The following is a 124,828-nucleotide window of genomic DNA, read 5'->3' on the forward strand; positions in this document are numbered from 1 at the left end:
TGACAGAGAAGAGATTCAAAGCAGGCAATCCCACTCCAGACCCTGTGCTCACAACCTGGGTGCCACTCTCAGGGAGATATTGGGTCTTGGGAGAACAAAGAGGGGAAGCAGAGTTACAGAATTCATTCATACGGGATCCCTTGATTTGAATGCTTGTGAAATGTCACCAGACTGGGACATACCTTAGATAACAGAGGCCCTGGAAGACAAATTTCCTCCACCCAGCATAGCAGGTCCAGCATAGTACCTCCTTAATTCTTGCATTTCCTATGATCACATATAGCTTTAGAATTGGAAAGTCATTTTCCTGCAAAGAAATGACTCTCCCAAGGTCACATGATTACTTGCCCCACAGATCACTTTACTACTAATAAAAGGACCTATCCTTTGGCACTTTAGAATGTACCTATCAGTGGCCTATCAGTTGACCCTATCATTGTTGGGAAATTCTCTTCTCTCAAGGTGATGGAATTCACTGTCCTCAAATCTTGATTTTGTTAAAGAGATTAAGGACACAGGACACCCGTGTTGGGGCAGAGGCTCTTGAGATATGGAGAAGGAAGAGGAGAGGGGCCCCCAATAGCCCTAAGGCAGAATACAGAGTCTATGACAAGGGATCTTCAGCAATTCATCCTTCCTCTTCTTGAGAACTTCCTGTAGTAGGTGTAGTCTTACCGAGCAGAGGCTTCATAGTGTTTCAGAGAGAAGGCAAAAATCATTTGCCTCTTTGGAAACTCTTTTCCTTCCTCCTTAACTTTCACACCTGCCACTCTTCTTTCTCGAAAACATTGTTCAACTCCCTTCCTCCTGGACCTTTCTCTCTTAACCCTAGCCATCCCTAGTCACTGCAAGACTAATCTCCTGGGCAGTGGTTTCTTTTCTCCTTGGCAGTTCTTTCCATGATGCTTTGTGCCTCCTTCTAAGTCTCTGGTCCGTGGATCCTGTCTTACAGGTTAGCTTCTCTTTCTGTATCCTCCCCACAGTGGAGGTGGGTGCCAGGCATGAGAGCTGTTCACACATGTTCCCCAGGCCCACCAGGAATAAGCTTGCATGGAGGCAACCTCTCCTGCCAAGTTTTTTCTCTCTTTCTATCTTAGTCTACTTGGTACCCTTGATAGCAAACCAGAAGGCACAGAGTGAGGGGAAAAGACTAGAGAGCCAAGGAGATTCCATTTTGAGGAAATAGTACAGTTTGCTTTGCTAGGGCGAAGAAATAGATATGAGCTCTTCCCGTCTCAGGTCCAAATTAACCTAGAACCCAGAGAGGAGTAATGATGGAGCCCTGCCACTGTTGAAACATCTCTGAGAGCCCCACTTTTCTGAAAGCAGAGTGTCTGTCACATTCCTGACTTGCCATGCTGTTGTGTCTTCCAAAGGGTAAAAGAAGTTAAAGTACTAGGAGCACTATTACAGCGCATTTAATTCTGACCCAAAATGGAGAGATTTTTTGCAAATTGGATATTATGGGAACCTAGGAGAAGGCAACTATATTTTCCCCAAAATATTATAACCAGGATGTCAGATTTTCACTTTAGAATTCAAGAAGGCAGATTTCTTCTTCCCTCCCTCCCTCCCTCCCTCCCTCCCTTCCTCCCTTCCTTCCTTCCTTCCTTCCTTCCTTCCTTTCTATTAAGAGAAAATATGGATACAGTTCCCTGACAAGAGACTTTGAAAGATAGAGTGGTTCCAAAGGGTTGGCAATTCTCTGAAGTACAATTTTGATTATGCTGTTGTAGATGGTCCCAACAAGGAAGGCAAAAAGGAGCCACTTGAGGAAAAGTTCAACTACCGAGAAAGGCAAGAGCATGTGATAAAGAAGAATAGCCACCAGCACTGAGTGTCTGTCTACCCATAGCTTTTGAAATTTTATCTTAATTCCACACCGCCCCCCGCAATCCTTGGAGGAAATGGGTGATAATGAAATTGTCTCATCCCCATTTGCAGATGGGAGAACTGAGGTTAAGCTTAGGTTTGGATTCAAACCAAGATTAAGAAACATGGCTAAGATTATACAACTAATGAAAGAAGAGCCAAAGTTGGAGTGTAGGTCAGGATACCTCTAGAACCTGTGTCCCTTCTGTGCTACACTGGAGGGACCTGTGAGGAAAAAATGTCAACGAGGCCCAAGTTCTGCATGAGATGGGACTTCCCCAAGAGCCAGGTGACAGCAGCAAGTGTTCTTCTTAAAGTCGTCTGTGGAAGAAATGATCACAAGAGTAATGAAAGTCTGTCAGATAATGTTTGAAAAGAGCTCATCCGTTCATTCAACAGATGTCTTTTGAGTGCTTACTTATGACTTCAGGTGCTTTCAGTGACTAGGACACACAGCCTTCCAGAACACATTGCTGGGTTGGGAACATAGACAAGTGAGTAGGCTGGGTGTAGGGGGTGGGGTAGTATGGGGTGCTTTGAGAACTTGTAAGCGGGGCATTTAGGGTGGTCAGACCTCCTGGAAGAAGTGAAATGTTAGCTGAGATCTGAACAATGAGTAGGCATTGGGGTGGGATGGGGGATGAAGCGAGTGGTGAAAGAGGTGGAGGGAAAGTAGTTTAATTTGGCCAGAGGCATTGAAGGAGTTTGCATCTTACCTTTTATTCATCCATCCATCACCCGTTATGCATTGAATGTACATGATGAACCTGACGCTCTACTCAGTGCACCGCAGTGAAGAGGACAGACAAAATGAACTACCTGGAACAGTGCATGGTACATGGGAAGGACTCAGTAAATGGTGGTGGCCACAATTATTTTATCATCTTCCAATAGCAGGTTTGTGCTAAACCCTAGGGATACAAACTTGAGTTCAGTATGGCCCCTGACCTTGAGGTACCCACATTGTACTCCAAAAATGCAAGTGAACGGATGAGTTTCTTTACGTAGTACGGTAATTCTATAAGCTCAGTATGAGTCACTTGTCCTGTGGCTGCCCCAAGAGTTGGTGTAATCTTGGGCAGCATTTCATAAAAGTATAGAAGCTAGGACTGGAGTGCTTAATATTTGGGGAGTCTCTAAATTCTGAGAATCTAATAAATGCTATGGAGTATCGACCTGGAAAAACCAATGACAATTTTGCCTTCCTCATTCAGCTTCAGAATCTCTGATGCTACAACGGGGAAGTGATAACCCTTCTCTGGGTTGGTCAGACCACCCTCAGAACACAGTATTTAACAGCTCTGTGCCATGTGTAAAACATTGTATTGAGCATCGTGAGGAAGACAAAGATAAATAGGAGGTAATTTTTTTCTTAAAATTGATGGACTTATACCTATACAGTGCTTTGTAACTATAAAGTACCTACATGGATAGGTTGTTTTCATTCTAATCACCAGTGGGGTAATACAAAACAATATAAATGCAGTGGGATGCATTAAAAATGTTACAGATGTCTGAAAGAGAGCAAAGTCACTTTCAGTCGTAGGAGATGGAAGAAGGCTCTAATGTAAGAGCAGGTATTTGTAGAGGGCACTAGCATGAGTGAAGTTTTGTGGGAAAACATGGGGCCCTGGAGAATGGTTAATAACCATCAGCATTTTGGGGGGCATGCAGGGGACTGGGCTGGGACTCAGTGTGGGAGGTCTTGAGTACCTGATAAGGAAGGGGAGAGACAAAGTTTTTCATTGGAAGAATGACATGATCAGAGCTGTGCTGCAGGATTCCCTGGCACCGGAGTGCAGATACCTCAAGGAGTCGGCAGGGGAGGCAGAGAGGCTAGCTAGAACGCTATTCTAATGGTCAGGTAACAGAAAGGAATAATAATTTTTTGGTGCTTAAGATGTGCTTTCGATAGGTTATTTCACTTAATGAAAGTAATCAGAATCTTGGAAAGGAACGGACCAATTTGAGAGAGGTTAGAACAGAAAGGCTGAGGGACTTTCTTCCCTGGAGGATTTTGGGAACGGACAAGATTGGTTGTGGTTCAGTCTGGAAAGAGCACTTGAGTGGGGGTCTGAGACCTGCTTCCCGTTCCACTTCTGCCACTGACTACCTGTGTGACTTCAGGCAAGTCATTTTTCCCCCGCGGTCTTTGGTTCTCTTATCTGCAAAACTGTGGGTCTGGTGTTTAGGGTTTGTTTGCTTGATTGCTTATTTATTTATTTGCTTGTTGTTTTCAGTGGCTTGAGACAGTGACACAGTGTGTTGGTGTTTGGGGAGAGCTTGGGGGTGTACCAGAATAGTCACCAATATCAGCTTGAAAATTTGATGAAATGCAGTATGCCTGGGTCTCCGTGGCAGGACGGGAAAAAGACCTCAAACAATTTTGGCCTCAAACAAGATTCAGTTTAACTTTTATTTATTTATTCTAATTTTAAATGTTATTTATTTGCTTATTGAAGTGTAGATGATTTACAACGGTTTGACTCAGTATCTTTTACTACTTGTGTGACCTTGGGCAAATTACTCAATTCCTTTTCTGTTTTCATAAAATAAGGATAATAATATGCACCGTTAAGGATTGTCATGAGGATTAAACAAGACAATACCTGGCACAAAGTGCTGGGGTGGGTGGGGGAGGTCTGTTTCCTTCCTCCTCTTTCTGTGATGCTCATATTCACTTAGCCTTCCTCTCTGAACGCCCCCCCCACCCCCCACCCCCCGCCAACCCACCTTCTCTTTCTTTTCACCAAAACAAAGTGTGATACCCTGACTCCAGGCACGACAGTGGACATATCCGTGTAGTACTAATTTGACAGACTTTGTAATGGAGTTTCCATACATTGCAGTGGTATTTCAGCAAGGTAGCTAAGGATGGTTAGTTCCGTTATGCCTGCACATTCAGTCACATTCTGGCTACTCTCATCCAGCTGCAGGCATGCAGCTCATCCCTGCTGAGAATGGCCTCTGACTATTGCTACCCTGGTAGACCCCGACTGAGGGTCACATGGGCAAGGGCCCCATGAAGGTGGGGCTGGTGGGATGTGAGCGTGCTACACTGAGCCAGGTGGGCAGCTAGTCCACTCTTCTGCTGAGTGTCCCCATGCTGGGTATAGAGTTGGGCTCTGTCTCCCTTGGGACCTTCCCGTGCGAGTGGGACATAGGAAATGGGAGAAAGGCATTAGGGCGTATACAGGGCAACACAGAAACTGACACGACCCCTCGTCTACTCCCCTATCCGCTAGGTCACTTCCTATTTAGAAAATAAATCTTCTTAACCCCTCCATGTGCAGAGATGCAGAATAGTTGTTTTAACACCAGCCAAGGCGAATGTGTTGCTCTTGTGCCCCAGACACCGGCACCCCCATTTTAATCAGTCATGTCACCCACGCAGCATCAGAGTGTTTGGGAGACACTGAGAGAGTAAAAGAAGAAAGGACAGTTTGAAAGGGTTGACCAGGGAAGGTTTCTGAGGATCTTGAGTTGGGGTGGAAAGAGGAGAGAGAAAGCAGGAGGAAGGGCAAAGTGCCTCCAGCTGCACCCACGGCTTTTCAGGCCCTAAGAGTCAGGCGGGACGGGCAACAGGACTGGGGAGTCTAGACCAGGGCACTGGAACTACCACTATGACAGGTCTAGGGAGTGACCAGGTTGAGGGGAGCCCTAGCTGGGATCCCCAGTGATCTAGCACTGTCAGGGTCACTGCCTGCTTCCCAGTCCCCCCATCTCAGTATCCCTTTCCCTGTGGTTTGGGGATTCTGGACACTGAGGCCATCTCAAAGAGGATCTCATTTCTCAGTTCCCTCTTAGGGCCCTGCATCCTGAGTGGGGTTTCTCCTTTGACCTTGGTAAGAGAGAATCCGTGGTCTCCCCCAGGGTTCAGTGTCCTTGGCTGACCCGGAGCAGGACATCCTTCCGGGCTGCTACCAGGAAGAGTGGAGTAGAACTTCATGGCTGCTGGGTGAGGCCAGGCTAACAGCAGCCAAGGCCAAGTATGGGGGGTGGTCAGTGACTTAAAGGGACAAGCTGCCTGGTGGGTAGCGCTTGGGGGGACTTGTGTCCTGGAGAGGGGCAAGAGATTCCTGGGGCTCAGGAACTGGGACCAGGGGAGGCCATGGACAGGCAAGGCCTATGCCAGAGATTCACCCCCCCTACCTTTTTTTTTTTTTTTTTTTTTTTTTTTTTTTGCAGTACGCGGGCCTCTCACTGTTGTGGCCTCTCCCGTTGTGGAACACGGGCTCCGGACGCGCAGGCTCAGCGGCCATGGCTCATGGGCCCAGCTGCTCCGCAGCATGTGGGATCTTCCCGGACCGGGGCACGAACCCACGTCCCCTGCCTCGGCAGGCGGACTCTCAACCACTGCGCCACCAGAGAAGCCCTCCCCTACCTTTTAATGGGTCGTTTCTCCCAGTGCCACTAGAAATTTCCTTTACCACTTCCAGATTCCCTTAGGTTGAGCACCCCTCTCCTCAGACTCTGCTTTTTAAATGCAAACGTCCCTGGGAGGGACTAACACTTTGGCCTCTAACACCCCTGTGTAAATTAGTATCAGATGTTTGGTGGTGTTTTGTTTGTGTGTGTGTGTGTGTGTGTGTTTCTGGTCTGAAAGAAGGGGGCTACTTGAGAGCTGACACCCTTTTCTTTTCCCACCCTGGTTTGTGAGGACCCCAGGGCTTCTCCACTCTGCCCTGACCTAGGAAATAACACCTGTCCCTGAGGCTGTCCAGAAGCCAGGTGACCTTTGGACAAAGGCCCTCCTGGGCTCTTGTGTCTGGAGTCTCCTTCCCTGGCATTTCCCTCCCCGGTGCTCTCCTCACTGGCCCAACCTGTCCCCGAATGCTGGAATGTGGACAGGGAAGGCCCAGAGCTGCCCCTGGAGCTTAGAGGTCCTGTTTTCCTTTTTCTTCTGGTTCAACTTTCCTCTACTCAGAGGCAAAAAATATACAAATCAATTTTCACTGCAAAGTAAAGGAGCTGTTACAGTGGAGGATTCCTGGACTGAATGTCAATATTATGACATAGTATGAGTGTGTTTCGTGTTTGGTAATTGCAATCTTTGTTGCGGTCATCCATTTACAATGCTTGGTGTCAGTTTATTTATCTCTTGTAAAAATAAAATACAGTGTGTGTGTGTGAGTTGTGGGAAAAAAATTATTAAGTTTATAGATAGAATAAGATTTGGTGTCTGAACTTAAAAGCTTAAAGAAAAAAAAATACTTCATTGCTTAAAAAAAAAAACCAACTTTCCGTCTACTTTTCTCAGGCTTCTTTGCCAGTGGCGCTAAGGCTATCACCTCGTGATGTCTAGGCCAGCTTCTTCTCCTGCCCTTAGGGAGCTAATGAGGGAGTGAGTCGGAGGGTGCGGGAAGGTGTGCAGTTTGTGTGATTACTGTGGCTCTGGGTCCCTGGGCGTGACTGCAGTCTATCAGGGATTGTCTCGATTTGGGGAGTTAGCACCGATTGCAGATATTCTCTATTATCAGACAGCATGTCAAGATTGCTAGTTTAGGGACTGTGGTGGCAGAGGGACAGTGGGCAGGGCTTGTGGACAGTGGCGCAGAGCCTCCCTACCAGGAGGGCAGGAAGGAGCTTGCCCTGGGCATGGTGTGGCGGCTGGTCTTTGCTCCTCCGAGGTTCCCATGGATGACTGGCTCAGTCTTTTTCTGCTCGACTGCCTTTTACCCTCTTCCGAGCCAAGCAGGTGGCTGTCAGCTGCCCACACAGCCTGTGCTTGCCCCCTGGCACAGGCAGTGCCACTACACTGGGGCTGCTGGCCCCACCTTCTCTACTCTGTAGAATTGTTCTGGGGACCAAGTCCCTCGGTCCTTCTCGTCCCAGGCTCTGGCACATTCAGTGCCAAGTGTGTACTCATGGGATGGAGCGCAGGGCTGGGGCCAGTGTTGTTTCTGAGGCCCAGCACCAAGTAGCCTCCCCACGTTGGTTCTGTGGGGCCTTCCCGACTCTGCTGTGGCTCTGCCGTGAGACGCAGGGCAAAGTCGCTGACCCTTTGTGGGCCTCATTCTACTAGACAGTAGGACCCTGTCATGGAGAAGAGAGATTACCGTTTAGATGTCTAAGAAAGGTGCTACCAGAAAATAACCAAAGAATTGTTATAATTGAATGAATTGGAGACACTCCCTAAAGATCAGAGTGTTGATTCCCAGCAAAGATGTCATTCTTTTGGAGGATGGTCTCACTGGCATTCTTCGGTAGACTCTGGTTAGTCTGATGTCTCTGTAGTTACCCTGAGATACATCCCCATCCCCTTGCCATGGGGCTGGGCTGTAATTTGAAGTCTGCTCAGGGCTGCCTCCTTCCTCCTTGCAGACTCTGATGGGTTAGCCCCACCTAGCTTGTGAGGACCTGGGGAGTCTGGACCTGAGCCGTGAGGTGGAGGACATTGCTTCTCATCTCTCCCCTCCGGTGAGTCCTCCAGGCAGAGCAGAGCCTTGCTGGCGTTTTGGGTCCTCGCTTTGGTGCCCCGGCTGGACGGGAACAGCTGTGACCTGCTTTCTGGATTCTGCTTAATGGGCTGGCCTCCTCTAGTGAGTTTTCGCAGCCCACGAAGGAATCCTGGAGAAGTGGATTCCAAAGGGCATGAGCTGGGGAAGCTGGACTGGAGATTCAGCTATAGGTGACAGAGGCGACAGTCCGAGCCTTGCAGGAGCCCTTGGTTTGCAGCAAGCAAGTGGCACGGAGAAGGGCTGCCATGTCCCCATGCCCTCCTCCACCCACTTCCTTACATCCTCCTCCCAGAGGGGCTTCCTTTATGCTTCAGGAGTCTACAGGGCCTTCAGAGAGGCTAAGGTTTCCTAGATGTTGCTGTTTGCAAATGACAGGTGGTTTTTCTCATGTGGGTGGGCTGGTGTGAAGTTTGTCTGTAAAGAAGTTTCCTCAGGAGTCCTCTCAGCTGGAGGCCAAGATTATTAAGGGAAGGTCATCCTGGGAGCTCCTCTTTTCCTCTGCTGTCCTGTCCACCACCTTTCTCTGGAGGGTCGAGGAAACTGGAAGAGTAATTCTTAACCACCGTGCTCCTTGGAGGAAACCCGGCCGATCTGAGCTAGAAGGCCTGGAACTTGGGGCTGCGGTGGCTGAGGGCAGGGGGTGGAAAAAGCAGGAAGTGTGAATCAGACAGAGGGGAGATGTGGCTGTTCTGGCTCCTGGGATGGTTCCTGGCCAAGACCTTTCTTTCCTTTTTGCCAAACATTCCATTCAGCTGATTGCCAGTTCCTGGTCCCTGCCATCTTAATCGCCAACTCTAGGAAGGAAAGTTTTGAGAGGAGCCACGAGCTGCCTCACCTCTTCCATCACTGACTCTCTTCGTACCCAGATCCAAAATCTACAGGGTGTGTGCTAGGAGCTGTGATCTCCAGGGATTCCGTGTGTGTGTGTGTGTGTGTGTGTGTGTGTGTGTGTGTGTGAACAGAACAGCTGCACAAATGGTTTCTGAACTGGGACCGAGGACTCAGGACTCTGAATGCAAACCCAACTGATGTAACTGTGTCACACAGCCTCCTGTCCCTCTGCTCTCTTAGGACCCAGAGAGCCCTTTATTAACTCTTGTGTCCACTTTGGCTTCAATTGGTGGAGAGTCCGGGTAGGCCCAGGAAAGAGAGAAATGGAAAGTAAGTTCCAGTAGCAAAACTGAACCACATGGGGCTGCTTTAATTTGGCTGAGAGGATGCTAGAGAGGGTCTGTATGAGTGGGAAGAAAATGCAAGCAGTTATAGTCAGTCTCCTCACATTTGGATTAAGTGAGAACCACACAGAGAGAACATAGTTAAACAAGAGAAAGACTTTGTTGGTGAGTGTGACTCAGTGATGGGCCTGACATCAAAGAAGCTTGTAGAGCTGTATAAAACCTGTAGGTTTTCAATACGGAAGCAGGGATCAGCTGCACATCTGTTTGAGGCAGGGAGCTGACCTACTTGACTTATTGTTATACCTTCCTGCTGGAGGAGTCGTATTCCTGGCACAGGGCATGCTGACTTCCCTGTTGGAGCTGGGGCTGTGGGAGGGGAGAGGTGGAGCTGGGCAGCAGAGTGTGGAGTGAGGGGTGGGGGACGGGTACCTGGCTGCAAAACCAGTGGGATTTGGGGTCTGGGTAAGTGTGGGTGTGCTGGGGGTAGATAGGGGCAGGGTCCTCTCAGAAGAGAAAGCTCTGGGATCCAAAGGGATTAAGTCCTTAACCCCTTGAACCATTCTGTCCTGAGAGGAGGTACTGAAGGTCTCTTCCTAGGGCAGTCCTAGAACTGAGTCATCTTCCCTTAGTAAAAACTACTAACAGGCTGGGGGCTTGAGACCCTCCATATTTTTCACCACCTTTCTCCATAGCTCTCCATTTCCCCTGCTCAGTGAAGATGGGTCAGGACGTGCAAGGTTCCCTGCTTTGTGCCCGAAAGGGGAGATTGAATTATTTATGATACATCTGTCACCTTTGTTAGATTGTAAGCTTCCTGGAATTGTGCCATGGTCATCTGAATACTTCTGGGTCTAGCATGGTACCTGGCACGTAGCTGGTACTCACCGCCCATTAGAATCCAGCTCTGTGGCTCAGGATTTGGGGAGATGACCGAGACCCGTTAGTCTGTCCCGAGCAGGGTAGTTCTCATACGGTGCCGTCCAGCAAGACAACAGGAAGCCCTCTCCACCCACAGCTGGTGCCATTGCTGGACCCTGGGGCCCCTCCCTCTCTGGCACAGGCATGGAACAGAGCCAACTCACTTGAGGGAGTGCCCTCTCCTTTCTCTCCATGCTCTGACTCTGAGCCATTGTGTGGCTCTGCCCTGACCCCCTTCCTCCCCCCGTGACCTCCAGCCATCTGTTGGCAGCCGTGTGGGCTGAGTTTGGTGCCGCCTAGACCCTGGCACCGACCTGCTTGGCCATAAGCATGCCCTCTTCCTTTACCAGCTGACTGCCTGGTGCTCTTTGGGGTTCCTTTCCCCAGTTCCGTCCTGTCTTCCTGGTAGTTCTGAAACCCTAGTCTTTGGTGTCAAACTTTGCTGCACATCTGAATTGCCTGAGGGGCTTTGAAATGTTCAGAGTCCAGGGACTCACCCCACTGAATCAAACCCTCCAGGAGAGGGGCCAGGAATTTGTATGTTTGAAGAACTTTCCAGATGATAATTACAACCATTCAAATGTGGACCCTATATTAGATAATATTATTGTTAAATAATAACAATTACAATTTAATGTATTGTCAACGTTAAATTTAGCTGGTATGCTAACTGGCATTGTGTTTACATCAGAGAATGTCTTAGTTTTGTAGAGATTCAGGCTGAAGTATTTAGAAGTGAAGTGTTTGCATCTTAACGTTTGAAAATGTTAAGCAGAGAAGGAGAAAGTGTGCTCAAATGTGGGGAAATGTTAACAATTAGTGCATGCAGGTGGTGAAAGGAATCTGGCTGAAAATGGTCTTTCAGATGGTTTCCATCTACTTTCTGAGAGATGGATACTAGAAGAGAACACAGCTAGGGCCACCAAGGTGCACGACTCCAGCAGGCACCGTTCTCTTTGTTGTGGTAGAAGGTGTCATTCACGTAGAGTACAGTGTGTGGGTGCTCCGTGGAGTTGTGCAACAGAGCGGTACTGGCCCCAGCCTTCTCTTCCCGGATGAGCTGCAGAGTAGCAAAGACCCCAGGCCCTCGTCCACCCCAACTCTTCCCTGGGACCTACATGGATATTTGCTTTCTTACAGAATCCCTAGTAACCCTTGAGGACTCAGGCAATAGAGAATTAGTCAACCCAGCAGAGCCTGGCAGGGAGGGAGCTGAACTGGGGAAGAGAATGGGGGAGGCAAGAAACACGAGGCTCTGATTCCTAAAATACTTTGTGTATCCCCACCCCTCCTGGAAGATGAAATTCCGGGCGGAAGCCGGCTCCCTTTAGCTGCAGGTGGTTGGGACTGGTTGCTCCTGCCTTTCCTCTTTCCCTCTCTGCATTTCCCCTGTGCCTGGCTGCTGCCCTGAACCTTCACCCTACCTTAGGGCGGGCTCTCCCGGTCCTGGTGTTCTGGCCTTGCGGGGGATGCTGCTTGTCCTGCCTCCTCACCATGGATCCCTCAGCATCAGAGCGAGCAGAGCACTGCACTTTTCGGAAGGTGCAGCTGCCGGTATAGCCCCGGGTGCAAGATGGGCTGGGCCTCCTCTGCACAGCTGACAGACAGTCTGGTGGTGTCCTGGCCGGGAGCCAGGGGGCCGGTGGTTAGAGAGGGGTGGCTCAGCTTTCCGTGTTTGAATTCCAGTCTGGGAAGAGCCTTAGGAGCTGGGCCTGCTGGATCTCCCTCGGGTCTTTTCTTTTTTTTCCCCTCAGCCGCGCCGTGTGGCTTGTGGGATCTTAGTTCCTACATCAGGGATTGAACCCGGGCCCTCAGCAGTGAAAGTGCGGAGTCCTAACCACTGGACCACCAGGGAATTCCCCCTCAGGCCTTTCTTCTCTTTCCTCCCAGGGCTAACGTTGGCGTCCTCTGAGAAATGTGACTGAAGGGAATCAATAGGTCAGAATCAAAGAATCCCAGGGCTGGAAGGCACTTTCTGTGGGGGTCTTGTCTATCTACCCACCTGCATTTACAGATGCCAAACCTGGTCCTGTTAGTTGAAACCCAGTCCTACTTTTGAAGGATCCCCAGGGAAGGACCCCACCTGCATCCTGATCACACATCTCTATGTCTGAGAATTCTTACCACCAGAAAGCTCTACCCTTATATCCCAGTTGAAGTACATTTTCCTCAGTGGAAATGAGGTGATTTTGGAACTTGAGGATCTTGGTGGGAGATGACAGATTCATACACATTTAATTTTTTTTTTTTTTGCGGTACGTGGGCCTCTCACTGTTGTGGCCTCTCCCATTGTGGAGCACAGGCTGCGGACGCGCAGGCTCAGCGGCCATGGCTCACAGGCCCAGCCGCTCCGCGGCATGTGGGATCTTCCCGGACCGGGGCACGAATCCGTGTCCCCTGCATCGGCAGGCGGACTCTCAACCACTGCACCACCAGGGAAGCCCCATACACATTTAATTTTGAATAAAATGTTTCAAGATGATATTTGAGGTATATACAGGTTGCTATTGGGAGCGTGAAGGTGGGGCACATTGTTGAATCTGGAGGTTCAGAGAGGGCTTCTTGAAGAACTTGATGTCAGAGCAAAGTCTGAGCAGTTAGAATCACATAGGCAAAGAGCGTTGGCAGTTGGGAAGGGCGTGCCCTGGAGCAGGAAGGTACTGCACGAAATCACGGAGGTATCAACTGCGTGGTTCTGAATGGTTGGAGATGAGAGGGAGATGGGGGCTGGTGATAAAGGCCTTGTAAAGGAATCAAATAGAGAGCCTTTGAAGGGGTTTAAGCAGAGTGAGATGATCAGATTTACACTTTAGAAAGAGCCCTCTGACTGCTCTGGGGAGCAAGCTTTAGAGAAGGAAAGATTAGGAGGAGGAAGGATTGTTTGAAGGCTATTGTAATAGCCCAAGTGGGAGAAAATACGGGTTTAATTAGGGCAGCAGCAGTTAGCATAGAAGGAAGGACTAGATTTGGGAAGTATTAAGAGGAAAAGTTGGCAGGCTTGGTGATTGGATATAGGGTGAAAAGGAAGGAGGAATCCAGGATGACCGTCGGGTTCCTAGCTTGGGTAACTGGATAGTGCCTTTCACCCAGATGGGGAACCAGGAAGGAGGAGAAGGTTGTGGGAAGGAGATAAGAAGGTGATAGTTCAGTTTTGGACATCTGGGGTTTGAGACATGGGTGGGCATATCACCTTGACGGGGGAGACACACATTTGGAATCATCAACACGCACGTGATGTGAGTGGGAGAACAGATGAGACTGCCCAGTGGGGTTGTCACATTAACAGAGGCTGAGAATAGAGTCCTGAGCCAACACCAATATGTCAGGGGTGGACAAAGGAAGAGGAGGACAATGACAGAGGTGGAGAACATGAGAGAGTAGTGTCATGGAAGCCAGGGGGTGGAGGATGTAAGGAAGAAGGGAATGGTCTGAGAGCCAAGTGCAGCAGCAACGTCTGGGCAGATAGAAATGCCTGTCTGCCCAGGCATTTCTGGGTGGCCTGGGCATTGTTGTTGGGGCATTTTAGTGTAATGTTGAGGGCAGAAGTTTTAGATTACAGTGAGTTGAAGAGTAAATAAGGGAGAATTGAGAAACATCGTGTGTCTTCTGTGAAGCTTGACTGGGAAGGGAAGGAAGAACAGGGAGAGTATGAGCTGAAGGACAGAAAGGCAAGAGAAGGTGCTTAGGGTGTAGGGTTCTGGTTTTCCTTCTTCTTTTTCTTTTTAAGGCTAGAAGAAGCTTGATCATGTTTATGTGCTGAAGAGAGAGACCCAGTTAAGGAGAAGAGGTGAAAGTACAGGAGAGGGAAGGGAGGTTGGTGGAGCATCAGCCTAGAGGAGATCCAGTGTGTGGGGCAAGCGCCCTGGAGGCTCTGGAGGCTTCTACCTCAGTGGGAAGCGGGGACCTGCTTTCCCTGAGACCAAAAGGAAGAAGGGGAGGCCAGGAAGTTCCCTGGGGGCACAGTGGTTAAGAATCCACCCACCAATATAGGGGACACGGGTTTGAGCCCTGATCCGGGAAGATCCCACATGCCGCGGAGCAACTAAGCCCATGTGCCACAACTACTGAGCCTGCGCTCTAGAGCCCGCGAGCCACAACTACTGAGCCCATGCGTCACAACTACTGAAGCCCGCGCGCCTAGAGCCTGCGCTCCACAACAAGAGAAGCCACTGCAATGAGAAGCCCGCGCACTGCAACGAAGAGTAGCCCCCGGTCGCCGCAACTAGAGAAAGCGCGCACGGCAATGAAGACCCAGCGCAGCCAAAAAATAAATAAAATAAATAAAAAAGGAAAAAAGGAAGGGAGGCCAAATGCAAGTGTGGTTAAGTTAGTAGGGAAGAGAGGCAGGAAAGCGAGAGAGATTATTTCCAATGGCCTCGGTTTTTCTCTTCACAGTGGTGCCTGGCTAAGGCCAGTGTTACTACTCTGCTTGTCCCAGCTTGGGGCTGAAAATACAGTTGTTCTCTGGATTAAAAGGCTTAATCTCAGTTCACCTTTGAGCATTTATCTTGTGTCTCCCATCGAAAGTACTAGGCCCTCCTTTTCCTGGGCCCAGTTTCCCAACTCTGGGCAGCCAAGTTCTGGGTATCTTCATCTGCGCATCCAATTCCTTTGAATTTTAAATAGCAAGACTCCCTCTTACCCTCTGTGGATAAAAAGTGATCTATAAGGAGCTGTTGAAGCGTGGAGAAACTCAACAGGCAGAGAAATCAGCAGAGAGCAGCTTTCTTATGCCCTGAAGCTGGGCTTGGGCTATTCCATTTTGGGGAAAATACTTCCTAAGACTCACTGAGCCAGCCTGTGCCTGATGGGTGCCCCAGGATCCTGGAGGGGCACCTCAGGTTGAGGGATACTCTTGTCCTAACTCCTTTGGGGTCTGATGGAACTTACCACCCACGAATCTGTCTGAACTTTTTCCCTATTGATGCTTTCAATTTTCTAGTCATGAGGAAGGACGTGCTTCACATGTTTGTTACCTGCTGGGTAACAGTACAATAAAATGAAGGATTTTTGATAATTTTATGCAATCGTGAACTTCGCAGCTGCTGGTGAGAAGGGTCAGAAACCACTTACTAAACAATCGCCTGCCCCAACCTAATCTGAAACACACACACACACAGGTCCATGGTTCTCAGCTTCAGCTACAGAGTAGAATCTCCTGGGGAGTTTAAAAAAATACCACTGCCCTACTGCAGACCAATTAAATCAGAATCTCTTGAGAGTACCTGGGCTTCAGTACTTTTAAAAAATTCCCCCAGGGTTTCGAATGTGCAGCCAGGGTTGAGAACCACTGGGCCAGCTCGCCTTGTCGTTGCAACCGTGCCTTCAGTCACGGCTTCTAAAGGAAAAGGGTACCAACACTGGAGTGAATGAAGGGGCTGCTCGTGGCCAGAGGCAGCCGGCTGGCAGGTGGCGGGTGTTCTCTGCCTGTCTGGCTTCCTAAGGGCTGAGGGAAATCAGTATTTCGGCACACCTGTACTCCATCAGGTGCCCGGGTCTCACCTGTTGGCAGACTTTGTTTTATTGACTCATATCGGTGCATTTGGGGAGGATCTTAGTGCAGTCAGAGTAGCTGTTTCATAGGGCTTTGTTGTACTTTTCATTTATAGCTTTATTGAGGTATAGTTGACATATAATAAACTGTACATATGTAAAGTGTGCAACTTGATAAATTTTGACATATGTATATACCCGTGAAACCACAATCAAGACAGTGAACATTTTCCTCGTCCCCAAAGTGTCCTTGTGCTCCTTTGTAACCCTCTTTCCACCCCTTCCCAGAGAGCCACCAATCGGCTTCCTGTCACTGTAGATTAGTTTTCATTTTCCAGAATTTTATATAAATGGAATCCTACACACTCATACTCTGACTTCTTTTACTCAACATAGTTATTTTGACATTCATTCATGTTATTGCATATGTCAATAATTAATTCCATTTTGTTGCTGAGTAGTATTCAGTTGTGTGGACCTATCATATTTTTTTTAATCCATTCACCTGCTGATGGACATTAGGTTGTCTCCAGTTTTGTTTGTTTTGTTTTTTTATATCTTTATTGGAGTATAATTGCTTTACAATGGTGTGTTAGTTTCTGCTTTATAACAAAGTGAATCGTGTCTCCAGTTTTTTGATGTTACAAATAAGACTGCTGTGGATATTCATATACAAGTCTTTGTGTGGACATATACTTTCATTTTTCTTGGGTAAGTAATTAGGAGTGGGATAGTTGAGTCATATGGTAGGTGGATGCTTACCTTTTCAAGAAGCTGCCTATTTCCCAAAGTGGTTGTACCATTTAAGGTTCCCCACCAGCAGTATGTGAGAGCTGTCCTCTTTATTTATTTTATTAAAAAAAATTTTTTATTGAGGTATAGTTGATTTACAATGTGTTAATTTCTGCTATACAGCAAAGTGACTCAGGTATACATATATATATTCCTTTTCATATTTTTTTTCCTTATGGTTAATCACAGGATACTGACGATAGTTCCCTGTGCTATAACAGTAGGACCTTGTTGTTTATTCATCCTATATATAATAGTTTGCATCTGCTAATCCCATACTCCCAAACCTCCCCCGACCCGTGCCCCCCTTGGCAACCACAAGTCTGTTTTCTATGTCTGTGAGTCTGTTTCTGTTTAATAGATATGTTCCTTTGTGTCATATTTTAGATTCCACATATAAGTGATATCATATGGTATTTGTCTTTCTCTGTCTGACTTACTTCGCTTAGTATGATAATCTCTAGGTCCATCCACGTTGGAGAGCCGTCCTCTTTAAATTGACTGAAGAGCCCTTGTCTCCATCTTTTCCTCTTAGCTGATACAAGGTGCCTCCTTCTTTCTTCGGGGTACCTGTGAGCGAGATGAGGATGGGATTTAGGGACCAGAAATGGAAACATGTATAGATGAATGGAAGGGTAGATGGATGTAACAGATAAATAAAGTTGTCTTGGTATCTCTTTTTTTCTCCATCTTTCTGTTTCTCTCCATCTGTGTAGGCACTCAGGAAACAGGCAGTGGCCCAGATTATGTCACCCAATCAGATTATTGACACGTCTCTTTTTGTGACTGAATGATTGATATTTTTCCTCCTCACTTGCAGGGGCCCAGACACCATGCCACAACCCTGCAGAACTGACATTGCCAGGAAGTAGAAGACTTCCTTGTTTCCTCTGTCCCCCATCCTCACCATGTCTTCGACTCAGGGCAGTGGGGATCACTGGAAGTCACTGGAGTCTGTGGGCATCAGCCGCAAAGAGCTGGCCATGGCCGAAGCCCTGCAGATGGAGTATGATGCTCTGTCCCGGCTTCGGCACGACAAGGAGGAAAGCAGAGCCAAGCAGAGCACAGACCCCTCTCTCATCAGCTGGGATGAGCCTGTCCTAGACTTCTACAGCAAGCCAGCGGGAAGGCGGAAGGACCTCAAGCTCTTACGTGGTCTCTCTGGCTCTGACCCTACCCTCAATTACAACTCGCTCTCCCCACAGGAAGGGCTGCCCAACCACTCTACCTCCCAGGGCTCCCAGCCTGGCCCAGATCCCTGGCCCAAAGCCTCCCTGGCCGGAGACTATCTCTACATTTTTGATGGTTCAGATAGGGGGCTCTCTTTGTCCCCAGGACTGGGAGACACAGACGACTCTTTGAAGAAACTGTCCCCACCTCCTCTGCCTCCCCGAGTCTGTATCTGGGACACTCCTCCCCTGCCTCCCAGAAAGGGGTCCCCCTCATCCTCCAAGATCTCCCGGCCCAATGACATCAACACTTTTTCTTTGGTCGAACAACCTCCAGGCAAACTGCTGGGGCATCAGCTCCTAGAAGAGGAAGAGGAGCTGGGAGGTGGGGGTCCAGGGCGCCTACTGGGGTCCATGGACTACGACGGTATCAATGATGCCATTACACGGCTCAACTTGAAGTCAACCTATGATGCAGAGATGCTGCGGGACGCCACCAGGGGCTGGAAGGAGGGCCGGGGACTCCTGAACTTTGGCAAGGACACTCCTGGAAAACCTGTGGCCCGGAGCAAGACCATGCCCCCTCAGGTGCCCCCCCGCACCTACACCTCCCGCTACGCCAACCGGAAAAATGGGACATCTGGCAAGAACCTCCAGATTTCTGCAGCTCCGGTGAGGACCTGATTATGTTTCTTCTGTCCCCTTTCCCCTTGTCATTCAGAAATAGAGTCCCCCTTTCTTCTTTGCTGTCCAAACCACAATCTGCTCCACACTCACCCCTTCAGTCCTCTCCTGCCCTCTGCTTCTGACATTGGGCCCCCGGGCCGTGGTGGGGGAGGGAAGAGGGACACTAATAGAGAAGGCTCCTTTTCAGGGCTAGTTTTGTGTATCTTGGCCAAATGGTCCTTCTGGGGGCAGGCGTTTTGGAATACCCACTTCGTGATATAAGGACAGAACTGGGATGAGGGGATACACTGTTGACGGCATGGCCGAATGGCCTTGTGCACTGGGGTGGGTTCCTTCTGCTTTCTGACTTTCTGCTCTGCCAAAAATGCTGCGTGGTGATGAGGTTCCGTCATGATACTAACCGATGTTTAGTGCTCACTAAGTCCCAGACCCTGGTCCAGACCCCTCAGCAGCCCTGCCTAATGATCCGCAGTGGCTAGCCCTGCTGTGTCTCATCCCAAAGCTCCATTGTTCTCACTCGCTAGCTCGCTGGCTCTCTCTGCGTCACTCCCTCTGTCTCTCTCCCTCCCTTTGTCTCTCCCCCTCTGTCTCTCTCCTCCCTGTCCTCGTGTGTGTGCCCCCGCACATCTCTCTCATTGTGATAAAATATACATACCATAAAATTTACTATCTTAACCAACTGTAAGTATACAGTTCAGTGGCATTAAGTACATTCCCACCGTTGTGCAATCCTCCCCATCATCCGTCTCTTTTCACGGTGAAAATGTTAAGAAAAAAGTGTGCAGTATGACAGTAATTATTTCACTTTTATCGGTATATAGTATAAAATAGAAAACTCTCTGCACAGAAGCATGGCGTAGGTTCCAGGGCAGCTTTGATCTTTTTCTGGTTTAAAAAGTGTCAGCAACATCTCCATGGGCGGGACCTGAAGCCTGCTTTGTGTTTTGCACTTGGAAACCCTGACCCCAGGGGAGTCAAGAGGCACCCCTGTGGCTGATGAGTTCTGTCCTGACAGCTTTCCACCTCATTCCCTCCCTGTTTCCTCCTTATCCATTGTCTAAGGGACACTGGGGCTTTCCCACCTTGTGTCCCAGCAGTTGGGATCCTTCACAACTCTGGAAAAGCCACGTGGTCCTTCCTTCCTGTGCTTCGGCTAAGAGAGTCGCCCAGAGCAGAGGCAGCTCCTGGGTTAAGTCACAGCTCTAGAGCGCAGGGCTTTTTAAAGGACTTGCTCTGAGAGGTGGGGCTGTTCCTGCTATTTATAGGGACAGGGAGATTCTGTTCTGCACAGCTGGGCCTGCTTGCGCAGCGGCAGGCCACCCTGGTAGGTGGTCATCTCTGTGGCTCGCTCTCCTGCTTCCCCCCCACTCCCTCGCCCTTCCCCCATCCCCTGTGTGTTATCAGAGTTCTGGGAGGGAGCTTGGTCCAGAGTCTCCTTGAAGAAGCTAGGGCAAAGCAAAAAGCCCTTGCCAGTTCTTAGGGGGAAATGCGGCCTTGGTCTTCCCCACCCCAGCTTGGTGCGGGGGCTCATCCCGCTGGGAGGGGCGGCCCCTTGGGCTCTCGACCCATACCACCGCCCCGCCTTCGCCGGGCTTCCAGCCGGAGGGACCCACCTTATCCCAGGCCTGTGGAGCCAGCTAAGGAAATGGTTGGCTCCAAATGCCAGCCTGGTACCCCTGCTGCCAGCCTCTGCCCTGCAGATCCCCCCAGCCAGCATCGGGCGATGCCATCAGGGCCTGCCAGCAGGGCAAACGTAAGTGGCTTTTGTTTTCTTATGGAGCCAGTGAGTGGTACTGAAAGGCATGAAAGTGGCCTTCAGCCACCCCTCTGTTCTCCACTCTCCTGCCTTCCCCTCCTCTTGCTGTCTCTCTGTCTCTGTCTGTCTCTGTTGCTCTCTCTATCGCTCTCACTTTTGTGGGTTAGCTGCTGACAGTGGTACTATTGTTTTGACTGGGACACAGGCATGAACTTGGCAGAGCCAGGGCCTCCCATGCCAACTGCCCCCACGGCTACCCTCCCCTCTCTGCACCCGCTCCATGCTCACCCAGGGGAGCAAGGCCAATGAGAGAGGGTCACTCAGAGGAAACAATCTGGATATTCAAATGAGGAGCTCAGTTGCTGCCATCTGCCCCGAGGGGGCGAGGAGGACAGGAGAATAGCCAGGGGGAGGCTGAGAGGTGAGGCGTTGCGTGTGTGCACACTGGCTCCCCGGAAGTATCCGCCTTTACCGGATGCAGGCCGGCCCTCTGTCAGAGCTGTCACCTCACTCCCTTGCAGTGGCCTCCCTGGTGGCTCTGGGCAGGCAGGCCGAAACCTGCCACGCACCAGCTCCTCCCTGCGGCTGTGCTGCAGGCCTTGTTCGAGGGCTGCTTTAGAACTCCTCATGGGTGACTGAAAACAGCTCTGTGGTGGGAGACAGTTTGAGGTCTTGTCTGTGAGAACCCCACCAGCACACACATGTTCTTGGACAGGAAGTGGGGCCCAGGAAGGCTTCCTGACATTCCAGCTCTTGGGGACCAGAAGACTTGAGAGCCAGGAGGAGCTAAGCCTTCTTCCCGGTTCTTTCCTGCCCAGAAAGCTGCTTTGACGCTCTCTTCCTCAAGTAGTGCTTACTGGGAACGCACATGTGTCTGAGTCATTGCCTCCATTCACAGTCTCTCGGTCTCTCTCTGAGTTGGGTCCCTGGGGCTTACTGTGGATGTTGGAGCTTTGCCCAGGGCTCAGCTTCCCTGGGGACGGTTTGGGCAACCCCTTGCTCTGGCCTCAGTGGTGGGACGGGGAACAACAGCTGTCTGCTCAGCTCCCCTCCACGCCTCTGGGAGCATCCCCCAGAAAGCCAGCCCCACGGCCCAGCGTGCCGGGAACCACCTGACCTGCAGGGTTGAGCTTATTAGACACTGGCCTCTCGGGAAGGAGGTTCGGCCACACTCATGTCCATCCCACCCAGGCTTCCAGACTCAGCTAAGGCATCAAGCACTCTTTCACCTTGGCTCTTGGTCTGCCAGGACGGCAGATAAATATATTCCTGGATTTCCCACATGTTTTTTTATGCCCCTTTCACTGGAAAGTCTTTACACCTAGAGTTTAAGAGTTTAGGCCTAGGAGCCTGTGGGAAGGGGATGGCATGAGGGAAAAGGCACTGAGTAAGTTGCTCTTCTCTTAAAGGTGGGCTCCCGGCCCCACGCCATCGCCAATGGCCATGAGTTGTTTGAGGTCTCAGAGGAGAGAGATGAGGAAGTTGCTGCATTCTGCCACATGCTGGATATGTAAGAGTTAAAGACTGGGGGGTTGGGGAGGGTTGTGGGCGCTGGGGAGGAGAGTCACCCCTTTCAGAACTTTCTAGGGAGGAAGAAGAGCCATATTTAATACATCTCAATTTACAACTATGGGATGCTTCCTGCAACTGGTATTTGCAGGCTTTTTGGAATCTTAGAAGTTTCACACTTTGGACAAAATTCAGGAAACCTCGATCTAACAGTCAAATTGTTCCAATCACTTCAGGCTCAGTTGCCTTTAGGAACAAACACACCCCAGATGGAGATAAGAGTGTAATCTTATCTGGGGCTAAAAGAGAAAGGAAGTGGAAAATTTTTCCGTGGAAAGCTGTGTGGTTTTAAAACTATCCTTAATGTTCAACTCAGCTTGGGAAACATTTTGCAACTGTAACAGATGTATCAAGAACAGGGTTTCCCCCAGCTGCTTCCCCACTGCCCCCATCCTGGCCCACAGACCCACGGGCTGAGTGGGGACAGAGGGGTCCTTGGGCCTCAGGACGGGAGGTCCCAGCAGGCCTCTTGTTGACCATTCTCTTCTGAAGGCACAGCGACGGTCCTTCTCCCTCTCTTCCTGCACAGCCTCCGATCTGGCTCTGATGTCCAAGACTACTCCCTCACTGGGTATGTCTGGAGCACTGTCACCCCAAGCCCAGAGCACCTCGGGGATGAGGTTAACCTGAAGGTGACCGTGTTGTGTGACAGCCTGCGGGAGCCGCTCACTTTTACCTGCAACTGTAAGTTAGTGGGGAGTCGGTGTGAGCATCCCTAAAGGTGGGGCAGGGGTGACGGTGTTTTGACTGTGTGGGGTCTTTTGCCGTCGATTCCCAACCCCAAACTGTGTGTTTGCCTGCTTTATCTGGTTGTTGATGGCTCTGGGGGACGGGATCGGGATGAACCCCGCCTGCCCCAGTGCCCCCCCTCATTGCTTCCCCTGCCTCTCCCCTTGCAGGTTCCTCCACTGTAGACTTGCTCATTTACCAGACCCTGTGCTATACCCATGATGAACTGAGGGGTGTCGATGTGGGTGACTTCGTGCTAAAGCCCTGTGGGCTGGAGGAATTCCTGCAGAAGTGAGTGCACTGGTGGGGACAAGCGGGCAGGAAGTGGCACCTGCCTTCTAGGTAGTAGGCTTCTGAGGGGGCTTCACCGGGGTGGTGCTGGGCTCGAGGCCTGGGGCTGGCAGCTCCCTGCCAATCCCACAGTCAGGACTCCTGCTTTCTGGGCATACTGTCAGCCACGTCGTACTTCCCCCAGGAGCTCGGTCTTCCAGCGGGGTTGGCTGGCTTCCTGGGCCAAATCTGCTGTGGAAAGAGCTTGGAACTGGGATTAGACAAAGACTAAGTCGTATCTGCTTGCAGACTTCTGCGTGTGGAGGGATGTGTGTGTGGGGGCGGGGGAACTGTGTGGGGTAGCTTCTCCCGCCCTAGATTATGTGTGGGGTCTTTATGGCCAAGGGCTGGAAGAGGACTGGGCAGAAGCGCCCTGTGGAACTAGCGGTAAAAATCCCAGTTGCTCTCTCCTCCCCCTTCCCCTGCTGACAAGCCTTTCCCCCACTGGCATGTGCAGCTGGTTATGCTCCTTACCAAAGGCTCGCCTCCAGCTCCTCTGCATCCAGTGGCAGCAATCCCCTTTCCACTGCCCTGGGACTCTGGGGTGCTGGGGTGGTGGGAAGGGGGACTGGACCCCTCAGGTGGTACAGCTGTGTGGCAGGCTGTAGAGTCAGCCAGAGGCCAGCAGATAAGGAAATAAAGAGAGCTGCTTTCCTCCCTAAGCTTCCAGTTGCCTACTGGCCACTTGGTGAAGCAGATCTTGGGAGCGGGGGAGGAGAGGCCGGTATCTCAGGTCTGAGGGGTGCGTGATGAGGGCCACCACTTGCTCTTTCTCTTATATGCAGGTCTAGATGCAAGGATGGTTGATCTATGGCTAGAGCAGTTCTTGGCTGGTTTCTTTAACCTTAGGGATATTGTGGGCCCTTCCTGGCCTCTGTGCCCTCAACTGGAAAACTGAGAGAAAAGAAGGGGGCAGGGCCCTACGTGGCACACCTCCAGGGAGCACAGTTCAAATGTGTATCGCTCTCCCCTAGGGGAATAGAGGGGGCCCCAGATTCAGGGGCTCCTGGCGCAGAGCACCTGCCACTGTTGTAAGGGAGCAAGGGGCATAATGGGTCACATCAACGCAGCTGGTTTGGGTTCCAGCTGCCACTTGATCGTTGTGGAGCTCTGACCCTCAGCTGCTTCTGTACAATGTAGCAAGGGTTAAATATGAGGATCACCCAACGAGCGATCAGTAAATATTCCCAGGGAAGGACCAGTCCAAAGAGAGGATGCGGATTAGATGGGTACTGTCATTTCCCTTGCAGCCCCCTAGTCCTTGAGCCCCCAAGTCCAGAGGTGGTAGATAAGCCGTCAGCTTCTGACATCTTGCCAAGACTCAGGTGGAGTGTTCCAGGCAAGGTGGAGAAGGATTGTTGGTCCTAGGGTCATGCCTCTCCCACTCTAACTTGAATGCACACAGAGGAAGGCCTTCCACAGAGAAGGTCAAGCAAGTCCCTGGGGGACCTGTGTCCATCACTCTTGGTCCAGGAGCCCCCTCCTCCACCAAGGCTCTTCTCTTCCCTCCCACGCAACAGAAAAGCCCAGACCCCTGAGCACAAGATAGCTGCCTTGGGTTGGGGGTGGAAAGGACCCTCTGGGGGTTCCAGAAAGCTGCTAGTTCCCAAGGAGGCCCTGTGTTTCCTACCCTTGCTTAGAAAAGGGACTGACGCTGAGGGGGAGTGGCGGGTCCAGGATGCAGGCTGCTCTCAGATAAGAACCTTGAGACAGTCCCCGGGGAGGGTTGGGTTTCCTGCCACCTCCCCCACCCCTGACGTACTCTTCCTTCCTCCCAGGGCACTCCTACCAGCCCCACCCCACAGCCCAGCCTCTCCCACCCCCAGGTTTTGACTGCAGCTCAGTCTTAGCAGGTTGGGGTCTAAATCAGAGGCTTGGCGCCTCCGGATGTGGAAAACCCACTTACGTCCTAGCTGGACTCGACTGGCCTCCGGCCCAGGCACCTCTGCTGGCTTCTGCACAGAGCCCTATGCTTTGCTCCTTTCCTCTCCATTTCTGGCCTAGATTCCCAGCTCTGCTGAGGAAGGAAGTCCCTTTCCGGCTTCTGTTACCCAGCTGCTGGGACATGGCCCAGGCCTGCAGTGCTGGCCTGCAAGTGGGACTCAGCCTGCCCCTTCTCCTCGGCTTCCTTTCTGCCTAAGGTGTGATCTGGAGGGAGGAAGGGGCTGGATCACCGAGGGACTCCCTAAGCCGCCTTCTCTGAAACTTGGGGGTGGGGCGGGGGTCTCACCTGAGCAGTGGGAATAGCATGCTGGTAGTCTGTAGAGATTTACCTTGTTATTCACCATCGCAGGAGCCACAGAGGGAGGTGAGAAGCAGCACTTTGGTGGGTTAGGGATGATAGACCTGGAATCTTGGTGGCTTTGGTTGGTTGGTCCCAGCACCCAGTTGGTCATGGTGGGGGATGTGAGACTTAGGATCACAGTGTTGGGGGGATAGTGTCACCCATTGAGCTCCACACCCAAGCCTGAGCACAGGCTGGCTTCTTTTGTGTCCTGTGTACCAAAGCCAAGAGGATGGGGTTTAAACACTGCCCCTGAGAAATCTCTTTGTTCTCCACTCCCTCCAGAAGTTCCCGCCCCTAGAGTGAACCAGTGATAATGGTAATAAATACCTAGGAAAGTCATTGTTTTTACAGACCAAGGGTTAAATGTAATAGGTGGCATTTCTTTAGACAGACCTCTGTTTCTTTCCCCAAGCTCTACCGTGACATCTCCTAAGAGCTAAGGTAGGGGTACATGACAGGTATACTCCCCCTTCACCTTTCCTCCCCCTTCCTCCTGTTTCTCTCTCCCTGAGGCTAAGGTATGCATTTCCCTTGAAAGTCCCAGTGAGCCCCCAGAATGCTAATGGCCTTGTCCCCCTGTCCCACCAGCAAGCACGCCCTGGGCAGCCACGAGTATATTCAATACTGTCGAAAGTTTGACATCGACATTCGGCTACAGCTGATGGAGCAGAAAGCTGTACGCGGTGACCTGGCCCGGACGGTTCGTGTGTGGTGGGGAGGCTGATGGCTGCGTGGGGATGGGGAGGTAGTGGGCAGAGGGTGATATGGAATACCTTGGGCGGACATGGGGCAGTAGCACTGCGCTGTGATACAGGCACCACCCTTCTCTGAATAGGGCACTTCTTACACAGGTGAATGATGACCAGAGCCCCTCCACCTTGAACTACCTCATCCATCTGCAAGAGAGGCCGGTCAAGCAGACCATCAGCAGGTGAGAGTGGGCACCATCTCGGATGTGGCCCAAGCCCGAACCGTGAGGGGACCCTAGCAGATACCCTTGCTTGCCTTTATGCCAGGGCCAGGGGTTCTTGCAGGTGTTGGGGCCCAAGAGTCTTAGAGGAGAAGATCCCCACTTCAGGGTATGTGACATCTCTTCCCTCTAGTCCTTTGCCACATTCTCCAGGTAGAAGGTAGCCAACTAGAAAGGACTTGCCGGCCTTCAGTCTTCATGGGACCTAAGGGAAGAGTGGGAACCCCTTTAAGCCAGAGTCTGATTCCTGAGCTGTGGAGAAGGAGGGAGAGGATGGGTCTTCCAGTACACTGGGTCTGTTCTGACATCTTCTATGACCTTTCCCTGTCCCCAACTCCCCAGGCAGGCCCTGAGTCTTCTGTTTGACACTTACCACAATGAGGTGGATGCCTTCCTGTTGGCTGATGTGAGTACAAATTCTGGGGCTGGCCCAGCTGCCCAACGCTCCTCCCTTCCTCTCCTCCCGTCCTCCTGGGATCAGCTCACACTGGGGATCTGGAGTAGATACTGAAAATCTATTAGCAGAGCACTTTTTTTCATTCCCCTAGCACATGGGCAAACCACGACTGCCAGCTCTTGGGCAGCTGGCCAGTGTGTATAGAAGGGTTGTGCTCCTCTGTAGAAGTAGGTCAGGAACCATGCCCTGATCCTATCTCTGGAGTAGGGCATCTTCAAAGCTAAGGGACATAGAGCTGTCGCCCTGCTGCTGAACTTGAGCGTGCACTGGAGTGTGCGTCCTGTGAGCAGGGCCCAGGAACCCCTGATTTGAGAGGTTCTGATGTGCTGGTGTCACAGGTGGAAAATCGTCAGAGGTAGAGGGTCCCAAAGGTAGGGAAGGGCCAGGACTCTCCTTACGTGGATTCACATGGAGTTTTAAGCCTCAAAACCATGAGAATAAACATTTGCTCCACATGTCGTGAAGTTGAAGAAAATCAGACAGTGACCTTCAAAAACAATCCCTGTCTCACTGATCCTGTTATAGTGGTTACATCCTTTTGGGAGAGTTCAGCTTTGTATCTAGCTCAGCCCTCCACCGACTACCAGAATCCCTTCTCTAGCAGCCTCTGCTTGAAAATTTACTGTGATGAGAGGGGAGTTCTCTGAACACCTTTTTTTGCACTAGTCTGGCCCTCTGTTAATGGCTACTGTGGATGGAGAAGCATAAGAATTGTCTTAGCCTTCAGGGGCTTGTGTTCCTGCCAGAAAAATGGAATAGTAACGTAAAGCTATTAGTAGACAGAACAGGTTGGTAATGAGTTAATCAGGGGCTCTTGGAGAGTGTTAGAGAGGGGAACTGTCCAGGGAAGGCTTGGGGAAGGAGGGTGGAGTTTAGCTGGTCCGTGATTTGCATTTACTTAGGTAGTCAGGGTAGGACAGGTAAGGGGATTCCAAATGAGAAAACTGCAGGAGCCAAAGTGCAGAGGGCAGGGCATGGCCATGGTCTGAGATGAGACCCATCTGGACATTCTTGACAGTAGTAGGAGAAATAAGGCTGCGTGGGCAAGTGGGCCCTCAGTGTGATCTCTTTGGTCCCCCTGCTAGTCCCTGTGGATTGATTTTATTAAAACTGCATGTCTCTGGGGGAGACCCTGCATGTGTTTGTATAGTATAAGCAGACTGTAGCGGACAGAGGGAGGCTGGGAATAAGAGGAGTTCAGGCAGCATGGCTGAAAGCGCTGGGGAACGTGGGCTTGGCTCCTTTAATTCAGCAGGAGCTGTGTGTGGTTCACTAATGCTGGATGTTTGAAAATAAAGCATGGATTCCACTGGTTACTCCTGAGAGTCATAGGCCGCTACTCCTGCCGGCTCATTCCTTCAACACTGTGGGTGCTGGAGGTTGAGTGCTAGCCTGCCAGCCTCACTAGGCCGCCTCCCACAGGGCGACTTTCCACTGAAGGCCGACAGGGTGGTCCAGTCTGTCAAGGCCATCTGCAACGCCCTAGCCGCTGTGGAAACCCCTGAGATCACCAACGCTCTCAACCAGCTGCCCCCCTGCCCTTCCCGAATGAAGCCTAAAATTCAGAAGGTAACGGGGCCCAGAGCACTAGCGTGGGGAAGGAGGAGAGGAAAATTCCCCGGAAACCAGGTGACTAGGTGTCCACTTACTAAAAGGCTCTTCTCTCAACCTCCATCTTTTATGTTTGAACATTCAGTCACAGAGTTTTGGGGAGATAGCTGCCAAGTCTGTCACCTCTTGCTGAGGATGAGAGTGGGCTAGGATCTCCCCCCGGGACTGACTGCCGGGATCCCAGGCCAGCAGAGGCTTTGTTCACAGTCACTGCGGCGCTGCCTGCCAGTTTTCATACCCAGCAGGGTGCAAGACCAAAATCTGCCCCGAGCCGGGGATTTGGGACTCCGCAATGGGGGCTGTGTGCTGTGCAGACGGGGCCAGCCAGCACGATAGGTGCTGTGATCTGTAGTGGGGTAGCCTGAGGGCTGGCGTGTTTCATTTGGGTGGACACGGTGATTTTATCCTTGGTCTGGTTCACTGTCCCATCACACGAATCTGGTACAAACTGTTACTCTATCCTCCCTGGGGAAACTCTGCTCCTCAAATTTCGGTCCAGTCTGGTCCAGATGAGCACAGCTGTGAAAAGCCCTTCTTCCAGCTGTGACGGAAAAGGCCATGGCCCTGAAGCTCCCCTCCCTCTCCTTTTTCCCCAATAGGATCCCACCGTCTTGGCTGTGAGGGAAAACCGAGGTAAGGGAGCTGCTCTCTTCATCCAGAAGGGGCAGCTGAAAACTGCAGTCTCTGCCCAGATTCCTTTTTCTCCCTGGCCCCTTTGATTTATGGGTCCAGGTCTGCCTCTGTGTGTGTATGTGTTTTCCTATATGAGGCGTGGACGCAGCTGGAGAGCACATTTCTTTCCACAAAATGTTTTCTAGTTATTTTTACTAGTTATTCCTGTGGTGTCCCTGGGAGATGGTGATGAGGCGGTGTAAGTGTGAGGGTAGGCGTGGTGGGGCAGAGTTAGCCCTGGGTTCCAGATGGAAAAACTTTCACTTGGGTAGGTTGTGAGCTCCTAACCCCTGTGTTTCCAACTTTGAAGGGGCCTGGGGAGATGGTGATAAAGAATTTTTCCCTAGGATTCCCCCTTAAGTCTTGCAAGCAGAATGTTGCCCTACAGAGCTCGTTTCTCTAGGATTCTTGGTCAGTGATTCCCAGTGTTTCAGATTTCGTGGACCAAAAAGCATTATTTTGGGGACCAACATAGAATTATCAGTTTTTATTTTACTAAGCAATGACTTCTTTTAAGTAACTGGTAACTATTATTCCCACTACTTCCTAAAAGAAAGGACATTTTACACTAAATAAGTAGCAATACGTAAAAATAAGGACAATTTTAAAACTGAGGATCTGTCATTTTACGAGAAGCTCGTGACGTGCTCCTGCTTCATCACAGATGGGTGACTGGCATTTGGGGACTACTGTCCGAGGGTATCCCACCTTAGCCAGTGCCATGACAATAAGATGGGGCTTGTTGAAGCCCCACTATTCTTCCTTCTATCCCCTTCCTTTCACAGAGAAGGTTGTGGAAGCCCTGACAGCTGCCATCTTGGACCTGGTGGAGCTGTACTGCAACACGTTCAATGCAGACTTCCAGACAGCGGTGCACGGGAGCCACAAGCATGATCTGGTCCAGGAGGCCTGCCATTTTTCTGGGCCCCTGGCCTTTACGGTCTATGCCACCCACCGTATCCCCATCATCTGGGCTACCAGGTGAGCACTGGGCTGAATGGCCTATAGGGAGCAAGCTGAGTTAGACTTCAGGTGGCTTTTCCTGTCCGCATGTGACCCCACTGTCCTAAATTTAGGATCCGTGGCATTATGGTGCGCTGTGGCTGAGGGGATGAACCCACTGAGAGGGAGACTGACGGGCTGGGACATCCCAGAGGAGAGAGAAAAGGCAGCAGCGGTCAGATCTTGTCACTCCCTCTCAGCGATGGCTGCCTAGGCATCCCTGCCCCCTCCCATCCAAGGCCAGCTGATGGAGACGCTGCGACAGATGGCCGCTTCCCAGATCTGAGTGCATGCCTCACGGCCAATGACTGCACTCCCCTGCAGATGGACAATGGGAGGGGGCGGGGAGGTGGGAGATGACCCTTTGTCTGGAGTTCCCTAGGCCTGCAAGGGTGGGTGGAGGAGGACGTTAACTTGGTAATCCTGAGCTCCTCTCAGGGTCTCCCAGCATCCCAGGCCTGGGGGAATAGGCCTTTGGCTTCACCCGACCCCCTCCCCACCCCCCCCACCCCCCCCAAACCCCCCCCCCCCCCCCCCCCCCGCCTCTTCCCACACCCCCTCCCCCTCCCTTCCCCTTCTCTCTTTGTTCCTCACTTAATGTATTCCTCTGGGCGATTGGCGGAGAACAAAGGAGGCAGCCTGGGAAACCAGGGCCTTCTCTGACCTCTTCTGTCAGGCACCTGTCACGAGCTGCAGGGACTCCCATGTGTTGGCATTCATTTCAGCATATGTCGTTTTTCATCCCCCACGCTTCTCACCTGCGCATGCGCACGTGCGCAGGCGTGCCCCCGGACACCCCATGGGCTGGAGCTGGTTCTAAGGAGGAGGCTGCATGGCTGCTTCCCAATAAAGAAGGGAGAAAAACCGAGGGCTCAGCATGGAACCTGAAACTGGGCAGAGAGATCCAGATCCAGTTGCTTTTCCCGGAGCACACTTCCGCGAACCCGATTTGGCTGTCCTGTCCCTTGACCCCACGTTCCAGTCCCACAGATCAAGAGTCTTACAGGGGAAATGGTGTTTGGCATAGTTTGGGTGACTGCGATGAGGTCTGGGAGCTGAGTGTCCTGACCTACGCCCTTTCTCTTGTAGCTATGAAGAGTTCTACCTCTCCTGCTCCCTCAGCCATGGCGGCAAGGAGCTGTGCAGCCCCCTGCGGACCCGAAGGGTTCACTTCTCCAAGTACCTCTTCCACCTCATCATCTGGGACCAGCAGTAAGACCTCCCGCCAGGCTCCAGTGCCCACTGCAGACCCTCTCAGCCTCCTGAATGCCCAGATTAAACCAGGCTCTGTCACGAACCCTAACCAAACAAGCCATTCAGACTCTTGAGACTCCACTTCCCTATCTTAAATGGGGACAAGTGTAATTTCTACCTCTCAAGTTGTTATGAGTTTCCAATGAGAAGTATCCATAAAGGCTTGTTGTAAACCATGAAGGACCATATAAACATTAGTTTTAATAATAATTCATTGTTTTGATCTTGTCTCCCTTAAAAGGTTTAACTAGTCTGAGGGAGTCTCATCTTCTCCCTTCTTCCTACAGTTCTCATGGAAGAGGGAGATGGCACCATGGTTTCTTTCTCCCTTATAGATCTGGAAGGGCAGGCTGCCTAGAGGGAAGACTAATGGGCTTAGAGCTATAGGAATAAGGCTCTATTTCTAGGTCTGTCTCTAGTCGTATGTTCTCTCTGGCCTCTTTGGGCCTCAGTTTCTCAAACTGTAAAATGGGGACATTTGTTTAACTCAGAGGCAGTTGTGGCACGGAAATGAGGTAAGACAGGTTATAAATAGAAACATGAAAACACAAGCACAAGATAGTATTAACCACCGTTTATTAACAGTAATTTGCTGTCCGGAAGGTAGGCATCAGCCAAGCAAAACAGGAAGGAAATGGAGGCCAGGGTGCCTCGATGGTGACATTGCAGGAGCCTGTGTGCCTCGTGCCTTTTCTGTGCTGCTCCGTCCTCCCTCCAGACAGTCAGCAAGCACCTTGTTTGCTCCCCGCAGCTTCACTTTCCCAGACTGACTTATCTCTGAGTCCTTATGTGCAAAGCAGAGCTGCAAATTCAGTATTTGGAGTGCAGGTTAAAGAGATTGAGGAGGGTCCTTGGGGAGGCCAAGGATACCAAAATAGGTGGATGGAGAGTCTGTGGAAATCCGGGGAGAGGTGGGCCATTTTACAGACGGCCAACGGGAGAGGCAGACCTTTTCTCCTGTCTTCACACGTTTATGATTCTTAGAGCAATAAAGGTATAAATGAAGTCCTTTAATTAAACAATCACCAGAGCAGGAGAGACTCCTTGGAGGCTGAGGATGGCTACATTAAACGGCTCCCGAATTTCACCATCCCCTTGGGATTCTCTGGCCTCAATTACTACGTGCTTTATAGCGCTCCAGCCCAGGCAGACCTCACAATGAGCCTTAGACCCCTTCCCCACGGAGTATCAGAGGTGTGGAAGCAGCCCAGCATGTCCCACCTCAAGCTGCCTGCTCTGTGGTCTCATTCTACTCCCTGTCTGAATCTCCGCCTCAAATCCCATAGGGCTGCTATCCTTCCTAGAGCCTTGTGGAGGGTGTCATGTCAGCGCTGCCCCTCCAGATGCCCCGTGGCACCTTCGTGATCAAGACCAAGGCATGTGGGAGGAGGCAGTACAGTGTAGGCTTTGGGTGCCACCATCCTCTCCTTCTCACCGTAGGTGCAACCTTGGGCAGGTCATTCAACCCAAAAAGGACACGGTAATAGGGCCTACCCTATAGGGTTGTTTGAGAGCAGTTGAGACACTGCAAGTAAAGTACTTGGCACAGTACCTAGTACACGATAAATGCTTTCTTCTTTATCATCTTTGTTGTGTTCTGAGCTCTCTCAGTTCTGGTTTCTCTGTTCCAAGTGACTGGCACAGTGACTGACACATGGGGATGTTTGTGCATGAAAGTACTAAATGTATATAGCTCCGTTCCAGTGCAGTAACCACAGTGTCACATAGCAAAAAGCACCCAGTATATACACACATCACACAAGTGAAGCCATGTTCCCCTTTTCACTGATGAGGAAGCTGAGGTGCAGAGGTGTGAGTAGTTGCCCAAGGTTGTGAGAGGCAGAACCAGGACTGGAACCGGCACATCCCAGGAATGCTGCCCGGAGGAGTCAGCCCCTGTGATGCACTGTTGAGGAATGGGTTGCAGAAGGGAGGAAGTTCAGGGCTACAGCTAACCTACCGGTTGTCCTGACTCACCCCAGGTGAAGGTCCATGGGGGAGGTTTTAGAATACCAGCTATACCCAAGGGCTGAGGAGAAGGGGCCCTTGGTTGGTTCTAGCCATTATAGTTTCAGCTAGAAAGGTTCCTCACTCTCTTTTCCTCTGGATGCCCAGCTGGAAGCCGCTTTTTGGGTGAAAAGAAAGGGATCAGGGCCAACTCCGTCTCCTCTTTGCTGTGGGGTCAGCTGATTGTCTCCCTCACTGTAGCAGCATGGGGTCAGCTAACTCTCAAAATAGGCCCAGCAGCCTCGCTCTGCCACCGTAGCCAAGTCCTGGCCTGGCGTGCACGCTGGCTGCTGGCGGGGTCCTAATTATAGCTGTGGGCCCCCATGGTAGAGGCAGCTGGGACAGAGCAGGGCCCTGCCAGTCTGGCGGGAAGGAGAGAGTGCCTCACTTACGTGGAGATTCCCCTGGAGGAGTGAGGGGCAGCGGTGGAGGGAGGCTGCTTCATCATGAAACTGCTAACCTTGGGGGTGGCCGCCCCGCCTCTGTGCCCTCTGGCATAAAAGCTGCTGGGCCCTGGGCTGGCCAGAAGGGTGTGACAGTATGGACTTTTCCCAGGGACAGCTGCCCCGAAAGGTAATGTGGGTCCTCCCTCTTCCCACAGCTCCCCTCCCCTCTCCACCCACCCCACCCCAGGTCCTTATCCTGAACTTGGAGGGAGTAGCCGGGTGTGATTCAGGCGTGGGAGCACGGGAGAGACTATCTGGGCTTGGGTGCTGGCAAGGGCTTCGGTGTCAGTTCTTTGGGCCCCGCCAGTTTGCTTTCTCACCACCCAGGGACTCAGAGGAGCCCCTTCTTTTTATCCCTTTGGCTTTGAAAATGTTTCGGGGTGAGAACAAACTATTTGCGTCCAGTGGGTTAGGAGAAGAAGGGGACACGGGAGGACAGACAGGTGGGAGGGCCGTGGGGGAGGGTGCGCTGAAGGCGGAGATCATGCTGCCGCTTCCAGGCTGCTCTCAACCGAAAGAGGTGGGGGAGGGTTGGGGATTGTTCAGTGGAGAAGGATTGTCAAAAGGAGCAGCTTCTCGGTGACTCTGCAGAAATCCTAAAACAAGGGAAGGAGTATGGCTGACGGTATGGGGCATGTAGACACCTGAACTCTAGGTGGCCCTGGCCAAGTGAGTTCTGTCTGGTCACTGTGGGTAGCCTCAAAATCAGAGGATGTTTGTCTTACTCTGCCAAGAGGCTGCAAAGACATATAGACTGTGCTCCTGCAGGCATCGAGTGGAGGTTTTGCCTGCAGTTTGGGATCTGTCCTGGTTCTGCAGGAAGGCTTACCCAGGGAGCATATCGGGAGGCCAAGTTCTCAGCCTCATCTTGACTTCCTGGGCCACCTGGCCCTGGAAGCCACAGGGGTGCCGCTTCCTGATTTGGTTTCCTGTCCTCCCTAGGATCTGCTTCCCTGTGCAGGTGAACCGGTTGCCTCGGGAGACCCTGCTGTGTGCCACTCTCTATGCTCTGCCCATCCCCCCACCCGGGAGTTCCTCGGAGTCCAATAAGCAGCGGCGGGTGCCCGAAGCCCTGGGCTGGGTCACTGCTCCGCTCTTCAACTTCAGGCAGTATGTGGGCCCAGGGCAGCTTGGCCTTGGCAGGGAGGAGGGGATAGGGAGAGAGAGGCCTGGCCGCTGCATGGGCCAATGCCCCTTGGGCAGGTTGGCCAGGTGGGGCTCACCGGCAGAGTCCAGAGGGTCCCAGCCCTGGTGGAGAGGACCAAGGCACAGGACTGGTGGCCAGCACAGTTAATGTAATCAAGAGCTACTGGGCAGGACTGGTGGGAAGGGGCATGGACATGCATGCTCAGGCAGCGTCATCTGGTCTTGTCATTGGAAGGACCTTAGAGGTCATCCAGTCCAGCTCTCTACGTCATGAAGGCATCCCTGCCACCAGGTCACCCAGACCAGGGAGGGTGTGGTTAGTTTAGGAAGGCTTCCTGGAGGGGGTGGGTTTTTGTAGGACTTGGAAGAAAGAGAAGGTCGTGGTCTGTGGGGGAGAATGAGAGAGAGGAGTTGGGCAGTGGCTTCAAGCAGAAAAGGCAGAGTTTTGGATAGGGAGAGCGGGAGGAGAACCATCTCCTTAGCGACTGGGTTTGTTGGCTTATCCCACCTTCCATCCTCCTTAGAGTCCTGACCTGTGGCCGGAAGCTTCTGGGCTTATGGCCAGCAACACAGGAAAGCCCCAGTACCCGTTGGAGTGCACCTAATTTCCATCAGCCAGATAGTGTCATCCTGCAGGTGAGACCCCAGCCTCTCCCTCCCACCGACCCATCAGGACCACTCCAGAGTTGGCTCCATGTTTTCCCTTTGAGGTTTGGGCTGGGGCAGTAGGAGAAAGTGCGGAACTTTGCGCGTGGGATGATGAGACTGAAGCAACTAGGTGAACATGGTTAGACCCGGAGTGGGAGGGCAAGTTCTACGGAAGCTATGTCCCGTCTCCTTGAGGTTAGCTGATTTCAAGGAGCCTGAAGGCAGGGTCTGAGACCCTTGCCAACCAGGGCTCAGCTCTTCAGAGTTCCTTATATTGAACCCTAATATTACTAATCTGAGCCATCCCCTCTTGGGGCCCATGCGGAAGCCCTCCCCACAGCCACTCAGTGCTCTAGTGGGGTGGACCCATTCTCTGGGGACAGGAGGAGGAGCTGGTCAGGTCCAAGGTCTAGTTACCGTTTCTGGTTCCTTTTCTTGTGGTCATGAGATGCTTTGGTACGGAATATGGAATATCAAAGTGGATACAGAATGAAAGCTCCAAGAGGCAGGCGTTTTTATCTGTCTTATTTGCTACTCTGTGCCCAGGGCCCAGAACAATGTTCGGTACATATTAGGGTTCAATAAACATTTCTTGAATGAAAGAATGTGGAACTCCCTTTGAGGACTGGCTCCCTGAGCTCTGACATCCATTTTAGAAGGATGAACATGGCAGCAGAGAGCAAGGGAACCCAGCGTTGCAGGCTTCAGAGTTGGCAGAGCTCTCACCTGGCATGTGGTCCCACTTTCCATCAGGCAGTAGTGCCCTCCAAGACCACACTGAAGGCTCCCCAACCTCGGCGTGAGGCTCCCAGTGGCTCAGCCTAATGACGCTTCTGTTCAGAGTTTGGCCTGGGGCCAGTCCCCTCACCTAGATGCATCTCAGCCCAACCTCTTCCTCACTTGACCGTTTTTCTTTCTCTCTCTCTGTTTCCTTCTCATTTTTCGCTGGAAGTTATAGCTGGAAGGGACTTTAGCGATCACCAAGTCCAACAAGGTTATTTTACAGACAAAGAATCTGAGGGTAAGGGAGGGAGGAAGGGAGGCAGGAAGGCTGGTGGGTAAAAGAAGAGCTGGAGACCCAGGTAGGTGGCAGCCCCACCCAGCTTCCTGTTCTCTCTCCTCACTTCCCTGATGTCATCTCCCAGATTGACTTTCCCACCTCAGCCTTCGACATCAAGTTCACCAGCCCCGCTGGAGACAAGTTCAGCCCCCGCTATGAGTTTGGCAGCCTCCGGGAGGAAGACCAACACGTGCTTAAAAACATCATGCAGAAGGAGTCCCTGTACTGGTGAGGCCCAGGGCAACCCCCATGTGTGACTCGGGCCTCTACTAAGTCTCTCGAGTTCTAACTGACCTTCTCTTACCTCCCAGCAGGTCCCTGTCCTCCTGCTTTGGGAGTCAAGGTGGGATAGGGTGGGCACTGCCGCCTAGGCAGGAAGTGGTGGAGAGAGGGCTCTGCAGCCCCCAGACGTTTTTCATGAGCTGACCTTAGGCAAAGTGGAGAGCTCACAGTCAGGATGTTAGATCTGGGAACACCCATCCCCACGATGGGGACTTGGCCCAGAATCAGCTTGCCAAGAGGACCAGAGCTTTGCCCCACCCCCAGATAAGCTGTGTACTATTTGCTGTCCATTGGGGCAGCTGGGCGTTATGCTTACCACCCTGCCCCCACCTCCTGCCCCTTCCACACCCACAGCCTTTGCATTTCTCTGGCCCTGTCACTTTCCAAAAAGGATCAGGTGTCAAGGCAAGCTGGCAGCTGTCAGGGGTAAGCGAGTCCAAGCTGATCTCATCCTTGGGGCTGCCTGTCTCACCAGGGTTGAAGAGGCTGGAGGAGCTGGTGGGATCTGGGCTCCTCCCCGGCCTGCTCTCTCCTATACCTCTCTGGCTCCTGCATGGCCCTTGCATGTGGCGGTTGGGGGAAATGAGAGAGATGGGGCTCATCTCTCTCCCTCGTGTCTCACCCAGGGCAGCCAGAATCACCGAGTGACGGCAGACCTCCCCTGCCCCCATTCCTCTGCTGACCCCTTGCTTCATCAGCCCCTGAGCTCCCTTCTCCCATTAGACACCTGATCTCAGGCAAGGCCCAATTAGCTGCAGGTCCTATAAAACCTCCAGCTGGCCCCAGGAAGCCCCAGGAGGCCTCTCAGCTGCCCAGACCCTGAGCAGTGGGGACCACTGCCCTCTGGTGGCTCTACTTGGGAATGATGCCCGAAGGGCATCCTCAGGAGGGGTCGCGAATTCGGTGCCCTTGGCCCCTGCATGCTGCCTTGGTGTGAGATGTCCCTGAGTCAAGGATCAAAGATGCCATTTGGACCCTGGCTCCCAGAGTTCGCTTCACACATTGCAGTCACTTAGGGATATTTTTAAAATTACCGATGCCTGCCTTCCCCAGACATTCTGACTTAATTGGTTTTGGGTGTAGCCTGGACAAGAGGCGTTTATAAAGCTCCTCAGGTGATTGTAACATGCAGCGAAGTCTGGCAACTACTGAACTGGAGTGTGTCGCATTCTCTTGGAGCGTGAGTACCTTACCCTCTGGCTGACTCTGCTGTCTCTCTCACCTCCCCCTACCACTTCCACCCCCAGGCTCACTGATGCTGACAAAAAGAGCCTGTGGGAGAAGCGGTATTATTGCCACTCGGAGGTGAGCTCACTCCCCCTGGTGCTCGCTAGCGCCCCCAGCTGGGAGTGGGCTTGCCTGCCCGACATCTACGCTCTCCTGAAGCAGTGGACCCACATGAACCACCAGGATGCCCTGGGGCTCCTGCATGCCACGTGAGTTGTAACACCTACCTTTCCTGACCACGTGTCCTTCCAGAAGCCAGGGCTTGGCACTGCCCATCACTGACCTGGCCAGCTCTGGGGAGAATGGTCAAGTGGGTGTGGAAATTCAGGGCTTTTCCACTTCTCCTTTTCCCTTTCTTTATTTTATTCCACCCCCACCCCCCATGTTATATTATGAACATTTTTCAAACATACAACAAAACTGAGAATTTAATAGTGAACATCCATATTCCCACCACCTAAATTCTAACCATTCACATTTGTTATATTTGCTTTATTATGTATATACTGTCCATCAATACATCTTATTCTTTAATGCATTTTGAAGTAAATTGAGGCATCATAACTCCTTCCTAAATACTTTAGCAACCATAACATTAACTACAGCTCAATGTTTGTTCATGTTGTTTTCTTTTGAGACAAAATTTACATGTAAGTAAATGCCCAAGCCTTATGTGTACATTTGCTGAGATTTGACATAGGCACACACCTGTGTAACCCAAACCTTATCACTTAGTTCTGCTCTTACAGTCCTCTCTTCCTTCGTTCCTCTGGGGACACAGGCTCCCAGTCTCAAACCCCTAGAATGGTTTATTTTCTTCCACTCTTAGTAATTAAAATGTACCTGATGCATGTATTTTGCCTTCAAGACTCTTTGAGGCAAAGGTTTTGCTAATCTCTGCTAAACTAATTCTGGCTAGGTGTACTGGCTTATATATAATTTCATGATCTCTGTTATTTGCCTGGCAAGCTTTGCATTAAAAGGATGGTACCAAGAAACAATAATGCTTTGACCCTCACGAGGGCTCTGTGATGATGGGATTTCTGGCACAATGGGAGTCAAGGAAGAGATCTTTGGGAGTGGGGTTGAGGACTTTATCCATTTTCTTAACTCATACAGAGAGTGAGAGTGGCTTCCATGGCCCAAGGCTGACTCTGACCATGGGCCAGGGCCACTCTCAAGGGTTGCAATCCAGAAAAGGTGCTTAGGACTCTTCTAGTGGCTTTGGCAGGTTCTGGGAGTCATTGCCATTTCTTCACCCATGGCTCTGAGACCTAGGGGTGAGGGTGCTTCCTCACTCCTGTGCCTTAGACCCTGTGGCTGGATTGTCAGGGTCCTGGGCTCTATTTTGCAGGTTCCCAGACCAGGAGGTGCGTCGTATGGCCGTTCAGTGGATTGGCTCCCTCTCTGATGCTGAGCTGTTGGACTACTTGCCCCAGCTCGTGCAGGTGGGTGAGCTGGCCTTCCCTCCAGTTCTGATGGTCCCACCCCCAGGACCCCAAGACAGACTGCATCCTGCAGGGATAGCAGTTGGTATAGATTACAGGCAGTCAACAAAGCCTCCTGTTCCCTCTCTCCTACACAGGCCTTAAAGTATGAGTGCTACCTGGACAGCCCCTTGGTGCGCTTCCTCCTGAAACGAGCTGTCTCTGACTTGAGAGTGACTCACTACTTCTTCTGGTAAAACTGTGTGCAGAAAGAGGAGAGATGGACACACCTCCTTCACTTGGGGGTGTTTTACTCTAAGCCTGCAAGGGTGGGGAGCTGAGCCATCTGGGTTGCAGTATGTGTCTGATTTACCAGGTGGCCTTGGGCCAGGACCTTTTCCTCGGGGGGTCTCAGCTCACCCGCATGTAAGCGCAGTGGGGATCATCCCTGGCCCTCCCCTGCACCCACGCACGGCAGAAATACAAGGAGAAACCAGATGCAGAAGGGCTTTGAGCCCTATTTAAAGACAGCATGGGCAGACTGAGGTGTGGCCGAACGCCTCTGTATAAGTTCTGCATCCAGAGCCTGTTTTCCTTCCCAAGTTTGGGGTGGGTTCTCCAGGGAGCTGGAGCTGGGTCTGACCACTCCCCACCCCCGCCTTGCCTGTTATCCTTTGAGTGTTCTGACTTCCCCCCTCCCTTTGCCTGGTAGGTTGCTGAAAGACGGCCTCAAGGACTCTCAGTTCAGCATCCGCTACCAGTATCTGCTGGCAGCCTTGCTGTGTTGCTGTGGCAAGGGGCTGAGAGAGGAGTTTAACCGCCAGTGCTGGCTTGTCAGTACCCTGGCCAAGCTGGCCCAGCAGGTCCGGGAGGCTGCCCCGTCTGCACGGCCGGTGAGTGGGGTGAGGCTGCCTCTCCCCATTTCCGGTTCTGGGCCTCTGCAGCCAGTCGTTAACTTCTTAGGCATCCTGACCAGCAGGGTGGCACTTGACCATCTCTGGTGAGGGGCTGGAAAGAGGTGACTCCCTAACCTACAGGCTACAAACTGACAGTCTGCAAGCTGGATACAGCCCACGGAATGTGTTCTCTTTGGCTTGCGAAGTATTAACATTTTTATTTAACTGTTTACCTTAAAGGCTAAGCCCAGTTGTGTAAGTTGTTCACTGCACAAGAGCACCCAGCCAGAGGGGGCAAGTGAGGGCTAAAATTCAGTCATACTTTGTTCACTGTGCTGTGAGCCACAGCTCAGGGCTGCTACCACCCAGAGGGGGCACCTTTATCTGTTTGCACAAAGGGGTTGTATTAGACCAGTATTAGTGATCCTGGTTGCTAACATTTAAAAATTGGGAGATTGTGAAGTCTAGATGATTGGCTTTTTTGGCAACGGCCCAAGTGGCAACTCCTCGTTGACCTGTAGCCCACCCTCTCAGTTCACCGTGGGCTGCTTTAAGCTGTTCTGTCATCCACCCAGTCTCTATAGGTGTTTGGGCTGTGGCCCCGGCTGTGGTGTGGGTGGGGCAGTCTTCCTTCTTCACCGTCTCCAGGAGGTTGTCCACATCTCTCGGGTGACTGTTTCCATGCCAACCACTACTGGCACCCGCCCCTGGGAGAGGCCTGGCTCTGAGTGGAGCTTATGGGCCCCTCACCTCACCCCTGCTCTCCTTTCCCCACCAGGGGATTCTCCGCACAGGCCTGGAGGAGGTGGGGCAGTTTTTTGCCCTCAATGGCTCCTGCCGCCTGCCGCTTAGCCCCAGTCTGCTGGTTAAGGGCATCGTGCCCAGGGTGAGTGACTGGTGGGTTTGGGGCTCTTGGAGTGGGGAGGGCTCAGTGGAAGCCAGGTCCTCACTGACCTGGTTACTGAGAGAGATGAGGAAGAAAGGCATATGTGGGGCCTCTTGCCAACGCTAACGTGTATGGACTTTTACCTGACAGCTCTGCGGGGTGGAGGAATTGGGTTGGGGCTGGGTAAGTGCCTCTGCTGATGGTGTCAGGGTTGAAGTCCAGGCTGGTGACGCTCCCACCTGTCATTCATCGAGCACGCACTCTGTGCCTGGCACTGTTCTAAGTGCTTTCCTTTGGTTATCACAGTTCATCCTCACGACTCTTAGGAAGTCGGTACTGTTGTGAGCCCCATTTTACAGAGGTGTAAACTGAGTTATAGGTGGGACACACGACTTGCCAGAAGTCACACAACTAGTAAGTTGTGTGTGGAGTGAACCGAAGGGGTGAGAGAGACCAGGTGCAGGAGCTGAAGTCATAAACTGAACCAGGGTGATGGCGGTAGGGAGGGAGGGAAGGAATGTGGGCTCTGCAGAAATCTGGAAGAAACAATGAGCAGCAGCTGGTGGAGAGTTGGAGAGGCCGTTTTCCTTCCTGGGCCTGGGCCTGGGCCACCCTGACCCTCATCACTACCCTCTCTACTGTGGCAGGACTGTTCCTACTTCAACTCCAATGCAGTCCCCCTCAAGCTCTCCTTCCAAAATGTGGATCCGCTGGGCGAGAACATCCGTGTCATCTTCAAGGTGAGGATGCTTCTCTCAAGCCTGGTGGGATATAGATGGTAGAGAGAAGGAGAGGTGGGAATCCAAGGGTGGCAGAAGCAGCCTCGGGGCCATTCTCTTCCTACTGGGTCACACTCATGCTGCCATTTTAGTGCGTGAAAGACTATCGGGTGAAAAAGGAAATAGATGAATTGTGTGTGGCCCCAGAGGGCTAGGAACAGTGTTGGGATGTGTAAGGAGGTAACTGACAGCTCAGTGTCAGAAGCGCTTTCTAGAAAGCAGAGCTACCTCAGCAGTGGAATGGATAAGGTGCTGACCTGGCTGTCCCTGGAGTATTCAAGCTGAATGACTATGGCAGGTGTGCTGAAGAGGAAATTCATAAATCAGGTGCAGGTTGGACCTGATGAATCTTAAGGTCCCTCTAACTGGTACATCCATGATTCTGAGGAATAAAGGATAGTCTCAGAGCGGACAATCCAGTGGGGGAAATGAAAGGCGTGCGTGACTTAGTGACATATATTTGTTGTGTGTAAGTTCCAAATCCAAGTTTTAAGGCTTTGATGGTCAGGAAGGCTGCATGAAGAAGAGGACCCTGACTTCAGTGCAAATGGGGACGTGGGGTTGGGAGAAGAGCTGGAACACCACACGGGCAAGATGTAGTTCCTGGCCCATCTCTGGTGTTTGACCTGGTGTGAGCAGGTCTGAGTGTGAGGTGGGAGCCCTGAGCAGTCCCTGGTTACTAGTCTGGGCCAAGGTTGCCCTCCTGGGAGATCTGGGAGCTGGGGGAAGTGGGGGAGGTGGTTCCGGTCACTGTCTTCCTTCATCCAGTGTGGGGACGACCTTCGCCAGGACATGCTGACCCTGCAGATGATTCGCATCATGAGCAAGATCTGGGTCCAGGAGGGGCTGGACATGCGCATGGTCCTCTTCCGCTGCTTCTCCACTGGCCGTGGGAGAGGTCAGTAGGGAGTGGGCGGGGCGCTGACTGGGCAGCTGGCGTGGGGGGCATTCTTGCTTACTACCCTTTTGCCATTCCCTGACGAGAACTGTGTGCTTCTCCAGAAAAATGAAAAGGACAAGATTATCCCATTAGAAGTTGTGGAATGACATTAAAAAAAGAAGGCAGAGGAGAGAGACTATTATAAAATAAAACAGGCTTGGAGACATAACCAAGCAAAGCGTGGAGACTTTGGATCCCAATTCTAACAAACCAACTGTAAACAGATACTTTTGGACACAGTTGGGGGAAACTTGCACGTAGACTGGGTTAGATCAGATCAAAGAATGGTCGTTGAATTTTTGGATGTGATAACGGCATGGTGGTTGTGTCCTTGCTAGTTATACTTGAAATACTTATGAGTGAAATGACATGTATGGGATTTACTTAAAAATACTCCAGCCGCGAATGGGGTAGGGGGAGGGTGGAAGAGAAGAGGGGGAAGCAGGGCTGGGTGAGTGAAATAGATGAAACAAGATTAGCAAAGTGTTGATAATTTTTGAAACTGGTTTTGTGTGAGTTCATGATACCATTTCTTTATTCTTACATGTATTTGAAAATCCCGTAGTAAAAGTTAAAACAGAAAAGGATCATGGCTATGAGCTGGGGGGACCAAGGAGTCACAGCATGGAGTATGAAACCAGGGGAAGGATCTTTCCCTTTATTATCAGACTTTGTCCAAGTGCCCAAGAGCTTAATCTGTAGGGAAGCATCCGGCAAAGCTCTTGGAGTCCTCTCCTGACAGACGCCTTGTCTCTGCTCTGGAGAATGACTTGATGTCTCCCCTCACAGGGATGGTAGAGATGATCCCCAACTCTGAGACCCTGCGCAAGATCCAGGTGGAGCACGGGGTGACCGGCTCCTTCAAGGACCGGCCCCTAGCCGACTGGCTGCAGAAACACAACCCTGGGGAGGACGAGTACGAGAAGGTAGGATTGAAGCGTGGGGGTGAAGCTGGGGTGGGATGTGCGTGACTCTGGCACACCGTGTTCCCACAAGGCCCACACATGCACAGAGAAGACAGCTCAGCTGTATTGGGAGGAGAGAAACACTCTTGGTTGACTGGTGCCCCCAGATGTCTAGAGGTGGGTCAAGTGACTTTTGTAAGCTGACCAAGAACATCCCCTGGTATCCAACTGGGAAGCCTTCGCTGAGTTCCGCTGGCAGATTGAGTTTGGAGGAGGGGACCCTCTTAGTCACGATCCTATCCAGGTCCTCCCGTGTCCTGCGAGGAGTCCAGTGGTGCTTTGCAGAACAAGAGTTGGAAGAGACTTTAGAGATCATTTTATCCAACTCTTCTTTTCATAGATGTGAATTAAGACTCACTCATTTGTTCCCAGTTATGGAGCTGGTTTGTGACAAGCATGTAACCGGAAGCCAGGATTGAGGATAGATATGAGACAGAGATGATAGAAAAGGTAGCTGACCTTCTTCAGGCAGGGCTGTACTGGGTGGTAGGGCCTTGGTGACCTGCTGTGTTCTGGGGCTGGTCCACAGCTTCATGGCTTTTGCCTCTGGGTTAATTAAGTATAGGGGAGAGAATAAATCATAATAACCAAGCTCATAAGAGAATGACCATAAACCAGAAGCGACCCATATACTAACTTATATTGATCAATGGCTTTTATCCCTGAAGGAGAACCTACGTGGGCAGCCAAATTACAATCAGAATGTTGTTTAGTGAACATGTAATTAGATGATCTTCTGAGGCCTTAAATGTTTGCATTCCCCAGGGTTTAATTCCTGGCCTGCTGTGCTCTTTGTACTCTTCTCGTGCCAGCTCATCATCTCTTATTACTTTACCACCCACTTGCTGATGACTTCCAAAGCCATTCCCTCTCCCCTCTCTCACCTCCCGATTGCTGGACCTCTCCTCTTGTGTTTCACCTGTATGTCAAACTCAGTATAGGCAAAACCGAGCTTTCTGTCTCTCCTTGTCCTCTTGAAACCTGCTTTTTGTGTTTCCTGGATGGTTTGACTCTCTCTGTGCAGTCACCCAAGACAGAGCCATGAGTCTTCTTGATGTTTCCTTCTGCCTCTCCTCTGCTTTACCAAGCCCTGTTCCCCAGATGTCTCTTGAACCTGTCCTCTTCTTACCATTTCTTAAAGCCATTTGCTTTCTGTCCCCTGAACTACTGGACTGCCTCTCCTCCTTCCATTACCATCCTCTGCTTGATTTCAGAGTCTTTTAAAATAAGGTGCAAACTGCTCATGTCACTCCTTTGCTCTCAGTTCTTCAAAGGCTCCCTGTGTCCTAAAAGATGAGTCCATCATCCACAACATTGCCGCAAGGCCTTTTGTAATCCAGCCCTGCCTGCCCCTGTGGTCTCATCCACTGCACCTCCCCATGTTATGATAATTTATTGCTGTAGTTTAGGGAGCTGCTTGCATTTCTTCAATACCTTTAGACAATAGTATTTCCTTTGCCTGGAAAGCCCTTTCTTCCCTTTCCCATCCCTCAAAACCCATCCTCTGTATGTTGTAAATGTTAAGGTCCTCTACCCTTGGAAAGGAGTGATATTGTTTCCTCCCTCCCTCAACCCTACATACTATTTATACTAACATGTATTTTTCAGGTATTAAGCAGCCACCATACAGAAGCACTGTGCTTGGTGCTGGAATTATGATTACTCCTTGCCAGTATAATAAAGAGTCATAATAAATATTATAAAAGCTTGTACAACAAGAATACACACAGAGGGCTTCCCTGGTGGCGCAGTGGTTGAGAGTCTGCCTGCCGATGCAGGGGACACGGGTTCGTGCCCCGGTCCGGGAAGATCCCACATGTCGCGGAGCGGCTGGGCCCGTGAGCCATGGCCACTGAGCCTGCGCATCCGGAGCCTGTGCTCTGCAACGGGAGGGGCCACAACAGTGAGAGGCCCGCGTACCGCAAAAAAAAAAAGAATACACACAGAGAGAAACTAACTTAGTGTCTCAATGTTTAATATCAGTCTTTCAAAAATAGCTCTCAGCTCTTCTAGTCTTTCTGTTAGAATGATGCTGGTAGTTTCTTATGGTGCCTTCCAGGAGAAAAGAACTAGAGATACTTGTCTCTTGGCCACCTACTCAGCAAACCAAAGTACCTCCATCCTATAAGTGAAACCCCTTAAATCAGGAGAGCTCTCTTTATCCAGTGAGACTTCCTGCCAGTAAGCAGCCAACACCCTGCGTAACTTAGGTGATGAGACTTTAGTTACTTACTCTGTGGCAGAGTACAGGCATATAGCTGCTTTGTAAGTCAAAATAGGATGCCTCTCAGGTAGAAGGAACATCTGTGACATGAAGACAGGTTGATGGAGATGGTCAAGACTGGGAGTTGATGGGTTATACTTACTGAGTGGTTTCTTTTCAATTATATATTTCCCTATCATAGAAATCATCTCTTTCTTCCAGAAGGTACATTCTGTGATTTCTTTACAAACTTTCTATTCTTAACTTCCTAGCGATTAGTCAGCTGGTTTAATTTAACAAGTACCCAGGGGATTTCTATGTGTAGCTAGTTTTTTGGGGGGTTTTTTTTTTTTTGGTTTTTTTGCAGTAGGCGGGCCTCTCACTGTTGTGGCCTCTCCCGTTGCGGGGCACAGGCTCCGGATGTGCAGGCTCAGGGGCCATGGCTCACGGGCCCAGCCGCTCCACGGCATGTGGGATCTTCCCGGACCAGGGCACGAACCCACGTCCCCTGCATCGGCAGGCGGACTCTCAACCACTGCGCCACCAGGGAAGCCCTGTGTGTAGCTAGTTTTGAAGTAGGCCTGTGGAACAGCCAAGAGGCTGCTGGGAGATAAGATCCCTGGACCCTGGGAAAGTGAGAATACTAAGTTCTGAGTGAATGGTGCCTGTAGGGGCTCAATGGGGAGGAGTCAGTGCAGGCTGGTAAGATCTGGGAAAGGTGTGGAACTCAAGGAAGGTCCTTGAAGGCTGGGTGGAAGCTTGCAGAGGGAGGTGGGAAGGGCATGTGTTCTATGAAGATTTCTCTCATTCCCAGCTTTGTCCATTCTTACTTGGCTGTGACAACTGTTGCCTCTGCTGATGAGTCTTTCTTGAGTTCTTGGGAATTCCAGAAACCTCACAAAGAGGATTTAGAGGATGAAAGGTGTCTATTCACTAATTCCATACGTTTTTACTGGAAAGGCAGATAAGGGGGCAAACGTTGACCAGATAAAATAAGGTAGATCCAACCCCTGACTCCCTCCCCTCCTGCTTGAAACTCAGAAATTGCTCTAACACATTTTACCAACTGGAGATGTCTGATTTTCAAGTGTAAAACATCCCCTAGAAGTGTTAAGCTGCCTCAGCTCTTCCTTGGAGTGAAGTGACTTTAATTAGATTAGCATTCATCTGTTACCAAGAACAGTGCAAATGGGAGTCATACGGGGGGCAGGGAGAAGGACAGAAGAATTCCGAGCAGGGTCAGGAAGAGGCCCTTAAGTCAGTTGCCTCAGTGCTGTGCTTGAGTTAAGGTCACCACAAACAGCTGGGAAAGTTGTAAACGTCAGAGTCTTCCCTGATTATGGGCTGGTCAAGTCTGGGCTCCCGGATCAGTGCACTGTCTTTCCAACCAGTTTCCCAAGGAGAAAGAAAGGTGCAGAAGGTGGTGAATTGCAGATAACGTGGTGGAGATATACCTATAAGCCTTCCATCTCCTTTTGCCCCATAAGATACGAGAGAAGTTTCTGTGTGCATCAGTGTGTACGTATGTGATGAAGGCTGAACAGGCGGATGTAAGAGCTGTTGGACTCATGAGAGAGGGGCAGGGCTGGCTGAATTCAGTCTGGCTGTGCCCCTGGGGTCTGTCCACACCAGCTTCATGTCCCCTTCTCCCCTCTGCCTTCCTTCTCCCAGGCTGTAGAGAACTTCATCTATTCTTGTGCTGGCTGCTGTGTGGCCACGTACGTCTTGGGCATCTGTGACCGTCACAATGACAACATCATGCTGAAGACGACTGGCCACATGTTCCACATAGATTTTGGCCGTTTCCTGGGCCACGCCCAGATGTTCGGGAACATCAAGCGGTAAGTGGTCTCCTGAAGCCAGGATGCGCGTGTAGGCCCGGGAGGTCAGCGGAAATGGTTCGGAGCTGGAACACGAGCCCGTGATGGGAGGGCCCGCGCTGCAGAGTGTGGTCCCTGGGCTGAGCAGCTTTGGAGAAGAGAAGACTGAGAAAGAGGTCAAGTCCTTTCAGGGCCTTGCAGAAGAGGGCAGGCACCAGCCATTGGCCCTCCCTGCTGAGGACTGAGCAAAGGGAAATGAGCCCAAACCACAGCAAAAGGGAATACAACTAGATATCCAGGGACAATATCACTAGCTCACAGGCAGGGAACCAATGAAGGATGTGCTTGGGGATTTTTTAAGATTAAGGGAGGAAAAGAAAAACGAAAATGTTAGAGGAGCCACATCTGTCCATTTCACATGGGTGTTGAGGGATGAGGAAAACCATCCCCTGATGCAGCCCACAAAGTGGGCTTCCTCCTTCATGTTGACCTTCTACCTGTATGTTCCCCTTGGCCCAGGGACCGTGCCCCCTTTGTCTTCACCTCGGACATGGCGTATGTCATCAACGGGGGTGACAAGCCTTCCAGCCGCTTCCATGATTTTGTTGACCTTTGCTGCCAAGCCTACAACCTCATTCGCAAGCACACCCACCTCTTCCTCAACCTTCTGGGCCTGGTGAGGAGCTCCATCCCTTTCTGAACCCCTCCTTCTTATCATCTGGCACCATCTTTAAGACTCCCTTGTCTTGCTTCAAAGGATTTCTGGAGATCTACTTCTCTGAGCCCTAGGTAAAGGCAGGGCTCAGACCACCTGGGGACAGTGGGGTCTGCAGGTATCTGACTTCCTGCTCCAGCCCCCCCAGTTCCTGTGGACTGCTAGCCACTGCCCACAGCATCTGCCTGCCACCCTCTAGAAGGGTTAGGGAGCCTAGCTGTAGAAAATCTTGCCTTATGGTAAGGAAGAAGCAAGAATTCCTGGTTGTTACAGGCATCCTCTCTTCTTCTTTGCTCTTCTAGATGTTGTCCTGTGGGATCCCTGAGCTCTCAGACCTGGAAGACCTCAAGTATGTGTATGATGCCCTGAGGCCTCAGGACACAGAGGCCAATGCCACTACCTACTTCACCAGGTAAAACTCTCCGTACGAAACAGTGCTGCCCACTCTGGGTAGTTAATTTCCAGGCTGCTGGATTGGGAAGAACAGGGCTAGGGAAACGGGAGAGGCTTAGCTCCAGTGGCAGAGCTTAGAGTTGACAACATGGGTCAGTGGTCCCAACTTTGCCTTTGACTTCGGTAAATCATTTTACTTCTCTCAGACTCAGTCTCCCGTCTGCACTTGAGTGCTGACCTTTATATAGAGGTACTGCGATCCCCTACTTGCATTCTCACCATGTCTCAGTCAAGGATTTTGTCTATGGGGCAATGTATAGTAGGGATTTTGTACTAGTTTTTAGCTCTCTGGATCAGAACCTTCCCCCTTGTCAAAACATGGAATTCCATGGTTCTGTTTTCCCATATTTGACGTTCTTAGACACACTTTGTGTGAAAGCAGGAAAGTGTCTGTATACTAATGTCTACTGTTTTTTGTTTTGCGGTACGTGGGCCCTCTCACTGCTGTGGCCTCTCCCGCTGCGGAGCACAGGCTCCGGACGTGCAGGCTCAGCGGCCATGGCTCACAGGCCCAGCCGCTTCACGGCATGTGGGATCCTCCCAGACCAGGGCACGAACCCGTGTCCCCTGCATCGGCAGGTGGACTCTCAACCTCTGTGCCACCAGGGAAGCCCCTAATGTCTACTGTTTTGTCCATTTTATTATGCACCCTTTTTGGAACTTAGCGAACTAAACTTTCTCTGTTGGGTCTGATATAGTACCTTTCCTTTTGAACTAAAATCTCTGGATTGAGCTTTGTTTGGTGAGGTTCCATCATACTGAACCTTGAAACTCAGTTTGACAACAGTATTTAGACATTTACATGGTGAGCCCACGGTGGCGTCCCTAATTCCTTCCTACCTTGGTTTAACTGTCTTTGGGTCAGGTGGGCAGTGAGGGGAGATAAGACCCCAAGTTTCACAGAAATAAACTGTATGCTGATCATTGTGTGCAATCATGTACTCTATGAGGATATCACACAGGGAAAATGATCTGATCTGAGCTGAGTATTAGTCTCAGGTGTCAGGGGATATTTCTCGAGATAGCTCTGCCAGGCAGTGGGGACTTGGGTCCTTGGTCACATCCTTTTCTTCCCATCCTCCTTCAGGTTGATTGAGTCCAGCCTCGGCAGTGTAGCCACAAAGCTCAATTTTTTCATTCATAACCTGGCTCAGATGAAGTTCACAGGCTCAGACGACCGGCTGACCCTTTCCTTTGCTCCCCGAACACACACTCTCAAGAGCTCTGGCCGCATCACTGATGTATTTCTCTGCCGCCACGAGAAGATCTTCCACCCCAACAAAGGCTACGTAAGTGTTTTCTCCGATCTGACCCTCCCTTGCTCCCCACTGCCCCAGCTTGTTGGGGTTCTGACTGTTTCTTCCCTTCCACACTGCGGGCGCTGGAGTTGACTGAGCACCCTGTGCTGGGAGCAGTCATACCCCCCTTCCTTCTCCACTGCCCAAGTGGCCTGCCTACAATCAGGGAGCTGAGTTGGATGGCTGTTCCCTCTGAGTCAAGGGTCTTGTGAAACAAGGATTCTTGTTAATCTTTGCTTTCATTTTGCTGCATATGTATATTATCTTTGTCTCCATCAGAGACATTTTTATCCTCTTCCTTCTGGAAAGCGTAACTCCTCCAACACATGTGTGTGTGTGCGTGCGCACACACACACACACTTCTGTCCCCTCACCTACCCCCTTCATTGGGTGTAGAGGGTTTGGCAGGGAGTATTCTCTAAGATTTGGATTTTGCAGATTTACGTGGTAAAGGTGATGCGAGAGAATGCTCACGAGGCCACTTACATCCAGAGGACGTTTGAGGAGTTCCAGGAGTTACACAATAAGCTGCGGCTGCTCTTCCCTTCTTCCCTCCTGCCCAGGTATCTGTGGCCTTTACTCTCTGCACTGAGGGATACTGCGGAGGGAGAGCGGATGGGGGCTGGGCAGGACTGCGGGAGTGAGATACTGCCCTTTGGAGAAAAGACCTATGTCCTTGGTTTTCTCCTCCTGGCAATGAGTTTGATGACAAGTGCTCCCCCTGGTGGTCATGCTCTTCTGAGGCTCTCAAGAGGTCTTCCTCCAGCCTTGAAAATAAGCTTGGGTCCACCTGCCAGGAGAGCAACCTGGGTCTAAAGGCAGGGGATTGACTGAATCTGAAGATTTTTCGAAGTTTCTAATCTTCTAAAGAGTAAAAGTATGTTTCAAATAGATAAACAAAATGCAGTGTATATACAAAATGGAATATTATTCTACTGTACGATTCCACTTACATGAAGCACTTAGAGTAGTCAAATTCATAGAAACAGAAAGTAGAATGGTGGTTGCCAGGAGGGAGGGGGAGTTGTTTAATGGGTATATAGTTTCAGTTTTGCAAGATGAAAAGGGTTCTGGAGATGGATGGTGGTGATGGTTGCACAACAATGTAAGTGTACTTAATTCTGAACTGCACACTTAAAAATGGTTAAGACGGGGACTTCCCTGGTCGTCTAGTGGTTAAGACTTCCCCTTCCAATGCAGGGGCTGTGGATTCAATCCCTGGTCGGGCAGCCAAGATCCCACATGGCTCGAGGCCAAAAAACCAAAAAAAAAAAACCTATAAAACAGAAGCAATATTGTAACAAATTCAATAAAGACTTTAAAAGTGGTCCATATCAAAAATATATATATTAAAATAATGGTTAAGATGGTAAATTTTATGTTATGTGTATTTCACAACAATTTATAAAAGCGATTTTTCAAACGAATTTTTACCTTGATGGGGAAAACTGGGGGCTCCAGAGCCGCTGAGGCACTTCTGGAGAGCTGTAGGACTCTGCTCAACGGTTTGTTTTTCTCATCCGGTGTCCTAGGAACTGTCTGGTGTGAGATACTGCGTGTGTGCCCTTGGCACAGGCCTGGGGAGCTTGGGGAGGCATGGAGTCGGGGAAAGGTCCCTGGGAATGGAGGCTGGTGAGAAATGCAGATCAGGTGACTGAAAATGCAAGTGAAATGTGACTAAATCCTGTTGCCTCTTCATTATCTTTCCCCATCTTCCCCCTCCTGCATCGCCACTGCCCACCTGCCGTGCAGCTTCCCTAGTCGCTTTGTGATTGGCCGCTCACGGGGAGAGGCGGTGGCGGAGCGGCGGAGAGAGGAGTTAAATGGCTACATCTGGCACTTGATCCACGCAGCCCCTGAGGTGGCCGAGGTGGGTGGCTGCCTCTGTTCCTGGCTGTCCCTGGCGCTGGTGGGGGGTGGGGGATGCGGACAGAAGCGGGTGGCAATCATGGAGGGGACTTGGCTTTTCTGGGTCTGTGTGCAGAAAGAGGTGGGTGGGTCGTGGCTCCAGCCCCACAGGACTATGCACAGAAATGCAGTGAAACACAAACATGCAGCTGGGCACGCGGAGAGACATGTCCGTGTTAGGTGCTTGTAGTGAGCAAGAGCCTGAGGAAATGGAAGGTTTTGAGCAGGTTGAGTGTGTGTATCCGCCCAGATTTTTCTTTAAACAAATGGTCCTATAATGGGCATAAAGACAAATACAGTCATCCGGAGTCCCATCAGCCTAAAAAACCATCTAACCCCATTTCCATGTTTCCTTCCTATTTATCCGTATATAAATGTGACTTTTATAGTTTTATAGTGGTCATAGCTTAAATATGATGCTATATTCTGTTCTTTTTTCACTTAAGTGTTTATAGTAAGCATAACTTTAAATATGTGTACCAAATTAATACACCAACTTGCAATACCGTAATCTCTTTAACCATTCGCTTCTTGAAAGATATTTAGATCATTCCCCTCCCCCCTTTTTTCACTCTTAATGCTAGAGTGGGTATTTTCACACATTTTAGTTTTTGGTTTTGTTTTCCCTAATTGCTTAGTAAACATTCTCAAAAGTAGGATTCATGGTCTTTGTCCAAGGCTGCGTCAGGCATTAGATCCCCGACCAGGGATTGAACCCTGGCCTGCCAGCAGTGAAACGCCAAGTCCTACCCACTGGACTGCCTGGGAATTCCAAGAACAGACTGCTTTTGCCCTGATGTGACCTACTTTTATTTGATTTTTTTTCTTTTTTTTAAACTTTTGTATTATGAGAACTTTCAAAACATATAGGAAAATAGAGAAACAGTATAATGAATGCCTGTATGTCCATCACTTAAACAGTTATTATTTTGACGTGTTTGAGTCATCTATTTTTTATGAAATATTTTAAATTAAATCACAGACATCGTGACTTCTACCCCTAAGTACTTACTATGCGTCTCTAAAAAACAAGGACATAATCTTACATAACTACACTGTCATTATATCACCCCAAACATAGTCCATATTCAAAATGTCCCTGTCATCTCCAAAATTCTTTTAACAGTTGGTTTGTTTGAGCCATGACCCAAACAAGAACTGCATATTACATTTGGTTGTCACATTTCATAGGTCTCTTTTAATGTGGAACAGTCCTTTTCCTTTTTTCACTGGGCCATTGTCTTACTGAGGAATGACCCTGTTTTCTGATTCCATTCCAGTGTGATTTGGTGTACACCTTCTTCCACCCCCTGTCCCGGGATGAGAAGGCTGCGGGCACCAGCCTGGCTCCCAAGTCCTCAGGTACAGTGCCTTCTCTGTGACATTTCTGCCAACCTCTCTGAACCATTCCCAAAGGTCATTTTTCCTGCCCCTGCCCCTTCTCAGTTCTCCTTCCTTGACTCGTCTCTCTTCCTTTGCTTACTGGCTAGAGAATCTGCTTTCCCACTCAGGCTATGGGTCCACAGCTCCTTGAGCAATTCCCCAGGGACTGGATATGCTTACACACTGGAATTGGATAGACGCCCCCAACCCAACTCTGCGTCATGTTCGCGGATGCCACTTGGCAGATCCCCGATGGGGTATCAGGACTTTGACGTGGAGTTACTGGCGGGGGGTTAAAAGAAAACAGAAATGTCTGCCTGGCACCAGATGGGGACAGGGCTGGCCTCATGACCTTTCTCAGTTTCCTTTGTCCCTACAGATGGCACATGGGCCCGGCCGGTCGGAAAGGTTGGGGGAGAGGTGAAGCTGTCCATCTCCTACAAAAACAACAAACTCTTCATCATGGTGATGCATATTCGGGGCTTGGTAAGTGCATACACAGTCCTCCTTTGGATCTTTATCTTTCTTCTGGTACTTTTCTGACTGATCAGACCTTTTCTGCCCCCCTCTCGTGAGAGTAACCACAAAGATTACTGAATGAATACCCAATGGGCCTGCTACCGTGCTAGGCCTATGATATGACCAAGCAATACTAGACACAGCTTCTTACTACCTGTGGTCTTTGGCAAGTAGCCCAATTACTCTTAGCCTCGTTAAAATGAGGATAATGTTAGCACCTATCTCATAGGGTTGTTATAGGGATTAAATGAGATAATGCATGTAAGAGCACTTGACATAGTGCCTTGTATCATTATTATGGTGATTATTATAAGGGAGAGGCCCAAGGGGCTTATTTCCTGGTTATAGAGGTAAGGCAGCCATGTGACATCCTTCAAGCATAATCAAGGCAGAGTATAATCACTAAGTTTTTGGTATGATTCTAAGAACCTTGTGAGTGGGAGGGGCAGGGAACTCTTATTGAATACCACGATGTGCTGGACTTTTGCAGGTTGGGGCATTAGTATGTAGCAGGAGGTACATGAACTTTGGAATCAGAGAGATCTGGGTTTCACTCTTACAAATCATTCATTCATTTTATTCAACAAATCTTCATCAACTGCCTACCGTGTGCCAGGCACTGATACATTAGCTCTGGATACAAGGGTAAACAAAATAAAATCCCTGCCCTCAGGGAGCTTACATTCTAGTAGGAAGAGGCAGACAGACAAATAGTTAAGTTAAATATATGGCAAGTCAGATAGTGGTAAGTGCTCTGGCGAGAAATAAAGCAGAGAAGGAATACCGGGGTGGAATGAAGCTAGCAGCAATTTTGCAGTGTTCAGGGAAACCCTCATTGATGAGGAGGTATTTGGGCAAAGGTGGAAGGAGGTGAGGGAGGGAGCCATGCATATACATCTGAGGGAGGATTGCTCCAGGCGGAGGGAGCAGTTGAACCCAAAAGCCCTAGTCAGGAGCCTGCTTGGGGCATGTCAGGAACCGCAGGAGGAGGCCAGTGTGGCTGAAGCCCCTGCAGCAGAGGGGAGAATAGCAGATGGTGAGGTTGGAGAGGGCAGACCAGAGCCTTGGTCCCACAGTCTAGAGCGTGGCTTCTCCGTGAGTGAGATGGGAGCCCTTGGAGGGTTTTGCACAGAGGCGTGACAAGATCTGACTTAAGTTTTAAAAGGATCAGGCTGAGTGAATCACTAATTGGCTGACCTTGAACAAGCAACTTAATCTCTCTGACTCATTTCTCTACCTCTTAGGGGTTACTTGGATCAAAATAGACAAAAGATGTTGGGCAGAGATATCTGGGGACATGATGGTTCATTCAGAACAGACCAAGTTATGGCGTGCCCTGAGCATTCGTATACAAAGTATAGACTGGATATCATAGGCAATCTGATGGATGTTTTAGGAGGACACCTAACGTTACCGTGGTAGGTGTTTCTAGCAGAATGCAGTGGGCTGGGAAGCATAAATTATTGTGCATTGCAAGAAGCTAGGTGTGGGAGAAGAGGGTCTGGATCAGGGAGTGATCACAGGAATGGTGATAGAGAGACAGATAGAAAAACCTTCATCTTTTTTTTTTTGGTTTTCATTCCCTTCGTAGCAACTGCTCCAGGATGGGAATGATCCCGACCCCTATGTCAAGATTTACCTCCTTCCTGACCCTCAGAAAACCACTAAGAAGAAAACCAAAGTGGCCCGGAAAACCTGCAACCCCACCTACAATGAGATGGTATGTGGGGAAGGTGCTGGGTGGGGCTGGGGTTGGCCGACTGTGCCGGTTTGTAAATAAAGTTGTATTGGGATGTGGCCATTACTATTCATTTAAGTCTTGTCTGTGGCTGCTTTCATGTTGTAGCAGCTGGGCTGAGTCATCGTGACATAGATCAGAATGTATGACCTATAAAGCCTAAAATACTTCCTATTTGGCCCTTTATGTAAAAAAGTTTGCTGATACTTAAGGTAGGGATTCCACAGCTGCGGCATGGTCTGTGGGGAGGAAGAGCCTGCTGGTCCTTTGCTGATAATGAGCTGTGGCCCCAATGACAAGCCTTCATTTGCTTGAACTCTGAGCTAAGAGCAGGGGTCTTTGTTTATTTTTATTTTTTATTTATTTATTTGGCTGTGCCAGGTCTTAGTTGCAGTTGCAGCATGCATGTGGGATCTAGTTCCCTGACCGGGGGTCGAACCTGGGCCCCCTGCATTGGGAGTGTGGAGTCTTATCCACTGCGCCACCAGGGAAGTCCCCCCAAGAGCAGGGTTCTTTAAGCTTCCCTTGGGTTCTGTATGCTTTCTCTATTCCTTCGGGCTCTGTCTGGTTGGGGAGGTAAAGGGGTCTCAGCCAGATCAGATCACACCACCACAGACTTAAGCATCTCCCCCTTCCATGTTCCCTCTCTCACTACTTCCCTTTCTTCCCAATTTTGCATTTGCAGCTGGTATATGATGGAATCCCCAAGGGAGACCTCCAGCAGCGGGAGCTACAGCTGAGTGTGCTGAGTGAGCAAGGATTCTGGGAGAACGTTCTGCTGGGGGAGGTGCACATCCGCCTGCGAGAGCTGGACCTGACCCAGGAGAAGACCGGCTGGTTCGCACTGGGATCTCGAAGTCATGAGACTTTATGAGCCCAGTGGAGCCGTGGCCCAGGACCCCAGGCTCATGGCAGAGCTGGAGGAGAGGACTCTCCCTGCTTGACTTGCCCCTTCCTTGTGTAGGGGCAGGGCCCTCGGTGGGGCTTCCCTCTGTCCCGGCGGATCGGGCCTCCGTGGTAGGAGGCAAGGAGGGTAAAGATGCTCTCTGCTATCCGCTCCTCTGCAGACTGCATTTGGGTTGGTTGTGATGAGCAGCCCCTTGGAGGCTGTGAGGGTGCAGCAAAGTTTTAAGTTTACCTTGTGTCAAGGGAGCAATGCCTGGTTTGAGGTGTGGGGGGTGGGCTGTAGAAGTAGCATTTGGGGGGAGGGTGGGTGGATATCTTTATTTTTATTTTTAAAAAATGAAATAGTAACGTTGTCCTAACTGGACAGGAAGCCTCGTGAGAAGGGACTTACATGTGCCTCAGAAGGCAAAAGAGGAATTGGACTTTTTGTATGATTGAGGTTCTTATTGGACTTTTCCCTAGGATTTTGTTTGTTTGTTGTTTTTGCATTTCTATCTATAGGAATTATTTGGGGAGAGGCCCAGTGGGCCCTCAGTTAGTGCCCTCCGTCTCTGAGGCAGGTCGGGAGGGACAAGGAGGGCTGCGTGTGCTGGACTGAGGCCTGCGCCACTGGGCCTTTCTGATTTTGCCTCCAAAGGAGAGCGATGTGATACCTACGTGTGTAAGGAAGGGCCTTCCGTATGGAGGTCTGTAGAGGACCTGTGTTCAGGGACCTGGGCTCTTTTGGGGGGAGTTTTTCCTCTCGTCTTCCCCTATTTTGCTAGGACTTGCCCTGAATACTGTCTTCTACCCCTCCATTCAGCTCTTCCGGGGGTCATCTGGTCCCTGTGAATACGCCTGGGTGCTCCCCCATAGGTCTCTCCCTTCATTTTTCTCTGGTGGGATAAACTGCTGCCTCGGCCCTTAGGTTTGGTTTCACCCCAGGGTGTCTTGGCCCTAGGAATGGGCCTCTAGGCTGCAGACGTCAGCGTGGCTGGCTGTTGGGTGGTTTCTGGGAAGCTTTCCTCGTCATCCACCACTCCTTTTGTTTTGCTGCTTCTCTCCCAAACTCCATTTCTGTCACATTTTTTTAACAAGAATTTCTCTCATTCTATGGGGCCATAAACCTATTTTGTCTGGAGCCAAAGGGATGCCCCAGCTGAAGAAAAGGGGTGCGGGTGGGGAATCCCATCAAAACTGTTGTTTTTGCCAGTGATTTTCTTTGGTTGTGAGGAGGCTGGATTGAGCCGAGCTGGAAGGGAGAGACTGGGTCTCTGATCTCTTAATACTCTTCATTCCCTACCAAATGGATTTGAAATTCACTTGTGCGCTTTACTCCGAAAGGTTGTCTTCCTAGAAAAAAGGAGAGACTTTGAATTTGATATTAACTTTCTAAATTGGCTGGTTGTGCCCGGTGACTGGGGAATGGAGTTAAGTGGGGATACGATGTGGACTGTCCCTCCCCAGCTCCAAGGATCAGAAATTCCCCCTTTCGCTGACTCATTCCATAACTAGAGAAAGAAGCTCCATTCATTGAAGCCACAGAGCAGCAAGGAAGTTGAAACTTTTAAATTTAAAATGTAAAGGATAAAGCTGGCTGCTGTGGGCAGGGGTTAGGGGAGTGGAGAACAGAGGTGGAACTTCTCTAGATGAATGGACCAGAGATGTGTTACTGGCTTTTTGCCTGTAGCTCATTTTACTTTGACCCTCTATGCCCCTGTTAAAGAGAGAGGTCTGTGTACTGTACCCACATCCCAGACATCCTTTTTCTCCTACTTTCTCTGGAATTGTATTTTCTAATAAATGATGTTTAGAAAAACAAAACTATCATTTTCAAGATTCGTTGATGTTTAAATGTCTAGATTAAAACATCTGATGTACAAGATGAAGATAATAATGATAGTAGTGTTTCTACAAATGGTAACTTTTATATGCACTGGTGTGGTGCACGGGGCATTTCACACGTGTCAGCTAAATCTTCCCTTAAAACAACTTGATCAGGTGAGTATTATCATCCCCAGTTTACAGATGAAGAAACTGAAGCCCAGAGAGGTTAAGTAATTTGCTTAAGGACATAGCCAGTCGGCCTTGGCTCTAGAATTTGAACCCAGGTTTATTTGACTCTTGAGTGTTTTAATATACATGATGTCATTTTTCATTGCAACTACCCTGGAAAGTAGACATGGCTCATTTGTTAATTCTGTCAACAAACTTTTACTGTGCTTACCAGTGTTACCAGTGCTACCTGGTGGCGTGCCTCCATTCATAAAGAATACAGACCTTGGAGCTGGGCCCTGGGCCCTGTACCAGGTAACTGGCTGTGGGTTACAAAGATAAATTAAGATAGTTCTCTGCATTTAAGAAGTTTACTGCCTAGTGATATTTAACTAACCCCATTTCATAAGAGAAGGAACAACCCCTGAGATGCCATGCAACGATTACGTTGTTAGAGCAGAGCTGTAGCCCAGAACTGAACCCCAAGTGGAAGCTGGAGGTGACATGACCCTTGTTCAAGCAGTTTACCCAGAAGTTTTCAAAACTCTCCGGTGTGGAGTCATATTTCATGCTGGGAAGTTTTGTGGGGTTTCCAAGGGACTTTTAGTAATAACAGTAGTAAGTGATAACCTACCTGCTGTGTTTCTAAGTGGTTTTGAGGTGTCACTGCAGTTCTGGGCAAGTCCCAATGGACCTTTTAAAAGTTAGAACTTGAAACCGGCAAGAGTCTTAGTTAAGGAAATTTCTTGGCCAAATGGGGTAGAAATCTGAACCACCCAGAGGGAGTGGGAATGAGGGAGCCGGGGAGTTGGGGGAGAGGGGATGCCCAGGGAGAAGAGAAACAAGCCCAGGAGACTGGATTTTCTGCGTTCAAACAGAGGTGGTAAAAATGAAGTAACTGGACTTGTTAGGATTTGGGAGCTAAGGGTTAGACTGGACTTGAAAGGTCAAAAGCGAGGCAACATTTTAAGTTGGGAGGTAATTCTGGTGCCTGGGGACTTGTCTGAGGTGTCTGTCCACAACACTAATGGCCTTCTCTGGGTCAAGTGAGTACCAGGCACTGTGCCTACTAAGATGACAAAGGTGTGGATCGCGTCCTCAAGGAACTCAGAGTCCAGCTAGGGAAGCAGACATGGAAACAGATGGTTACAGTGCTGTGTCTCAGGGACAGGGGTGGAAAAGGGGAGGGGTGGGCAGGCAGAATGGGAGCTATTTGAACTGGGTTCCATCAGAACTCTGGATTTCATTCTTAGTGTGACGGGGATGGCATTACAAGGTTTTGAGAAAGGGACTGCAGCACTCTAATTTCTGTTTTCAAAGATCCTTCTGGCTGCTGTCTGAAGCAAGAATGGAAGCAGTAGTCTAGGAGGGGAATGAGAGTAGCATGGGGATAGTGAAAGGTAGTTAGAATCTGGATATATTTTGAAGGTAGAGCTGACAGGATTTGCTGTTGGATTGGATGTGGGGTTGAGGCAAAGAGGAATTGAGGATGACTCCTAAGTTTAGGGGCTTGGCAACTGGATGAAAATGACTGTGGGGGCATTATGGGATGGGGAAGATGGGCTTGGTGGATCACAATTAAGGGTTTTGATCATGGTAAGTTTGAGATGTCTGGACATCCAAGTAGAGAAGTAGGAGGATGGAATCTGAAACCCAATGGAGGGGTCCGTCTGGAGTTTAGAAGTGGAGGTCAGCATTTAGTTGGCATTTAGTGCCATGGAACTGGATGAGATCACCTAGGTTAGAGAGGCTAAAAAGAAAGAAGCCACAGGTGACTGAGCTCTGATACAGGTCAACATTTAGAGGAAGAGGAGGAGTCACTGAAATTGTAGGGAAACCAAGGGAATGGTGTCATGGGAGTCTAAAGAAAAGTATTGTCAATATCCTAGGGCTGCTGTAACAAAGGACCACAGACTGGGTGGCTTAAACAACAGTCTCACAGTTCTGGAGGCCAGAAGTCCAAGATCAAGGTGTCGGCAGGGTTGGTTCCTTCTGAGAGTTGAGAAGGAGAATCTGTTCCATGCCTTCTCCTAGCTTCTGGTGGTTTGCTGGCAATCTTTTGCATTCCTTGGCTTGTAAGTACATCATCCCAGTCTCTGCCTTCATGTTCACACGGAGTTCTCCCTGTGTGTGCACATGTGTCCAAATTTCCTGTTTGTGTTAAGACATAGTCATGCTGGATTAGGGCCCACTGTAATGAGCTCATCTTAATTTACAAAGACCGTATTTCTAAATAAGGTCACATTCATAGGTACTGGGGGATTAAGACTTCAATATCTTTTAGGGGAGTGCACATCAACCCACAAGTTAGAGAACTGGATTTCGCAAAATGTTCTTAGTGATCTTGATGAGAGCTGTTTTAATGAGTGTTGGGGATGAAAGCCACATTGGAGTAGGCTGACGACAGAATAGGTGTGGAGAAAGTGGAGACTGTGAGAATAGACAACTCTCGAGAAATTTTTGCTGTAGTGGTGTAGAAACTCGGAGGTGCAGGAGAGATTTTCTTTTTTTTTGTTTTTTTGCTTGTTTGTTTTAAGATAGGTGATATTAACCCATGTTAATGTGAGTGTTCCACCAGCTTAATGAATAAACATTGTGAAACAGTCTCGGTGTAGGAGATGCAAAGCTGCTAAGGAACTATCTAGGGGGACTTACCTGGTGGTCCAGTGGTTAAGATTCTGCGCTTGCACTGCAGGGAGGTGCAGGTTCGGTGCCTGGTCTGGGAACTAAGATCCCACATGCCATGCTGCCAAAAAAAAGGAACTATCCAGGAATGCCCGGCATGGATGAAATTTGTCATTACAAATAGGAAGTGAGTCAGTCAGCATGTCTGAGTGCTTTTCTCCAGCAATGGCTAGCTGCAAGGGGGTAGGCTCAGAATAAGTGGACAGTTGGGTTTCACTAGGGTTGGGGTTTTGCCAGAGAAGAATATTGGTGTAGAGCACAAGAATGAAGGGTTTTTGCAAGGGGGTAGTTTCATACTGGACCATGGAATTCATGCTTGGGTAAGGAGGGAAGTGAAGGAGGGTGATGAATCACAAAAAAAGTGGTAATGGCAATGGTTTGGAGGTTTGGGGGGCTGGGGGGCGGTGATAAGTACCTGAATAGGGATTCCAAGGCAGCGAGCTGGAAAGATAGGAGGTGGTTTCCGGAGTATGGGTACTTGGAAAAAGATTTTGGAGGTGGTACTGACTGAAAAATGAAGTGAAAAGGTATACACCCTTTACCTCAGGCCCTGCAAAATCTTTAAAAATAAAAATAATTAGCTGAGGTTTAAATTATCTTCTGCCAAAGCGCCAGTCAGCTGGACTGTCTAAAGACTTCTTGTCTTCACCAGCACGCACACAGCCCTGGCAACACAGCGCTATCTCTGCGAACAGAGCTGCCCTCCCTCTGCCACCTGGTTGATAGCGGGCTGCAGGAGATGGTTCACACTTTAGTTTCCTGCAGAGACTGACAAGGCAAAGTCACATATTCTTAGACTTTTCCAGTACTTTATGATTGCATTTTTTCCCTTTAGAGCAACTTCCAAGGTAAGGAAGATAAAAAGTATGTATCCAATGACTAGATGGGGAAGGAAAGGCCCATTCAAGATGTTTTAAGGAATATTTGGGGGGAGGCTCATGGTGTTAGTGATAAATTTGAGAGTGGAATGTAAAAGTCTTGGCCGTAAGGAAGATGCTGTTATTTTAAAGTATTATTACCCTTCCATTCATTCAACAAACGCACCTATTATGTGCCAGTCAACATGCTAGGTCAGTGGTTCCTAAACTTTTTGGTCTCAGGACCCCTTCCTTTATACACTCTTAAGAATTGTTGAGGACCCCAAAGAACTTTTGCATATGTAAATTATATCTATGGATAATTATTGTTTTAGAACTCAAACCTGAGGAATTAAAAAAATATTTATTTAAAAATAACAAACCCATTACATGTTAACATAAATAACACTTTTTTTTTTTCTTTTTTTTGTGGTACGCGGACATCTCACTGTTGTGGCCTCTCCCGTTGTGGAGCACAGGCTCCGGACACGCAGGCTCAGCGGCCATGGCTCACGGGCCCAGCCGCTCCGCGGCATGTGGGATCTTCCCGGACCGGGGCACGAATCCCTGTCCCCTGCATCGGCAGGCGGACTCTCAACCACTGCGCCACCAGGGAAGCCCCAACATAAATGACACTCTTAATGAAAAAAATTTTTTTCAAAACAAAAAAGTCTAGCAAGAAGAGTGGCATTGTTTTACTTTTTTTTCCAAATGTCTTTAATATCTGTCTGTATAAAAGACATCTAGGATCTCATATCTGCTTTTGAATTCTGTCTGTTGCCAGATCCCATATCATGTGTCCTCTAGAAGGTACATGTCCACTATATACTCATGAGAAAATGCGAGTTAAAAAGGAAAATAGGGGACTTCCCTGGTGGCACAGTGGTTGAGAGTCCACCTGCTGATGCAGGGGACATGGGTTCGTGCCCCGGTCCGGGAAGATCCCACATGCCGCAGAGCGGCTGGGCCCGTGAGCCATGGCCGCTGAGCCTGCGCATCCGGAGCCTGTGCTCCGCAACGGGGGAGGCCACAACAGTGAGAGGCCCGCGTACCTCACAAAAAAAAAAAAAAAAAGGAAAATAACAGCTTAGTATTATCATGAAAATATTTTTGACCTTGAGGATCCTCTGAAAGGGTCTTAAAATGGGATCCCCAGGGGTGCCCAGACCATACTTTGGGAACTACTGGCATACAGCCCTCAAGGAGCTGAGACCAGCAAGAGAGAAGCATATTTACAGGGATATATAGTGTAGTGCTCTAATCGAGTATAACAATATAATTCTGACTGGGAAGGTCAGCAAAGACTTCAAGAAGGTGTTGCCGTTTAAGTTGGACCTTGAATCATGAGTAGGTATATAACAGAGGAGGTGATGGCTTTCTTGGCTGAGGAACAGCGTGAATAGTGGCATGAAACAAGCCCAGTGTTCCTAGCGTATAACCTGCATGAAGGGAAGTTACTGAAGAGAAGGCTGGAAAAGTATAGTGGAAGGACAGACTGTACAGAGCCTTTATTCTGCAGCTGATGGGAAACAACTGTTAGCTGCTACATAACAAATATTAGCTGATGTTTGTGCCCCTACTCTATCTAGGGTAGGCACGATATTAGGAATTTAGTTCACTCACCAACCCACTGAAGCTTTGAGTATTTAATTTGCATACTTGGATCTCTTGGTCTGTTATTAAACTGACTCCTATTATTAATACATTTTTTCTGAAGTTCTGAAGTTCTTAGAATTGTAAATGAGATATTTCCAGAGATATGGATAATAAGATAAAAAGGGGTAAACCACAGAAATCGAGGACCTCTTAGTTTCCTAGAAAGAAGTGGCTGTTCTCTGAACAGTCCCAAGAAAGAGGAGCAGCTGGCCTCCTCTTGGCTCCTAAAAGACCCTACTGCTGTCCCCAGTGCTCAAAACTGCTACACTCCCTCGGTAACAGATACTTGACTTCAGAGGTGTCGATGAAAAAGTTTTAGCAGAAATAAAGAAATGGACTAAGACCAAACTCACAAGAGAGAATTAAATGTAGCAACTAAAATTATGAGACATAATTTTTTCAAAGGATAATGGTCTGTGCTTCCTTCTTTGGGTGTTGTATCCTGTGGTTCTGTGGGCTCAGGATACAAATATGACTTGAATATGACTTGAATGGGAAGTATAAAAGAGAGTAAACAGTTCTGGGGGCTCCGTTTCTTTCCTTCTCTGTGACTTCAGTTTGCCCCACCGAGGGAATTGTCTAACAGGGACACCACCTGAGAAACATGAGTTCACTTTTTTATGAGACATATGTGGGTTGGATGCTGAAAGACCCCAAAGCTAGATCCTAGGTAGAGCTAAACCGTTGGTTAAAAACCCTAAAACCGAGGGGGCAGGAATGCATAATGATTCATTTTTCACTTAGGACTTATTAATCACTCCACATTACTAGTGTTAACACCAGATATGTATCTACACAGCATTTCCCAACTTTTATTATACTAAGATCTTAGGTTGATGATCTACTTAGCACTCAACAACACTGGAACCCCAGTGTTGCCTAGATATATGCAAGGCTAAGGTATCTGTATACACTTGGGTGTGTATTAGGCCGTTAAAAGGCTTCCAGGGAATTCTCCACCTCTTTAAGCCGCTCCCTTTGGCCCAAAGGGCGGGGAGGAGGGGCTGGAGGGGGAGGTTTCCTAGGCGACCGCCGAGCAGCAAGTGCGCACGCGTAGTGCTGGGCCTGGCTGATGCAATCTCCCTCGCGCGAGCTGCGTCTACCGAGAGTAAGGAAGCCGACAGGGACCTGAGCTAGGCCAATCAGAGGCCACAAGGAAGAGTGCGGAAAGGCCCGCCCGCCTGATCCTGCGAGTGACGTTCGGTGGCCCTGAGCTGGTGGCGTAGCCGTCCGCCCTCCTTCGTCTCGTCCGCTTGCTTGGAGGCGTCCTGCTTCGGCGCTGGCCCTGCGGCCATTTTGAGCTTCGCTTCCACCAGCCAGCCGGCCCAGCCCTTCCGGGGTCGCTTAGCTGAGGGGCTTTTCCACGGTCAGTCTCTCCTGGCAAGTCGCCGCCGCCGCCGACGCCGCGGAAGGGCTTCTATCTATGGTGGAGAGGGCTGGAGAGGACTAGGACACCTCCTTTCCGCCAGGATGGATGTCGCCTCGGCCGCCGCGTCCTGTGCCCGCCGTTCCGGACTGTGGTCTGCCGCCCGCGGCCGAAGCCGCTCTCCTCTGTGGCTCTTCTGTTGGCCCGGGGATCGGCCTGGGGCATCAACTCCGCCGCTGGGCAAGGCTGAGACTCTGTAGGCCTTTTGGAGTCCCTCCCGGCCGCCCGCCGCTGAGCTCCGCTTTCCTCCCTCAGAGACTTGCCGAGAACGCGGAGATGGAGCCGGCAGCAGACGCATCGCGGAAACGGGCCGCCCCGCGGGCGGACTCCCGGTTCCGGCTGCCCTTCTTCTTCCCTCGGCGCTCGCGACCAGGCACTTCCAAGTTCCCCGCACCTCCTGCCCCGGAATACTCCGGGGATCTCAAACTGGCTTCTTGTCCCCCGCCTGAGGCTCGGCGCAGCTCGTGGATGCAGCTGCTTTCCCAGCTCTTTGCGCCGCTCCCCGGCTTGCTTCAGAAGCTGCTAATCTGGAGCCAGCTTTTCGGTGGGATGATTCCGACCAGATGGCTAGATTTTGCTGGAGGCTACAGCGTGCTGAGAGCCCTGAGGGCCCGGGAAGAACCCGACGCCCCCACAGCGCCGAAATCTCTGAGTTCGCTGCGGCTAGACCCCTCGGCTGACGCGGCCGCCGTTCCCCTCGATTGGCTAGAGGAGGGCATCCACTGGCAGTGCTCGTCCTCAGATCTAAAATTGGAACTTAAAGCCAAGGGAGGAACTTTGGACTCCGCAGCCCACGCTTTTCTCCTAGAGCAGCAGCTGTGGGGAGTGGAGCTCCAAGCCAATCTGTTCTCCGGCCGGGAACTTGGCCCTTCGCCCTCCGGGCCTCTCAACGTTCAGCGCTTAAGCAGTGCCAACGTCGTCTCCTATTTGCTGAACCCCTCCTATCTGGACTGCCTGCCCCGGGTAGAGCTGAGCTATCAGAGCAGCGTTAGAAGTGGCGAGCTGGTCGATTTCCAGGCGCTGAGCCCAGAAAGCGGCTGCCTGGATGAGGTCCCGTCTCATCCCCAGCCGCTCAACGCGGAGATGGCTTGCGTCTCGTTGCAGGGATGTGCGCCTCTCTCTAGAGAAGGGCTGCCCGAAATCCACCATCTTCGCATGAAGCGGCTGGAGTTCCTTCAGCAGGCCAGCAAGGGCCAAGCGTTACCCACCCCTGACCAAGATCATGGCTACCACAGCCTGGAGGAAGAGCACAGCCTGCTCCGGATGGATCTGAAGCACCGCAGAGATAGTGCAACACAGTGTGTTCCCGCTGCTGGAGCCGTTCCCGGCACCGCTCAGGAACCCACTGAGGAGAAGGTAGAATTGTTGACTAAAGAGGTTCCCCTTGCTTTGGAGAGACAGGGCACCTCGGAAGGCTGTCTATCTTGTGAGGTTCCTACGGAGCAGGAGCCTGGAGAGGACCAAATAAGTGTAATTGACTCCTCAGACATAGACGATGACCTTCCCATTTCTGCCAGGCCAGCCTGTAGCAACAAATTGATAGATTACATTTTGGGAGGTGCAGCCTGTGACCTGGAAACAAGTTCTGATTCAGAAGGTGAGGATTGGGATGACGACGCTGAGGATGATGGTTTTGATAGCGATAGCTCACTCTCAGAATCAGACCTTGAACAAGACTCAGAAGGGCTCCACCTTTGGAACTCTTTCTATAGTGTCGATCCTTATAATCCCCAAAACTTCACAGCAACAATTCAGACTGCTGCCAAAATTCTTCCCAGAGACCCTTCTGACTCAGAGACGGATTTGTCTGAGAAGTCTAATCTAGAAAATCCTCCCTGGACTGCAAGCCTTCCTGAGTCTCCTGACCATAATTCTGGGGAAGAAGATGACTGGGAATCTAGTGCAGATGAAGCAGAGAGTCTCAAACTGTGGAATTCTTTCTGTAATTCCGATGACCCCTACAACCTTCTAAATTTTAAGGCTCCTTTTCAAACATCAGGGAAAAATTGGAAAGGCTGTCGAGCCTCAGAGAGGCCGTCTGAGTCTATTGTGGCCATTTCTGAGTGTCACAGCTTACTTTCCTGTAAGGTACAACTGTCAGGGAGCCGAAAAAGTGAATGTCCAGACTTGGTACAGGGTGGGGTTCTTTCTGGAGCAAGACACACACATATCCAGAGAAAAAAGGTTTGTTTCTTTCTTTTAACATGCCTGATAATTTGTATTGCCTGTTCTGATGTGGTTAAGGATATCAGCATGACTTTCCTGGAGGCATAATAGTGCATATTTTTGAGGAAAGACTGCAAGCTCATACACTTGGATTGAGAAATGAGCCAGCCCCCCCCCCCCCCCCCCCCCCCCCCCCCCCCCCGCCACTTCCCTCATTAGAGTGTTGTTCCTGTCTGAATTGAAGGTGCCATTGTATAGATGTTAGCTCGAAGGTGCTGTTTTCTTTTGGATTGGCAGCTCTGGGCTGTTTTCCTCCAAGCTTAAACTTTGCACTTTTTTTTAAGAAACAGAAAAATTAAACCTTGTGTGTACACGATTTAATTCTAGAGATTGAGAAGGTCCTATTATAGCCATAGAGTTTTAAATGGTAATAAATAAATGGTTTAAATGGTGTTTGCAGACACTTAGTGTTGTAGTTACATGATAACAGTGTCTTCATTCCTGTCCGTTAGAACCCAAAGGGATGATGGTACCAAGTAGCAAGTCATATTTGTCTGGTTCTTTGCCATGAAAGAAAATACTAATTTCAGTATTAAAAACTTTTGGACATTTGGGATTTTGATTGACAGTCAAAAACAATACAGAAAATAGTGTTGCCTTTTCTTGAGAAAGTATTACTAGTTATCATTGGCCAGCTACAGGTTAATAATCATTTGTAACAATGATGGTCATTTATTTGGTTTTCTTGAGTAGTTGCTTCCTATTCCCAGACTAGTCTTAAAACTTCATGGAGCATTTTATTTTACTCTTTCAACACATTGTCAAGTTAACCTTATTTTGGGAGTCTTTTGAATTGCTTTTTTTTTTCTCTATTGTTTATTCAACTGAAGTTATTAATTGGAGAGTGATCCCCCCCAGACACACAGGGTATCTTTTATTGTGAAGGGAAAGTTTCTTCTTTACTTATATTTGGAAAGAGAAAGGTGTAGGTAAATTATTATTGACCTCAGATTCAGCAGAATCAAAGTTTCAAGTGGAAAGAACCATCCACTGTCTCCAAGTGACCAGCTTAATACTTTGAAACTCTTCCAGGGGTAGAAAATGTCCCTAAATGGTGGTAATCTTATGTCTTAGCCATAGAAGCAGAATAAGGCATATTAAAAATTAAATTTCAGTTTACACTTTTGTAAATGCTGTCATCAAAGAGTTTTTCTCTATATTTTTAAAGGGTCCCTGACAAAATGACCTATTTAGTGAATAGATGAGAAGCGAAATGGAGCAATGGAACGAGCACTTGGCACCTGGAGACCTTTGTTCCCCACTCCTGAGTAGTTAGGGCCAAGAGATTTGAGACGACAGCCAGAGCTAGGAAGTAACTTGACCTCTCATGGCTTTGATTCATTTATTTATCTTATGGAAGTAATAATAAGAAGAAGAACTATTGTATGAATTATTGCACGGTTTAAATGAGGTGAGTAGATAAAACTCACAGTTAGTTGCCTTGACTTTAAAATGGTAGCTCTTTCTTGTTCAGGGACCTCAGGCCAATCTCATGCCTCATTTTAGCTTGCTCATTGAATAAGACTGAGATGAGTCAAGTAGCTGTGTCTCAGCTATTACTATGAACTAGAAGCAACATTTATAAAAGATTTTGTCTGCGATATGGTAAAATTATAGCCTTTGACTACATGCCATTCTTTAGGTATACGGGAATAATGGATAGTGCCTACTTCTTAGAATGAGGCTTTCAGATCTGGGAGTTTAAAATGCTTTGTGTCATGGCATAACATTGTGCAGATTGTGGAGCCAGACTCAGGGTTTGAATCCTTACGCACCCATAGAAGCTGTGTGATTTGAACAGGTCAGTTAACCTACCTACCTTGATTTCCTTATCTGTACAATGGAGATGATAGTAATACATACCCCATAGGGTTGATATGATGATGAAGTGAGATAAAAATTGCTAAGTACTTTGAAAAGAGCCTGGCATATGATAACCACTATATAAATGTTTGTTGTTGTTATTTATCTTGGTGACACAATGAGTAACACTAGAATGCAATAACTTTTAAGGTATTACATACCTACTAATTGTCCTCGGGGGCATTCCTTGGCCTGATGTAAAGGGAATGAAAGTAGTAGGTCACGGTGGGATTAGCTGATGTAACTATTGAACGTATTTTAAAACAAGTTTTTACTTTTGGTGTTTGATAAAAAAGAAAAACTTCTATATTAGAAATTAAGTAGGGATTAAAAGAGACTGTCACTCCATGTGATCATGTATATTGTAATATTCTCAATTTCATGTATACGTAGTGATAGCATATTGAGGAATACAAAGAGGGTTTTTATCTTTACAGTCTCTCTTATAGTAACATAACTTTAAAGATACGTTAATTTTGCTGCAGTTTGTTTATTAAGTAACTCTCTTCCGTATTCTTTTTACAAAAGTAATAATATAAGAATAATACTACATATTTATGATTCAAGAATTGGAAAGCACTGAAAAGTGAAATTTTTTTGGAAAAAGGAAGAATAGAAATAAGTGACGATCTTGTTAAAGCTTTTGTGTTGTAATAAAAGCATTGACTCCAGGAATATATTTCTGAAATACTTTGTTTGGAAACATGTGTCATTTGGAAAAGTATCACAGAATTGATTTCCCTAAAGATTAAAAAAAAGTAAAGATTAATAACATCAGGAGAATTTCACTTACCCATCTGGATTGGGGGTAGTCTGGGGTTGACCGGATAATGGATGCGGGATGGGACTGTGTGTGTGTGTGTTTGTGTGTGTGTTGTGTGTGCGTGTGTGTGTGTGTGTGAGAGAGAGAGAGAGAGAGAGAGAGAGAGAGAAGGAGAAAGAGAAAGGAATTAAAGGGACATTTGCCCACTGTTTTATTCAGGTGCCATCTAGTCAGTTAGAACCCTTCCTTCTTTCCTCCCTCCCTCCCTTTCTTCCTCCCTTCATTCCTTCCTTTTGCTTCTGTTATATTTGAGATTAAAATTAGTCTATATCTTTATAGGTAACCTTCCTTGAAGAAGTTACTGAGTATTATATAAGTGGTGATGAGGATCGAAAAGGACCATGGGAAGAATTTGCACGGGATGGATGCAGATTCCAGAAACGAATTCAAGAAACAGAAGACGCTATTGGATACTGCTTGACATTTGAGCACAGAGAAAAAATGTTTAATAGACTCCAGGAAATGTGCTTCAAAGGACTTAATGTTTTCGAGCAATGTTAAGATGATGTGACAGCCTCTGGCCTTAGCAAACACTACCTCTTACTTGAGAGGTTTCTTTTAAAAACAAAAATTGGCAGCTGTCCTTTGACTTTTTTCTTAGAGGATATGCAACTTGGATCCAGTGACCTAGTTTAGTATATATTTTTTGCAACATATCCCACTCAGAAATGTACAGGTTTGAAGCCAAGCCCTGAAAATGAAGGATGAGATGGTGTGATTTCTAATCCTCCTTTTTTGTTCAGTTGGAGTTGTTTTTGAATGTTGTTTGCTTGCTGAAGTGAAAAGGGGACCTCTTAAGGTGTAATTTTGCACTTTGAAAACTTACTTTCTTGGGAAACAATATTTATAGGGTTTGAAGCCCATTTTTCATTCTAATTTAAATTACGTGTACCTGTCTAAAAACTTTGGGCTCTTTTTTCCCTCTGAACATTCTGAAATTAATGGGCTGTTATGTTTTCTCTATATTTTTTTATTTCAGTAATTTGGCCCTTCTACTTCAAGGCTAAGAAAATAATCTTGTATATACTACCAACTTAAAGTACATTATCTTGTGTCATTGTGGGTTTTTTTCTTTCTTTCTAAAAATGACTGGTTGAAAATATGTGGTGGGTTTTTATTTCTAGATTAAGCTCTACCTAGGATATTTCCAAGAACTGCCACAAAACCTATATGTGCAGTACTTTCTGTTACTTTGGGAAAGCTGCATATTTCTGCCAAATTTTAACATCTGATATACTTAATTTCTGTGCAAACTCTTTTTTGAAGAAGGTTCTGTATATGTTATTATAGTTCCCACTTGGGTGGTTCTTTGTGTCTTCAGTAGGTAGAAATTGTTGTAAAAGACTCCTGAAGTAATAATTGCATCATAGTTGCTTTTAAATTTAAAAGCTTAGAATTTTCCTAGGAAGAAGATAGGAGACATCTCAGAGCAATTTGGTCTTGTTGTATGTGCTCTCAAAAGAAAACCAGTGTTATTAATATGCCTCAGCACCGTCACTTTTAAAACCTGTCGGGATGGCACTGTGAACTTGGAAATGGACAGTTCTTAACTTTCCAGTTTGAAATGTAAAATGTAGACTTCAGTCAATATCCAAGTTTATTGTGTTCTCCTTTTTTAATAGTGAGAGAAGTAATGGCAAGGCCTATAGTTTCAGGAAAGAACTATAGTTTTAACAAACAGAAAGTCTTAATATCTTCAGCCCAAAGTTTACTTTTGTTTTTTTTTCCACTTGAAAAAAGCTGATATCTTTAATAAACAAAAGTGACAATGTTCATTTTCCAAAGCAGACTGTTTTTGCAGTGACTGATTGCGTTTGGTTTATTTAGCTAGTTGTACATGGTGTGCATTTGTTAGGTTGAGGGAATGTTAACCAACTCCTTAATGGTCTATTTTTGTTTCATGTGCCTCCTGTCACAGGTAATGGAAAACATGAATAGAATAGATGACCTCTTAATTTTGAACTTGTTTCAGAGTGGGGACAAATTTTTCATCAGAAGTGCTTGCAGGGTTACTACCTCAGTTTATAATCTACCTGGTCATTATTTTATTTGTTTGGGTTGCTCTAAGAACTGCCTCTAGTGTTAATATGTATATATATATTCATACTTAAACACACTGAGAGTACAAGTAAAAGTCAGATTTTTGCAGAGCCCTTCTTCAATGTGGTTTGTGCCCCTGCATTTTAGGTAATCACAGGGAATGCATTTATAGAGTCTGGTGTAACAACATGGAAATAAGCTAAGTTTCAAACACCAGCTGTGTCAGTTGGAAAGAAGGTGTCACTTGCCTTGAAAAGAAAACTTTGAAAATGTGTAGGCATTCTTTTAAAACCAGACTGAAGTATACTGTTTTCAGAGACTTAGGTTGTGTTTTGTGTTTCTGAAATCTTGCACCTCTGCATGTATGAAAATAATGGGATATCTTTACATTTACTGGATTTTGGAGAATTATTCCCTTGAGATTCCAGCCTCACTACCAAATACGTAAAAGCTTGGTGAAGAGTTCTCCCATTTACTACCCTCCTTTAAAAGAAGTGATCAGGCGGTGATAAGGACAAAAGGGACCATTTTAAAGTTGGACAAGGGAAGAAACAGAATTCTTACCAGTTTCATTCTGATTCTAGTTGTTAGAACAAAGTTAAACCTTCAGTCTTAAAATCCTTGGAAGTTTTAACTGAACATTTTACACACCTAAAAGTCTTGCGATGGTGCTTTAAGTATCAATGTAGCATATGAAAGGCTTTGTGCAGACAAGTAAAATTTCCTTTTCTGAGTGTTCAAATGTGATAACACCATCTCGTCATCTTTAACTTGAAATCAAAACTATCAGATTTTATTTTTTTATAATTTAAGGAAGGTGAAGTTAGGGGACTAGAAGACATCTAAATTGGCTTCTACAGATCCAATGATTTAAATGTAACCAGTTTGTTGGGACTTTATAGCTAAAATTATATTTGTGTATATAACTGTTAGCTAATCTGTAAATTGTAATAAATATATTTGCAATTTTTAAATGTTACAAGATATTTTGGTTCAATTTTATATTGTATTTTACATTATTTTCAGTATTACTGAGCAGGATTTCCAGAATTAAATCAGGTGTTTTTGTAGAAGCACTGTAAACTTTAAAGGTGCTGCACAAATTTATGTGGTTTAAAAAGGTTATGTGGGGCTTCCCTGGTGGCGCAGTGGTTGAGAGTCCGCCTGCCGATGCAGGGGGCGCAGGTTCGTGCCCCCGTCCGGGAGGATCCCAGGTGCCATGGAACGGCTGGGCCCATGAGCCATGGCCGCTGAGCCTGCGCTCCGCAACGGGAGAGGCCACAACGGTGAAAGGCCCGCGTACCGCAAAAAAAAAAAAAAGGTTATGTGACATGGAAATTACACCACAACTAACTGAAGTGGAAGGAATGGTAAGGGAATAAATATAATTGTAAACCACATTTTGGTATTAGAAAAAAGAATTTAGTTCTTAGCGTATGAAATGCCCTTCTTAGAGAATGGGGGTTTGATTCTAAAATTGGCCCCAACTATGTATTTCTTCTGCAAAGAAAACAGTAAAATTGTGGGCTTCCCTAGTGGTGCAGTGGTTAAGAATCCTCCTGCCAATGCAGGGGACACAATTTCAAGCCCTGGGCCGGGAAGACCCCATATGCCACGGAGCAACTGAGCCTGTGCGCCACAACTACTGAGGCCCTCACACCGCCACAACTACTGAGGCCCTCCCACCTGGAGCCCGTCCTCTACAATGAGAGAAGCCACCGCAATGAGAAGCCCATGCACCGCAATGAAGACCCAATACAGCCAAAAATAAAAACAAATTTATTTTAAAAAAAAACAACAGTAAAATAGTATTCACAGAAGCAGTAAATTCATATTCTGGGAATAGCATAGTGTTTCTACTAAGTATCAGGGAATTCGGTTTCTTTATTTTGTGCATTAATATTAATGATAACCATGGTATTTGTAAGTCATGATGTTACCTCATGATATTGAATAAATGTGATGGTAACATCAGAAAAAACAAACTTCTTATCCTGAAAAAAAGACATTTGGGCTATAGCAAGCCTGTTCATGGACTAAGGCATAATAGCATTCTTAATTTAGGCATTTGGATCTTCCAAGCTATTGAAAAGTTATTAAAGGTGTATTTCTGAACTAGAAAGAAATTAACATTTAGTTGCAGATAAATCAATGTTGAGTACAGATTGAATTGATGGCCCAGGTTATACTTCTATTACCATCTTGGGGTTAATTTAAGCATTTTTGGCTATGTCTCCCCAGGAAGGGGAGAAAATATAATAATAGTCATGTTTACACCAAGCCAGATTTATTGTTAATGACTATCCCAATATCCCTATAGAAGTTGTGCTGTGTTTCTTTTTTGTTCTACTTTAATAGAAAGTTTAAAGCAAATATTTAATTGCTGACCTCAGAAATGTTGATAGTTACACACAGATTTGGGAGTTTGTTGGTCTCATTTGGAGACTTCCTTTGGACCCTCCTTTATGTACCTTTTAAAAATAAAAATATCTTCATTTTTATCTCATGTTATTTATAAAAGTAATACAGAGATATAAAGACATCTGGTACATTCTAAAGAGTAAGTACGTTGCTCAGCATACCTCTTTGAGCTAAGAGACTTAATTTCTTTTTATGTGCATGAAGAGGTTTTGATATTTCTTCATTCAACTGATTATGACACGAATGTTGGCTATTTGGAATATACCTACATTGTTTCTCAGGATTCTTATGGACTTAGTTGAATGCTTTGGTCAATACAAAAAAAGTCTTTTTCTGCCTGGATTTGCTCCATTGAGACTAAGTTTTTATTGGTTAATTATGACTTTAAAATACAAAGGAAGCATGATATCAAGCTCTGCAAAAATAGGTGTAATAAATAGGATAAATAGATCTAACCCTGCTCACTTTGAGGATTCATACAAGACCTATAATGCTTTCAATTAATACGTATTAGTGACAGTTTTGACATCAGGGAAGTTAGAAATAATTCTACATGTGGAATGGAGAACACAGTGGAGGTAGTAGTGCTGTGTAACAGTTTGAGTCACATCATTGTTTTACCATCGGCCGACTCCTTAATTTCACCAGGGAAAGATAGCGGAAACTAGATTTATGGAAAGTGGGTTGCTTGACCCACGGAGAGGATACCCTGGAGATCTAATGAGAACATAGGTCTAGAAAGCTGAACTATGAAGACGCTTTGGAGCGATTGTTCAGGTTTTGTTCTTTAATCCATTACCCCTCCCTTTGTCTCAGTACTATCCTTTTCTGCCACTTTCCTCCTGCCTTTGTTTGCTATTTTCACTACTGTTTCATAGATCCTTACCTAGAAGAAGAGGGATGAGGACTTTCACAGCAAAAGAACAGCACAGTTGCCAGAGGTGTGTTCATTAGCGATACTATCCATCAAGAAGACACTTATTGCACATTTCCCCACCAGAATGCTAGGTTATATACACTGAGACTGGATTAACTTCAAGAAATATCCCAAAGATGTTTAGGGTCAAAGAAAGAGGTGGTACTAAAGCTGGATTATGCTGCTTTGAGGTAAGCCTGTTTTTCCTAATGGGCTTCACACACTGGCTTTGAAGGCAAAAACCAGAGAGAAGTCCCAAAAGAATTTTGAAAAAGGCTCATCTAGATATATGTTCTGGAATGGTTGTTTTTAAAAACAAATTTCATCATGAGAAGACTGTTTGGATCTCAAATATCATCTCCAAGAGACCTCTAACCACCCTACCCTCCAACCCCTTTTTCCCACTATCTTTACCTTTTAAAATTATATTCACAGCCTAGGACTGTTGCTGGCACATTATAGATAGTCAACAGATATTTGTTGAATGAGTTAATAACTTTTCCTAAAGTGAGTTCCCATATAGCCTTTACTGAGAGTTCGTCAGCACAGCCATGTCTGATTAGAATCCAATGTGCCTCAGCCATAGATGATACGGAATCACAGAACTGAGGGGTCCTTAGGGAGAAGCTGTAGTAAGCTCTAAATTTGTAGAATGTAATTACAAATTTCAATTGTAATTGAAATTTGTGCTTAGGGATACCGCATCAATTAAGTTGAGTGTCATTAACAAGGTGCATGTTAATTTATGAAGTTAATATGTGAGCAAATCAGCTGAGACCTTTCTTTTCCAGAATGAAAGAGTACCAAAGTATTGTACTAGAGTACCAAAGTATTTTTCCCACCACACCAGAAATTTCAGTTCTACTCCTTTTTCGGCAGGTTGGCTTTGAGTTTCTAGAGATGCACTGTTGATTCCACCAGATGGTGTGACTTGCCATCTCGGAGTGCCTGACAGATTCCTTTTATTACTAATCTGATGGCTGTTGCTTGCTTAGAGGTCATTCCCTTGGTGTATAAACAAGATGGCAACTGCCCTGCTGTGCCCATTCTAGGCCTGCCTGGCCCATTGTGACTCCACCTTTTAGTGGTAACTACCCATCAATGGGGGCTGTTCCTTATGGGAGAACCAAGAAGTATATTTGAACACAAATAAATGAATTGATTCTTCCTGATCCACATGGAGGAATAATAAAATGAATACGACGATTTAGGAGATTGGAGGTGAGATATAGGAGGCTGATGTATGGATATTTGCCGGGGTTTTGTATTAGGGTTTTTCTAGTTAGGGTTTTATCTCACTTAACTATTTGTTCAGCATTCAGTTTTCTATTGCATTCCTGTGCATCAGGGCAGTCATTCTCAATGAGAGGAGAGAGGGTGCCACATCGCTCGGAGCATGGGGTCTCACTGTGCCTGATTACAGAATTACACATGCAACTGGCGTGGAAAGAGGAAAAGAGCCTCAAGAACTATTGGTCTGGGGTTTGTGCTGGTGTTACCTGTTTCGCTCTTAGAGCTAGTAGCCAAGGCCAGGTGGATATCCAGGACTGCTCTTTGGTAGGTTTGGTATTGGCTCCAAGGGGCTGCTCCGATCTGCTTCCAGGTGTGCAGAATGGAGGCCATTACATGTTTGCATACAATTTTCCTGTGCCTGCCGTGACTGAGGCACCTTTCAACTGTATTATTGTGGTGCTTTTCCTTTCTTTTGTTTCTGAGTAGGGAAGGTAGGCATGTTTTTGTACTTTCAGGAATTTACATGGGAGTTTTTTGTTTGTTTTTTATTTCTGTTTGCCACATTTTCTAGATATTCACCTCTGAACAAATTCCTTTCCCCAGGACAACCTACTGAAAGTCACAGCTTGATTGGCCTGGGGGGTGTAACCCAGTACTGCCTGAGAGATGGCAATACTTTTAGAATAATATTGAATTACAGAAGAAAAGTCCTGCTGGGAAGTCATAGGGTTGAAGCAGGTGCATATTCTTGCAATTAATTTCCCAGGTTGTTCCAGATGGGATGACAGTTACATTAGCTAATGTCCCTTCTTTTTCCCCTTTTTCTCATTCAGTCATTAAAAAATTAAATTTATTTAAACTAAACAAAAACAACAACAACGGTTCACTCATTTCTCCCACCCCCACCCCCACTTAGTCTCTGGCAAAAATCAATCAGTTATCTGGATCTTTGAGCTTGTTTTTGTTTGTCTAGTTGTTGTTGTTGTTTTAGATTCCACATATAAGAGAGACTATACTGACTTATTTCATTTAGCTCAGTGCCCGAGAGGTCCATCCAGGTTGTCACAAATAGCAAGATTTCATTTTTTCCAGTGTCCCTTATTACCCCTTTCATTTGGCATAGAACCACCTCAGCGTCCCTTGGGAATATTTACCTTCTGTCATCAGGTTTCATCTACCCTCTAAAGGCTTCCCTGCTGACTCCATCTCTACATCCTCAGAGCTCATTATTGTGTTTTTCAGTATTACAGCGCCCTGTACATGTTCTTATCACTGTTCATCACATTGAATTGTAATTGTGTTTGCAATTCCATTCCTTCCTGTAGATTGTCACCTCTTTGGCGGAGGGGTCCTCAGCACAGGGACCAGAATGTCTTAGGTGCACAGTATACTTTTCTTTAACTCAAGTGACAATTTCCAGAGCCTCCTTCTCCCAATGAATAGGTTTCCCTACCCCACACAACGGTTGAAATTTATTAATTCAAATTAATTTAATTGCTTTTGTTTCAAAGAAGCAAATAAATGTGTGAAAAGTAATATAATCTAATGTAAACATTTTTATTTTTAGTACTTGAGATATTTTTGAGAAGCTAATATGGCTAGTGACGACTTTACACCTAAGGTTTTAAATCAGTTGATGTTATGTCTTCATTACTGATCTTTCAAGTGATAGCATGAGGCTTATTGAAATTAGATCAGTGTTATGAAAGGCACTTCTTCCTTAGGCAGGGTATCATTCGTATCCAATTTTCCTGGTTAAGGACTTCTTTTTTTTCAATCAGCTTATTGAGGTATAATTTACATATAATAAAATTCACCAATTTTAAGTGTAAAATTCAATGAGTTTTGAGAAATGTGTACAGTCATGTAAACACTACCACAGCAAAAATATAAAGCATTTCCATCACTCCAGAAAGTTCCCTCATGATCATTTCTATTCAACCACCTCCCCAACCTCCAGCTTTTTGCAGCCATTGATCTGCTTTTTATCACTGTTTCACCTTTTCTGGAATTTTGTAAAAATGGTGTCATACATACAGTATGTACCTTTTTGTGTCTGGCTTCTCTTATCCAATGTAATGCTTTGATATTCATCTGTGCTGTTGAGTATATCAGCAGTCCATTCTTTTCTGCTGCTGAATAGTATTCCATTGTATGATTATGCCACGATTTATTTATTCAATAACTAGTAGATAGACAGTTGATTTGTTTCAGTTTGTGGCTATGGTGATTAAGGCTGCTATGAACATTTGCATATAAGTGTTTCTGTGGATATACATTTTCATTCCTTTTGGACAAATTCAAGAATGATATTGCTGCATCAGATGGTAAGTATATATGTGTTTAACTTTATAAGAAAGCTCCCAGTTCTCCAAACTGGCTGTACCACTTGGCAGCACGGTATGAGAATCCAGTTGTTCCATGCCCTTGCCAATACTTGATGCTGCAAATCTTTTTAAGTTTAGTTATTCTAGTGGGTTTGTAGTGACATCTCATTTTAGTGTAAATTTTCATTTCCTTGATGTTTAATGATATGGTAAAATATGTGTTCAAATCTTTCGTCCATTTTTTAAACCAAGTTGTGTGTGTGTCTGTAAAATATTTTTTCTTAGTCTGTAGCTTGCCTTTTCATTTTCTTAATGTCATTTGAAGAGCAATATTTTTAATTTTGCAGAAGTCCAATTTATCTATTTTTTCCTCTATGGTCCATGAATTTTTGCCCTATCTCATAAATCTTTCCCTAACCCAAGGTCACAAATATTTTTGCTTATTTTTTTTTCTGGAAAGTTTTATGCTTTTAATTCTGACATTTAAGTCAATGATCCATTTTGAGTTAACTTTTGCATATGGTATGAAGTAAGGGTTGAGACTCATGTTTTTGCACACAGATATTAAATTGTTGAAAGGTAACCTTGGCACCGTTGTTAAAAATCAATTGAAAATATACTTGAGTCTATTTCTGGACCCTCTATTCTATTTCAATGATCTGTATCTCTGTCCTTACATAAATGCTACAATGTCTTGATTACTGTTAACAGTATAGTAAGTCTTGAAATCACTTTGTTCTTTTTCAAAATAGTTTTGGCTGTTGTTGGTCCTTTGCATTTCTCTTTGAATTTTAGAAGCAGCTTATTAATTCTACCCAAAAAACCTCCCAAACTTACTAGGGTATTGAATGGGATTGCACTGAAATTATAGACTGACTTTACAGTGTTGACATCTTAGCAATATTGAGTCTTCTGATCCATAAGCACACTACATCTCTCCATTTATTTGGGTTTTAAAATATTTCTATCAGCAATGTTTCATAGATTTTCATATACACTTATGAAATATATGAAATACATGTATTTATTTTTGTATATTGATCTTGTATCCTGTGATCTTCAAATTTTTTACATAGATGATCACATTTTAGAATATTAACATTATATGTCTTTTATTTCTTTTTTTCTTGTCTTATTGTACTGGCTAGGATATTTAGTACATTTTTAAAAATTCCCTCAGGTTTTCTTTTTTTAAAAATATTTATTTATTTATTTATTTGGTTGCATTGGGTCTTAGTTGCAGCAGGCGGGCTCCTTTAGTTGTGGCTCACTGTCTCTTTATTTGCGGCATGCAAACTCTTAGTTGCGGCATGCATGTGGGATCTAGTTCCTTGACCAGGGATCTAACCTGGTCTCCCTGAATTGGGAGCATGGAGTCTTAACCACTGGTGCCACCAAGGAAGTCCCTTTAGTACGTTTTTGAATAGAAGCAGCGAGAGCAAACATCCTTGCCTGATCATTAGGACTGATGATGTCTTCTCTTTCATTCTCAATGTTGGTAATTTATGTCTTTTCTCTTTCTTATCAGTCTGTCAAGAGGTTTATCAATTTTACTGATCTTAAAAAAAAACAGCTTTGGGGCTTCCCTGGTGGCGCAGTGGTTGAGAGTCTGCCTGCTGATGCAGGGACACGTGTTCGTGCCCCGGTCTGGGAAGATCCCACATGCCACGGAGCGGCTGGGCCCGTGAGCCATGGCCACTGAGCCTGCGCATCCAGAGCCTGTGCTCCGCAACGGGAGAGGCCACAACAGTGAGAGGCCCGCGTACCGCAAAAAAAAAACCAAACAGCTTTTGGTTTCATTGATTTTTTTCTCTATTTTTTTTTTTTTTTTTTACTTTGCTCTATTTTGTGTTCTGGTCCACTGATTTCTGATTTGTAGTCTTTTTCCTTCTTTCACATTCTTTGGGTTTGATTTAATTGTCTTTTTCTAATTTCTTAAGGTGGAACTTAAACCACTGATTCAAAATCTTTCTTTTCTTCTCATGTAAGTACCCAATGCTATAAATTTCCCTATAAACACTGCTTTAGCTGCTTCTCAAATGTGTTTACACGTTGTGTTTTCATTTTCATACAGTTCCAGATATTTTCTAAAATTTCCCTTGTGCTTTCTTCTATGAACCATGTTTGAAGTGTGTTAACTTTCAAATATTTCTGAATTTCCAAAATTTCTTGTTGATTTCTAATTTAATTGCACTGTGGATAGAGAACATACTTGATCTGATATTAATCCTTTTACATTTATTAAGACTCATTTTATGCCCAGTCATGTATCTATCCTATAGAATGTTCCATATATATTTGACCAAAAAAAGGGTATTTTTAAAAAAAATATAAACCAGCTTTTTAAAAAAATTAATTTATTTTTGGCTGTGTTGGGTCTTTTTTTTTTTTTTTAATAAATTTATTTATTTTTGGCTGCATTGGGTCCTTGCTGCTGAGTGCAGGCCTTCTCTAGTTGTGGTGAGTGGGGGTTACTCTTCGTTGTGGTGCGCTGGCCTCTCAAAGAGGTGGCTTATCTAGTTGAGGAGCATGGGCTCTAGGTGTGCGGGCTTCAGTAGTTGTGGCATGCAGGCTCAGTAGTTGTGGCTCGCGGGCTCTATAGCGCGGGCTCAGTAGTTGTTGCACACAGGTCTAGGTGCTCCACAGCATGTGGGATCTTCCTGGACCAGGGCTCGAACCCATGTCCCCTGCACTGGCAGGCAGATTCCTAACCACTGTGCCACTACGGCAGTCCCTGTGTTGGGTCTTTGTTGCTGAACACAGGCTTTCTCTAGTTGTGGCAAGTGGGGGCTACTCTTCATTGCGATGCGTGGGCTTCTCATTATGGTGGCTTTTCTTGTTGCAGAGCACGGGCTCTAGGTGCGCGGGCTTCAGCAGTTGTAGCTCACGGGCTCTAGAGTGCAGGCTCAGTAGTTGTGGCGCACGGGCTTACTTGCTCTGTGGCATGTGGGATCTTCCTGGACCAGGGCTTGAACTCGTGTCCCCTGCACTGGCAGGTAGATTCTTAACCACTGCGCCACCAGGGAAGTCCAAAAAGTGTGTTCTGATGTTGCAGGGTGACATGTTTTCTATGTGTCAGTTAGGTCAAGCTGGTTGATAGTACTGTTCAAGTTCTCTATATACTCACTGATTTTCTATCTAGCTATTTTAACAATTATTGAGAGAGGTGTATCAAAATCACCAACTATAATTGTTGAATTGACTGTTTTATTTCTGCCTTCACTACTGTCATTATTTTTTTAAGACAATTTTTTAGAACAGTTTAAAGTTCACAGCAAAATTGAGAGGAAGGTACAGAGATTTCCCATATGCCCCCTGCCCCCGGCCCCCCAGATCCACAGCCTCCCCCAGCATCAGCATCCCCAGAGTGTGGACATTTGTTACAAATGATGAACCTATGCTGACATGTCATAATCACTTAAAGCCCACAGTTTACATCAGTGTCATTCTGAGTATTGTACGTTCTGTGGGTTTGGACAAATGTAAAATGACATGAATCCACCATAATAGTATCACACAGAATAGTTCCACTGCCCTAAAAAATCCTCTGTGCACCCACCCCCCGTATTCATCCCTCCTTCCCCTTCCCCAGGCTCTGGCACCACTGATCTTTTTACTTTCTCCATAGTTTTACCTTTGCAGAATGTCCTACCGTTGAAATCCTCTTCAGATTGGCTTCTTTGACTTAGTAATATGCATTTGAGGTTTCTCCATATTTTTTTCATGGCTTGATAGCTCATTTCTTTTTGGCCTTGAATAATATTCCATTGTCTGAATGTACCATATTTTATTTATTCATCACTGAAGGACTGAAAGACATCTTTTGGTTGCTTCTGTTTGGCAATTATGAATAAAGCTGCTATACACATCTCTGTGCAGGTTTTTGTGTGAACATAAGTTTTCATTTCTTTTGGATAAATACCAAGGAGTGTGATTGCTGGATCGTCTGGTAAAACTGTTTAGTTTTTTAAGAAAGCACCAAAATGTCTTCTGAAGTGGCTGCACCATTTTTGCGTTCCCGCCAACAATGATGAGAGTTCCTGTTGCTCCACATCCTCACCAGCCTTTCATGTTGTCAGTGCTCTGGGTTTTGGCCATGCTAATAGGTGTGGAGTGGTGTCTCATTGTTGTTTTACCTTGCATTTCCCTGATGACATATGATGTGGAGCATCTTTTCACGTGCTTATTTGCCATCTGTATGTTTTCTCTTTCCGTTTTGGATTTTATTTTATTTATTTTTTATACAGCAGGTTCTTATTAGTTATCTATTTTATACATATTAGTGTATATATGTCAATCCCAATCTCCCAGTTCATCCCACCACCACTACCCACACCCCCACCACTTTCCCCCCTTGGTGTCCATACGTTTGTTCTCTATATCTGTGTCTCTATTTCTGCCCTGCAAACCGGTTCATCTGTACCATTTTTCTAGGTTCCACATATATGCATTAATATACAATATTTGTTTTTCTCTTTCTGATTTACTTCACTCTGTATGACAGTCTGTAGATCCATCCATGTCTCTACAAATGACCAGATTTCATTCCTTTTTATGGCTGAGTAATATTCCATTGTATATATGTACCACATCTTCTTTATCCATTCGTCTGTCAATGGGCATTTAGGTTGCTTCCATGACCTGTTTATTGTAAATAGTGCTGCAATGAACATTGGGGTGCATGTGTCTTTTTGAATCATGGTTTCTCTGGGTATATGCCCAGTAGTGGGATTGCTGGGTCATATGGTAATTTTATTTTTGTTTTTTTAAGGAACATTTATACTGTTCTCCATAGTGGCTGTATCAATGTACATTCCCAACAACAGTGCAAGAGGGTTCCCTTTTCTCCACACCCTCTCCAGCATTTGTTGTTTATAGATTTTCTGATGATGCCCATTCTAACTGGTGTGAGGTGATACCTTATTGTAGTTTTGATGTGCATTTCTCTAATAATTAGTGATGTTGAGCAGCTTTTCATGTGCTTCTTGGCCATCTGTATGTCTTTGGAGAAATGTCTATTTAGGTCTTCTGCCCATTTTTGGATTGTGTTGGTTTTTTTTTAGTATTGAGCTGCATGAGCTGTTTATATATTTTGGAGAATAATCTTTTGTCCTTTGATTCATTTACAAATATTTTCTCCCATTCTGAGTGTCATCTTTTTGTCTTGTTTGTAGTTTCCTTTGCTTTGCAAAAGCTTTTAAGTTTCATTAGGTCCCATTTGTTTATTTTTTGTTTTTACTTCCATTACTCTGGGAGGTGGATCTAAAAAGAACTTGCTGTGATTTATGTCAAAGAGTATTCTTTGGGCTTCCCTGGTGGCACAGTGGTTGAGAGTCCGCCTGCTGATGCAGGGGACACGGGTTCGTGACCTGGTCCGGAAAGGTTCCACATGCCGTGGAACAGCTGGGCCCATGAGCCATGGCCTCTGAGCCTGCGCGTCCGGAGCCTGTGCTCCGCAACGGGAGAAGCCACAACGGTGAGAGGCCCACGTACTGCAAAAAAAAAAAAAAAAAAAAAAAAAAAAAAAACAGAGTGTTCTTCCTATGTTTTCCTCTAAGAGTTTTATAGTGTCCAGTCTTACATTTAGATCTCTAATCCATTTTGAGTTAATTTTTGTGTATGGTGTTAGGGAGTGTTCTAATTTCATTCTTTTATATGTAGCTGTATAGTTTTCCCAGCACCACTTATTGAAGAGACTGTCTTTTCTCCATTGTATATTCTTGCCTCCTTTATTAAAAATAAGGTGATCATATGTGTGTAGGTTTATCTCTGGGCTTTCTATCCTGTTCCATTGATCTATATTTGTTTTTGTGCCAGTACCATACTGTCTTGATTACTGTTGCTTTGTAATATAGTCTGAAGTCTGGGAGACTGATTGATTCCTCCAGCTCCGTTTTTCTTTCTCAAGATTGCTTTGGCTATTAGGGGTCTTTTGTATTCCTGTACAAATTGTGAAATTTTTGTTCTAGTTCTGTGAAAAATGCCATTGATAGTTTGATAGGGATTGCATTGAATCTGTAGATTGCTTTGGGTAGCATAGTCATTTTCACAATGTTGATTCTTCCAATCCAAGAACATGGTATATCTCTCTATATGTTTGTATCATCTTTAATTTCTTTCATCAGTGTCATAGTTTTCTGCATACAAATCTTTTGTCTCCTTAGGTAGGTTTATTCCCAGATATTTTATTCTTGTTTTTAACATATTTATTTATTTATTTATTTATTTATTTATTTATTTATGGCTGTGTTGGGTCTTCATTTCTGTGTGAGGACTTTCACTAGTTGCGGCAAGTGGGGGCCACTCTTCATCGCGGTGCATGGGCCTCTCACTATTGCGGCTTCTCTTGTTGCAGAGCACAGGCTCCAGATGCGCAGGCTCAGTAGTTGTGGCTCAGGGGCCTAGTTGCTCCGCGACATGTAGATTCTTCCCAGACCAGGGCTTGAACCCGTGTCCCCTGGATTGGCAGGCAGATTCTCAACCAATGTGCCACCAGGGAAGCCCATTTTATTCTTTTTGTTGCAATGGTAAATGGAATTGTTTCCTTAATTTCTCTTTCAGAGTTTTCATCATTAGTGTATAGGAATGTAAGAGATTTCTGTGCATTAATTTTGTATCCTGCTGTTATCCTGTATTAGCTATAGTAGTTTTCTGGTAGCATCTTTAGGATTCTCTATGTATAGTATCATGTCATCTGCAAAAAGTGACAGTTTTACTTCTTCTTTTCCAATTTGTATTCCTTTTATTTCTTTTTCTTCTCTGATTGCTGTGGCTAAAACTTCCAAAACCATGTTGAATAATAGTGGTGAGAGGGACAACCTTGTCTTATTCCTGATCTTAGAGGAAATGGTTGCAGTTTTTCACCACTGAGAATGATGTTAGCTGTGGGTTTGTCGTATATGGCCTTTATTATGTTGAGGTAAGTTTCTTCTATGCCTACTTTCTGGAGGTTTTTTTTTATCATAAATGGGTGTTGAAGCTTTTTCTGCATCTATTGAGATGATCATATTGTTTTTCTCCTTCAGTTTGTTAATATGTTTTTTCACATTGATTGATTTGTGTATATTGAAGAATCCTTGCATTCCTGGGATAAACCCCACTTGACCATGGTGTATGATCCTTTTAATGTGCTGTTGGATTCTGTTTGCTAGTATTTTGTTGAGGTTTTTTGCATCTATGTTCATCAGTGATATTGGCCTGTAGTTTTCTTTCTTTGTGACTTCTTTGTCTGGTTTTGGTATCGGGTGATGATGGCCTCGTAGAATGAGTTGGGGAGTGTTCCTTCCTCTGCTATATTTTGGAAGAGTTTGAGAAGGATAGGTGTTAGCTCTTCTCTAAATGTTTGATAGAATTTGCCTGGGATGTCATCTGGCCCTGGACTTTGTTGGAAGACTTTTTTTTTTTGCGGTACGCAGGCCTCTCAATGTTGTGGCCTCTCCTGCTGCGGAGCACAGGCTCTGGACGCGCAGGCTCAGTGGCCATTGCTCACAGGCCCAGCCGCTCTGCAGCATGCGGGGTCCTACCGGACCGGGGCACGAACCTGTGTCCCCTGCATCGGCAGGCGGGCTCTCAACCACTGCGCCACCAGGGAAGCCCTGTTGGAAGACTTTTAATCACAGTCGCAATTTCAGTGCTTTTGATTGGTCTGTTTATATTTTCCATTTCTTCCTGGTTCAATCTTGGAAGGTTGTGCTTTTCTAAGAATTTGTCCATTTTTCCAAGGTTGTCCATGTTATTGGCATATAGTTGCTTGTAGTAATCTCTCATGATCCTTTGTATTTCTGCAGTGTCAGTTGTTACTTCTCCTTTTTCATTTCTAATTCTATTGATTTGCATCTTCTTTTTTTTCTTGATGAGTCTGGCTAATGGTTTATCAATTTTGTTTACCTTCTCAAAGAACCAGCTTTTAGTTTTATTGAACTTTGCTATTGTTTCCTTCATTTCTTTTTCATTTATTTCTGATCTGACCTTTATGATTTCTTTCCTTCTGCTAACTTTGGGGTTTTTTTGTTCTTCTTTCTCTAATTGCTTTAGGTGTAAGGTTAGGTTGTTTATTTGAGATGTTTGTTGTTTCTTGAGGTAGGATTGTATTGCTATAAACTTCCCTCTTAGAACTGCTTTTGCTGCATCCCATAGGTTCTGGGTCATCGTGTTTTCATTGTCATTTGTTTCTAGGTATTTTTTGATTTCCCCTTTGATTTCTTCAGTGATCTCTTGGTTATTTAGTAGTGTATTGTTTAGCCTCCATGTGTTTATATTTTTTACAGATTTTTTCCTGTAATTGATATCTAGTCTCATAGCATTGTGGTCAGAAAAGATACTTGATACAATTTCAATTTTCTTAAATTTACCAAGGCTTGATTTGTGACCCAAGATATGACCTATCCTGGAGAATGTTCCATGAGCACTTGAGAAGAAAGTGTATTCTGTTGTTTTTGGATGGAATGTCCTATAAATATCAATTAAGTCCATCTTGTTTAATGTGTCATTTAAAGCTTGTGTTTCCTTATTTAATTTCATTTTGGATGATCTGTCCATTGGTGTAAGTGAGGTGTTAAAGTCCCCTACTATGATTGTGTTACTGTCGATTTCTCCTTTTATGGCTGTTAGTATTTGCCTTATGTATTGAGGTGCTCCTATGTTGGGTGCATAAATATTTACAATTGTTATATTTTCTTATTGGATTGATCCCTTGATCATTATGTAGTGTCCTTCTTTGTCTCTTGTAATAGTCTTTATTTTAAAGTCTACTTGTCTGATATGAGAATTGCTACTCCAGCTTTCTTTTGATTTCCATTTGCAAGGAATATCTTTTTCCATCCCCTCACTTTCAGTCTGTATGTGTCCCTAGGTCTGAAATGGGTCTCTTGTAGACAGCATATATATGGGTCTTGTTTTTGTATCCATTCAGCCAGTCTATGTCTTTTGGTTGGAGCATTTAATCCACTTACATTTAAGGTAGTTATCGATATGTATGTTCCTATTACCATTTTCTTAACTGTTTTGGGTTTGTTATTGTAGGTCTTTTCCTTCTCTTGTGTTTCCTGCCTAGAGGAGTTCCTTTAGTATTTGTTGTAAAGCTGGTTTGGTGGTGCTGCATTCTCTTAGCTTTTGCTTGTCTATAAAGGTTTTAATTTCTCCGTCGAATCTGAATGAGATCCTTGCTGGGTAGAGTAATCTTGGTTGTAGCTTTTTCCCTTTCATCACTTTAAATATGTCCTGCCACTCCCTTCTGGCTTGCAGAGTTTCTGCTGAAAGATCAGCTGTTAACCTTATGGGGATTCCCTTGTATGTTATTTGTTGTCTTTCCTTGCTGCTTTTAATATTTTTTTCTTTCTATTTAATTTTTGATAGTTTGATTAATATGTGTCTTGGCGTGTTTCTTCTTGGATTTATCCTGTATGGGACTCTCTGTGCTTCCTGGACTTGACTATTTCATTTCCCATATTAGGGAAGTTTTCAACTATAATCTCTTCAAATATTTTCTCAGTCCCTTTCTTTTTCTCTTCTTCTTCTGGGACCCCTATGATTCGAATGTTGGTGCGTTTAATGTTGCCCCAGAAGTTTCTGAGACTGTCCTCAATTCTTTTCATTCTTTTTTCTTTATTCTGCTTTGTGGTAGTTATTTCCACTATTGTATCTTCCAGGTCACTTATCCGTTCTTCTGCCTCAGTTACTCTGCTATTGATTCCTTCTAGGGAATTTTAAATTTCATTTATTGTGTTGTTCATCATTGTTTGTTTGCTCTTTAGTTCTTCTAGGTCCTTGTTAAACGTTTCTTGTATTTTCTCCATTCTGTTTCCAAGATTTTGGATCATCTTTACTAACATTACTCTGAATTCTTTTTCAGATAGACTGCCTATTTCCTCTTCGTTTGTTGGTCTGGTGAGTTTTTACCTTGCTCCTTCATCTGCTGTATGTTTCTCTGTCTTCTCATTTTGCTTAACTTACTATGTTTGGTGTCTCCTTTTCGCAGGCTGCTGGTTCATAGTTCCCATTGTTTTTGGTGTCTGCCCCAGTGGGTAAAGTTGTTTCAGTGGGTTGTGTAGGCCTCCTCGTGGAGGGGACTGGTGCCTGTGTTCTGGTGGATGAGGCTGGATATTGTCTTTCTGGTGGGCAGAACCGTGTCCGGTGGTGTGTTTTGGGGTGTCTGTGAACTTCTTATGATTTTAGGCAACCTCTCTGCTAATGGGTGGGGTTGTGTTCCTGTCTTGCTAGTTGTTTGACATAGGGTGTCCAGCACTGTAGCTTGCTGGTCGTTGAGTGGAGCTGAGTCTTAGCGTTGAGATGAAGACCTCTGGGAGAGCTTTCGCCGTTTGATATTACATGGAGCTGAGAGGTCTCTGGCAGACCAATGTCCTGAACTCAGCTCTCCCACCTCAGAGGCACAGGCCTGACACCCAGCCAGAGCACCAAGACCCTGTCAGCCACACAGCTCAGAAGAAAAGGGAGAATTAAAAAAAGAAAGAAAGAAAAAAATAAAATAAAGGTATTACAAAATATTTTTTTAATTATTAAAATTAAAAAGTAATAAAAAAAAGAAAGAAGGAAGAGAGAAACCAAACCAAAAACCAAATCTGCCAATGATAACAAGCGCTAAAAACTATTTAAAAAAACAACAACAACGGACAGACAGAACCCTAGGACAAATGGTAAAAGCAAAGCTATACCGACGAAATCACACAAAGTCCGCCACCTCAGTTTTGGGATGATTCGTTGTCTATTCAGGTATTCCACAGATTCTGGGTACATCAAGTTGACTGTGGAGATTTAATCCGGTACTCCTGAGACTGCTAGGAGAAATTTTCCTTTCTCTTCTTTGTTCGCACAGTTCTTGGGGTTCAGCTTTGGATGTGGTCCCGCCTCAGCGTGTAGGTTGCCTGAGCGCGTCTGTTCTTCGCTCAGACAGGACGGAGTTAAAGGAGCAGCTGCTTCGGGGACTCTGGCTCACTCAGGCTAGAGGGAGGGAGGGGCACAGAGTGCGGGGCGAGCCTGCGGCGGCAGAGGCCGACGTGACAGTGCACCAGCCTGAAGTGCTCCGTGCGTTCTCCCGGGGGAGTTGTCCCTGGATCCCAGGACCCTGGAAGTGGCGGGCTGCACAGGCTCCCCGGAAGCGGGGTGTGGATAGTGACCTGTGCTCGCATACAGGCTTCTTGGTGGCGGCAGCAGCAACCTTAGCGTCTCATGCCCGTCTCTGGGGTCCGCGCTCATAGCCGCGGCTCACGCCCGTCTCTGGAGCTTGTTTAGGCGGTGCTCTGAATCCCCTCTCTTCACTCACCCCGAAACAGCTGTCTCTTGCCTCTTCGGCAGTTCCAGACTTTTTCCCGGACTCCATCCCGGCTAGCTGTGGTGCACTATGCCCCTTCTGGCTGTGCTCACGCAGCCAACCCCAGTCCTCTCCCTGGAATCTGACCTCTGAAGCCCAAGCCTCAGCTCCCAGCCCCCACCAGCCCCAGCGGGTGAGCAGACAAGCCTCTCGGGCTGGTGAGTGCTGCTTGGCACCGATCCTCTGTGCAAGAATCTTTCCACTTTGCCCTCTGCACCCCTGTTGCTGCGCTCTTCTCCATGGCTCTGAAGCTTCCCCCCTTCCCCCCTCCCCCCACCATCTCTGCCAGTGAAGGGGCTTCCTAGTGTGTGGAAACTTTTCCTCCTTCACAGCTCCCTCCCAGAGGTGCAGATCCCCTCCCTATTCTTTTGTCTCTGTTTTTTCTTTTTTCTTTTGCCCTACCCAGGGACGTGGGGAGTTTCTTGCCTTTTGGGAAGTTTGAGGTCTTCTGCCAGCGCTTGGTAGGTGTTCTGCGGGAGTTGTTCCACATGTAGATGTATTTGTGTGGAGGAAAGTGATCTCCACGTCTTACTCCTCCGTCATCTTGACCTCAGCCTGTTGGAAGATTTTTAATCACAGTTTCAATTTTATTACTTGTGATTGGTCTGTTCATATTTTCTATTTCTTCCTGGTTCAGTCTTGGAAGGTTATACCTTTCTAAGGATTTGTCCATTTCTTCCAGGTTGTCCATTTTATTGGCATAGAGTTGCTTGTAGTAGTCTCTTGTGATGCTTTGTATTTCTTCGGTGTCCATTGTAACTTCTCCTTCTTCATTTCTAATTTTATTGATTAGAGTCCTCTTCCTCTCTTTCTTGATGAGTCTGGTTAAAGGTTTATCAATTTTGTTTATCTTCTCAAAGAACGAGCTTTTGGTTTTTATTGATCTTTGCTATTGTTTTCTTTGTTTCTATTTCATTTATTTCTGATCTGATCTTTATGATTTCTTTCCTTCTACTAACTTTAGGTTTTGTTTGTTCTTCTTTCTCTAGTTCCTTTAGGTATAAGGTTAGATTGTTTATTTGAGATTTTCCTTGTTTCTTGGGGGTAGGATCATATTGCTATAAACTTCCCTCTTAGAACTGCTTTTGCTGCATCCCATAGGTTTTGGATCGTCATGTTTTCATTGTCTCTAGGTATTTTTTGATTTCCTCTTTGATTTCTTCAGTGATCTCTTGGTTATTTAGTAACATATTATTTAGCCTCCATGTGTTTGTTTTTTTACGTTTTTTTCCCTGTAATTGATTTCTAATCTCGTAGCGTTGTGTTCGGAAAAGATGCTTGATATGATTTCAATTTTCTTAAATTTACCGAGGCTTGATTTGTGACTCAAGATGTGATCTATCTTGGAGAATGTTCCGTGTGCACTTGAGAAAAAGTGTAATCTGCTGTTTTGGATAGAATGTCCTATAAATATCAATTAAGTCTATCTGGTCTATTGTGTCATTTAAAGCTTGTGTTTCCTTATTAATTTTCTGTTTGGGTGATCTGTCCATTGGTGTAAGTGAGGTGTTAAAGTCCCCCACTATTATTGTGTTACTGTTGATTTCCTCTTTTATAGCTGTTAGCAGTTGCCTTATGTATTGAGGTGTTGCTATGTTGGGTGCATATATATTTATAATTGTTATATCTTCTTCTTGGATTGACCCCTTGATCATTATATAGTATCCTTCCTTGTCTCTTGTAACATTCTTTATTTTGAAGTCTATTTTATCTGAAATGAGTATTGCTACTCCAGCTTTCTTTTGATTTCCATTTGCATGGAATATCTTTTTCCATCCCCTCACTTTCATTCTGTATGTGTCCCTAGGTCTGAAGTGGGTCTCTTGTAGACAGCATATATATGCATCTTGTTTTTGTATCCATTCAGCAAGCCTGTGTCTTTTGGTTGGAGCATTTAATCTTTTCACGTTTAAGGTAATTATCAATATGTATGTTCCTATTACCATTTTCTTAATTGTTATGGGTTTGTTTTTGTAGGTCCTTTTCTTCTCTTGTGTTTCCCACTTAGAGAAGTTCCTTTAGCATTTCTTGCAGAGCTGGTTTGGTGGTGCTGAATTCTGTTGGCTTTTGCTTGTCTGCAAAGCTTTTGATTTCTCCATTGAATCTGAATGAGATCCTTTCCAGGTAGAGTAATCTTGGTTGTATGTTCTTCCTTTTCATCACTTTAAGTATATCATGCCACTCCCTTCTGGCTTGTAGAGTTTCTGCTGAGAAATCCGCTGTTAACCTTATGGGAGTTCCCTTGTATGTTATTTGTCATTTTTCCATTGCTGCTTTCAATAATTTTTCTTTGTCTTTAATTTTTGTCAGTTTGATTCCTATGTGTCTCAGCATGTTTCTCCTTGGGTTTATCCTGCCTGCAACTCTCTGTGCTTCCTGGACTTGGGTGGCTATCTCCTTCCCCATATTAGGGAAGTTTTCGACTATAATATCTTCATATATTTTCTCGGGTCCTTTCTCTCTCTCTTCCCCTTCTGGGACCCCTATGATGCGAATGTTGGTGCGTTTAATGTTGTCCCAGAGGTCTCTTATGCTGTCTTCATTTCTTTTCATTCTTTTTTCTTTATTCTGTTCTGCGGCAGTGAATTCCACCATTCTGTCTTCCAGGTCACTTATCTGTTCTTCTGCCTCAGTTATTCTGCTATTGATTTCTTCTAGTGTATTTTTCATTTCAGTTATTGTATTGTTCAACTCTGTTTGTTCTTTAATTCTTCTAAGTGTTTTGTTTTTTTTGTGTTTTTTTGCGGTACACGGGCCTCTCACTGCTGTGGCCTCTCCCGTTGCGGAGCACAGGCTCTGGACGCACAGGCTCAGCAGCCATGGCTCACGGGCCCAGCCGCTCCGCGGCATGTGGGATCCTCCCGGACCAGGGCACGAACCCACATCCCCTGCATCGGCAGGCAGACTCCCAACCACTGCACCACCAGGGAAGCCCCTAAGTGTTTTTTCTTTAATCCTTCTAGGTCTTTGTTAAACATTTCTTGCATCTTCTTGATCTTTGCCTCCATTCTTTTTCTGAGGTCCTGGATCATCTTCATTATCATTATTCTGAATTCGTTTTCTGGAAGGTTGCCTATCTCCACTTCATTTACTTGTTTTTCTGAGGTTTTATCTTGTTCTTTCACCTGGTAAAACGTCCTCTGCCTTTTCATTTTGTCTATCTTTCTGTGAATGTGATTTTCTTTCCACAGGCTGCAGAATTGTAGTTCTTCTTGCTTCTGCTGTCTGCCCTCTGGTGGATGAGGCTAACTAAGAGGCTTGTGCAAGCTTCCTGATAGGAGGGACTGGTGGTGGGTAGATCTGGGTGTTGCCCTGGTGGGCAGAGCTCAGTAAAACTTTAATCCACTTGTCTGCTGATGGGTGGGGCTGGGTTCCCTCCCTGTTGGTTGTTTGGCCTGAGGCGACCCAGCACTGGAGCCTACCCAGCTCTTTGGGGGGGCTAATGGCAGACTCTGGGAGGGCTCACACCAAGTGGTACTTCCCAGAACTTCTGCTGCCAGTGTCCTTGTCCCCACGGCGAGCCACAGCCACCCCCCGTCTCTGCAGGAGACCTTCCAACACTAGCAGGTAGGTCTGTTTCAGTCTCCTATGGGGTCACTGCTTCTTCCCCTGGGTCCCGATGTGCACACTACTTTGTGTGTGCCCTCCAGGAGTGGAATCTCTGTTTCCCCCAGTCCTGTTGAAGTCCTGCAATCAAATCCTGATAGCCTTCAAAGTCTGATTCTTTTGGAATTCCTCCTCCTGTTGCTGGACCCCCAGGTTAGGAAGCCTGACTTGGGGCTGAGAACCTTCATTGCAGTGGGTGAACTTCTCTGGTATAAGTGTTCTCCAGTTTGTGAGTCACCCACCCAGCCATTATGGGATTTGATTTTATTGTGGTTGCTCCCCTCCTACCATCTAACTGCGGCTTCTCCTTTGTCTTTGGATGTGGGGTATCTTTTTTGGTGAGTTCCAGTGTCTTCCTGTTGATGATTGTTCAGCAGGTAGTTGTGATTCTGGTGCTCTCGCAAGAGGGGGTGAGTGCATGTCCTTCTACTCTGCCATCTTGAACCAATGCCTTTTTTTTTTTTTTTTTTTAAAGGTTGCTCTTTATCTAATGGGTTAAAAGGCTGCCCACTTTGGAACAGCAACATTATTCTTGTTTTTTTCTTTTTTTTGGCTGTGTTGGGTCTTTGTTGCTGCGTGTGGGCTTTCTCTAGTTGCAGCAAGCAGGAGCTACTCTTCGTTGCAGTGCATGGGCTTCTCATTGCAGTGGCTTCTTTTGTTGCAGAGCACAGGCTCTAGGTGCACAGGCTTCAACAGTTGTGGTGCATGGGCTCAGTAGTTGTGGCTTGTGGGCTCTAGAGTGCAGGCTCAGTAGTTGTGGTGCACGGGCTTTGTTGCTCCATGGCATGTGGGATCCTCCCAGACTAGGGATTAAACCTGTGTCCCCTGCATCGGCAGGCAGATTCCTAACCACTGCGCCACCAGGGAAGCCCCGTGTTTTTTTTTAATGGTAGAAATCTTGAACTTCGTTATCGGTTTTCTGGAGAGAATTGGAAGAGGGGGAAGCTTGAAAATATAGGAGAGAGGAGATAACTGATGTTGAGTAAGATTTCTGAGGATCTGGTAAGGGATGGACACTTGTAAGAATGAGAACATGGAAGTTTAGCTTTGGATAGGAGGAAAGAGAGACAGATGGGTAGAAATATAGATAAGGTTGTAACAATGGGCATAGGGAGACTGCAGTGAAGGTGTTCTAGGTTAAGGCTGTGCCTTTCTTATGGCCTTTATTTTCTCTTGGAATAATGATGGTCTGCGGCTGAGAGTGACTATAGACACAGCAAGACACCTGTGGAAGGCTGGAGAGTGTGAACGATAGGGGCATCAATTTATTTAATTCCTACAATAGCTTGATATGATATTTTTCTGGGCATTGGAGCAGAAAATGTAGGCAGATTAATCCAGAGTGGAGTTTTCAGTGTGGGTACAGCTGAGGACACATGGACTAGAATACTGGTTAGTAAAGGAATGAAGTGACAGGCCATGAGTTTGGGCTGAACAGTGCAGGAAGTGAAAAAAAGGCTTTCACTGGTAGATTAAGAGGAAACTCATGAGGATAAAGGTACAGTAGGAAGGCAAAGAATAGGTGTACAGGGAAGAAAGGAATGAGGGTATTAAAAGGACCAAAACTGTGGTCAGAAAGTAGGATATTAGAGTTTATGTTTTCCAAATTGGAGTGAATCTGGGTTGTGAGAAAGTCTAAAGAACAGCTTTGGGTGTGAGTAACTTATTGCAGAGGAGGTGAATGTCCCTGGAGTTGCAGAGATTAAGGTACTGTGAGGTTAGGACATTGGATAGTTTATTCACATCAGCACTGAAGTTACTCAAAGTGAGAGGGAGATAAGGGATGGAGAGGATGATGCTGAACCAAAAACAATGTAGGGGACTGACCAGCAGGTTGGTGGGTGGCAGAGACAGGAGGAGAAGAAACTGGTTGGCTAACGGCTGGAACAGTTTCAGTATCTCTATTCAGAGATAGAGGCATAATGGTGCTTTACAAGTTTATTGAACTAAACTGAACCAAAGTGCTGTGTTAATTCCAGGAAATGCCAAAGTCAGCACAGCTGCCATTTTTTAGAAAAACCCCAGATCAGACATTAAAGTCAGCACAGAAAGAGCATTGCCTAAGCTGTAGATTCAAGAAGAGACCCAGAGAAGAAATATCAGCAATGACTACTGGACCATTTCTCCAGGCTCCACCCAGCCCGCATATCTTGCCTTGAGCTGTTGACTGACTATTTCATTCCACCCCTCCCCCTCAGGGAAGCTGCCAGTGCCAGTTCTTTGCTCCATGACACAGTCCTGGCAGGAGAAGTCAGACCGCCATCTTGGGCTGGCCTCATTCCCAGGAGAAGCCAGCGCAGAGACTATGAGAGATGCAGCTGAAGGAAGCACATTTCAGGCGCTCCTCTCTAGGGTAAGCAAGGGCTCATTAGCTGAAATGATCATCTTCCCAGGGCCCCTCTCAGACCAACTTAAAAGTAGCCTGAGCCGTCTCTCCACCCTCGCACACAGGAGTACAAGTCTTTTCCTGCTCAGACAGAACCCACCCTAACCTCAACCCTTCTAGACCACAGGCACCATCTGCTCATTCCTCCTCCTTGTGAGTGATGTGAATGCACTCAAGGCTCACTTCCAGGATAGTATTCTCTGTTGTTCTCCTCCTGCTTCACTAGTCACTTGTTATTCAGTCTTCTGTGCAGGTTCCTTTTCATTAACACGACCTCTAAAAGGTAGAGTGTCCTGGTTCTCAGCCCTTGGTCTCTGCCTCCTCCCTCCCTACACTCATTTCCTTTGTTATCTCAACCTGCTTCATGGCATTAATACCATCTAATCGCTGAAAAAATACCAAATATCTCTAACTCCTGAGACAGACTCTAATCTCATATACCCAGTCACCTCCTTGGCATCTCTACTTGGGCATCTCTTAGGCAACTCCAGCGTAACATGCTCAGAGTTAAATTGGTTCCCCCACTCTCCCCTGCCACGCCTGCTCTTCCTGCAGCCTATTCCCATCTCAGTCAGTGGCAGCTCTGTCTTTCCAGGTGCTCAGGCCAAATACCTTGTAATCAGGTACTAGGGAGACTTGGAAGTCAGCCTTGAGTGTATTCTCATCACTCAGGAGGAAAAGGAATGTGCAAATCATGCTTCATTCTCTTTCTCTCATAGCCCAATTACAATCTGTAGGCAAATCCTATTAGTTCTACCTTTAAAAGATACGCAGAATCTGACAATTTCTCACTGTTTCTACCCCCCAACACCATTAACCAAGCCATCATCATGTCTTGCTTGGATTATTGCAGTAGCCTCCTAACTGGAATCTGTTTCTACCCTAGTCCAAATAGCAGCCAGAATGATCCTCTAAAAGAGTTCTTAAGTCACAATGGTCATATTGCTCCTACACTCAAACCTCCAGCAGTTTCCCATCTCATTTAGATAACAGCTGATCTTCTTACAGTGACCTGGAATGATCTGGCTTTCCTCACTCCCCCCCCCCCACCCCCCACTAGTCCTCTTCTACTACTCTTTCCCTCATTCACTGTGCTTCAGCAGTGCTGGCCTCCTTATTTCACAAACACTCCAAGGATATTCCTGCCTCAGGGCCTTTGCGCTTATTACTTCCTTTGCCTAGAATATGTTTCCCCAATGTCACATGGTTTGCTGTCTCACTTCCTTCAAGCCTCTGTTCAAATGTCCTTCTTCTTAATGAGGCCTTTCCTGCCAACCCTATATGAAATCTATGGAATATAAGATAGCAGCATCCACTGCTCTCCTATCCTTTTACTCTTTCCATTTTTCTCCATAGACTCATCGTCCTCCAAGACTATGTATTTATTAAATGTAAATTCTGCGAGAGCAAGGACATTCTGTTTTATTCACTCCTGGATCCCCCGTACCTAGAAGAATACTGGGGTCACAGAAGGTACTCGATAAATATCTGTGAAACAAATGTAATTCAGTTCAACTGGCTGTAGGGAAACTTCAGGAGTCCACAATCCTCTGGTTACCAGAACCAGTTTTGTTTTTTATAACAAAAACCGCCTCTCTCAAACCCTTATCAAATCACGACTTTAATCAAGCAACTAGTTTGTCTGGGCTCTTGCATGTTTACATAATCGTATATCTAATCCCAACAGAGAGGGCCTTGCCTTCTTTTCCTTTGCTTCCTAGTTCCTGTAAAATAATCAGCAGTGGCTGGTGACCGAGCCTGTTGGTTAGCATAGCTATTCAACACCAGCACTCAATAAAAATTACTGTTGTGGTTATTCTCTACCACCTCTGTGGTAGAGCAGAGGTATCGGTTATAATCTTCTTGTAATTGTGAGTCTCTTGGTCAAATATGTTTAAATGATAAAGCAAATGCGTTGAAACACAGCTTTCTACTGATCAGGTTTTCAGGAGACCTGAGTTGTGGTCCTAACTCTCCTGCGGAATCATCACAACTCTGGGTACTTCTCCTGAGTTCTCCATACCCTCTAGGGGGAAAGTGTGGGCTTTGACTGGATGGTCCTAAGACCATCTATTGACAGAGAAGAGTCTGCATTCTCAAGTCACTAGAAACGCAGGTGGTTATCTCACTGGCTTTCCCAAAGAAACATTGGTTACAACAAAGAAACAGGGACACAAGACACTGTGACCTTTGTACTGGTTAGGATTTTTTCAGTTGTTAGGGTCAGAAACCCAACTCCAATTGGCTGAAGCAAATAAAGGTGTTTATTGGCACCTACAAGTTGAAATTCCAGGGGTAGAGCCTCTTCTGGCAAGCTGGGTCCTAGGGCTCATAGGATATGAGGACCCAGTCTGTCTTCATCTTCTGACTCCACTTTCTCCTGTACTGGCTTCACTTTCAGCAAGCTTTCCCTGCAGAAAGACCCCAGCAGCACCAAAATGATACCTGCCAGCTTCAAATCCAAGAGATAATGGACTTCCTCCCAAGAATTCTGGGATCTTTTTAAAACTGAATCTCATTGGTCTGGGCTGAGTCATGTGTCCTTTCCTGAACCAATGGAGCTGGGGTGGGGGTGGAGGCAGCCCATCAACCCACGTGGACGGACAGTGGCAGAAGGGTAGATGCCAAAAGGAAACTCAGGGGGCTATTAACAGAAGAATGGAGATTGAATATTGGACAAGTAAAAATAATGGACATATGTTTCAGTCCTCGTTAACTTATGATTTTCTTATAGGTACTGTGTTAATTTCCCATGTTGCTATAACAAATTACCTCAAACTGGCTGGCTTGAAACAACAAAAATTTATTTTCTCACAATTCTGGAGTCCAGAAGACTGAAACTGAGGTGTTGACAGGGCCACACTCCCTCTGGAGGCTCTGGGGGAGAATTCCTTCTCTGCGATTTCTAGCTTCTGGTGACTGTTGACATTCCTTGATTTGTGGTGGCATCACTTCATCCTCTGCCTCTGGGGTCACATTGCTTCCTCCTTTTCTGTCTGTCTCAAATCTCCCCCTGCCTTTCTCTTATAAGGACATGTGTCATTGAATTTAGGGCCCACCCAAATAATCCAGGATAATCTCCTCCTCTCCAGATCCTTGTCTTAATTACATGCAAGTTAGGTCACATTCATGGGCTCCAGGGATTTTACATGGACAGCTTTTGGGGGGCTGTTTTTCAGCCTACTGCTGGAACCAAGCCAGAAGCATAATAACATTCAAGTGACTGATTTAAACTTTCAAACGTATGAGAGAATCAGAATCATTTCTAAATTTTGCTGATATATTTTACCACATGCTTTGTTGCCTTTTAAAGAGATAAAATTAAATTTTCTGTAAGGGAAGAGCAGACAACTAAATTTCTGACTTGACTGCAAAGCATGTAAGGTTTTCATTTCAACAGATCACGCTCCTGCCCTCTTCCAGGTAACTGTTGAACCAATAGCTATTTTTATTTGAGTTTTCTACTCCCTTTCTGCATTGTCTTTAGTTTCTTTGCTAAAATGTCTTTATTAGCAGTATCAATCCTGATCATAATTGATAAACAAGAACTAGAATGTAAGGAGTCACTGGCGAGAATACACCACAGTCAGAAAAGTATTTTCAAACTTGATCTCTTTTCTTATTTCAAATGCGTAAAAAATCTCAACCACTCGCTTTTTTTTTTGGTCTAGGTAAATGTTCCAAGGAGCCCCAGGCTAGATTAGAGATAAACAAGACAAAAATCTTGTGAAGAAATCAGCAGGAGCCCTTACTCCTCAAAGAAGACAGCGGTGTAATACATGTTTTCAAAAATATGTCATTTTGTCCCCTATATCCACCCACCTTCAGCCCAAGAAGCCACCCTTACTGGTTGCTCAGGTTGGACTGGGAGTGCACTGGTTGCTGGTATTTTCCCTGGAGGCATCTTGGCAGCAATTCCGGTGGTTCAGATCCTCTGATATCACAGGGGTGCGCAGGTGGCTCTGTGCTTTATCAGCGGGATGAGGCGTACAGGTGTTTCACAAGGCTGGGGACGGGGGGACTGGTGAGGAACCTGACCCTTTGACCCTCCCACCCCCCCCCCCCAATTCAGGAGCTACAAAGGGACACGGATCCTCATCTATGCTTCTCAGGTGCTGCTCTGCCTTACTGTCCAATGCAGCTTTCTTTACTAGAAACATGTAGGATCTGAGAAGGGAGAAAAGAGTTGGTTATTATGGGATTTTGCTCCTTTTTGCATCTGGAGAATGGACTCAACTTAAACCTGGCACCAGGAATCAGCCTGTATATGTTGGCAGAGTGAATTTCCAGTGTTGGAGATAGAATGATATAATGGGAAGAGCTTTGGCCTGGACATTGGGGGGCAGATCCTTGCTCAGTGACCTGAAGCTTCCCTTCCCTTCTTCGCTCTTCTGTTTCCCATATTTAAAACAAGAGCCTTGGATGAGATGTTCTCTGAGGCATCTGCTGGCTTCAGTATCTATCAGATGTATACACATTACACCTAGGTTGAGCATTTGAGTTTCCTGGGAAGGCTCACCGGTTGTTCCTTTTTCCAGAAAGCTCTCCCCACACACAGCCTGATGTGCTGCTGGTTATATTTATCAGGCCCCTAAATAGGGTCCAAAAGTACAGGATTGTGGTTAGAGTTAAGAGCCATTTCTAGTTAGGACAGTATCAGTTGTTCATCAGACATAAATCCAGTGCCCCAGGTAGGTGCTGGGGCTATAAAGATGAATCAAATGGAGCCCCTGCCCCGAGGGGCACACAGCCTAATGAAGGAGACAGATAAGTACCGAGGATTGCCTTATAGTATGATAAGCTCCACTACAGCGTTATTAATAAGGCTCCATGACACATGGAGGATGGACATATAAATCTGCCTGGGGTGGAATCAAGAATGGCTTTCTGGAGGAGGTGACACATGGGTGGACACCAAAGGGATAAGTAGGAATTACCTAGGTGGAACAGGCGTCCAATCCCTAGAATGCTCACAGTAAGTATGCTCACTCGACAGAGACTTGCCAGCTGCCATGTGACACATTGCGTCCTCTAAAGACAGGTGTCTCTCCCATTGTCTAATTATCCCCTTGGGTCTGGGGACACATGGATTAAGACAGTGTGCATCTAATTGGAGCCCCAGGGGGCAGGTCCTGAGTAAGCTGGGAAAGCTGACTGGAGTCCAACTTTGATTCAGACCAGAGACAGGAGAACTGTGGGCTTCAGCAATACCATTTTTGATCTGCTAGTATTGAATGCTTGCAACCTGTACCACAGAACACATTCCCTCCTCTCTCTCTCTGTCTCTCTCTGTCTTTCTCTCTTTTCCCTTTTTCTTTCCTTTTCTGGTGCAAATTAGGGGGAAGGGATATAAAAGCTGTTGGTTTCTGAGTGTGTTTCTAAGATCTCACTCTGATTCTACTTAGTCATGGTAGGCTTCTTGGAGGAAGTGCTCAGAAAGAAAGGTAAGGACTGGCTTGACTAATTAGTTTGACATCTTAGCAAAAATGGGCCCCTTGCTACTCACACCCGTGCACTCTTCCCTGCATTTGACCTGTGTACCTCTACTAACCTCCCGCCAAGTAGAACCAGGTTTGATCATTTCCCCTTTTTCGGTCAGTGACTGGACATGTGCCTTAGGTTCGTGATTCAAAGCTCTTTCAGCCAAACTGGTTCCCCCGCGCCCGGTGTCAGGACTCGGGGACCCGCCGGGCCGCGGCTGTGAAGTCCCCTCGGAGCGGCCGCTGGGCTCCGCCTTCCGCTCGCCCGGCCGGAGGTTGGGAGCGGGCTCGGAGCTGGGAGCGGGAGGCAACACCCTCGCTCGCACACTGCAACCTGCTCCCTTCGGGGAGGGATCCTCCGGCTCGCGCTCCCGCTCGCTCGGCCCCGCCAGCCGCCCGGCCGCGGGAAGCAGAGGGGACTGAACCCTCGGCGCTGCTCGTTAGCAGTCCCGGCGAGAGGAGCGGCAGAATTACTCATGCGCTAATTGCCCCTCATTAAGTTAAGGAGACGAAGGGGAGCGCAGACTCCAGAGGCAGGAGGTGTCTGGGGCCGGCTCCGCCGCGCACGCCGAGCTCGTTCAGCCCGGCCAGGGTTAAGTCTTCCGCTCGCTGCTGGCCGGCTGGCGGCCAGCTGCCTTCAGCGAGAGGCCAGAGTCCCTGCCAGGCACCCGGGAGGTACGCCGCGGGCCGGGCTGGACCGCATCGGACCCCCTCCCCCATCACCGCCTGGAGGAGGAGCAGAAAGTGGGGGGTGCGCGGTAGGCCCCCGCCCCGCAGCCCGGCGTCCGGGTGGGCAGAGAGCGAGAGGGGCTGCGGGACACCGAGATGGCCGATGAGATCGACTGGCTGGACTTGCCCGGCCGGTGGACCTACGGAGTTGACCGCGGGGGGAGAGTCTTCTTCATCAAGTATGTGGGTCTCTGTTTCATCTTCTCTCCCTCTCTCTCTTTTTTCTTTAAAGTTGTCTGACTTGAAAGGCAGCAGGGCTGGGGGCCGGCAGGAGAGGGTCAGGGTAAGCAATGGCTGGAACAGCAGGCATAACTAATAAGTTTATCACGATGCCTGTTTGAATGTGTCTCCCGTCTTTTCCCCAGTGGGTCAAAGTCCAGCTGAGGCTCAGCATTCCCTGCACCTGGAAAGGCAGGGCAGGGCAGGTGCAGACCTTCCCCTCTCGCCTGGTCACAGGCAGGATGGGAACCCTGAGGAAGATGACTGGAGCTGCTGCCCAGCCTGCAGTTCCTTCCTTTCAGCTTTGGCCATTGACAGGGACAGGGGTGAGTCCTTTCTTTCTTGTGTCCACTCCCCGACCATTTCCTACGGGAAGACTTGGGCTAAGGGACAACATACCAGGAGACCCTGCCTCTACCGCCCGCTTCCCGGCATTCCCTCACCCCAGGACTCAGGGTTCCCTAGATGGCAACCCCTCTCCCTCCTACATCTTTATGGGGCTGTGGTCAAGGGGAAGAAGATGCCCACAGTCCATTTGGTATTCTTTAGAGAGAGGGAGGCTTTGCTGCTCTCAGTAATATATTAGCACTGTTATATTAATTACATAAACCAAAATAGCTCTGGCATAATCTCATTATAACAGAGTGGCTCCGCTGGTGCTATTTTGGCCTACTTCTATAGGCTTCTTTTGCCACGATAGAAATTTCCCGATAATATAGCAAGTCTAGAAGCACAGCATTTGAACTGTTACCCACACATGATGGGTTTTCCCTTTCTCAAGATAGCCACTCACAGAACATTAGAGCTGAAAGGAGGCTTGGATGCAACCCCCTCATGTTTCAGACAGGAAGCGAGGTCTGCAGAGAATGAGATTACTTTTCTGAGATAAAACCACTTGTTAATCAGAGCTCCGACCAAGCCCAGGCCCCGCTGAATTGAGTGCATTGCTGTCCCCCCCCCCCCGTACCAAAGTGCCTTTGCAGGAGTGCAGGCAGCCAGTGGTTTCTTGTTGGTGTTACCGTTTCCACATTTGCTGTAGGCTTTTCTTCTGTAGTTATCATTACTGTGATCAAAATTGATGTTGTAATTATACTATCTTAGAAATTAAGTCCACTAAAGTTCTTGACCCTACGTCAGATTCTTAAATAACAGGACATCTCCAGGATTTAAACTGGAGTCCCTTTGGTCAGTGGCTTGAGAATCACCCAGGGAACTTAGTTAAAAAGGCTGATTCCCTAGGCCTGCCTCCAAAGATTCTGTCCGAGTTAGAAGATCTTGGGTGGGCCTTGGAATCTCGATTTCCACAAGCTCCTCGGGCGTTCTGACGAAGTGGTTAATTTGGCTTTTCTCATCTTTCTTCTCAATCTCTTGCTTGCCTTCCAGCTTCTTTTTGTCGTTCGTTCCACAGACATTTATTGAGTATCCACTATTTGTCTGCTGCACTGTTAGGTATTGGGATAAAAAACAATCAGATACAGGTTTTTCCTTGAAGGTGGTAGAGAGAAAACGCAAATAAATACTTATGAAATAATAAGATACATTCCAGAGGTATTTGCATGATGCTATAGGAACATAAGGAAGAAAGAGCTAATGCTCTGAGGAGTTGAGGGGGGGGGCCTCCCAGAGGAGGAAACATTTGAGCTGCTTCTGGAGGAGAGAGACTAGAGTGAAAGGGGCCTTGAGGCAGAGGCCTGTGGGATGGAGGGCACCGGTGGTTGCTGGAGCCCAGGTTATCTAGAACACTCTGAGAGATTCAGCAGAGGTGGAGTGGAGGTGGCTGTGGTGCTGCAGAAGGTGAGGCAAGACAGGTAGGAAGTGGGCAGCTTCGGAGAGGCCTTGTGTGTTAGGCTAAGGCGTTTGAACTTGATCCCGTAAGTGATGGGAAACCAAAGGAGATTTTAAACAGAGGAGTGACATAGTTAGACCTGTGTTTTAGAAGGAGCTCTCTGGCAGCTGCATTGACGGTGATTTGAGGGCTGAGTAGGGAGGCAAGGGGAAAAACTTGAGGTATGGAAAGCAGTTAGGAGGCAATCACCAAGTCCAAAAGACTTGAATTAAAGCACCCAGAATAGAGGGGAAGGGCGGGGAGAGGTGGGAGAAATCTTTGGGCGTAGAATTGAGAGTTTCCATTTACTCCCTGAATGTTGAGGAACGAGGGGTGAGAGGGGGAAGAGCTGAAGATAAATCTTAAAATTTTTAACTTGAGTTTGATAGAAATCAGGAGTATGGGAAGAGGAACAGACTTTAGGGAAAGTACAGATCCAGCCGGGAAATATTGATTTTGAGGTCCCCATGGGACATTCAGGAAGTGATGTCCCACAGGCGGCTGGGTGTACAGGATAGAGGTTGAAGAGAGAGGCCTGGGCTGGAGAGTCTTCATGTAGAGCTGGGACCACCCTGGAGTGTGTGAGGGAGAAGACAGGAGGGTCCCCAGGCAGCACTGCATTAAAGGAAAGGATAGAGGAAGAGAGGCCAGGCTGGAGGAGACCCAGGATGCAGAGGTGGGCAGCACCACGGCCAGGGTAGCGTGCCCCCCAGAGGGAAGGAAGAGAGATGTTAAGAAGGAAGGGATGGTCAACCGTGGAAAAGCCAAATGAGCTTAAGACTGGAAAGTGTTTACTGGATTTAGGAACTGGGGGTGTTTAATGACCTCTAGGAAAGTGGTTTCAGGGGAAGGCTGGGAACAGAAACCAGATTGCAGAGAATTGGCGAATGGGAGGCCAGGAAGTGGGGACAGTTAGAAGGAACTAGTTTCTAACAGGGATGTTTGGTCAGTAAGAAGAGGAACACGAGAAGAAAGCTAGAAGGGGAGACGGCATTAAGAGAGAGATAGAGGGTTCAGACTGGAACACACGAACAGGAGTGGGGGCTCAAGTAATGGACCCGAGAGGGAGAGAGAAGTTGAAGATACAAATCTGCGATGCTCAATAGAAAAAGGGTCTAGAAAAGACAGGAGATGATGGAGACTGTGACCCACGCAAAAGGACTAGCCTTCAGTGGGAGGAGGCCACCTTTTCTCCAATGTAGAGACAAGCATTAAAGGATGGGTGGAAATATGGATAAGTTTGAGGGGGAGGTTGAGTGTATTGGGTAGAAACCTGCCTCGTGGTTTCTATTTCTCTTGAGTTAAGAGATGAGATTATCCATGGAGAATGGGTGAGAGGGAGGGGAGGAGAGGCAGGCTTGGGACTTGAGGTTGGTGGGAAGCCTTAGAACACTTGGCAAATGGCAACTGATTGGAGCCCCTGAAGAAGATTATAGCTGGTGGATTTGCAATGACCCCAGTCCTCCTGGTTCCACAATTTCCCCACCAGCTTTGGGCTCAAAGCTAGAGTGGAGACAGTCTGTGACTGCATTGTTTTTCACCAGGGACTGATGACTGGAGGGTGGGGGAAGGTCGAGGGAGAGGAAGTTGAGGGAATGGTGGGTTGTGCCCACCTCTGTGACCCTGTGATTGTCGGTGATGTCCAGGCGGGGTGGAGATTGACGTGAAGTCTGAAGGAGCCGATAGTGTGAGAGGAAGAAGGGGTCAGGGCCAGAAATCTCAGGGCAGCTGAAGAGGAGGTGTAAGGAGGTGCCCCCTTCCTTGGCTTCCTCTTCCCCTGCCTCCCAGGACCAAAGCCCAGACCACAGGTCATCTCCAAAGGTGCACATGGCTCCAGAGCTTTGTTTAAAAAACTTTGTTTATTCTCTCTTCATCAGAGGGGTGGGTCATCTGGGAACGTTTTTCCTGCAGCAGGTGTTCAAACTCAGAGGAAAATTAGTGGAGTCAAGGGAAAAGAAAGCATAAATCCACACAAAGACTTGGACCCGAGTGTTCAAAGCAGCTTTATTTGTAATGGCCCAAACTGAAAACAACCCAAATGTCCATCAGCAGGTGAGGGGATGAGCACATGAGGTATATCCTGCAAGGGAATGAACTACTAACACATGCTAGCACATGGAAGAAAGACGAGAAGGAAAGAAGTCAGACAAAGAAGTCTAGTTTGTATGATTCCACATATATGAAACTCTAAGAACTCCAGAAAATGCAAACGGATTTATAGTAACAGGAAACAGATCTGTTGCTGCGGGGGGGTGGGGGAGGATAGGAGCCGGCAGGGTAGGAGACAGGAATTACAAAGGAGCGCCAAGAAAATCTGGAGGCTTCACATCTTGATTTTGGTGATAGTTTCACAGGTGTACAACTATGTCAAAACTTATTAAATTGTACACTTTAAATATGTGCAGTTTATTGTATATCTTACTTCAGTAGAAATTTAGTGGCACCCTTCTTAGTGGAGTTTACTATATTAGTTAAGGTATTAATTATTGAGTGGAGTCCTGTCCTGGACCCCAAGGCCCCAGCCTAAAGCCTGGGTGATACAGGTGATCTGGGAGTCCTCTCCTCCACATACATCTGGCTCAGGAAATATTGGTGTCCTTGGTTGGTGGGAAAGGTCAATGGACTCATCTGCCATGGCGTCTAGAGCCCAGAGGATCTGCACTGCTGGGGAGCCCAGCTTGCTGGGAGTGAGATGTTAAAAAGAGCTTGGGTTTTAAGGGGGGCACATCTAGGTCTGAATCCTGGCCTCATCAGTTATTTATTGTATGAACTTGGGCAAATTACTTAACGTCTCTGAACCTCAGATTCATAATCTGTAATATTCCTAATGTGAGGGACCATCGTGAATGATGGTATACAGCCCTGCAGACACTCAGGGACTGTCAATTCACCCAGCCTCCTCTTCTCTTATCCATTGAGAAGCTGCCAGTTAAGGACCTTCCGTGTACGTCTCACATGGCTTCACCATTCACCTTTAATGTCACCTCCTTCTTGAAGCCTTCATGCTGTTCCCCTTCCTTAACTCCATCCAGGGAGTACTCCCTTCTCTGATGGTGAAATGCTCTCTCTGCAGAGAGAGCATAGCTATAGTAGGGATTATATAGCTCCTATCACATCATATTCCAAATATCTTTTTTCTTGTCTGTTTCCCCATGAGTTAGATGTTCTTTGAGGTCAGGGATCCAGGATTATAAATCTCTGAATCCCCAGAGTCTGCTCAGTAAATGCTCTGTGAACGTGAGTGAATGAAGGCAGCCTGGGTGCCCCCATGTCAGGTGTCTGGGATCAGACAGTCAGTACTGATGTGAATGTGGAGATGGGTGTCCTCCTCACAGAAGCCTCTTTTGTATCTCACATGTTCTTTCTGGTCTTCTCTAGTGATGAAGAAAAGTCAACCAGCTGGGTGCACCCTGGTACGGAATCGCCCATCCAGAGTGGACACTCCTCCAGCCCAGGTAAGGATCTCATCTGTCCCTGCCTTTGCAATCCATGAGGAGGCATGACTTGAGGTGGCTGTGGGAACCCCCAACGCTGACTTTGCTTCCGACTTTTCGTTTCTCCATGGACAGACTCAGCTAAGCATTTGGCCCACCATGTGGGGGATTTTGCAGGAGGGGTGACGCTCACCTTGAGGTCTTTTCAAACTTCCAGCCCCATGACTAGTATCTGGGACTGACCTTTGAGGAGAAAGAGCTTACTCCTCTCTCATCCCCCTGCCCAGTCAGAAAATCCCTTCCATCCTGAGAGCTCCCGAACTGGGCAGAACCCTAGCCCCCAGTGCGGTACCATAGAACTTTATGCCATGATGGAAATGTTCTCTTTCTCTGCTGCCCAGTACAGTCACCATGAGCCACATGGGGTTACTGAGCAATTGAAATGTGATTAGTGTGACCTAGGAACTGAATTTTTTATTTAAATTAAATTAAATTAAAATAACCCCACATGACTAGCAGGAGCTGCTTCACATTGAGGGGAACATGAAAGAAAAGGGGACAGGGCCAACACTGATTGCTTACTATGAAGAAGACTCCATTACTAAGCCTTCAGGGACCTCCCAGCCTAGTGGGGAAGATAGGACCCCTCCGGACAAAGATGATTTCATTCTAAGTTGAAGAGGTGGAGACACCAAGAGTCAGAAGGCCTGGGGTACTTCAAGGGAACAATCATCCTCCTCTTCGGGTTGCCACTATAGACCAATAAGGGGAGGGGTGGGAGCGACAGCGTTGGAAACCCCCTGCCCTTCTGGCCTTCCAGCCCTTCACCCAACTACACAGAGTCCCGGTCACTCATGGACATGCTGGGTCAAGGTGTTGACTTGCCCAGAGCCTACTTTCTTTTAGATTCAGGACTAGACTCACTGTGGTTCTAGAGCCAGAGGGGACTTCAGGGATCATGGAGTCTGACTCCTTCATTTTAAAGGTAGGGAAATGGAAGAGCAGAGAGGAAGTGCCTGGCTCAAGGCCACTCCGTTAATAAGCAAAGCAGCGTTGGGGTTAAATGCATAAGTTCTAGAGACAGAGACCTGAGCTCAAATCTTGGCTCAACTTTCTATTCGTGTGGTCTTGAGCAAGTGGTTTAATTCTGGGACTCACCTTCTTAGTCCATAAAATGGGGATAGGATTATGAATCTCAAAAGGTTGTAGCACAAATTAGGCAACAGAGTCACTGTCAACAGCGGTGACTGCTATTGTTATTGTCACTATTGTATTTTTGACTTGAAGTGAAGCTTCCTGACCCCAGGGGCTGGGGCTGTTTTCTTCTTCTGCGTTGGTGTTGGCTGTTTGCAGTTTGAGTCCATCCAGCTCACCGTGACCCTAGGTAAGGCTAGAGGATGCATGCAAGTCTGTGAGCCAATTCTTTCATTTTTGGCTGCAGCTAACTGGTTGTCCAAGGCTGGGAAGGGGTTAAGATGCCCCTGAAGCTTGCTGGGAGGGCAGCTGCCTTAGCGGGCACTCCGCCTGGACAGGAATATAAGCACCCTTGGTGTTGCCCGGGCAGAGAGGGCAGTGTGGAGGGAAGTTGCTGGAAAAGGCAGGGGACATAATCCACGCTGGCCTCTTTCCCAGGCACATCACACTGGCAGGATTATTTATGGTTCTGACCCAGTGGGGATCCCTCTATTTGGGGAGGCTGCCAACCCACGCCCTTCTGAATGGGAACATCCTCGCACAGGGACAGAGGGGAACAAGCAGCATTTATGGGGCAGCACAGAGGAGAGAATGTGAGCTTTGGAGGCAGCAAACCAGACTCACATCCTGGCCCAGACACTTCCTGTGTGACCTTAAGCAAGTTGATTGACCTCTCTGGGTCTCAGTTTCCTCATCTGTAAAAATGTTTGGGCTGATGCCTATTGTATAATGTTGCTGTGCAGATTAAATATGCTATTAGTGGGGAAATGTGTACCTTAGAGGAAGGAAGCTCTCACTAAGTGGCAGCTGGTGTTATGATTTCTCTGGACCAAGTCCTGAGAGGGAGGTGGGCCCGCTGGCTGCCCTGCTGCATTGAAGCAGCAGCAGCAAGTATGGAAATACATACCCTTGCTACATAGGGGTGAATGAAATGAGTGAACAAATACTGGGCCCACCGCTCTGTAGAACCCAAGCCCTGCATTCCAGCAGCTTGGACCCTAAGGCAGCTGGTAACATGGCAGGAGAGATTCAGACCAGCAGTGAATAGCTGTATTTTATAAAACCTCATACACAAGGTAAACGTTTGAACTGATCAGAAAAGTGGCAGTGAGTGTGGAGAGGATCCGCACCTGTTTTGTAATGTGTCAGCCACAGGGCTTTTGCACCCCCAAAGGAACGATCTCTACCAGTACCCTGCCTGTCCCCACCTCTGACACTGGATTCTCTCGGGTTTCTCAGAAGACCCCTCCTCCTCTGCCTTGGGTTTGCCAGGGAGGCAGGACTCTGCCAGGGTGGCTGTTTTGGGAGGGTGGGCAGAGGTGGAGGCTAACAGAGTGCTCTTTGGAGAAGGAGGGGCTGTGTCTCTCTGGAGCTGTCCAGCAGGGGCTGCGCCCACCTGGAGGACTGCCTAGACGCTTCCGAGCCAAGGTCAGCTTCTTTGGCTATTCAGTCCTCTCTTGTTTTGCAAGTCAGTGATTCTCCATTCTGAGCATTTTCATGGATAAATTCTTTCGGAGGTAGTATTAAGAAAAAAATGTTTTCAGTCTCTTCATTTTTTCTGGGACTGATTTTCTGGTCCTTGGTGTCTTGTCCAGAAGCAGCAGAATCTGGAGGTAATAACACTGGTCTGGGATTTGAAGACTCGAGTCCTGGTCTAATCTTGGGTGCTAATTATCCATAAGGTCTGGGGCAAGTGACCCACCCTTGGCACCAGCTTCTGTTTCTGTGATACAAGCAGGGGTGATCCTGAGGACCCTTTCAGGGCAATCATCTATGCATTCACTGCTATATCCCTGGGGGCCAGCACAGGGCCTGGCACAGAGTAGATGCTCAATAAAAGTTTGTTGAATGGGGGCTTCCCTGGTGGCACAGTGGTTGAGAGTCCACCTGCCGATGCAGGGGACACGGGTTCGTGCCCCGGTCCGGGAAGATCCCACATGCCGTGGAGCGGCTGGGCCCGTGAGCCATGGCCGCTGAGCCTGCGCGTCCGGAGCCTGTGCTCCGCAACTGGAGAGGCCACAACAATGAGAGGCCCGCGTACCGCAAAAAAAAAGAGTTTGTTGAATGAATGAGCAAAGCCTGCAAAGCAGTGATCTCTTTGGTCACTTTACTGCTCATTGATGGGGGATGTCCCCTGCACTGCCATCTCTCTTATTTGCTGGAAACACAGACTGATAAAAATAGTGGACGGAAAAGGGTGAAATTGTTGGTTTGAACACTACTGGCTTATCTGCGAATTTTCCTAGCTCTCCTGGCCCCCATCCTTCCAGAGTGCAGATTGGGCTTGTGGAAGAGAGGGTGATTTTGTGATCTTGCTTCCTCACAGGTTTGCCCAAGGGCTGGGAGATGGATTCCACCCAGGAAGGAGCTGTGTATTTCATCAAGTGAGTAAAATGGAGTTTCTTTCTGGTCTTGCTGTTGGTTCTACCTTTGTCTTTGTACCTGATGCCTCCTTGGGCAGGGAGATAGTTAAAGGGTCTTGCTGGAGGCCTTGCTTGGGTCTGTGAATGGCCAAGAGATGTCAAAGCTTCCAAGTGAGCACTGCAGATAAAGCCCAGGGTGTGTGCGTGTGTGTGTGTGTGTCTGTGTGTATGTTCGTCCAAGACAGCCAGTGTCAGTCATGGGAATTTTTCTGAGATGGGGTGGGGAGGGGTGAGTGGAGCTCTGGGCTGGGCTATGTGGGTGGGAGGGACAGAGTAGAAGAAAGAGGCTGTTCTAGAAGGAGATGAAGCGCGGTGTGTCATGAGAGGTGGGAAGTGGAGCTGGTTGGAGGGAAGGTGTGAGCCCGGCAGGTCAGGTGGTGGCAAGGTGGACAATGTCACTCTTGCCCTCCTGGATGCGGGCATTTGCCATCCTGGGGGTGGCGGGTGTGTGTCTGGGCTCTGTGTTCCCCTCGGGGGTTGGTCAGAGCCCTCTGTTGGCTGGGGTAGCCCGTGTTCTCAGCAACTTAAGGTACACCTGGGAAAGCTGCCTGGATGTAACCGTGGAAGCAGAAGCCAGCTCCACATCTACCCAGCTAGACTTATTTCCCTCTGCCTTGGCCTGGGTCTCTCCACCCTCCAACCGGGCTGGGTCCTGGCTTTGTTCCAACGGGTGAGGCAGGCGTGCTCAGGCCTGCAGGGCTGGTGGAGAGCAGCTGCACGAACACCGGCGCCCGCAGAGGGAGCCCTCACCCAGCCGGCGAGGGAGAACCTCCTTCCCGCCCTCCCTTCCTCCTCGCCTTCCTTGTCTGTGCTATGAGAGGTCCTCTTTCCATCTCCCACCTCAAGACCAGCCAGCACTTACATCAACTCGGCTGTTAACCATATTCTTAAACAAAAACAACAACAAACATGGACAAATGATCCATTTTGGAAGTTGTTTTGATATGACATGGCTCTCATAGCCTGAGCTTTTCCTGAAATTGAGCCAAACTCCTTGCTTCAGTTAAGACTTACTTCTTTTCTCCTTGAAGATACCACCTTAGTATTCCTTTATGTGTGACTGGTTCTTGAGATCATTTATGAAGCACTTTCTTATTTATTTATTTATGGCTGTGTTAGGTCTTTGTTGCTGCGTGCGGGCTTTCTCTAGCTGTGGTGAGCAGGGGCTACACTTCGTTGCGGTGCACGGGCTTCTCATTGTGGTGGCTTCTCTTGTTGCAGAGCACGGGCTCTAGGCGTGTGGGCTTCAGTAATTGCAGTTCAGTAGTTGTGGCACGCGGGCTTCAGTAGTTGTGGCTTGCAGGCTCTAGAGCACAGGGTCAGTAGTTGTGGCACATGGGCTTAGTTGCTCTGTGGCATGTGGCATCTTCCTGGGCCAGGGCTCAAACCCGTGTCCCCTGCATTGGCAGGCATATTCTTAACCACTGCGCCACAGGGAAGTCCCTTATGAAGCACTCTCACATGTTTTTTTTTTGGCTGCATGTCATGCAGGATCTTAATTCCCCGACCAGGGATGGAACCCATGCCCCCTGCAGTGGAAGCATGGAGTCTTAACCACTGGACTGCCAGGAGGTCCTGAACTTTCACATGTATTACCTCATCTCATCAGTCTTTAAAAACTACTATGGTCTGGCCTTGTTCCCCTCACTGCCCTCATCTCCCGCAACTGGGCAGCTGTGCTGATTTTCATCTTCTCCATCAGGCCAAACTCACTTTTACCTCAGGACCTTTGCATTTGCTGTTCCCTCTGCCTGGGTGCACTTTCCTCCTTTTTTTTTTTTTTTTTCGGTACACGGGCCTCTCACTGTTGTGGCCTCTCCCGCTGTGGAGCACAGGCTCCGGACGCGCAGGCTCAGCGGCCATGGCTCATGGGCCCAGCCGCTCCATGGCATGTGGGATCTTCCCGGACCGGGGCACAAACCCGTGTCCCCTGCATCGGCAGGCAGACTCTCAACCACTGCGCCACCAGGGAAGCCTACTTTCCTCCTATTTTGTACATCTGGCTCCTACTTAACATTGAGCTCACGTGTCATGTTCTCAGCGGACCTTTCCTGATGACCCCTCTGAAGTTCCCTCCTGCTCCTCCTTAGTCCCCCTTATTTTTCTTCATAGCACCTACCGCTACCTGAAAGGTTTTTTTTACGTATTCCGTTACTTATTTTATGGTTGGTGCCCCCCACTGCTGTGTCAACCCTGAGAGCAGATTCTGGCTATCTTGTGTTCCACTCTGTCCTGGAACCTTTCTGGCACAAGATAGGAACCCAATATTTGGTGCAATGAATGAATGAATGAAAAATGTTGGGAGATAAACAATAGAGGCATAATTAATTCCTCTCTACCAGCCCAGAGCATTCTCCTCAGCACCCCCAATTCAGCCTTTCCAGTCCTGAACTCATTGCCTTCCCATCACCAACTCCGGTTCCATCTTTGTCAGAAGTGCCACCAAAGCAGAACCTTCAGGCCCCTCCCCCGTAGGTCCTGTCAATTTTCCTCCTAAATATCTCTCAACCCACCCACTTCTCATCATCCGCATGGCCACCACCCAAGTTCATTGCCCACACGGGCTCTCACCTGGATCATTCTGCAGCTTTCCAACTCATCTTCCTGCCTCCAGGCCATACTGCTTGCAAGAGTGCTTTTTTCTTTCTTTTTCTTCTTTCTTTTTCTCTCTCTCTCCTCTCTCTCCCCCCACCCTGTCTCCCTCCCTCTCTCCCTCTTTCTCTCTCCCTCTCTCTCTCTCTCTGTCTCTCTCTGTCTCTCTCTATCGCTGGCTCTCTCTCTCTCTTTCATTTTGGCTGCACCAGGTCTTAGTTTCGGCATGCATGAGGGATCTAGTTCCCTGACCAGGGATGAAACCCAGGCACCCTGCATCGGGAGCACAAAGTCTTACCCACTGGACCACCAGGGAAATCCCAAGAGTGCTTTTTTCTACAATGCAAATGTGGTCATATCATTCTCCTTTAGACACCTTCCATGCTTCCCATCAGTTATAGGATAAAATCTAAATTCCTTTCTCAGGCACTTGAAAGGGCTTTGTAATCTGGCTCCGGCCCACCTTCTCCAGCCTCCCACCACACCCCATTTTGATAGACTAAATCGCTTGTGGTTCCCTTAGCACACACCTCCATTCCATGCCCCCAGCCTTTCTTAGTGGAATCCCTCCTCCAACATGGCTTGTGTCCACCTGTGAACACTTGCTCTTCCTTCAAGACTCTGCTCATGGTGTCACTTGCTCAGGAGAGCCCACCTGTATTGTAATTCTTTGTTTACACATGTCATTTTCCCTAGATCAGTGGTTCACAAACTTGAGTGTGCATCCAAATCATCTGGAGGGCTTGTCAAACAGACTGCTTGGCCCCAGCCATAGAGTTTCTGATTCAGAGGGTCTGAGACTCTGCACCTCTAACAGGTTCCCGGGTTATGCTGCTGCTGCTGCCCTGGGGACCACACTTTGAGAACTACTGGTCTAGAATGAAAGCTCATCAAGGGCAGAGGGGACATAAGGTGGCTGTAAGGTCCAGAAACATAGACAATATGATTTCATTTTGTATTGTGATGAAATATCAGCTATCCTATCATGCATTCGCATCATTCCCAGATTTGGTGGCCACTCTGCACACCAGGAGCAGCTGTGGCCACTCTCAGAGCTGAGAGCTTTACTACATTTACAACTCATTCAATCCTCGATCGGCTTTATGAAGGAGGTACTGTCATCTCTAACTGTTTGAGAAAGTAAGGAAAAAACCGAAACTGAGTAAATGCTTGTTCAATGTCATGAAGCTTATAGAAAGCAAAGCTGGGATGCAGCCTCACGTCTGCCTGATTTCATAGGCTGGGCTCTTTAGCATAATGCCACAGCTGCATCCAGCATCCTCAGTGCCTTGCTTGGACAAGGGAGGCATCAATAACCCCTGACTGAATGAGTGAGTGAGTGAATGAATGAATGATTCTGGCCCACTCTCCTTATTTTCACAGTTCCCTGCACAATCAATTCCTTACAAAGGTTTATGACATTCGGTTGGCGGGTGAGTTAGAAACTGAGGACCTCAGACATGGATCCCAAGAGGTAATAATAAAAGTCAGATATATAACTCGGGAAGCTGGTTTTCTCCTTCTTCTTCTCCTTCTTGTGTGGTTGAGTCAAATTTCAATGAGCAAATACTGATATTTGCCTGGGATCAGACAAGTATGATAATTGTGTGTCAATAAACTCTTTCCTTCATAGTGCTTGGGAGGTGATTCTCATGTTTCCACAGCTGATGTCATTGCTCAAGCCTGCCTGCAGTTTTAAAGGGGTCATTTACCAGAAAGAGTGGTACAGGGAGAAGAGAAAAAGCAAAGGGTTAAAATGTGGGTAACCCATTGCAAGCCTGTATGCATGTACCACATATGTCCACTGGAGGACACCAAAGCACACATGACCGGCCCCGCTAAGGCCTCTAAAGGGTTGGCTCAGTGGTGACTCCTCAGGCTGATTGGGTGGGTCCTTCCAGAGCTGATAGGGCCATCTTGACCATCCTCGGCCACATCTCAACCACTATGGGGCTGGTAGACTTCTTTCTGACGCTTAAAGATCTGGCTATGTAACACCCATCCCTGATTTTCTCTGGCCCCTGGCTCCTTCCCCTGCTTCCTGCTAAAGCAGCCAGCTATGGAACTTGCCAATTCTGTCTCCAAGAGTGCGTCTCTCTTCAGTTGGCAAAGAGAGCGATAAGGCAGGGGCGCTTTCTGCAGAGCCACACCCCTGATAACCCTTGTTCCCAATCTGGGCCCCACTGCTCCTCCCCACTGGTACGGTGCCCCCATGGGCCATGCCAGCCTGGCCCCTCCTCCATCTCAGGGAGTCCCACCCAGCCGCTGTCACTTCCTTGTTCTCGTCTGAATACTTCCTCCAAGAAGGGGCCAGAATGGGTTCTCTGCACCTGTGTCTCCGCTCAGTCGGGAGTGGCTCAGTGCTTTGCCAGGGTCTGTGGGGGGACAGGCGTGCAGGAGCCCAGGGCTCTGCCCCCAGGACTTGAGGGCTGGGCCACCGTGAGTCATCAATATAGACCCCAACCCATGGGACCCGCAAGGAGGCAGTGTCCCAGGAAGTACGGTAGAGCTTCAAGAGCTGTTCTATTGTCTCCAAAGGGCAGACAAGACAAAGGAGAAAGGTCCCAGGGCAGTAAATCTGCTAATTAGTGACCCAACTGGCTCTGCTTTCAGAAAGGCAAATAATACCCCAGAACAGTAAAGTATGAGACAGATGAAGAGAAAGGTGGTGCATGGTATGTGGCTCAGGGCAGAGAAGCCCCATTTGCAGATGAGGAAAACTGAGGCTCAGCAGTCAGGTAGCTTGTTCAAACTCCCTCAGCTGGTTGAGGATGGAGCTAGGGCTCAAACTCAGGTAGGTCCTGAAAGATAACTCATCATATGGGGCTCCTTTTTTCTGCTCCCCAGTTGGTACCTTCTTGCAGGAAGAGAGCCATCTGGACGTGGCCAGTGAGGAAAGGGCAGGGCATATTTGAGGGGTAACGAATCAATCAATTTAGTGGCCACCAAGACTTTGTGGTGAGGGGTGGCGATGACACTTGAAAGGCAGGGAGGACCCGAGTGTTTAGAGACTGTGAATCCCTGACTGAGAGTTTTGCACTTTCTCTGCCAAGTGCTGGAGGCCATGGATTCCAGAGCAGAGAATGGACAGAGTCACAGAGGCACTTTCTTTGGAATATTCTCCCTCACACCCCCTCCTCACACCCTCCCCACCTGAGTCTTTCAGATAAGTCTCGCTTCTCCTCTGCTGGTTAACAGAAAGAGAATTTAGATTTGGCGAAGGTCAACTATTTTCTCAGCTTCGCCTCATCCATCCTTGTTGGACCTCTAAGACTCTCCTGCTGCAGCATCTCCCCCGCCTCGCTCCCCAAAGCGAAGGCTCTGCTTCCACAGCCATCCTCCCTCGGCCTCTCATGCCCCCACAGATCTCCGAGAAGCATCAACACTTCTGGCTCTGGCCTCTTGGAGGACCCAAGGGACTCATCTGCAGCCCTTGCCCTCTGTCTGCCAGAGAGAAAACCCTCCCCGTAGGCCCATCTCCTGCCCTTTCCAGCTGTCTGAAGATTTTGTGGGATGGAGGCTGGGGTCCTTGTCCCCTTTCCCACCTTCTCTGTCCCCTCCTGGATGCTGTACTCTCTTGCCCCAGCCTTACTTCACTCCATTGGGTCTTCGAGGCCAGAGATCCCCCAGAGCTCCGTATCTTTGTCTGGCTGGGAGCCAGCTCTCCCCCGGCCTGTACTGGGCAGACTTGCCAAGTCCTGGAGAGCCGGGGCAGGTGGGTTAGGCTTAATCGGTGCTGCCTGCATTGGGCCTGCATCCAGGACTTCTCTGCCCCTTCAGCTGGGTTGAACTCAGTATCTCAGCCGTGGTGGGGTGTGACCTAGGGATCCCCGTCCCCACTACAGCTGCAGGCAAGTGCATGCTATTCTAACCTGGAATCCCCAGCTCCAGCCTGGCCTGCTCTAGGGTGGGAAGGATGGTCATTCCAGTAGCTCCCTCTGGGGTGTGTGGGAGAGGGGTGTAGATCAGATCCCCTTAACACTCCCCTTCCCCCGCTCCTCCTGGACCCTGGGAGGAACTCTGTGCTCCTGTACCTTCCATAGTAGAGTCTTTTTAAAGATAAAGGCTTCAGTTGGTGAAAATGAAACTTACGCTCAGATCACATTAAAAGAGACCCATGGAGAAGGGAAATAGTTGTATTTAGGTGAAGAGAGGCTTATTTTTAAAAAATCAAGTTCATTCAAATAAACATTCAGGAAAGATCTAATAATCGTGTGGGTGGGTGCTGGCAGCTGCCCTTATCTAGCCCCTGCTTACTGAAATATTTCTTTGTTCAGAAGTGACCCCAGGAACTCACTGGGGTCTCCAGCTTCTGGGTCTCAGGGGCAGGTAGGACTGAGACCCGGTGAGCCTGCCTGGAAGTTCCCGTGGGAATACTCCATTTTCTTTCCATCTTTCTGATCCTGGCTATGAAACTCAGTGTTTCTCCTGCACTTACTTATTGCCACAGAGAATCTTTCCAGCATCCACAGAAACGTGAAGAGAAGGAAACTGAGGCAGAGAGAGAGGCGGTGGGGGGAAGGGAGAGAAGAAGGGAGAGAGAGAGATCTCTGAATGGCATGGGCTTTTCTACAGCAGAAACAGGGCTGAAATCCTATTAGCTGAAGCCCTCCTTTCTGCCTCTGACCCTCAATAATGCAAAACACAGGTACCCCCAGCATCCTTGCCCAAGGTCATTGGAGACCAATTTGGGCTGAGGACCTAGAAGGTCCTGACATCTTGTAACGGACTCCAGTCAGCTCCAAACATGATTTCTTTAAATTCGCTGTGTGGGGTGGGGGGATGTGAGGGCACTAGGGCTCTGGCCAAGGCCTCCTGACACCCAGAGACACGCCCATCTCTTGGGTAGACAGCCATGGAGACAAAAGACAACCACAGGCAGGCATGGTGAGGCCGCAGATGCCAGCCCCCGGGCAACTTCTGGTTCCCTGTGCTCTGGTGGGAGGACTGCAAAATGCAGCTTACACAGACGGTGGCCCAGATCCCCTTTGGGGGGCAGTCTCATCGCAGTGGTGGAAGGCCAGGAAGGCTGTGCTGAGGTACTCTGTTCTCACCCAGGCAGGCAGCATGGGTGGTTAACAGATTGTCGCTGGTGTGGATGGAGTTAAAGCTTTCTGGGGACTATTTACTCCTGATCCTAAGTGACAGCTCGGGGAGGGAGAGTCACGTGGCCCTGAAATCCCCTCGGGAGACGATGGAGCATGCCCAGCTGCTTCTGCCTGGGAAAGATACTGGATTCTGCAGTCACCACAACAGCATCCTCTCCCTGCGCCAGGGACCTGCCAGCTGGAGAGATGACTGATTAGACCACATCAGATCTGAGCCCTGCTCCTCAGAAGGGGGCCCCAGGGGTGGGGAGGAGGACCCCAGCTGGCCTCAGCTGGGGGGAGGGGCGCCTGAGGGCTCGGAGAGTTACAGCTTTTCAGCGCCGGACTCACACCTCAGAAGCCGGTGAGTCTGTTTTGATGCATCATATAGATGAGGTGGGAGGAGGAAGGTTGGGCTCTGGTCAGGGCTGGCAGCCCGCCCGCCGCCGTGTGAGTCTGGGTTGCTGGCACTGCGGAGCCACTGCCTTCCGCATCCCTCATTCTTGGCAGTGATACTTAGGGATCATGGATGCTGAGAATGTTAATTATAGCCCTCTCTGTGCCCCCACCCCCACCTCCAGAACCCCCAGTAGGGGCTAATGTTGTCTGAATTTATCACATTTGAACCGCATCTCCTGAGTGAGGCCAGCTTTGGGGCTGCCAGCTTCCTAGGGTTCAGCTGGGGCCCCCAGCCTGGCTAGAGCAAAGAGGCCAGCCCCACCCTGCTTCTAATCTTGCCAGAACAGTGAGTTTAAGGCCAGCAGGAAGGAGAGATGGGGGTGTGGTCTGGGGGTCAGGCTCAGGTCAGCCCCAGGGACCCACCTCCTCAGTGTGGGAGGGGTCAGGGTGTGTCTTTTATGGGTCTTTTATGCCCTACGAATCCCCTAAATTCTGGCTTGGGGCTGCTGAGGCTCTTGAATTCCTAGGAGGCGTCTGACCTCTGGGGTCTTGGGTTTAGCCCTGAAGGAGCTGGAGCCGGATTTGTGAGCATGGGGGGGATGGGTTTTATAACGGTAGGGCCAGGCTGCAGCTAGCAGAGCCTCGGGCTTATTGTGTGAGGCTCTGGGCAAAGGTTGAGGAAGTGGCAGGGTGGGGTGTTGAAAGGTAGAGTGGGGGCGCTGAGGGGGAGAGTTAGACGGGAACGATGGAGGGAGAAGAAGGGAGGAGAGGCTATAGGCACCTCCATAGGGGAGATGCTTCTTGCAACCACAGGCAAGCGGCGGAAGGGAAGAGAGGGGGCTGGAACCTGGAACCTGGGAGGGCCAGGGATGGGAGAGCCAGGAACGAGGGAGCCAGCCCTAGGGCGCAGGGCTGGGGCGGTCTGAGCGACTGAGGGGAAGGTGGTGGGACGAGGATGGACTCAGAGTCAAAGGGGGTCACGGCCTTCAAGGCTTGGCAGCTCCTTCCCAATCCCTATAGTCCCCTCGCCCACAGTCTGGCTCCCCTGAGGGTCTCCTGCACGTGGGGGTGGGAGCCCCGGTTGGACTGTCTCTGCCTGAGCCTGCTGTCCAGACGGCCACAGGGACGTCGCCGGCAGCTGCCCTACGAATCCCCTAAATTCTGGCTTCCAGGCGCCTCTGCGGGAGGCGGAGCTTGGGGGATCCTGCGGGCTCCCACCTCAGAGCGCTGCATCTCAGCTCGGGCAGGAGATGAGCAGATTCCGCTGGCAGAGCGCAGGTGGGAGGGAGGCCCCACAGAGGCCCAGCCTCTCCCCCCGCCCCCTCGCACAGACGCGGCCTCCCTGGAGGAGCCAGACAGTGGCCCGAGGCTGGAGCCATCTCCAGGTGGGGCGGCCGAGGGGCGAGCCTGGCACTGCCTGACAGAAAACAAGCGCTCTCTGTGTCCTCAGCAGGGCACAGAGTGCTAGGCTGCAGATACGAATTATTAAAAGTCCTTGGCTTTCCAGTCAGCGGCGAGGTGCTAAATGTGTTAGCGCGGCGGTGTAATTAATCCTGGCTGCGGCTGCACAGGCTCGAGACAATGGGGGCCTTTTTTTTTTTCTTTTGCCGGGCTTGGCTTTTTTTTCCTTCTTCACAGAAAGGTGATGGTGCAGGACGCATTACACAGATAATTACTTTTAACGTGTCTGCCTGGATTATTGAGTTGGATTCTTCCTGCTCGGTGGAAATGAAGTAATTACCGAGGAAGTCAGTGAGCAGGCAGCCGCGTGGCCTGGGCTGACACACGGCCTGATGGGCCTGAGCCCGTTTCCTCTGTCTTCCTCCCTGGCCTGCTGTGGGTCCCCTGAGGCCTTGGCACTGAGCCTGTGGGCCCCGCAGAGGAGGCTCAGGAGGAGGGAGCTTGCAGCGGGGCGTCGGGGAGAGCTTGCTGAGCAGTGGGGGCTGCGGCCGTAGCAGTGGGTCCTGGCTTTGAGAGGTTTCCCACGGTGTGCTGAGCTCTGGGCTGAGGTGCTTGGACATCAGTGCATTAGTGAGATGACTTTGGCAGGCCAGTCTCCAACCAGTTAAAAAAAAGCCCACATATTTAGTGAGGAAAGAACACACTTTGGGAAACATTTAAAATAAACAGTGAGCAGAGAGGAAGCGCGTTGAGGATAGGCCGAGTGGGACCCTTTCCTTGGCAATCACTCAGTCCACATGGGCTCCTGCTCTGCGCCCACAGCTCCAGACGCCCTCCAAGCCCAGACCAGCCCTCTGTGGCCTCCCTGAGGGGAGCATCATCCTCCCCTGGATAATTCCAGCGACGGGGAGTTCATTACCTCACCAGGCTGCCTGCTCCAAGGTTAGAACATTCTATATGGAATCAAATCTGCCCGCTTCTGTGTTCTGCCCTTTGGTTTTGATTCTTTGAAGCAGCGCAGAGCAAGTCAGCTCTCTTTCCCACAGCGATAAAGATGGTTTTCTTCATATTTAAAATAGTGTATAATAGCCTTTGGATGTAATGTATTTTATGTAATCATATTCGTATCGGACATTTAGGTGGTTCCCCTTATTTTCCTTTTACAAATAACACAACGTGGTCATTTTTGTGCGTGAGGCTTTTCCTGTATTTTGGATTATTTCCTTAGAATAAATCCCAAGACATAGAATTAATGTGATGGAGGGTATACCTTTAAAAAATTATTATTCTGTGAGTATAAAAGTAGTACATAGTTATTAAAAATGTAGAAAAACACATAAAGAAAAGATTAAAATTATGTGTAATTCTCTCAGAAATTTAGTGTATAATTTTAACATTTTGGTGTATATATGTTTTTATGAATTCATGCACAGACATGTGACTATATTTATCATCAAAATACTGTTAAAATTTTGGACCAAGCATATATTTTTTTCACTTAAATAAAAAGCATTTTTCCACGTCATTATTCTTTTACAACATCATTTTAAGTGACTGTCTGGTATTTCATTATATACCTATTCTATTTATTTGTTTGTTTAATTGGCCCCTATGTTAAACTATGTGTTTCCAGTTTGTCATTTTTATAAACAATGCTACAGTGAACATATAAATATCTGAATCTTTACACATATCAATGATTGTTTTCCTTAGGTTACATTTCCAGAAATGGAATTCCTACATTTTAAAATATTTTGACATATTTTGCCACTTCCTTGTTCGAAAGTACTAATTTCCATTCCCAGCAGCTGCGTATAAGAATGCCTTTTTTTGCATGAGCATCAGCATTGACAGTTATAACTTTTTCACTGTTTTAATTTATTGTTTTAACCCATTTGTTTGATTAGTAGTGAGTTTTAAAATTTTAAAAAAAGGGTCCATCTGCTGTCATTTGTTTGTTCAAGTCTTTGCCTTTTCTTAAAAAACAATTTAGTGCAGTTGTCTAGATCACAGTTATGGGGCCAAACTCAGGTTGAATCTGGGCTCTGCCACTTACCAGGGATATGGGCTTGACCGTGATTTAATCTCTCTGTGCCTCAGTTTCTCCATCTGTAAAATGAAGATAATAATGTACCTTATCTCATAGACTTCTTGTGACGATAAATGAGGTCACATATGTAAACCACATAGAATCATGCTGAGCAGAGTAAGTGATAAATGTGTTTGTTATTATCTTACTATTGTTGATTTGCATGAGAAACATATATATCTGAAGCCAGTATCATGATTCCCCTCCCCCCAAATCCCCCAAGTCTCCGTGTTTGAGGCTAGATGCCTCCAGTGACCACCACATCCTTCCTCAAACTCTCCTGTTGCTTCACCCCAGGTTTGGTCTCACCAGCACAGAGCATAGTGAGACAGCCACTCCCCATTCCCAGGGTAATCCCCTGGAATGTCACACTCTGTAGCTTCTTCTAGCAGGTGCCTGAACAAGGGAGTTTGGCTCCTCTGGTGTCTTCTGGCTCCCCTCCTCCAGCTGCCCAGTCCCACTGCCCAACCCCTCACACACTGCCAGGTGCACATCCTCTCTTGATCCTGGCAAACCTACCCAGGCTGTTCCCCATTCCTTTGAGCCTTCTTTGCACTTTCCAAAGTAGCACTAGCTGATCTGATAAACTAATTCTGGTCCATGTGTTAATAAGAGAGAGTCAGTGCACTGCCTGCTGGGGTGTAGAGAGAATGCCCAGCTGGAATTTGAAGACATGGATTCAAATCCTGGTCCAAATTAGCAACTGTATGATTTGTAGCAAATTGCTTAATCTCGCTGAGCTTTTGTTTCTTGGTCTGAAAAATGGGGTTAGTATCACTATCTGCTTACCTAGTTATAGGCTAGATAAGTAATATATATGAAAGTGATTTTTAAACTGCAAATAATTACACAAATGTCAGTTATTATTAGACATGGTATTTGAACAATGTATATCAGAAGGCAATGCTTTAACTCAAAGGTCAGACAGATGCCGAGGTGGGTCAGTAGGAAATATGTTTAGGGCAGATGGTATCCAGGGTGACTGTCAAATCCTCCCAGGTCATTTAGTCTCTGTAAAGGGCTGGTCCTTATTGTGTGAACCCAGGATATAGGGCTGGGCAAGTCAACAGTGATCTGACAAGCATGGATGGATGCTGAGGCTTTCCTCCCGCGGGGCTTGGGAACCCCCTCTGTGTGGGAGGTGAGGTCCCTCCCTAGCTCTGACATCACCAAGTCCACTCAGTCTGGCTCATCATTACCTGAGAACCCAAGTCTATAATTGCAGGTGCCAATTTGCTTTTAATTAGCCTAATGCTTGCAATTAGCTTGTTAAATTCAACCTGGCCTCTGGTGGTGAGGTCATTTTTTCTGATTTTGCTTGGTTCCTGGGTC

At 47.6% G+C, this 124,828-nt stretch overlaps 2 protein-coding genes across 4 annotated transcripts; both read left to right on the forward strand.

The window, feature by feature from the left end:
- The first annotated feature begins 17,598 nt into the window (after window positions 1–17,598).
- On the forward strand, window positions 17,599–57,110 carry PIK3C2B (phosphatidylinositol-4-phosphate 3-kinase catalytic subunit type 2 beta). The gene is made up of 32 exons (XM_059996159.1): window positions 17,599–18,555; window positions 21,736–21,836; window positions 22,425–22,579; window positions 22,795–22,915; window positions 25,830–25,941; window positions 26,093–26,172; window positions 26,554–26,617; window positions 28,091–28,237; window positions 28,879–28,912; window positions 29,737–29,932; window positions 31,043–31,165; window positions 34,603–34,770; window positions 35,331–35,442; window positions 36,600–36,742; window positions 38,044–38,232; window positions 39,378–39,471; window positions 39,609–39,703; window positions 40,163–40,343; window positions 41,125–41,232; window positions 41,880–41,972; window positions 42,780–42,909; window positions 43,741–43,877; window positions 47,791–47,960; window positions 48,459–48,615; window positions 48,957–49,066; window positions 50,195–50,396; window positions 50,844–50,968; window positions 52,158–52,275; window positions 53,594–53,675; window positions 54,076–54,182; window positions 55,807–55,935; window positions 56,639–57,110. Exons 1-32 carry the CDS (start codon window positions 17,623–17,625, stop codon window positions 56,825–56,827), a joined length of 4,905 nt encoding a protein of 1,634 aa, XP_059852142.1. The 5' UTR covers window positions 17,599–17,622; the 3' UTR covers window positions 56,828–57,110.
- Window positions 57,111–65,717: 8,607 nt separating this feature from the next.
- PPP1R15B (protein phosphatase 1 regulatory subunit 15B) lies at window positions 65,718–74,848 on the forward strand. Of its 3 annotated transcripts, none has more exons than XM_059996174.1 (2): window positions 65,718–67,641; window positions 70,649–74,848. In XM_059996174.1, the coding sequence occupies exons 1-2, from the start codon at window positions 65,734–65,736 to the stop codon at window positions 70,868–70,870; spliced, it is 2,130 nt and encodes a 709-aa protein (XP_059852157.1). In that variant the 5' UTR covers window positions 65,718–65,733; the 3' UTR covers window positions 70,871–74,848. The 3 variants fall into 3 exon arrangements, with proteins under 3 accessions (XP_059852157.1, XP_059852172.1, XP_059852164.1); XM_059996189.1 differs by having other exon boundaries at window positions 65,733–66,813; XM_059996181.1 differs by having other exon boundaries at window positions 65,733–67,054; window positions 70,649–70,809.
- Window positions 74,849–124,828: the final 49,980 nt, after the last annotated feature.

Source organism: Delphinus delphis, chromosome 1 (assembly GCF_949987515.2).
Source record: "Delphinus delphis chromosome 1, mDelDel1.2, whole genome shotgun sequence".
Taxonomy (NCBI): Eukaryota; Metazoa; Chordata; class Mammalia; order Artiodactyla; family Delphinidae; genus Delphinus; species Delphinus delphis.

Excerpts from the sequence above, each read along its gene's own strand:
- PIK3C2B (XM_059996159.1), top strand. The coding sequence starts at position 17,623 with ATGTCTTCGACTCAGGGCAGTGGGGATCACTGGAAGTCACTGGAGTCT. Across the intron at positions 21,837-22,424 it reads TTCTGCCACATGCTGGATAT|CCTCCGATCTGGCTCTGATG; the intron begins GTAAGAGTTAAA and ends CTTCCTGCACAG. Across the intron at positions 52,276-53,593 it reads CAGCCCCTGAGGTGGCCGAG|TGTGATTTGGTGTACACCTT; the intron begins GTGGGTGGCTGC and ends ATTCCATTCCAG.
- PPP1R15B (XM_059996174.1), top strand. The coding sequence starts at position 65,734 with ATGGAGCCGGCAGCAGACGCATCGCGGAAACGGGCCGCCCCGCGGGCG. Across the intron at positions 67,642-70,648 it reads CACATATCCAGAGAAAAAAG|GTAACCTTCCTTGAAGAAGT; the intron begins GTTTGTTTCTTT and ends ATATCTTTATAG.